This window comes from Ochlerotatus camptorhynchus, unplaced genomic scaffold, assembly GCF_037179485.1.
Source record: "Ochlerotatus camptorhynchus isolate MF236.1 unplaced genomic scaffold, CSIRO-AGI_Acam_v1.1 ptg000135l, whole genome shotgun sequence".
Lineage (NCBI taxonomy): Eukaryota > Metazoa > Arthropoda > Insecta > Diptera > Culicidae > Ochlerotatus > Ochlerotatus camptorhynchus.
In genome coordinates this window covers 29,158-173,336 of record NW_027040625.1, presented here as the reverse complement: position 1 = coordinate 173,336, position 144,179 = coordinate 29,158, and the positions used below count along the sequence as shown (strand labels likewise).

The following is a 144,179-nucleotide window of genomic DNA, read 5'->3' as shown; positions in this document are numbered from 1 at the left end:
TAATTCAAACCTTTGAGCTGTAAAAAATAGAAAAAGTTTAGGTTGATAACCTTTTCTGGATTTTGAGAAAACAGGGGGATCAAATCTCGCGTCACTTTTCAAATTGACCAATGTAACATATCCACCATTTTGAGAAAATCGAAGTTGAAGTTCGACTGATTATTATTTTAACTGTTTAGAAACAATACATTTTGCAATACTATTTTTAACGTGGTCAGTGAATAATATTTCAACGTTAGTACAAACGGTAAAATAGCAATTTTACTATGAATTTCATGCTACAATATAGAAAAAAAAAACACATAGGACGTTTTGAATAGTCAAGTTGTATATCGGATATTTTACATTGGACGATTTTTCTCAATGACATAATCAATGAGTGTTACATTGGACGTTTTGTTCTACATGATACTATATTCCCTTTCACAGATTTTAGAGTCTTCTTCTTCTTCTTCGCATTTCAAGCTTATTGCATATCGCATATTAGCTTATTGCGTGCTCTCAACTTAGTGTTCTATCTAGATGCACTTCCACAGTTATTAATTGAGAGCTTTCGATGCCTGTACCATTTTTGCATTGGTATAATTGTGTGGCAAGTCCAATCATACTTCTATGCCCAGGGAAGTCGAGAAATTTTCCAACCCGAAAAATTCTTAGACCGGACCAGGAATCGAACCCAGCCACCTCCAGCATGGTCTTGCTTTGTAGCTGAGCCTTTACCGACTGAGCTAAGGGAGGCCCTAATTTTAGAGTAGAGTACCTAACTTTAGATTGGCCCACCATTAGAAAATGAGCCCAATCATGTTAGGCAGTCCGAATTTCCGAAGTAACAATCATGTACCCATCATTTCAAACCGTACATTGGACAATTTTCGACCTATGATTATCTTAAATAAATTAAAGTAAATTTGGACGGGTGTTTTTGCATCACATACAATGATACAAGAGCAATAATTTGTATCGCTTAACTTGATTTGTTTACATTTGTTACTTAGAACCTTTTGAAAACTGACGCGAGAAATGACCCCACACGGAAAGAAAAAAGTACCTAATTTTGAGTTCCATGCACCTTCTCATTTTTGAGTTGTTGTCATTCACTCGCATGTAAACAGGATTGCTTAATTTTAAGTTGTTTTCACTCAACGTTAAGTTCAAACTACTCAAAATTAAGTTTTACACAACTTACAATTGTATCGGAACTGTTAGGCTGGGCGAATAGAACTCAATTTTTGGTTCTTTTGCTCTTGTAGTTTTTGACAACAACTAGAAAGCAAGTGAGAGGCATCAACTCAAAAGTAAGTTTAAAGAACTCAACCGTGCATAGATTTTGTGCACAATAAGGTCAAACGTCAATCAACCGTAATAGCACCGACAAACCGACATGAAACTAAAACTTAAATCTTGATCGAGAATCCATAACGCCGGATTCAAATGTGCAGTGATCCCATCTGTCAAAACCATAGAAATTTGTTATCTAGATAAAAATAATTTGCCCGGAATAGATTAGACACAAACCAACTCACACATTTAGTATGTGTGTTCGTGGCTAGGATACACATTTTTCGCGAATACGGTGCAAGATGTCAGTTTTGTGCTTTGATCAGAAATTTGATGATACTTTGTATGATCATTCATGTCGGTTTGTCGGTGGTGAATAATTTTAATAACTACGCATTTCCTGCTCGTTATTATTTAGTAAACGTTGCAGCACGAAAAGTAAGAAGTATTCAAGAATGTTGTAGCTAATAACAAAACCTACTAAAGCTCTATGGGTCATTCCGCGCCAAGTGGTCACAAAAAATTGCAAAAGTGAAATTGACCTCTTCCGATTTGGACCAAATTTGGAGGGAATGTTGATTTAAGTTCGAATTCTAAAAATCCAAAGTTATATGCTGATCGTAGCACCCCTCGATCAAGGGGCACATTTTTCATTTTTCATTATTTTTTAGAAAGCACTACTTTCTTTTGTTCATATCTCCGGAACAAATAAAGCTACAAATTGCATTAGGTATTGTTTTAATAAGGAAATTAGACAAGAAATCAAAATCTGTAATTTTGGTTTCTGTACAGTGTTGCCAAATAATTTTTATTTTTGTTTGAAAACTTTAAATGCAGTTTTCTCATAATACGTGTCGTTCAATTTTCATTTTAAGGACACCATTGTGTTCTTCATCCTTTTTTACATAAATACACCTAACGACAAAAAGTAATTTGTGTAGTTCCTGAGATATTGCATTTTGAATGAACGAAAGTCATAAATTATGAGGGTTATTTTTTTAACGTTTCCTCGTAATAAGATTCATTGTCATGACTTACTGTGTTAAATAATACTTGATGGAAACAAAATAGGTATGATAAAACCAACAATAGTTTTTATGCAGTGTTGACAAATTTAAAAATGGCTGAAAACTTTACACTAGTAATAATCTAAACGAATTGCATTATAAATTAAGACATTCCAATCCATAAAATATTGTATCAAACACTGATCGATTTGTTTCTTACATTTTATTATAACAAAGTAAAACATAAATTACAATTTACTTATTTTTCTTCTCAAGGCTAGCACTTCCTGATGATTTCTTCCCATTATTATTCGAATCCTCCCGTTGCCAATCTCTTCAAAGTTCATCCCAATCCGTCGCTTGGTCCTTTGCCATGTGCCACTCAGTGGGCACCGCAAATTTGCTTTCGTGGAAAACCAGGGTTATAATATTAAATCGGTTCTTATATTGCGATACCGCACCTAGAAGTACGAGATTTTGGACAACTGTTATACCTAGGATTTGAGATACTCTATGAACTGGCACTGGAAAGCATGAAATGTTGTTGTGCTGTGCTCTAGAGTATCGGACATTATGACGCAGTTCAATGGTACAACTCTATTCTGGTGTACAGTGTAGGCAGCAAAAGTGTGAACGGTTGCCAGCAAATTATTATCATGAATGCCCTGTACACTAAAAAAACAAAAGAATAGTTTTCAGAGAAATCTGCCACTACAACGACTTCACCTTCACGTAAGCTATGACGAGTGAATTTGAAAAACTCGGATTGTTTCGCTACAATATAGACGTGTTTTCGTACGGATTGGATTGAAATGAATAATTAAAGATGAATTTTACCTGCAGATGGCTGGTCATTATCCATGTTTTTTTAACCGCCAAATGACATTGCACGCATACTTTTCGACCTTCGATAATTTTTGGCAAAGTTCTTATTGTACTCGTCATAGATCCGCGCAGAAATTGGATTCAAACTCTTGCGACGAATAACTGTATTCAATGGGTTACAGCACTGTCGTTGCATTGTCGCATACAGGTCTCCCTATTGCTTAGCATGGCCATCACAAACACTTTTCAGTTCCATGACACCAGAACGAAGTTTGTAATTGTGTTCCACTGTTCGGGACCTAACACCACTGCGACCAGTAATTTGATCTATTGTAGTATTTCCCGTGTCCTTAGTTTAGTGCATGTCGCATTACTCCATCACTATTGAGAAATGATGAAGTATTCGATTTTTTTTACAGTTGTCATTCTTGCATTTATCTCAAGGATCCGACTCTAATTGAAAGGTCCCGCTATTTATACCCTTCGGAGTGTTGAAACACCCTCCAAAGCCACGCCACTTTACCAGTCAAAATTGGATTCCTTAGCAACAAAATTAAGGAATGACACCGACAATGACCATGCATCAGAACCCTAGTCTTAAGACTTCAAATTAGGGAACAACGAATAGAAGATTAGGAATCACATAGATGAAGACTAACTCACTAATTTTTTCCTTGTTTCAAGATCATCCTCGGTGGACAAAGCCAAGTCTTGTCACTATCAACAAGGCATAAAAAGTAACTAAGATGTGTTCCTTTAATTACTGAAAAATTCTGTTCCCCTAGTTTGAAGTAGTCAGGACAAGGAATCGGTGGTAGATCTTACATCCCTTAACGTACCACGAAAAGGTGATCTACCCCCGTTACGAGGGGTAATTGTGTTTCTTGTGTGTTTTAGGGTGTCGGAATGTGTTTATTAGTGTTTCTGAATGTCGACCTAGCTGTCAAAATGTTCATTGAAAATTAATGCTTACTGCTAGCATTACATCCACTTTTGTTTATAATCAGAATTCTTTTTTTTTTTGCTCTCCAAAAATTTACCCATTTAATCATGCACAGCAAAAGCACGGAATTACAACTTACAGGAATTCAAATTCGCATCCCTGATCGTCATCCGCAATACATATCTAAAAGTATGTGCTGTGTATGTATGTCTGGAGTTCCACTCCGATCTCAAAAAGGACTCTCTCAGCCGTCGCATTCTCATGTCATGATGCTTGACATCCTGGCTCAAACTAATAAGTCCTCTCAAATCCATCCCAACCGAATTCCAGTCGCAATCAAGCCCAGATAACCAAACTGAACACGCTCCTTTCTAAGCAATCTCTGGATCTAAATTTTGCAACAAAAAAAAAAAAAAAAAAACGAACCTATTTGTAAGCGGCAGCCAGTAGGATGGATCTCTCTGATTTAGTATTGTGTATATGACATTTACGATGAAAGGGCATCAAACACATTAGAAAGAAATATCTGTCTTCAGCTATCGATCAATAATTGATATGATAATTATTATCTGCTTTATTCATTTACAGTTACAGATATTCTAGGTTGTTAGAGGTTGAAATTGTCTGTTTTTTCAATGTTGAGCTTGATGTTAAATCTTCTTTCCTAATTGCGGGGGTGAGGGCTACTTCGGTGTCCCGATCAGTTATTTGTGGAACCCTACCGATTTCTGGAGGTCCCTCCTTCAGAAAAAAATCAACAAAAACAAAAAAGGACATCAAATGAATGGCAGTTCTGCCAGAAAAGATTGCAAAATTGTTTCTCATGGTGGTTGAAGGATGTTTGAGTGTGTCGAAGAGTGTTTTTGATGTGTTTAACACAAGGTGGCAAAGTGGCTGGCCCCCTGAATAGAACACACCATTTTCCTCTCGGTATCTGCAAACTTCTAATGAACTAGACAGATGCGCCAGAGATGCTTGAAACATAGACGCCTAATAAATGAAAAAAAAATATCAAAAATGTCACATTTTATACGTAAATAGATGACATCTTCAAAGACATCAAAACATGAGCAAATTACAGTTTTGTCTTACTTTGACTATATGTTTTAGTATTACTTCTACGAGAAGTCAACGATTTACATAGTTGAAGATGCTAATTTCAAATAACAGACTGTAGTGGTAATTATTACCACTACAGTCTGTTATTTGAAATTAGCATCTTCAACTAAGTTTTGTCTTATATTTCACATTTTTGTCTTGTTTTATGGCTGACCATAAATCGACAGTGAGCATGCATAAGGGCCTATACGCGATGATAGATTTTTTCGTCGATTTTCTCTTTTGTTAATAACTCGTTAGATTTAACATTTCTCGGTGCGTTTACTGTTGATTTTTATAGCCAATACAACCTGTTACTACTCTGCATTGAACAAATTCTAGAAAATTGTTTCGCTTAGCTGTAGCAATGCAAAGAGAAAATCGATGAAAAGAATCGATCATCGCGTATTCGCCCTTATGCATGCTCACTGTCGAAATAGTTATTTTGGCGTTCTTGTACCAAAAAATATAGATTTAGGTCCGTTGTGCACTTACCTTCTGAAAACTTTTAAAATAATAGGTTTGGATATTAATTCCAATGCTTTAGAAAATGCATCAGAAAAATAAAAAAAAAACACTTTTCTTTAATTTGTTTTCCCAAAATGTTATATTGCGTTGAACTTTGTTTAAGATAGTCTATCTTATGTAAAAATGCTGTGGGTGTCGATGGTGCAATCAAACCAATTTATTTAGATGCATCAACTTAAAAAAATCACGTTTAAAGTTTTTAGTCGCTAAATAATATTTAAATTTGGCAACACTGTTCTTGGTAATTTAATCGATTTTTTTTTTCTTTTAATATTATTTCACACAATAAGTCATGAGAATAAATCCACTTATTAAGAGAAAATGGAAAAAAAAAGTTTTACCCTCATAATTTATGACTTTTGTTCATTCAAAATGCAATATCTCAGGAACTACGCAAATTACTTTTTGTCGTTAGGTGTATCTTATGTAAAAAAGGATGAAGAGTACGATGGTAACCTTAAAATGAAAATTGAACGACACATATTATGAGAAAACTGCATTTAAAGTTTTCAAACAAAAATAAAAATTAATTGGCAACACTGTACAGAAACCAAAATTATAGATTTTGATTTCTTGTCTAATTTCCTTATTAAAACAATACCTAATGCAATTTGTAGCTTTATTTGTTCCGGAGATATGAACAAACGAAAGTAGTGCTTTCCAAAGAATCACGAAAAATGGAAAATGCGCCCTTTGACCGAGGGGTGCTCCGATTAGCATAAAACTTTGGATTTTTAAAATTTGAACTTAAATGAACATTCCCTACAAATTTGGTCCAAATCGGAAGAGATCAATTTCATGTGCTGTGTACACTTGGCGCGGAATGACCCCTATACATATTTTGCGGAATGCTGTTGATGAAAAAATTTAGAGGCAAATGAATGTAAATGATTGCATGAAATGAATGTAAATGATTTTCCATGCCTGTTGTTGAGTCTCCGAGCAGACAGGTTTCCTCTCTGAGAGTTCAAAATCAAGACTTTTAGTTAATCCCGTGTTTGTGTCAACAGATTAGCCTGATCGCCAGGTCATTAACGTGTTTGGAAGTATCTACAGTGCATCGATCGAAAAACAAACACAACGTAGGGTCTGGTCAACCGCTTGAACAAAACAACCTTATATAGGCCTTATTAATGAAGATAAACGCATTTAAAGGTTTGTCACACCTGAACAATCTTCCCCTTTAATATGCCATTTAGGTCTTATTATGAAGATAACCGCGATTAAACATTGCAGACTTCGTTTCTATTTCACGATTTTCTCAGAAACTTATTCCACAAACAAAATATGGATCAACCCTAGTTCCAACTCGGCAAGCATAAAGTTGCTATCGTTGTCCATAATCCATTTACGACGCTGCTGGATAAAGATTGGCGCACTCATATGGAAATTATCGAAGGTTGCATGCCATCGACTAGGTAGTTATCTATACCGGTGATGACGGGGTGTCTTAGGAGCTATTCTTCCACCGACGCCGACAGGCAATGATGGCACCGATATGGTGGTGCTAGCTTAATAAACTTACCCATCCAATGAATGATGCGATGATGCACGATCAGCTCAAGGACTGTAGTATCACTTCCCAAAAGTGCCCCTTTCATCATCCAAATCAACCGCGGAGGTCTCGCCTGTAGTTGTACCATATATGTACCTTAGTATACGATGGTTCGTTACCTGTTTCGATGGTCGTTCTTCCCATCGTTGAACTCAAGGGAAGTTCAAGATAACGGAGAAAATTGCCACAATTTTTTTTCCCTCTAGGTGCATGGGAAAATAACTCAATACCGGTGCGGTGCTGCGGTGGACGGATGGAACACAGGATGTGAGGCGATGGTGAATGAAAAAGAAAAACTTCGGAAAGAACTTCCTGACCGTTGCCACGTGTATTCATCAGCAGGCAGCTCTCGGTTCTTTGGTACCGGAAATTGAAAAGGAGGTAACGAAAGTGAACGAAAAGTTGCGCTCCCAGCAAATGACGACGACGATGACGACGACAACAGTGCGCTGCATTCGACTGAAAATGATAGCGAAAAATCGTAAACTAGATGAGGGAAGGCACATCCCTCGTTCCCTTGTCCCATGAGCAAAAGTTCGGTTCGGTTGGTTCTCGCATGATAAATGTCCCGGGAAAATGAACCAAAAGGGTTGTTGGTTGAATGAGACTTCTTTTTTTCTTCGCATAGAGCACAGCGCACGCTAACGGTTCATTGTTGTAAGATAGGGGAACATTGATTGCCTTGGCTCGCTTTCGCTGCTGGCTGCTGAACTGCACGCCACTCTTCGCAACTAGGTACCTACGTTGTAAGACAAAGCTCACGGAAGAATTAATGGATTAAGTTCTTGGCGAGGATACGATGGTAGTTTCTGAATTATTTTGAGCTCGCGACTGTCTAGAAGAATGAAGACTGAAAGTGTCGAAACTTGATGCCATAAATAATAATTAGGAGAAGCGGGTGAACTTTGTGAAGTTGTTTCAATTTTGTACAGATTTCATCCGTCCTTGTGCACTGATGTGATGTGAAAATATTGGCCCTGAAAAAAAAAATAAAAAAAAACTTGTATAAATTTTTAATTGAGATTTTTTGAAATCTCGCTGCTTCTCTATATTTCTCGGACGGGAGGTTGAATAGGTTATTATGATATGTAGATTGCTCAGCAAAAAAAAACCGTCTCGAACCGCATATGAAAGCGGATATGAAACGAGCATGGGTAGAAGTCAATTTTGCGTACGTAAAGAATATGTTCAGAGCGTGGGCTTCTGCTGGATTCTATGGAACTACATCCACTGAAAGGAGAAAAGAGTTCACAAATACCCAGCTTGGTAAGACTTCCCATTGGTGGTGTGAACTTGTGAAGGGTGCTTTTCAAAAATATCTAAATGTCTATTCAATATGATGCACATAAATGGAGCGTCATATATCAGATTATATTACAACATTATTGGATCATGTAAATTTATGAGACATTTCATGGAATATTATAAACATTTTTGGCAACGGCCGGCACAGAAAAATTCTGTGATTGAAATAATTAATAATCCATTAATTTGCATAGAATTTAACATGCATCTGTGTTTTTACATTTTATTTTTGTTAATAGATTTATCTTATAATGCTCAATCGAATTAATTTTACAGAGCCAAGGATTCTCTTTCACTATAAGGGCTGTTCATTAATGAAAGTAGACACCTGTTTCTCAAAGGCAAATATTTATTTTCAAACAAATTAAGTTTACTTAACATAAATGAAAATCAACAAAAATATGACCGATTTCACGTGAGTTTGAATGTTTACTTCTGATTTCTGAAGAACTAAACTTACTTATTTAAGGGTCCTGTGCACCACCAGCGGTGCAAAGGGCCTACGTGAAAGACTTCCATACTGGGCGGCTGCTCGCTTTTGCCTTGACCTGGGCCCAGGTCAGATTCCTATCGACTTGCTTAATTTCCTTATTGAGGCTCCGCCGCCATGAGCCCCTGGGTCTGCCTCTGCTGCTATGTCCTGCCGGATTCCAATCCAGCGCTTGCTTGCAGATTTCGTTTCTGCCCCGTCGAAGTGTGTGGCCGATCCACCTCCACTTTCGCTCTCTAATTTCTGTTGCTATCGGCTTCTGATGACATCGACGATGGAGCTCGGCATTCGAGATCCAGTTGTGAGGCCACCAGGCACGAATTATATACCGCAGGCATCGGTTGATGAAGACCTGCAGCTTTTGAGTGTTCTCCGCTGATACACACCACGTCTCGCTGGCAACAACACAGATTTCACGTTCGAGTTGAAAATTCGGATTTTGGTGCGTTGACTTATCTGGTTGGATCTCCATACGTTTCGTAAACTCGCAAAGGCAGCCCTAGCCTTCTTGATTCGTGCACCTATGTCGCTCTTGGCCCCGCCGTCCGACGCTATTTGGCTGCCAAGATATTGGAAACTTTCGACCTTCTCCACTGCTTGCCCCGCTACCGTAAAGATCTTCCGGCACGGAATCCTGCCTGCTGCCGTCGGAGAGTCGCGTCGATCTTTTCCTGTATCCGATTCAGGATAACTTTGCACAGAACTTTGAGAACAATACACAGTAACATGATGCCTCGCCAATTGTCGCACACAGTCTGATCCCCCTTCTTTGAGACCTTCACTAAGATGCCCTGCATCCAGTCGGCCGGAAAAGTCGCGGTGTCCCAGATATTACAGAATAGTTGATGCAACATTTGTGCGGATAGCATGGGGTCAGCTTTGAGCATCTCTGCTGATATGCGATCGACCCCTGGAGCTTTGTTGGATTTCATGCTTCGGATAGCTGCTTCAATCTCCTGCAGTGATGGGGCCTCGGAATTGACGCGAGTGATGCGCCGCACCCTAGGCGGATCATGCCGAGATGTTGATGGCTGGTTGTTCGAAGTGCTCAAACCAGCGTTTCACCTGGTCAGTGGGGTCGGTAAGCAATTGTCCAGTCGTGTCCTTCACTGGCATCCTCGGGTTCATCGTTGCTCCACTCAGGCGTCGTGAGATATCGTAGAGGAGGCGTATATCGCCAGTGTTTGCGGCTTTCTCCCCTTCGTCGGCCAGGTAGTTCACCCACGCTCGCTTGTCCCGTCTGCAAGAGCGCTTGACTTCCTTCTTTAGAGCCGAGTACCGTTGACGGGCTTCGTTCTTGGCTCCTCTGGTTCTCACCCGCTCTATCGCGGTTTTTGCTTCTCTACGCTCCTCAATCTTCCGCCAGGTTTCATCTGTGATCCACTCTTTCCTCTGGGTGCACAGCTCACCCAAGTTGTTCTCGCTTGTTTCTATAAAGGCATTCTTGACGGCCATCCATTGTTCTTCTACGCTGCCACCTTCTGGAACGTCCGCAACTCGAGTCTCAAGTTCTTTAACAAAAGACCTTTTTACCGTTGGATCTTCAAGTCGGCGTGTGTTGAACCGCCGCCCGAGTCTCTCCTCCCGTCGCTGGATCCGTGCCATGCGTAGGCGGATTTCGCCGATTGGAAGGTGATGGTCAGATGCGATGTCGGCGCTGCGTTTATTCCAGACATCAAGAAGGCTTCGTCTCCATTTTCGGCTGATGCAGATGTGGTCGATCTGATTTTCGGTCTGTCCATTACGGGAAACCCACGTGACTTTGTGCACTGGCCGATGGGGGAAGAGCGAGCCCCCGATCACCATGTCGTTATTGCCACAAAATTCTGCAAACAGCTCACCGTTCTTGCTCATTTCGCCGAGACCATGGCGTTCCATGACACGCTCATAGTCCGTGTTGTCGGAGCCGATCTTCGCATTGAAGTCGCCAGTGTAGATCTTGATGTCACCCTTTGGAACCTTATCCACGACGGTATTCAGTTGACTGTAAAAATTCTCCTTGTCCTGTAGCTCGGCAGCATCGGTTGGCGCATAACATTGGATTATGGTAAGGTTACGAACCCGTGTTCTAAATCTGGCAACGATTATCCTCTCATTAACAGGCTCCCACTTGATGAGCGCAGCACTTACCTGGACGCTAAGTAGGAGACCAACTCCACGATGGCGGGGAGAGTTTTCACCTCGAATACCAGAGTATAGTAGTACCTGTCCCGACGGCAGTTTGTGTTCTCCAAAGTTTGGCCAACGAACTTCACTCAGTCCCAGGATTTCTAGCTTCATGCGTCGCGCCTCGTTGGCGAGTTGTGCCAGTTTACCCTGCTGGGCTAACGTCAATACCTTCCATGATCCAATTCATGTCCGTTGTTTTGCGCTAAAAGTCGTTGCCGTTATATCAGTTCGATGTCTTTCTCTGTTGGTTTCTGTAACAATTGGCTTCCGGGGAAGAGCATTTCTTATTCAGCCGCTGGATGCCAGTCAGACGCTGTTTGAACCGCTCCTCCATGATGAACAGACGCTCGGGTTGGCGAAGCATTTCCTCTATCACCGTGCTATGGTTACCGCGTCAGTGTTCGCGTCGCACCTCCTCACTCTGCTATTGTCGGATTGACAACATTGCCCAGGCTACGCCAACCAGCTGTGTCCATGTTTCAGCTAGCAGTCTTTTGTGATCATATGACTCGTGGAGGCGTGATGTAGGAACTTGTGAGGACCGGAGCTAGGTATATCGCTCCTTCCAGATTGTCACTCACCATTTTGTAGCCCGATTTCTGAAGAACGCTCGGACTTTTCTCTTGATACCGCCCATTAGATTCCGCACAACTTTCTTCTTAACTTTTCGTTGTGCTGCAGAAGAAATTTTCTTGAAGCAGTCAACAGAGCTTGCTTCTCTTCCCTCTTTATTAAGATGCCGTTTTATTATTGCCCAGGATCTTTCGATAGAACGCAGTTCAGGGTAGTTTGGGGGATTTTGGAATTTTTCGACAAAATCGACTTTTTTCCTCCTTGAGCATCTCCAACGTAGCAGAGGCATAGTGAGCAGACGCCAGATCCAGCCGTATGCTTTCGGTAGAGGGGTAGAAGCCGTTTTTTGATGCATTCTTTTCTGTAATTCTCACCTTTGAACATGCCACCAAAGATCACGTCTTTGTTTCAACCCCTTGATCAAGGCATCATCAAAAAATTCAAGCTGAAGTATGTCAGTAGAAGCTACAGTTTTATTCTGGAAACAGCCGAGAATGAAGGCCTTTCACTAGCGGATACACGAAAGTAGTTCAGTATCAAGAATTGTTTCGACTGCTTAGATGTGATTCGGATGTGGGCGTCCACGATGAAATTGCCACACTATGAAATTGCTCTAACTTTTTAACCTTTTTGTAGAATTTGATGAAAATTTGGGTGGATTTAGTTCATAGTGCATTATTTACATCCTGCAAGTTTTAAAGTCCTGTGATCAAAACTCGCGGAAATGGAGTCAAAAGAACAGCTCGTGCGTGATAAAATCTTGCGCATTCATCACGAGAACAAGGATCTCTCGCATCGTTCCATCGCTAAAACGTTGGGAATCGCGAATTCCACGGTGTCGCGAGTGATTAAGCGATTCGAGGAACGGTTGACCACCGATCGGAAGCCCAGAAGTGAAGGAAAAAGTATTCCGTACAATACCAAAAATCACAACCGCGTAGTTGGGGCATTCAACCGAAATCCGAACGCCTCCGTTAGGGATGTGGCTAAGAAGCTGCACCTAAGCCGAAGTTTTGTCCAGAAGGCCAAAACTAAGGCTGGGCTTCGAACGTTCAAGGTACAAAAGGCCCCTAATCGCGACGAGAAGCAGAACAAGTCCGCCAAAACCCGTGCCAGGAAGTTGTACCTCAACATGCTGACGAAAGTTGAATGCTGCATCATGGACGACGAAACATATGTGAAGGCCGACTTCAAACAGATCCCCGGCAACCTGTTTTTCACGGCCAAGGATAAGTTCAGCGTTCCGGAGCATGTCCGCACTCAGAAGATGTCCAAATTTGCGAAGAAATTCCTGGTTTGGCAAGCCATCTGCACGTGCGGGAAGCGGAGTGCACCTTTCGTGACCCAGGACACGATGAACGGACAGGTGTACATAAAAGAGTGCCTCCAGAAGCGGCTGCTTCCTCTCCTGAAGGCCCACAACGTCCCAACAATCTTCTGGCCGGATTTGGCCTCATGCCACTACTCCAAGGACGTGCTGAAGTGGTATGCGGACAATAAGGTCAATTTCGTGCCGAAAATGTTCAACCCTCCCAACACTCCGGAGCTCCGCCCCATCGAGAAGTACTGGGCGATTATGAAGCAGCATCTTCTTAAACGACCTAAGGTAGTGAAGACAGTCGAGGAACTGAAGAAAGTATGGGTTTACATGCAAAAAACGGTTGATTCACAGGTTGTGCAGAATCTTATGGCCGGGGTTAAGGCCAAGGTGCGGGCATTTGCGTATGGACTGTAAATAAAATACGAGTAAAATGCTAAAATGAAGTTTAATAGTTATTTCTCAATCCCTGAAAATTTGATGGCAATCGGATGAAAACTCGAATTTTGCGAATCAATTTTGTGTGTGGCAATTTCATCGTGGACACCCTTTAAAGGACATAACACAAAGCACGTTGGTAAACTGCTTTAAGAAAATTCTTCCGTCGTAGGGGAAATGGATGTAATGTTGGCCTAAATGCCCCTAATTTGAGCCCAAACATAAATTCAACAATTGACTAAATGTTCAATAGCGACCAAAAATATCCATTAGTACCGCCCCAATGACGCGTTCATCTAGATACAATTGATAAATAGCAGATTTTTAGCGATGGGTCCAATTAGAGCCAATTTTGGATCCCAAGATGGTGGCAGACATCGAATTTGGGCCACGTCGGTTCCATTAATAGTTTACGTTAAAGCAAAGGCCGCCATCTTCAATTTCAAAATGGAGTCTGGCACGATATCTGATCTCTACGCGTCGTTCCCTATCCAAAATCAATACCCATATTTTGGAATTTGACAGTTTTTATTGAACCGATGCCCACCAGCTTTGATTAAAAAATGGCGACTTGTATCGGTATCCTGCCTCTACACGTCGTCCCCTTTCCGGAATAATCAATATTGTAGGGTATTTGACAGTTTTTCTTGAACCGATGGCCACCATCTTGGATTCTAAAATGTAGCATTGAATCGATTTCCGGCCAATACACGACATCCCCTTTCCGGAAATACCCATATTGTAGGGTATTTGAAAGTTTTTCTTGAACCGATGGCCGTCATTTTGGATTCTAAATGTAGCCTGGAATCGATTTCCGGCCTCTACACGTCATCCCCTATCAAAAAATACCCTATTGTAGGGTATTTGACAGTTTTTCTTGAACTGATGGCCGCCATCTTGGATTTCAAAATGGTATATGGCATCGATTTCCAGACTCTACACGTCGTTCCCTTTTCGAAAATACTCATATATTGTAGGGTATTTGACAGTTTTTCTTAAATCAATGACCACCATCTTGGATTTTAAAATGGCGTCCGAAATCGATGTACAGTTTCTCTCCACGTCATCCTTATTCCGTTTCGTGTCCTCAAATTGCACAGTAACATCTTATATGGACAAGCTTTCCAGACATAACATATTAAGGAAGTTCATGTACACACTAGTGCCGCGTAGTGAGAGAGTTCTTAAATTATATGACTACCATCCGAAAGGACTTGGTCACCTGAACAACTTTGCTCAAGACAGGAACGTTCTATATGGTCAGGATTTGAAGATACAGCTTGTATAGCAATCTCATATGCCCACTAGCACTGCGTAGTGAGAGTGTTCTGAATTAATATGGCCACCATCCGAAAATTCTTGGTCACTTGAACAACTTTGCTGAAGACAGTAACGTTCTATTCATTTCATCACGAAATATTCTATGTTGGACCTATTATAGCACCCTTCATAAGTAACATAAAATTGAAGCTCCCCTAGCGGCGTAGTTCGCAATTGAACCTGAATGAAATGACACAGGCTTGTTATTCTATCCCAGTACAACAACTTTGTCCAAGACAGTATAGCTCTATATATTGAAACAAATGAGATAATCCACCACAGCCCCTATTAGTGAAAATCCCATAAGCTTATTCGCAGATAGCCCGGCAATAAGGATTCCTGACTGTATATACCGTATGCGTGATAATGTTTGCACCATCGTACAAATAAGGTTTCCGTTTCACCTGTGCATACAATGCCTTGATTTTCTTTGCATGCACGTAACCTACACGGTAAGAAAAAAGTACCCAACGGAAAGTTCACTTTTACCTACTTTTGACTAGTTTGTCTCCTTTTCTCCTTCTAATGTTGTCAAAAACGGAGGAGTAAAACCACCCAACAGGGGTAGTAAAGTGTGGGAACCCAACGTTGAGTATAACCATATTTACCTACTGTTGGGTACAACTAACTTACTTTTGGTTAAAAAGCCAGTGGAAAATTCCATACGAACTGCACACAAGTAAATGAAAATTACCTTGACCAGCTTTACCTACTTTTGGGTTGCTGCACTATAGTGCCGAGATGAGTGAAAAGAACTTAATTTTGGGTACTTTTTTCTAACCGTGTATAGCTCATACCGTAGTAGGCTGTGTATAAAAGAAAATGATTTACTTAGTTTGACAGTTGCACCATGACGAAGTGACAGCGTATTCGTGATTTGTCCCACGCGCAAATGTCGCAAAAAGACATTTCAATCGCCGTGGGAGTGTCCCGGTGGACCGTCAAAAGGGTTTTAGACCGAGAAAGGAATGGACAACTATCCGCGAAGGTGGCCACAGGTCGTCCGAGGTCAGCTCGGGTTCCGAGGATTATCGCTGCTATCAGAAGGAAGATTCAGGTGAATCCAGTGCTTTCAATAAGAAAAATGGCAAAGGAACACGGGATCAGTGACTTTACGGCAGGAAAGGAAGATTGCGGGGCGAAGTCGAGGGCACGGAAAAAAAACTCACATGATTACCAACCGCATCCGGGAGCTACGATTTGAACGATGCAAGAAAATCTTGAACTTCCTTAAGCGAAAAAATCCGGTAATCCTGTTCACCAACGAGAGCATGTTTACCGTCGATCCCGTATCAAATTCCAGAACCGACCGGTATATTAGTTCTCTTTCGGTAAAAGACGTGGCCGACGAGCACAAGAACGTGTATCTGACCAAGCATCCTGCTAGCGTTATGGTGTTTGGATTGGTGACTTCCGATGGCAAAACAATGGACCCGGTGTTCATTCCAGAAGGCGACAAGGTCAACACGGAGGTCTACATTGGGATTTTAAGTAAGTATGTTCTTCCGTGGATCAAAAAACAGTACGGTCCGAAGCCAAATGTTGTATTTCAATAAGATGGGGCTCCGTGCCACACCTCGAACCGCACTCAGAAGTGGTTGCAGGAACATCTTCCGTTCTGGGCGAAGGATATGTGGCCGCCATCCAGCCCCGATCTTAATCCGCTGGATTACTCAATATGGCGCGTCATGAAGGCCAAGGCCTGTTATAAACGCCACCCGAGTACAACAAGCCTCAGACAAACATTGACCCGTACCTGGAGAGAAATGGATCCAGACTACAATATTAGAACCTGCCGTGCATTCCGGAAGCGTGTGGAGGCCGTAATTGCAGCAAGTGGAAACTCGATCGATAATTAACATAGTTTAAGACTCTGAGAAACATCCCCCCTTTGAATAAAAAAAACCCGAATACGAAATTTTTGAGAATTTTTTTAATTTTCATTGCTCAATGGTGCAAAAATTATCACGCATACGGTATATAGTATATTATCTCAATTTCAAAAATTTCTTGCATATCACCATAGCGAGCACAATTAATCAATGTGACCTCCATTTTACCCGTGCTTTTATCTTGTTCCCCACAAACCTCACTTTCTACAACCCACATCCAGCGCGTTAATCGTTTACCCACTGACCAACCCCCAAGTGAATACTTAAAAACTCATGTTTTTTTTTATCGTTCGAGCACTTCCAGAGGTGACAGTCAGCTTTAAAGTGTCAGCGGATAATAAACCACCATCCCACGCTAGAAGCTTCTGCTATTCATTTCTTTAAAATGCCTATTTTTCATTTTCCCACGACGACCGTTCGTCGGAGAGTGGGAGGAAAAAACAACGGTCTGAATGGCACCGGGTACAAATTGGAAATAATAGGAAAATAAAAACATTCAACAGTTGAATGGGATTCCCCGGTTGAGCGACTTCCACTAGGCTACCATGTCCCGATCCGCCAACAGCCGACAGAGCTCAGTAGGTTGCAGCAATCTGTGCCCCTGTGCTACTCCTCCGCCCAACCCGACCAACAGACCACCGAATATCATTGTATAGCTCAATAACGAGCGCAAAACGGCCTAAGGCTCCGGTCGGAAAAAGCATCCCGGACTCTCATAAAAAAGACATTATCACCAGCCCAGGCATCCGCCCCGTGTCGAACCATGCCGCTCGTCGTCTTGTGATGGCGATATGATGTGCAATAGCTACAGAATAGCAGAACGGGGTTCCGATGATGAGACTTTGCCCTGTTTGACATCCAGCCCATCTTCCCTTCTTTGCCGCTTGCAGATGATGTGAAAAGAGGTGAAAGCACAACGTGTAGAACATTCTCGGGACAAACACAACGATCGACCGCCCGAACGCATTTCCAAGGTGCCATCCAAAGCAACTTGGCAGCGGCTGACGAGTGGCAATTTCGGTTTAGTGGTAAAATAATGAAGTACTAAGCATTATGTGCAGCTAACTAGGCTTTGGAACGGCTGACTGGTCTGGGATCTGGTCGTAACGATCGGAAAATTTTACCACCCGTTCGTTGCCATCAACAGCTTCGGGCTAATTAGTGTTCCGAAGAATCATCTGCTGAGAAACAGGCGTGTTGATAGGTATTGCATGGAATGTTCAAGGTATGACGGTAGACTCGATGGGTCATCAAGAAGCTAACTGTTCTTAAGTGGGGAATATTGGTGGTTCTGAAATTTACTGCGCTGCTTTTGAGGTTTTCAATCCATCGAATTCAGCTTTGGTCCAGGATAATAATATAAAGTTGGAATCACCTCTTATGGCAGACGAGTAATTATTATTATTTTTTCCCTTGATTTATTTTCCGTCCATCTTGTTTTCCGTGCTGAGCACCAATGCTACCGACGCCAGGGAGGCAGCTCCCACTCCTGGACCCTACCTATCGACCCATCAACTCATGAACCGGGGACCAACGGCTTTACTTCCGAAGGAAGGTGTGATCAGAGATGTTATGACTCAGAACAACCTGGCGGCGCCGACTGGGATTGAACCCAGGCCTGCTGGGGTCAGAGGTAATCACGCTTACCACTACACCACCGTCGCTGCTTAATGAGTAATTATTAGTATAAATGTTAATGGGTTTATCCTAGGAAATATTAATATACCAAAACAGTTTAAATTTTAATTTCAAAAGAAAATAACGACGATTAACAGAATTGTCAATTTCGCTGGATTTGCGGGTCCAAAGACAAAATCTACGATTTTTTTTTTCACATGAATTTGTAGAATTGAAATCAATTCTCGATTGAACTGCCCAGCAATTGTATCGCATTTTTGCACTCATCCCCTTGGTTTGCTTTAGAAATATTTCTCTTTCAGTAGAGCTCTTAACGAAACCAATTAAATAGTAGCAATGCACCGAACAATGCTTTCCTGTCAGATATTCGGCATTTGCATAAAAATTGTTGATATTATTTGACAATTTTTCACCTGACAAGTGACAGACACCGTATTTAAGCTATTTTTTGCTACACCGGAGCAGGGACGGTATGTTCCATTTTTCTCACAAATTGCTCATTTGTTATTAGCTCTGCGGTACTTGACGAAACATGGATTTTCTTGAAGCAATTGATAGAAAAGAGTTTGAGGTTCAGTATATTAGCATTAAGACGAAAAGCTGTTCTCCAATTTGCGTCACAATTAAATGAAAAGCGAAATAATCGCTGCTCATTTCAGGCTTTCAATGATAAAAACTCATTGGTGTGATTTCACATCATGCGACTTAACTACCCTATGCGTCTCTAATGCTACTCTATCAATTACTTAAAGTAAAACCCAATTTCATGAACTGAGTGAAAAGTTGTTAACCAAAGAGCAATTTGTGTATAACAAATGAGCATGCCAACCCTGCTTCAGAACATTATATTCGGCTGTCACTATTCAACATCTATTAATCAATTTTTCCTCTCTATTTTGAATTGTTTCATTAAGGAATCAAAGTTTTGTGTAGTTCATATCGTGCTCCACGGAGCACGGTATGAACTACACGGAGTGCTCTGTCAAGCCTTTTCCACGGAGCACAAGACATGTCGTAAGAGAAGACCCAGTGGTCCAGGAGGGTGTTTTTCAGGTAAAAAACTAAAAAAAGTGCATAAAGATGCAGTTTAATCAAGTTGGAGTCTTGAGACAAGTTAAGATTTGAAAAAGACGCATCTGATGAAGGGGTTGTCCATAATTTAAATTTCTTAGTACAAAAAATAAAATTTCTAACTTTTTTTAGAATAATAAAATGTTACACAAAGTTGTAGATCTTATCATTTCCACAAACTTTGTTGAAAACATTATTGGTTTAAATCGTCGTTTTCATTGCGATATGAAGTATTTTTTAAGAAAGGTCCCTTTAACTATAACTTTTTTATTTGATTTTTTCATGGCATACTATGTTAGAAAGAGTTTTTTCATTTACCAAAACAAGCAACTTTTTTGATTATTTCAACACGCTACCTCACAAATGCAACATGTTAAGAGCGTTTATGTGTTCAAAACATACGATATTCTGGTGTATAATTTGCAAATTGGGGCAGCTAGTTTTTTAAACTAATGACGTGATCAAATTTTACGTGCTTCGATGAATATGTCCATGTAAAAATATTAGAGGAGCAGTCTAATTTAAAATCATGGTTCTTGGCACAATTTGACTTAAAATTGGCTCTTTTCTGAACTAACTTCATTTATTTCAAAGTTTAATCATCTCTTTCATTAAAAATATAATTTTTGTAGAAACCCACACAGCTTGACAGATAAATACTACACTACAATATTATGATTCTGCTAATTTTAATAGATGTGTGCCATATTATGTTATTGACATTATCGAAGTCATTAAAAAAGATAGGGTTTGTGTACAGCACAAAACCGCATTATTGTCGTAGGACTACACGATTATTGTTGTTGCTCCATTCAATAATATTCACTAGATTAATAACACATAAACTTAATTCCCAAATCAACAATGTTTCAAATTCATTATTCAAATATTTGAAATAAGGTGACACTCAATACCCTAGAATGAAGACTATATTTTTAGCACTCAATATTTAGTTCCTATCCAATTTGAGATAAGGTTCCAAACATGGACACTAAACGTTCTGTAACTGAATAAAAATTAAAACTTATCGTTAGTGAAGCCAGTGGTGTAGTGGTAGGTGTGATTACCTAGCACCCAAAAAGGCTTGGGGTCAATCCCAGTCGGCGACGCCAGATTTTCTGAGGCATAAAATCCATGATCACGGCTTCCTTCGGCCGTTTATCCCCGGTCCATGAGTTAATAGGTCGATAGGTAGGGTCCAGGTATAGGAGCTGCCTTCCTGGTGTACGGAAAAAAAGATCGACGGAAACATAATAATAATAATAATAATAAAAAAAAATCAATCGTAAGTTAAAATGCATTTCATATAACATTCCAGTTTATAATACATCAAATCGGGATGTTATGTTAAGCAGGTAATTAGAGATCAAATGGCACACTCTTGCTACCTGGTGAGCGATTTATGAACTGAGCATTCCACCATCCAATATGCTTTATCCATCTGAACAATTTTGACCAAGACATCAACCTTCTGTTTAGTTAACACGCAAAATATTCAACACATTAATTAATTTTAAGTAAGTTTTTACATTATTGTTGGTAAAACTTTTACCTATTTTTGGATTCCCCTTGTGTACTCAGAAAATAGTTCATCCTATTCTACACATTTTTGTGTAATTTTGAACAGGCGTGTAAAAACTATAAGCCAAATCTCGATGAAAATTTCAAAAGACTCGATCTCTTTTGATCGATTCGCTTCACTGACTTTCTCTTGCGTTAATACATCCGCAGATGAACTAACACAATAAATAACAGGTGCGCTCTTTTATAACCTCACGATCGATTATCTGCCTGATAGTCATAGCAAGTGCGAGAGCAAGCGAGCACTGAATGGTTGATTATGGTAAAAATGTTTGATCAACTTTCAATAATTTACTATTGAAAAACAATTATAATATTTATACCAATATTTATAACAATCTAACATCAAATTTTAATCAATTGGCGTAGTAAGATTCAAAAACCATCCATAATTGGTTAAGTTATTAGCATTCAAAATCTGACACTATTTCGTCACACTATTTTTTTTTTTCGATTTGCACCCCAGTTTATTCCACAAAGACGTAGTTCATACGTCAATATTAACCATCAGCATGAACTACCTCTCACAATATTTGAACGAAATTATCTATGCATTTGGATTTAGCTGGTTCAGAAAGTATCAAAACTGACATTATGATCAGAACTATTCAAGAACTTCAATCGAATCTCTAGTATCGATACTCTCTAGTTTCGCCAGTTGTGAATCTGTCGAAGTTTTCATTATTCAGTATTTTACAGTATTATTATTCAGTATTTTACAAGATAACTGCAAGCGCTGAAGCTTAAGGGCTTCGAAGATGGCGGAAAGTAAGTGTATTTTCACAAGTATTGTAGGACTTTTATTAGTCATAAGTATTTACAGGAATATTTATTGCAAACAAGGAGCTGCTTTACCTTTTAATTGAAGGGAAAGTTGTGACTGAGCTGTTGGATCAAGTACAAAAAAAATATCTGTTAGTGTGTTGAATATCACGGAAGCGAAAAAAAAAGATTTCATTGCCAATTTCAACAATTGGTGGAGGAAAAACAGCCGTCATTGGGGAATATTTGAAAAACTCTGTTCGAACTTGTTGCAGGAAAAACTAATTTTTGAAACGCTGAACGTCTCGAGTACGCCAAGGGTCGCCCCAAGAAATTGTTCTTATAGTCGAGCACAAATAAAACGCGAGAAGTGCGGAAGCATTTTTCTCCAAAGGAACTGATGTTTGCCGCAGCATCTAGTGTTGAACCGCCAAGTATTAAGCTTGATGATATTCGAAATAAATGTCAAATGCATTACCTTATTTTACATAACAGGAAAGAAGAATGCCGAGATTGTAGAGAACATCATGAAAGCACCAAGTTCAATGGAAACCTCAGAAACCAAAATCTAATTATGTTTGCATATAAACGCAAGAGCTTCTTCTGGGGAATGCGACCAGAAGAAGATCTTGCGTTTATATGTAAACATAATTTCTCGAAAGCGCAATACACGAGTATTCGGCTTTGTATTCTTCAAAACGGAGCATATATGTATCCAGCGTATAGCAAACATCTCTAAGCATAGGAAATGTATTATGCATCTGGTAAATTTCAAAAGGGACTATAAGATGAACTAAAACTGTAATAACACTTTTGCCTTATACAGGAATATAGATTTCGCCATCAGTGACAGAAGTTAGGATTCAAGAACTTCTGGACCCCACTACGACCCACTTAATAAGCAGTCAAGTTCCTGTTGAAAAACTACAACAGTTCTATGGTAGCTATGAACTAACCGTTATCTACAAGTGGGTGTGTGATGGCAGCAGTAATCACGCCAAATATAAGCAAGTTTTAATTACGAGCTCAAAGACGGTGAAGTTAAGGAGTGTAGTGATTCGCACTTATTCGTATTCTCGACCCCTCTACGTAAAGTAGCAAAGAAAACTGTTTCATCTACGGAGGAAATTGTTTGGGTCAATACTCTACCATCATCAGTTACTTTATGTCGCCCAAGAAAATTACTGGTTGCCAAAGAAAATGCACAATTAACATCACAATAAGTTGAGCATATGGAAAGGCAAATCGGTCTGTTACAGCCCAGGGCTTAAAGTCTCCTTAATAAAGATATATATATAAAAAAAAAATCGATCTGCTGAATCCAACCATATCCGATAAAATGGTATCGTGCTTCCAGTTGTTCCAAAACTGTATGTAAGTATGGTCGATACAAAAGTTGTGAATTATGTTACCGGTACCAATACCCAATCCTATTTGTGGTCGTGAGGGGGAAAATCTAAACGCTGTGAACAGAGAAGATGACCTGTACGAAACCGACACATCAAAAAACACCAAAATTCAACAACAAGATCAATGGTGTCCATATTAAGTAGCTATGACCCCATTAGCCACTTCCAGGCATTTCCCGGATGGCCCCGGGAAAGTGACCAGAACCAAACTTGATCCAAAACCCACCATGTATAAAAGTTAGTTCAGAAAAGAGCCAATTTTAAGTAAAATTGAGCTAAAAACCATGATTTTAAATTAGCTGTCCTGTAATGAAAAATAACTTCCTTGCTTATATTTGTACATGGAAATATTCATCGAAGCACGTAAAATTTAATCACGTCATTTGTTTAAAAAACTGGTTGCCCCAATTTGCAAATTATCCACCAGAATATCGTATGTTTTGAACACAAAAACCCTCTTAACATGTTGCATTTGTGAGGTAGCGTGTTAAAATATTTAAAAAAGTTGCTTGTTTTGGTAAATGAAAAAACTCTTTCTAACATAGTATGCCATGAAAAAATCAAATAAATAAGTTATGGTTGAAAAATGATTTGAAGGGACCTTCCTTAAAAAAATACTGTATATCTCAATGAAAACGACAATTTAAACCAATAATGTTTTCAACAAAGTTTGTGAAAATGATAAGATCTACAACTTTGTGCAACATTTTATTTTTCTAAACCGTATAGAAAAAAAGTTAGAAATTTTATGTTTTGTCCTAAGAGCTTTAAATTTTGGACGACCCCTTTATCAGATGCGCCTTTTTTCAAATCTAAACTTGTCTCAAGTTTCCAACTTGATTAAACTGCATCTTTATGCACTTTTTTAGTTTTTACCTGAAAAACACCCTCCTGGACCACTGTGCACTGACTCGTTTCAGCTGCGATGCCACCCATCTACGGGAAAAGATCCGACTGATTACAAAAGACCTTCATTCTTTGTTTGTCCCGTTCCAAAAAGTTAAAAGTTTGTTTCTCGGAATCCCCTTGAAAATCTACTAAGAAATGCCTCGGAAATGCGTTTAACGGTCAACTACAACCAGGCATGGAAAATCATTTGCATTCATTTAGTGCATTCATTTGCATTCATTTGCCCCTAACTTTATTTATCAACAGAATACCGCAAAATGATGTATGGAACTTTTGTAGGTTTTATTATTAACTACAACTTTTGTCAGTAACTCAAATCTGTATTTCTTATGCATCACGAATAAGAGCAAGCAGAACTCGTTACTGTTTTCAGTGAATGTAAAATACATTCACTGAAAAACAGTAGTGGTTTCTGTTTGCTCTGGTTCTTCATGCATAAGAGATACGGATTTGGGTTTTTAACAATAGTAGCTAATAACAAAACCTACAAAAGCTCAATACATCATTTTGCGGAATTCTGTCGATGAAAAAAGTTAGGGGCAAATGAATGTAAATGAATGCATTGAATGAATGCAAATGATTTTCCATGCCTGACTACAACTACTGATTTATCATACTTTCCGAATAGGCAATAATATTTAGGGGCTAATTTTAATTTTTTCCACTTACAGTATAAAAACTGCCAATAAACATGCAAAAACCAACGTGACGTCACGTAGAATGTGCCATTAGAAGGCCTTCCAAAAATACAAACAAGTCCTTCAGATATTTTCTCATCATATTAGGTTGATCTGGAACTATTCTGAAGACTCAGATACTCATAACTGGATGATCAAGAATGATTTAAAATAATTACAACTGAACTCCTTCTTTGATCCTATCCAGAAAAAATTAAACCTTCCCATCGTAACTAAGCCGCGAGCAATTGGAACCATTCCTATCTATTTTGTCAAAAAAAAAAACTATAACACAACTATATATAAAGATATCTTTGTTATGGCTTTCTCAGTGCAGGGTCAGTTATGCATTGCCCGACGTTTTGACAGCTATTGTGACCTTTTTCAAGGGTAAAACTATCTACCGTTTGTCGTTAAATTATGTTTGTTGCCTTCGCCGTTTTGCCGTTATGCCAAAAAAATTATGTTTTTTGAGAGAACGAAAGTCGTTTTTGTCCATACTCAACACGATGCCAAACACGTTAATGACAATCAGCTGTCAAAACAAAACTAAAGACAGTATCGCCACAAACGAAGTGTCAGACGGAGGGAGCGGCTCGTAATTTGATTTGACGCACTTACTTTTGTAATTTTTGAGTTTACCTCACGGAAACACTATCTACTCATATGTACTAGCTTAAAGTAATTGATGCTATTGGGGTACCACCTGTTATCTATTTTTCTCTAACGAAAATTGAAAGGAATAGCATGTCATTATGTCGTGTTCGTTGTTATTTGCACTTCTTTTCTATAATGAAAGACCATAGGCCAAAATGATTAGGGGTGAACACATCGGGTTAATATTTGCTTACAAGTAAACGATGTTGAGCTGTAGATGACTCGCGCTTCTTGGCAGCAATTGTTGCTACAAATTTCATCAGTCTGTGCTTCATCTACGACCGAGAATATATCGTTTCTTCCTGAAAATTATTGAAATTCTCCTCTCATAATCCCCTTGCAATTTTTGTCCGAGTTTCCTGGAAATTATCCTCAGAACCTTGAGGGTATTCGTTTCGGATTATGCTCAGAAGATCTTTCCCTATGAATTCTCCTTAGAATTGGTATTGAAGTCTTCTCAGAGTATCCTAGTATAACTTCAGGAAACTCCTTGAAACCATCCTCAGAATTCCTTTGAAAATATTCTTGTATTTTTATTTCTTTGGAATTGTCATCAGAATTTCCATTGAATGTCCTTTGAAATCTCTTCATATTAAAATTCTTTTCATAATCCACAAGGAGTTCTATTCCCTCGGAATAATAACGACAATTGACACCCTTTTCACCCAGAGAGTTACAGACTCAAACACTTAAAACCAGACAGTGGACAACGGACTCGAACGTAACGCAACTATAGGAGCGTTTACCCTACGTTATATAAGAAGTATTTTATAATTTAAAGATGAATTGCAGGTACACATGTTCGTTTTTTTTTTCTCTTCAATAAAGCGAGGATTATCCTTCTTGGTCCATATTGATGATGTCGATGACTATCTTGCTGGAGCGGATCAAACTCCCACAAACACTGAACATCCTGCACCATTTCCGTAAGTTCAGAAATTGAATCACCATCGGAAATGCGTTTCTCGATTGCTACTCGATTATCATGCATAAGCGCACTTTGTGGCAATATTTTCCAACAGGGACACACTTAATGATCCATCGAGCATGACTGTATATGGTTGCTTCGAATCTTCTACACAGTTAACGATCATCCAAACTTTCGGCAGGACCTCCTTCGCCAGATAACTGCAGTCGAGTGACGTCAAAATCGTAAAAATTTGACATCTTTGCTAGTCTATAGTAAACTTCTTTGGTCCTTGTCTTGATTACAGTTCCGTGTTTCTAAAAATGAACATGAAATGAAATTCCTAAATTAACAAACTAATGCAACATTTACCTGCTTCACTGCAAATGCTTGAAAACTTGTTCTAATGGGCCGGTTATCTGTTTTCCCAGTTCAAGTATGAGAACGTTCCGCTCGTCAGCAGATAAAACAGCATATTAGGAACATAAATAGGTAGGTAAAATGCAGGTCATGTCGGCCTAAGTGTCCCTAATTTGGGCCCATACACAAATTCAGCAATCGACTAAATTTTCAATAGCTACCAAAAATATCCGTTAGTAACGTCCTAATAACGCGTTCATCTAGATAAAAAATTTAAATAGCAGATTTTTAGCGATGGGCCCAATCTTAGATCCATAGAACATTAGAGACATTTCCCCTATGAGCCATTTCTGTTCCTACAACTTATTTTTTTTTTGAAAATCTTTCTTGAAATTTCCAATTTATCGTACAATTGCCAATCGCGCAATCGTAATTCAACAAACCACACAGAGTTTTTCCGAGTGCATCTGGTTCCAGTGGTTTCTACCGGCAGGCAAACCTTCGAGACCATCGGAAGGAACGCAAAACACACACGCGCAGCGAGACCAGCCGACGGAGAATCGCAAGTGCTGTGATCAATGTGATTGGTGAGGCAGAAGGAAACAAGTCAGCTCTTTCATTATCACGACGTTCTTATGCATTATCTAGTGTGACGTAACGTTGGATCATGTGTAAGAACGAAAGAGTCGACTGCATTCCTTCTGCCGCACCTATAGTAACGCACAGCGTTCCCGTGCTGACTGTTCCTTACTTTCTAACTCTAATCAAAATTTCCTTCGATGAGTGAGAAAACACCACCCCATCAACGTGAGCGAATTGAAGCGTGAATTAATTCAAAACTAAAATATTAGTGAATCTGGCGGTGAGGGGCGGAAGGTGGACTAAAATTATATTTCAGAGAACCACATTATTTTAATTAATTTCTTCGGAGAAAGTCGTCTGTCACTTCGTTTGTGGTATCGCAATGAAATTTGGCATGTCTGCCTAAATATGAACGGACTATAAGGCACCATAACCTTTTCTGCAGTAGCAGCGCATTCTGGCCGTCAAGGAGGTTACTTTTCACCCCACAGTAATTGGTAACCAATACTATCCTAGATTTACTGCTGTTTAAAATGTTAATTACGGATTTTTGGCTCCGCAAAGTGTCACGCACGACTGAGCCTAGTGATTTTTTTTTCTTTTTTTTTATAGTCACTTTAACACTTTTGGGTAATTCGTGACTTGTCCGGGGGTGAAATTTGAACTCGTGACTTTAACGTGAGAGGTATGGATGCTAACCACTACGCCGGGGTCGTCCGCCTAGTGAATAAACGAATTAGTTAAGGGAATCGTATTTGATATTGCTGCCACCAAGTTGTCAACTTTGTAGATAATTGATCATCTCACGACTGATTTGCGCCCCACAGTTGTTGAACAAACATTTTTGCCGCGGCTACCACTGGTCCAACAAGACCTAATGGGTCAAATAGTTGAGCCATTTCTGAATCCACAACTCGTTTCTTTCTTCCATCCGAATGTGAAGGTATTTTGATACTAAATTTATCTGTATGAGGCTTCCAAAACAGCCCTTACGTTTTCACCGATGCTTCAGGATCAAATTCTACTTTGTCAGGCATTCCTATTACATTCGGTTTAGTTTCAATCAATACTCGAGCATCATTAGCGCACCATTTCGAAAGATTGAAACCTCCAGTAGCCAATAATTGTTTCAATTCAACAGTGGCTCTTATGACCTCATCTGCCAGCCAGAGTATCATCCATTTAAGTCCCCTTTCGCATAATACATGCTCCTAACGGAAATCTGTGACCTTCGTCTTCCGCTAACTGCAATAAAACTCGAGTTGCTTGAAACAGTGCACAAGCCGTCCCTTTTTTGTTTTATTTGCTTTCCGTCGATCTTGTTTTCCGTGCTGAGCATCAATGCTACCGACGCCAGGGAGGCAGCTCCCACACCTGGACCCTACCTATCGACTTATCATACTCATGAACCGGGGACCAACGGCTTTACTTCCCTTCCGAAGGAAGGCGTGATCAGAGATGTTATGCCTCAGAACCTCCCGGCGGCGCCGACTGGGATTGAACACAGGCCTGCTGGGGTGAGAGATAATCACGCTTACCACTACACCACCGGCGCCGCTAAGCCGTCCCTTTGGATCACTATGGTTACGTCGCCAAAACAGGTGTAGTAGACTGCGATCAAATGGATGGGTTCAAATTGGCCTAAACATTTTTTCAATGTTGGCCTTGTAGACAAAATAAGGGATTCGATAATTACGTATCATGCTCAGCATGGTGGGTGTAACCGTTGGACTCGCATGCAAAACCTCATTTTGCGCTAGTTGGCTACCTGCCCTACAAGACGGGTCAAAACGATTCGTGTTTTGGTAGTTGAACTATCGGGTCGGTATATTACAAGATTAGGCAAATAAAACTGTAGATTACCTGTACATAGGTCTGCTGGGCTCCATAAGTCCTAACTGGAAGTATGCATCTCGAAAGTTTGGATCCGCTTGGGAACGTCAAACCAGCGCTAGGCAATCTTCTCGTAGCGGTCCACGTAACTTCCGTTTTGAACACGAAACACTGTTTGGCGGAAATGATTTTTGCACCTTTGCTCTTCGGGGTCAGCATAGGACTCTCGTTAATACGTTCTAGATCCCAAAGCCGTTGGAGCATACTATCATACAAGACATCGTTGAGTCTGTAGAACTTCGAGATATTACCTCCAAAATGATTTCTTCTTCTTCTTCGCATTTCAAGCTTATTGCATATCGCATATTAGCTTATTGCGTGCTCTCAACTTAGTGTTCTAGATGCACTTCCACAGTTATTAATTGAGAGCTTTCGATGCCTGTACCATTTTCACATTGGTATAATTGTGTGGCAAGTCCAATCATACTTATATGCCCAGAGAAGTCGAGAAATTTTCCAACCCGAAAATTCCTAGACCGAACCGGGAATTGAACCCAGCCACCTCCAGCATGGTCTTGCTTTGTAGCTGCGCCTTTTTCTAAGCTAAGCTAAGGGACGCTCCAGAATGATTTATTGAACTTGAAATATTAAGCCAGTACAACTATGCGTCAAAAAGAATGTTATTGAGTAAAACTACAACATGTAAACTTCAGAATTTAACAGGATGATTTGGAGAACTTTAAATATCGTGTTGAGAATCACGATATTTAAAGCTCAGTTCTTTAATATTGATATGTGCTTTTTGCAACATACAGAGACAATATTAAGGCTCATTATTTGAATGAAACTCTTTGATTGTATACGAATTCATCATTTCATCAGATTTTTGAGATCTGGAGGAGTATTGAGTGGAACCCAAAACTTGATAACATCAAACAAAATGTAACTCAAAACGAAAAAAACACATTGCTGATTTTTTATATGTTGTGTAAAAAAGCCTAAATTTTCGAGGAAACATATAAAAACGTATTGAGCCCTCTATTTACAAACCATGAAAACAAATACAATAAATGTTTTTTCAATACAAAATCCTATTTTTTTTAATATCATTATATTTTTCCAAAAAATATTTTTGAATACCTTTCATTTGACATTTTGTTCTTTGAAATCGGCCCAATGGGTTCTAAAATTCGTGCTGAATTAAATCAACCAGGAATGTTAACTGGGAATGACCAAATTTATTATTTTATTGTTACAAATCATGGTTTGATTATATGTTTTCAAAGTAATACCTTTTATAATTGGAGGATTTGGAAATTGATTAGTTCCTCTAATGCTATGTTATGAATTTATGACAAAAATCGATTTTTGGACCACCCTAACATGGAAATGGTCACCATTGTTGAAGAATTAGTTGGATAGTGAACCCTATTGCAATTATTCAGCTAGAATAGATTTGTCTCTTTTTCTCCAATGCAACACTTTCGTTGCTTATCAACCTTATCAGCTAGAGTAGGTAACGCAGATGAGCCAAAAGGCCTATTGAAATCGTGTTCCTTCGGTTCTATACACACTCTCTCTGATACTGATCGTATAGATATATAAGATAGCCAGAAATCAAACAAGTCAGTCAAAAATATAGCTTCAAATCGAACGCATCTACCGTGTTATTCTTACAAAATAACAGGCGAGCAATAAAAGGTCAAGTGACCGTTTTCAAACCCCCCAGTTTCACCGCGTAGTGTTATTCGCATATCCGAACATAAAATTTGGTCCTTCGAGCCGGATCACTTACGCGTGTGAAAATCTAGTGAACTCGGTTGCAAAGAATAGTATAGTCGTGAAAGGTGTTTATGAAATTCACGCGGATCGAACGTGAAAGTTCGTCTAATTAATCGAACTCGGTCAGTGTCGACTGTAAACGCACAGTGCCACGGGAAAAAGTCCCCTAGTGGGTGAAAATCCAATAGTGAATCCGCACAGTTCGGAAAAAATTGAAATTTAGTGCGGAAAAGAAGACGCAGTTTTCTACGTTGCAGTGATACCAGACAAAGATCATCGATCAGCGCTGCTACTATTGGGCTGGGTCACGCTTTGTAGGTTTGACTTGGGTCAACGTTCTTCTGGCTTGGCTTGGGTGGCTTTTGTTGGGCTGGACAAAGGAGGTAGGAAGAATCGATTTGCAACTCGAGACGCACTGTAAGTACGCATGTATGATAGCAGTACGGCTGCTGATCAAATAAATAGAATAACAAATTGCATAATACCGAGTGAGGACTATCGCACCGTAGATTGAACCACGGTTGATTTATTACCCCTGATTGGTTTGGTTGTGGGAGAAATCAGTTGGATATTGACGCATTTTCGAAGTTTTTTTTGCTCATCGTATGCGAAGTTGTGGTGGTGTAACATTTAACCGAGAGTTTCGTTTGCAAATTCTTTGTTTCGTTGGTCGATTTTGAAAATTTCGGCAGAATTTCTTACTCATCAATATGGCACCAAGTTTGCGTGCGCTGTCTCGTCAAGAACGTTTTTGCATGGACACGATGAACAACCTCATTAGCCTGATAACTAATTACGATGAGCAAAGGGACACCTTATTTCTCGGAGGATGGATGCAGCGGCTAGAGAAAAACTTTGCCGATTTTCAATCGAATCGCTTGCAGATGGAGCTACTTGAGGATGAGGAAGAAGATGCTGACGCAGCTGAAACAGCTGCACCTGATGAGGATGGGTACAGAAAAATTCGTGGTGATTTCGAACGAAATTACATGAAGGTGTATGGGTTTATCGCTTCTAAACTTAAACCAGAACCTACTGCATCGTCGTCAAATGTCGTGGCACCCAGAGTTACAGTTGCTGACTCATCATTCGCTCGAATAAGGTTACCAGAAGTAAAACTTCCCACTTTCGATGGTACCCTAGCAAATTGGCTTACCTTTCGTGATGCTTTTGTAAGCCTGATCGATAGTAACCCTCAACTGAAACCAATTGACAAATTTTCGTACCTTATTTCGTCTCTCTCTAAGGAAGCAAAACGGGTAATTGAGTCGATTGAAATCACCTCAGCTAATTACTCAGTAGCTTGGGGACTACTTGAGAAGAGGTTTGATAACAAAAAACTTGTCGTGAAGACATACATTGAGTCTTTGCTTTCCATCGAACCGATGCGCAAGGAATGCTACGAATCCTTGGCGCGTATCATCGATGAATTCGAGCGCAACTTAAACATGATCCAAAAGATGGATGTCCAGACAGAAGGGTGGAGTGTACTTCTCGCACATATGCTTTGCGCACGCTTGGATTGCGCAACGCTCAAGCAATGGGAACAGCATCACAAATCTACCGAAGTTCCAAGGTATGAGGATGTGATTGAGTTTATGCGCGGACATTGTTCTATCCTGCAGTCTTTATCGTCGTCGAAGCCCCGCACTGCAGACCTGCTCAAACTCGAACCAGTTCGGTCGCAGAAACCGAAGTTTAGCCATGCAGTAACTACTAACTCATCATCGAAATGCTGTCCATTCTGTACACAGTCCTCGCACTCGCCTTTCCACTGCGAGACTTTTCGCAAGCTTCCCGTTTCCCAACGGTTCGAAATAGTGAAGAAAAATTCGCTGTGCATAAATTGCTTCTCGCCATCCCACCTCGTAAAGCAATGCTCGTCCAGTTGCTGTCGAGTATGTGGACAAAAACATCATACCATGTTGCACCAAAATACCACACTTCGTTCGTCGGATGCCATTCCGAATCCCAAACCACCAACAACACATAACCAATCTCAGTCCACTCGATGTACTACAGCTGCTCCACCTCAGTCCGCCTCATCCCAGTCTTTGCAACCACCAAATGTTGTAATTCCGCCTACTTGTACCCCATCTACCAGCCATGTGTCGACTACCCTTCTCGGCAGTGTTCGAACCGTTCCTCTGACTGTGTTGCTGCAAACTGCGATGGTGAAGATCTCTGATATCAACGGGTATGCCGTGTGGGCTCGAGCTTTGTTGGATCCTGCCTCGCAGCTGAACTTGATGACGGAGCAGCTGTCACAGAAACTGAAGCTGCGACGTATCAAAACTCATCAGGAGATTGGAGGTGTAGGGAATGCCACTGTCGTTTCATCCTACGCCGTCGACGCTCGAATCGAATCACATTGTTCGAACTTCATCGCTGATTTCTCATTCCACGTACTACCGGGGATCACTCGCGATCTTCCTGCAAGGGCATTGAGCACCCAAGAGTGGAGCATACCAGTTAATCTCGTTCTCGCTGATCCTACCTTCCATCAACCTGGTCCCATCGACATGATACTTGGGATGGAGGTCTACTATGAACTCGTCGAAGAAGGTTTGGTACGTCTTGGTCCAGATCTACCAGTGCTGCAGAGAACCGTACTCGGATGGGTCGTTTCCGGCAAGGTTGGCTCATCTCCGTCACCCACAATCAGCTTTGTCCACGTCTGCAGTATCAGTTCGCTCGAAGATCAATTGGTACGCTTTTGGGAACTAGAGTCGTGCCAATCTAGCAGTACCCTATCCATCGAAGAAACGCTTTGCGAAGCGCATTTTGCAGCTACAACTACACGGGATGATACAGGACGTTTCGTAGTTCAACTTCCGAAAAGGTCGACAGTCCTCTCAACACTCGGAAACTCAAAAGAGATTGCCACTCGTCGTTTTCTCGCTCTGGAGCGACGCCTGAACGCTAATCTATTGCTTAAGAAAGCGTATTCAGACTTCATTGAGGAGTATCATCGGCTAGGACATATGGAGGAAGTCACCGATTCGGAAGAACTAAAGCCCAATACTCTTTCGTATTATCTGCCCCACCATTGTGTCGTTAGACCTGATAGCCTGACTACCAAACTTCGGGTAGTATTTGATGCTTCGTGCGCAACGGATACCGGAGTATCCCTCAACGACGGATTGATGGTCGGTCCCGTCGTTCAAGACGATCTGGTGTCAATCACTTTACGGTTTCGGATCCCTCGGTACGTGATTGTGTCGGATATTGAGAAAATGTACCGGCAAATCCTACTTTTCCTGCTTGATCGGCGTTATCTCAAGATTCTTTGGCGAAATTCTCCATCGGAACCTTTGCGAACTTTCCAACTTACGACCGTGACTTACGGTACTTCGTGCGCTCCCTACCTGGCAACCAGGTGCCTCCAGGAAATCGCTAGAATTGGAGAAGCCACACATCCAGAAGCATCTAAAGTCGTATCCAAGGACTTCTACATGGATGACCTATTAACTGGCGTTGATGACGTCAGCGAAGGGCAGCAGCTTTGTTCCCAGTTGTTGAACCTGCTTCAGTCTGCTGGATTTTGTCTTCGGAAATGGTCTTCGAATTGTCCGGAGGTCCTCAAACATCTTCCTGCAGATCTACGAGACGAACGAACAGTTTTCGACCTAAATTCTTCCTCCGCTCCGATCAAAACGCTAGGACTGAAATGGCAGACTACGACAGACGATTTCCTCTTCGACGTACCGATATGGAACGATACAGCTACAATTACCAAAAGAGTCGCGCTATCGGATGCTGCCAAACTTTTTGATCCTCTGGGACTGGTCGGTCCGGTAATCGTACAGGCCAAAATCTACCTCCAAGACTTGTGGCGGTGTCAGAAGAAATGGGATGAACCTCTCGATGATGAACTTCAGCAACGATGGCTTGAATTCCGGGAAAACCTCGAAGCTCTCCGGAATCTTTCTGTTCCTCGATGGGTTATACCAGCTATCAAACCAGTGTTGATTGAAATGCATGGATTCTGCGATGCATCAGAAAAGGCCTATGGCGCATGCATTTACCTTCGTGCTGTAGCTGATGACGGATCAGTTAAAGTAAACCTCCTCGTCGCAAAATCAAAGGTAGCCCCCCTTGGAGACTCTCGAAAGCAGAAACGGGTCTGCTTACCTAGGCTGGAACTTTCGGCAGCACTGCTCCTGGCACACTTGTTCCAGAAGGTGCAAAACGCCATCACTCTCGATACTAAGTCGTTTTTCTGGTCAGACTCCACCATTGTCCTCCATTGGCTAGCCTCTACTCCGTCCCGGTGGAAGACGTTTATTGCAAACCGGGTCTCGGAGATACAACATGCAACGGCTGGTGGATTATGGGCTCACGTCTCGGGCACGGAGAACCCTGCAGATATAATCTCTCGGGGAATGGATCCCGAGCAACTCTCATCGACCAAGGCTTGGTGGCACGGGCCCGACTGGTTAGCGCATCCCTCTCGCTTTTGGCCTGCTTTCGTGCATACATCGGATGAAGATTTCATCATGGAAGACCTCGAAGAACGACCAGTTGCCCTAGCAATCCAGACTGTTCCACCAAATCCAATATTCGCTCTACGGTCATCGTATACAGTGCTGCTGCGTTTAGTTGCGTGGGTTCGAAGATTTTCCTTCAATTCGAATCCTGCTAACCGAACACAACGTCGTAGAGGTTTTCTGACCGCAATAGAACTCGAAGAAGCCAACAGATGTCTCGTTCGAATAACTCAACATGAAACCTTTCGAGAAGACTTCGTTTCGTTGACCAACACTGGAGAGGTCAAACCGTCCTCCAAGTTGAAGGCACTAACACCGTTCGTTGAACAAGGCATCCTGCGAGTTGGTGGCCGGCTACGTCACGCTACAATTTCTTCAGATCGGAAACACCCAATGATTTTGCCCTCCAAGCACCCGTTCTCCGAACTGGTCGCTCGATACTACCATCAGAAAATGCTACATGCAGGACCGCAATTGCTAATAGCAAGCATTAGGGAGAAATTTTGGCCTTTGCGCGTTCGGAACCTTGCGCGAAGAATCGTACATTCCTGTGTCAACTGCTTCCGCTGTCGTCCAAGAATCCAACAGCAAATCATGGGCGATCTTCCGGCAGAACGTGTCTCTCCAACGTTACCGTTCTTGTGCACAGGCGTTGATCTGTGTGGTCCGATCAACTTTCGCTATCCTCAACGTAAGTCGCAGCCGATCAAGGGTTACGTTGCAGTATTCGTCTGCCTCTCGATAAAGGCAGTTCATATAGAGCTCGTGGGAGATCTCTCAACGGGATCGTTCCTTGCTGCCCTCAGGCGCTTCATCGCACGTCGAGGCAAACCAAAACTCATAGAGTGCGACAACGCACAGAACTTTCGTGGTGCTTCTCGGGAAGTAGCAGAACTTGCCAAGCAGCTTAAAGACCAGCAGTTGCAGAACGCCGTCACTCGGTCGTGTGGCGAAGACGGCATAGAATTTAAATTCATTCCTCCTCGTTCCCCAAACTTTGGTGGCTTGTGGGAAGCAGCCATCAAATCTTTCAAGACCCATCTTAAATCCACTCTTGGAAACTCGATCCTAACGGTCGAACAGCTTACGACACTTCTAGCACAAATCGAGAGTTGCATGAATTCTCGGCCTCTAACACAGTTATCGACTGACCCTGAAGACCTCGATGTCCTGACCCCAGGGCACTTCCTAATCCATCGCCCGCTCACAGCCATTGCGGAACCTTCGCTAGGAGACCTACCTCCCAACCGATTAGATCGTTGGCAGGAAGTTCAAGAATTCCTTCGTCGTCTCTGGAAGCGCTGGGCCACGGAATACCTGTCCGGGCTGCAGCCAAGAACGAAATGGACCCGCGAAAAGGACAACATCGCTATCGGAACTTTAGTTCTGGTGAAAGACGATGGACTACCACCCCTTAAATGGCGCTATGGCAGAGTGGTTCACATCTTCAGGGGAGACGACGGAAACATCCGTGTCGTCATAGTGAAGACCAAGGACGGAGAGTACAGGCGCACAATTTCCAAAATTTGCGTACTGCCCATCGACCAGTCATTGCCACTCGCCCCAAGCGAAGCCGCTGATGACCTCTGATGTACTTCGTCTCTTCCATCGCAGTGTTAACATTGCGCACCGACCGGGGGCCCGCGGGCCTCCGGACCTTGTAAGTACGTTTGGTAAATGAATTTTCAAAAAACTTAAGGAATTTTTGTCTCCCACCATGCCCGGCTGACGGACCCGTGCTCGGACGTACGAGCACAAGCGCTACGACCCACAACCACAGCGCAGGCAATTCGATTGATGGATGACGATTGATGGAGATATTAAAGGAAGGATGAACGAACGAGGCAGAAGATCGATGGACGAGAAGAACGACGGACGAGAAGATCGAAGAACAGCAGACGACCACTGACCCGATGCAAGCAGCTGATCGATCAGGGTCGGTAACCGCAACCACAGCTCATCACACGTTCGGCATTCTCTAACGTAAACAGTAAACCGAAGAGTCACATGGTAGGAGACGAAGATACCCGAATTGAGTAGTTAGCCATTTATAATTAAATAAGGTAGATAGGTTAAAAACTAGGGTTTTTAACGGTGGCCGGCGTATGTTGAAGAATTAGTTGGATAGTGAACCCTATTGCAATTATTCAGCTAGAATAGATTTGTCTCTTTTTCTCCAATGCAACACTTTCGTTGCTTATCAACCTTATCAGCTAGAGTAGGTAACGCAGATGAGCCAAAAGGCCTATTGAAATCGTGTTCCTTCGGTTCTATACACACTCTCTCTGATACTGATCGTATAGATATATAAGATAGCCAGAAATCAAACAAGTCAGTCAAAAATATAGCTTCAAATCGAACGCATCTACCGTGTTATTCTTACAAAATAACAGGCGAGCAATAAAAGGTCAAGTGACCGTTTTCAAACCCCCCAGTTTCACCGCGTAGTGTTATTCGCATATCCGAACAACCATAATGATAAAAAAACGGGTCTAATAGTTAGCGATAAGGAACAAAACTGCCAATTTCTATGAAATTCTGAGAACCAATATATCGTTTTGCTACGGAATGGTTGCATAGGAAACTAAAAGTCTAACCGGTACATTGCTGAGATTAACCACCTAATAAATTTATCAACGTAACAAACTCGAATCACAAACGATATTCAGTCTCATGTTACAAAATCCATCGCTGAGCCCCGGTTCGTACACACTTAGCACTAAATCACAATCCAACAATTGTCACGACTGACCCAGATTCGCACGCTCCTCCGCTGGCTCTCGGCCGATATGATGGGAGAAGCGGCAGACCCGACAAGACCAACTTTTATCGACTGAACTTTCGTTCTCTATCATCTTCTTTTGCCAACCGACACCGCATGTCATACAATCATGCATGTGACAGAACGCATCGCGTCTGCCACCCGTTGCGGAACAGTATGCTGCATCTCAGGGTGTTGCTCTATATAGCGTCTTCTTGTCGCAGTATGAAATAGTGCGGAACAGGCAATATCAATTCTCAGCACCACACTCTACGTATGTACTACTGCTGGCCGGGGCTGCTGGCAATTCTTCGCAGGAGCAACTTTTGCTACGGTATTCGAGGGAAGAACTTTTCCACCGGGATGTGACGCCCTCAATCGTGTGGGAGGGGGGGGACAGTTTTCAAAGGAACTACTGCACCCAATGAAAGATACAAGAACGAATATGTACTACGACGCTTCCGAGCAAATTGCATAACCAAAATCGAATGTCATAAATTTCTGATGATTGCGATTATTATTCAAATGACTGCCATCGTAAAGGAGCGGTCCCGATGTACTTTGCACTCTTCTGCAAAATAAAAAAGGGATTGGTTTGGAAAATGTGATATAAGGATAAAACCAACTCATCAACCGCATTCTGGTTTCTGAACCATCCGTCCATCATCGAATGGTGTTCCATTCCAGCGGCATCATGAAACCAATAAATCAAGCGAGGCCTCATTTATGCACCACGCACCGCAATACTCGGAATTGGCTTTCAACACAATTTCGCCCATTAAACAAGCTTGGCTGCATAGCGTGCGAGCTTTGCGTTCCAACCTCCACCCTCAGCTAGGATTGTTATTCAGCCAGGCTCGCGAGAAGCCGGATGCTTCTTCGCCAATCCAATTTCATGCTAATTTGCGATGCGTAACTCGCACCATCTGCCACAGGAAAGGCTCCGTGCAGAATCCATCCATCCATCCAACCATCCGTTCGGTTCGGTTCGGTCCGGAGAAGTTTTATCGAATTTTACAAATTTTATCAAGGCATCATTTTCCACATTGAATTCCTTTCGGAAACGGGATTCGGATAACACCGCACGAAGGTGCATGAGCGAAAATGATTAGCATTCTCCGTATTGTTTAGACTGAGTAGAGACGGTGCGAATCGTTTCAGTGATTTCGGTGTTCCATTGCGGCATCAGTTGCATGGATTAATGTGGACTACCCGTGATCCTCGTTTTCTTTTTTATTAATAATGTATATGCTCTTGCCGTTTATTCGAATTCAAATTAGATTACCGGCCAGTGTGTACAGATTTATATTAGGTTAATTCTGGGGCAAATATCTTGTGTTCCGTAGAATTGCGTCGGACCTTGCATTCTGGGTGATTATTTAAAGCTCAATGTCAGCAATATAAGTAGAATTCTAAAGTGAGAAGAAAATTCGAATGTACAAGAAGGCGGCTTCCACACCTGCGTAGGATATCGCACCCATTCTCTGTTCAATACACATGGGCCGGGAACAACGGCTTTACTTCCCTTCCGAAGGAAGACGTGACCATAGATTTTTATGCCTCAGAAAAATCCCACCGACCTCGGCTGGGATTGAACCCACACCCATTGGGGTGAGAAAGCAGTCACGCTTACCACTACACCCCCGGCGTCGGCCCAGTGTAGATAAATTGCGTTTGTTTTGAAAATCTTCGCTGTTACATACGAGCGAAATGAACAAATGAAATTCATTTTGGACATAATGATTATTTTGAATTTTGTCAACTCCAGAACCCAAATCCTCGATATTATCATCAATTTAGTATGAGGCAATTATTTGCCATCGATCTGTGTGTTAAAACCAACACGAAATGTTCTTCAGTGTTATATTTGTGTAAAATGAAAATAATACTTTTGCATTTTATCCTCAAAATCATCCCCACCAAGATTGAGACGAATATTAATATTGACAACAACAGAGGCATCTCACTGCGTCCTAGCAAGAAGAACGGTCGACTTGTTTCGCGCTCCGTTAATTTGGAAGTTTTCTCGCTATTATCTGACGTAAATAATCAGTTTTTTCTCGCTTAGTGATTCCTGGCATAATTCCCGATAAATTTATCAAAAAGTGAGTTTTTTTCTGAGAAGAAAGTGTGTTTTCGGCATCATCGGAAGGAAAATTGTTTTTGCGATTGCCAATTCGCCAACCATTTTGCGCACCATCGGTGCGTGGTCACGCATACCTGTGCACACGGATCATCGTCATCGAGTGTCAGCATCTGCCTCCACATTCAAACCGCTCATCCATCTCGTGTGTTCAGCTGAGTGCCGAGCTTCATACAAGCACACACCAACGAAGACCGCCCGCACACGCGGATCGAAGATCATCAAAGCTGCGCGTCGCTCCGCTGCTGCTGTGTAAACGCTCGGTGGTAGTAGTATAGGATTATCAGATAAGTTTTTGTTCTTGTTTCTTTCTTTCTCCCATCAGTTAAATTTTAAGTTTGTGTTTCTGTGTTTGTTTTTTTTTTTCTCGTGTATTGTGTCCGAGTAATTTTGATTATCGTTGCAGTGGTAGAGCGTTTTTCGCTCCCACTAGTACGGCAAAATGGACATTTTGTCGGAAGACGAAATGGACGTTTTGTCGGAAGATGACACCACTTTGCCACGCGATAGCAAAAAGGGTCGAAAACGTCTGTCATCCCAGAAATCAGATGATGCCATCCCTGCTTCGTCATCTCAGTCTGGTAATGGACAGGGACAGATAAGCCCCCGATCGCGAGCCTACCCAGAAGACTCGACTGGCCCATGGGTTGTTTACTTTCAGCCCAAAAAGAAACCTTTGAATGTAATGCAAATTACTAATGATCTGACGAAGCGGTTCTCGGCCGTGACCGAAATCTCGAAGGTGAGGTACAATAAACTTCGCGTTGTCGTCTCTAACCTGAAACAAGCTAACGAGATTGCTGCCTCCCAGCTCTTTACACTCGAGTATAGAGTGTACATCCCAGCTCGTAATGTGGAGATCGAAGGTGTGGTCACCGAAGCGAGTCTGACCCCGAGATCTTGGTGAAGCAAGCGGTTGGCCGTTTCAAGAACCCCTTGCTTCCCACGGTTGAGATACTGGAAGTCCAGAAGCTGAACTCAGTATCTTTCAGCGAGGGTAAAAAGAGCTTTACCCCCACAGACTCGTTTCGGGTGACCTTTTCTGGTTCAGCCCTTCCTCACTACATCGAGTTGGGAAAACTTCGGCTACCTGTGCGTTTGTTTGTTCCTCGGGTCATGAACTGCCAAAACTGCCAACAGTTGGGACATACGGCCTCTCACTGTGGCAGCAAGGCACGCTGTTCCAAATGCGGGGAGAAGCACGAGGATGGCGCCTGCACAGTCACTGCACCAAAATGCGTGTACTGTAAGGGAACTCCTCATGGTCTCTCATCGTGCCCGGCGTACAAACAACGCGGGGAGAAACTAGAACGCTCTCTTAAGGAGCGTTCCAGGCAGTCTTTTGCAGCAATGCTAAAAACAGCCACACCATCAACCAACGACAAAAATCCCTTTGCTGTTTTGTCTGATGACGAGTCTGACTCTGACTTGGCTGAGGAGGGAGTTTCTTTCAGTTTTCCGGAAGGTTCTGCACGGAAACGAAAACGCATCCGTTCGCGGAAAGTTGCAGATAAGGAACCCCAAATCAGCTTGCCCAAATCAAGGAGTGATGGAAAAAAGGAAGTTTCAACTCCTCCTGGTTTCCGCCGAACTGACTATAACCAGAACTTTCCATCTCTCCCGGGGACATCAAAAACCCCTGATGGCCCATTTTTAAGAACAGAAGCCCTTTCTTCATCCGGGTTGTTCTCATTTGATAAAATTGTGGACGATATTCTCAAGTACCTCAATATTTCTGATCCTCTCAAAAGCATTGTTCTGGCAATGCTTCCTTCTGTGAAGACCCTCTTGAAGCAATTGACATTGAAGTGGCCCCTCATTGCAGCAATCATTTCCTTCGATGGATAATTTTCCAAACGAGGTCGGGGATTTGATCACTGTTCTACAGTGGAATTGTCGAAGTCTCATTCCTAAATTAGATTCTTTTAAGTTTTTAATTCACAATAATGATTGTGATGCATTTGCTGTTTGTGAAACTTGGCTCTCTTCAGATATCGATCTTCCTTTTTATGATTTTAACATTATTCGACTGGATCGTGAGGATTCGCGTGGAGGAGGGGTACTTTTGGGGATCAAAAAGTGCCATTCCTTCTATAGAGTGAATCTTCCACAATTTCCAGGTATTGAAGTTGTTGCATGTCAGGCTATTATTAAAGGTAAGAGCCTTTGTATTGTTTCTGTTTATATTCCTCCTAGAGCCGTTGTTAATCGCAAACAACTTTCAGATATCTGTTCGGTACTTCCTGCTCCACGGTTGATTATGGGAGATTTGAATTCCCACGGTACAGGCTGGGGGGAACTGCATGATGACAACCGTTCTACTTTGATATATGACCTCTGCGACAGCTTTAATATGACAATTCTTAACAATGGAGAAGTAACACGTTTGGCTGGCCCATCCTCGAATGGAAGTAGATTAGACCTCACACTTTGCTCTAACTCATAATCGTTGGATTGCACGTGGAATGTGATCCAAGATCCCCACGGTAGTGATCACTTGCCGATCAAAGTTTCAGTTGCCAGTGGGTTCAATCCGTCGGAACCCGTTAACGTCGCGTACGATCTTACCCGTAATATCGATTGGACAAAGTTCAAGAATGTGATAGAAGATGCCCTTACGTCGGTAGAAGGGCTTCCACCGTTGGAGGAATATAACTTCCTCTCCAATCTGATCTTGGACAGCGCGCTTCAAGCTCAAACTCGGCCGGTTCCAGGAACGTCTTTCCGTAGGAAACCTCCTTCCCCTTGGTGGGACCACCAATGCACTGAGGTTTATCGTAAAAAGTCCGACGCGTTTAAGCTTTTCCGGAAACGTGGAACACCCGTACATTTCGAAGCGTACTCGGCTCTTGAACGCGAACTCAAGAGCCTCATCAAAGCCAAGAAACGCGGATACTGGCGGCAATTCGTGGACGGATTATCGCGCGAAACGTCGATGAATACGCTTTGGAAAGCGGCGCGAAGAATGCGTAACCGGTCTTCAAACAACGAGAGCGAGGAGTACTCCGATAGTTGGATTCTCAAGTTCGCGCGAAAAGTATGTCCTGATTGTAGGCACAGATGATTCCTCGCGAAACGACGAATTCGGTAGACGAGATCAGCCAGCCTTTCGTGTCGCAATTCGGCTCCGGGGGCTGATAGAATCAAGTTCAACTTGTTGAAGAACCTCCCAGACGTCGCTAAGAGGCGCATGTTGAGCTTGTTTGGTCAGTTCCTGGAGCTTAATATTGTTCCGGATGATTGGAGGCGGGTGAGAGTTATAGCCATTAAAAAGCCTGGAAAACCCGCGTCAGATCACAATTCGTATCGTCCCATTGCGATGTTATCGTGTATTCGAAAATTGTTGGAGAAAATGATCCTTTTTCGCCTGGACAAATGGGTTGAGTTAAACCACCTACTCTCAGATACTCAATTTGGTTTCCGTAGGGGCAAGGGAACGAACGACTGTCTCGCGTTGCTTTCCACTGAAATTCAGTTGGCTTTTGCTAAAAAAGAGCAAATGGCTTCTGTCTTCTTGGATATTAAGGGGGCTTTTGATTCAGTATCGGTTGAAGTCCTTTCAGACAAACTCCACGCTTGTGGCCTTTCTCCATTAATCAATAACTTTTTGTACAATTTGCTGTCAGAGAAACATATGAGCTTTTCTCATGGAAACTCTACAGCTTCACGATTTAGCTACATGGGCCTCCCCCAGGGCTCATGTTTAAGCCCCCTTCTGTATAATTTCTACGTCAGAGAAATTGACAATTGTCTAAGGGACAACTGCACGTTGAGACAACTTGCAGATGACGGAGTAGTGTCTATGACAGGACCCAGAGAGGCCGACCTGCAAGGACCCTTACAGGATACCTTAGACAATTTGTCTACTTGGGCTATCCAGCTAGGTATCGAATTCTCCACGGAGAAAACTGAGTTGGTCGTTTTTTCTAGGAAGCATAGCCCAGCACAACCAAAGCTTCAACTTTTGGGTAAACCGATCACTCATTCTATGTCCTTCAAATATCTTGGGGTCTGGTTCGATTCAAAATGCACCTGGAGATCCCACATTGAGTATCTGAAGCGGAAATGCCAACAAAGGATCAATTTTCTCCGAACAATTACCGGAACGTGGTGGGGAGCCCATCCGCAAGATCTTCTAACGTTGTACCGGACAACGATTTTATCGGTTTTAGAATACGGTAGTTTTTGTTTCCAGTCGGCGGCTAAAACTCACATCATCAAACTGGAACGGATCCAGTATCGCTGTCTTCGTATCGCGTTAGGATGCATGCACTCGACTCATACGATGAGTCTCGAAGTGTTGGCGGGCATGTTGCCACTCTCTGATCGGTTTTCGGAATTATCCCTCAGGCTCCTCACCCGTTGTGAAATTATGAACCCACTGGTGATTGCAAACTTTGAGAAGCTTCTTGAGCTAAACCCTCAAACTCGTTTTATGTCATTGTACTACGTGTACATAACACAGGATGTCAGCCCTTCGCAGCATAATCCCTATCGTGTTTGCTTCTCCGACTTCGACAATTCTGTTCTATTTGATTTATCCATGACGCAAGAGATTCGCGGAATCCCAGAACATCATCGTTCCATGATTGCTCCGTCAATTTTCGCTGCAAAGTTTGGCCAAGTTGATTCCGCAAGATCGTTCTTCACAGATGGATCACTAATAGAGGCGTCCGCTGGTTTTGGTATTTATAACGAATTTCATAGCGCCTCTCGAATGCTTCAAGCTCCTTGTTCCGTATATGTTGCTGAGCTGGCGGCAATACATTATACGCTAGAAACGATCGCCTCACTTGCACCAGATCATTATTTTATTTTTACGGATAGTCTCAGTTCTGTCGAGGCTATTCGCTCCATGAGGCCGGTAAAGCACTCCTCGTATTTTCTCATGAAAATACGAGAGCTTCTAAGTGCTTTATCTTTAAGATCTTTTGTCATCACCTTTGCATGGGTCCCATCTCATTGCTAGATTCCGGGCAATGAGAAGGCGGACTCGCTTGCAAAGGTGGGCGCTATGGAAGGCGATATTTACGATCGACAAATCGCCTACGACGAATTTTTCTTCATTTATCGTCAACAGTCCCTCGCCAGCTGGCAAAATAAATGGAGTGAAGGGAGTTTAGGACGATGGTTATATTCAATCATCCCTAAGGTGTCGAAGTGTCCTTGGTTCAAGGGGTTGGATGTGGGTCGAGACTTCATTCGTATGATGTCTCGCCTCATGTCCAATCACTACTCGTTAAACGCTCACTTGTTCCGTGTTGAGCTGGGGGACAGTAATCTCTGTGAATGTGGACAAGGTTACCAGGACGCAGATCACATTATTTGGTCATGTGCTGAGCACCGTGGAGTCAGATCCGAGTTTTACGATTCCCTTCGGGCTCGAGGTAGACAACCTAATGTTCCAGTTCGGGATATTTTGGCTAGACGCGATCTGGAGTTTATGCAACTCATATATGTTTTCTTGAAGAATATTAACCATAGATTGTAAGTTTGATTAACCTTTTGTTTAGTTTGTGTTTTGTATGTGTGTGTGCATTTTTTTTTTTTGTAGATTTGTTTCTGTAATAATTACAGAGTTGATATATCGTCGATAGGATTAAGTATTTGTTTTAGAAATAGTGAAATTTTTGAATCATAAATCATATTCCAAATCTCCTTTTCCCTCTCCCGATCCAAACAATAGTCATCCACTAACCTCGAGAAGACCGCGAGTAATCGGTTCCAATCCTTTAATTTTAGATTTAAGACATTTATAATGTATAAAGAAAATGATAACTTGGCTCTGTAAAGTTTATTCGAATGAGCCTGTACAAATAAAGTAATTAACAAAAAAAAAAAAAACAACAGAGGCGAAAATGAACATCCAGCCAAGAATAAAGAAAAGCAAATGTTGACTTCGATACTGAGAGGTTGCCTTGATCAAGGGAATGCTGTTATGTCAAAATTCTAATTCACGCAGGTATTTGGTCTATCTGTTAAGGTTGTCTTCATTTTCATGTTCCTAGAGTTTCATGACAAATCTTCTAGAAGTCCAGAGGCCTTATAAAGACTGGAACGTGCAAAAATTGGTCGACAAAAAAATCATTTCTTTCAGACAAAATTCATATCACAAAAATCTTCTTATTGTTCTTTTGGTAGTTCAATTCATATATTTATTGGAAAAAAATGTTCGTTTATTCTTTTGGTTTGCCAAGTCCGAACTGCCGTGCCTTCCGCTTCAATTAAATTTTGCACAGTGGTCTCATCGACATTATTCACCGCCGACCGCCAGTAAGATTTAAGCTGCTGCTCGCTTCCCATGGATTTATTTGTTTTTTGAGATTCCGTTTAACCAAGGCCCAATACCGTTCGATAGGGCGAAGTTCTGCGCTGTAGGAAAGATTGTTGTCTTTAGGTACCACAACCACGTTGTTCGCATCGTACCACTCGATTGCCTTTTTCCCATAGTGGCAGCAAGCCAAGTCCGGCCAGAACAGCACAGGTCTATCATTTTGCTTTAAGAATGGTAGAAACATCTTTTCCATGCACTCCTGGACGTAGATCTCTTGATTGATGGTTCCAGTAGTAATGAAAGTACGGCTTTTTAGACCACACGTGCATATGGCCTGTCATGCGAGATATTTTTTTCGGGAACTTCGATAGATTTATGGTTTTGAAAATTTCAGCCACCTTCCCTTTTCCTGATGCGGCATAAAACTCCTGTCCCGGAAGCTGCTTGAAATCCGCCTTCACATAAGTTTCGTCGTCTATGACGACACAGTCGAACTTTGTGAGCTGATTCTTATACAGCTTTCGGGACCGCTGCTTTGCCGACGTGTTTTGTTAGAAATCTCGGTTCATCACCTTCACCTTCTTAAACGTCGACAACCCGGCTCGTTTCTTGGCCCGCTGCACAGTAGTATGGGAGACATTGAGCTTGCCATCGATGTCCCGGATGGAGAGGTTAGGATTCCGCTTATATTTCACCGCCACCTTCTTCGTCGTCGCTGCCAGGTCCGGATTATGATTGCCGCCGCTTCCAGGCTTCCTGGCGGTCGACAAACGCTCCCCGAATACTTTTAAAACGTTTGTTACGGTCGATTGGCCACATCCAGCAATTTTGCTAACTTGGCGTGTGAGCACGTCGGATTCTCTTGCTGTGCGTGCAAAATTTTGACACGCTGCTCCTCTTGCTTGGACGTCATTTTAAAAACTGGAGAGCAAAAGGTGAAAACTCACCACAGCAACCATTGTATATACACTCAACTTCCAAATGCACCATTTCAGGTTTTTTATGCAGTTTTCACATAAATACACCAATTTGAAGTTGACCATTTTTTGAGCGTTCCAGACTTTAAGGAGATTATTGATTTTCGGGTAGTTTCATTATAATCAGGGAATTTCAGAGTACTTCGAGGATGATCGAACTTCAAAGCAGCCCCAAACATCAGGAAAATTTCAAAAAAATTCGAGGAGTTCCGTGGAAATATGCGATATTCCGAATTTTTCGAAAACTTCAGGGACATTGCGAGGTCATTAGGGATGTTTCATGAATATCAGGAAAATTACTAAATCATTAGAACACGTAAGGAACAGGATTTTCCCCAACTTCTCAATGAAGTTTCTTTCGCCTGTTCCGTAAGCTCTCTGGCTTACGACTGTCTCCAGAAGTTTCTTTCAATGTACCTTAGGGAACATCCATGAATAACATAGCATTTGAAGGGGGAGGGGAGAGAGTTTCAGAAGTTGTGATCGTCCATGTATTAGGTATAACAAAATACTCTACGGAGAGGGGGTCTAACATTGGTCAAACATATGCTGCGTCATTCATGGATGGCCCCTAAGGAAGTTTCTTCCGTATTCAATTAACCTTCTACCGAATGTATCTATGGATTTCTTCCAAATGCTTCTTTCGCCTTACTCTGGAAGTTTCTCCATAAACTATTCACCGTAGGTTTTTTCCGTTTCTATTGGATGGTTTTTATTAACTTCCTCTGGCTTCCCCTAGAAATGGCTACTCTTGTGTCATCTGTTTTTTTTTCGCTAGTATTTTTCAAATTTCCACCAGAAGCTTCTCAATTTGTCTTGGAACTTCCCTGGAGGTTTTGCCAACTTTTTTTAGAACTTTCTCCAAACTTCCTCCAGAAAAGCTTCTCTATTATGTATATTAAAGCTTTTTTCGACTTCCTTCTGAAGCTAATTCAAACATTCGCTGAAAATACCTTCTGACTTTTCCAGGAAAGCAAATGCTCCATTCTTAGTTAAGGCCAGAAATTTGAATTTTTGCCCTCAAATACGGCAAAAATATAAAATTAATTAAAACAGTAAATACCGATAAATACCAATTTTTTTAAACATTGTATACCGATAAACTTGAAAGCAATCTGGCAACGCTGGTTCCCGTACTTGCTTTACTGTAAGATTCTGTACAGCAAAAAGCAAAAGTATGTTCCCGTACATTCTGCACCATATTATACTCTAACAGCAACTTAAAGAAAGCTGCAGCAACTAACAGCAAAAGCCACTTCGGGGATATATTGCAAATAATATCATTAATCCTATATGTGTGATATTTCATATCATAAAATATAATCAAATAAATATCCGTTGCACTACAAGTCCCTGCAGAAACAATTTTTCCTACCAATAAAGTTACGCGCTTCGGGCAAAGATATCGGGACAACACAAACAGCTAAAGAGGAATAATCCCTTAGCCTGTGTGCCTATCCTTTCCACCCGCCCTCCGCAACCAATCCACACTCACGCAACACAAGAAATTCCTCTTTTCCGAAAATCCTCTTCTTCCGCCTTGATCCCACGCTCGCTCGTTGTTTGTTTGTTCCTTATTCTGTCCTGGCGCAGTTTTCCTTCTCATTATTTCAAGGACATGGCTCGAGTGGCTTCCTCCTCATTGAACGTTGCCATAGCTATCATGGTAGTAGCAGCCCACTCCCCATCTCCCCCATCGTTCCATGGGTGGCCGTTTCAGCCTTCAGATGTTTCATTTATCCGTGGCAAAGTAAAAGCATGAAAAATATTGTCATTCGTGTTTTTTTTTTGCTTTATCCTTCATATTTCGTGTCTGTCGACCAAATAGCTTCCTTTGCCGGTCTGGTGCTGGCTGGTGTTATTGTGTTGCTTTCTATGGGCGAACGTTGATCCCTGCGAAATGGAAAAGCTGAGCCGAGAAACCTTTCTTTCCGGTCACCCATCCCAGAAGCAAATTACAGAGTGCGGAATCGACTTTGTCTCCACTTTCGTTTTGCTGGAAATAAAATTGAAAAATCGATTCGCGGAATTATATTGGCCCTCCCGTCGTCGTGTTTCGAACCCATATTGGATGAAGGCCTGAGTGAGCGTCATAAGCAAGATCGGAGTTTGGGCTGGCTCTTTGTTGGTGCATGATTGGCTTGTTTCGTCAGAAAGTAACCGTCGCTCGCCATGGACCAGATCCTCCAACACTTGAACCGGTGACGTTTGTTTTGGATTTTCCTTGCTCTACAGATCGTTGCAAATCGCTTTTTCATCTGGGAATATGAAGGAGAAGTTTGAGAGTGATAAATTTTCATCGGAAATGGCATCGTTATTTGGATTGAAGGCGCATGTTGGTGGCTGGAAGTGAAGTTGAAGTGAAGCTGGCATTCAGTTGAATTATTCAAATATATAGGAATAATGTTTGCTGTACGTGGCTTCTGTTTGTCATTTGATTTAGATTGTGACCTTGATGAGTTATTATTTTGCGAAACAAACGATGTGCCTAAGTCGTGTATTTTTTGAGGTTTTGAAGAATTGCAAGCTTTTCAGTAGGGTGTGCTGGATAGTGTTGGATAAGTTCACCAAGACTCACCTATGACTCGCGAACTTTTCCCTTGGTGAACTTCGTGAAATATCGCTGACTTTTCCAACGCTGGGGCTGGAAGTGGAAATTTTCTTAATTAGATCAATTGAAACAATCAAACTAGAAGGCGTGAGATAAAACTAGTTCCTAAACGCGAAGCCACAAGTTTTTATTTTTTGGGAATGTATAACCCGGATTAAAAACGATGACCATATCCGACAAAAATGTCAAAAACGCCATTCTACACCTGAAGAAGTTATTTCAACTTGTTGTTGACGTGTAGCTAATAAAGGTGCCTTGGGTCTCGGCCCCCAGAATTTTATTGAAGAATTATGTAATTTAAATTGTCGGTATTAGAATCTCAAAAAAAATCTGGAGGGAACCTGGATCATTCTGGAGGGGGGCAGGCATCCTAGGCACCCCCATTAGCTATGCCAATGCAAATGCTTCTAACTGAAGCCGTTGAGCTTATCATCTGCAAAAACATATCAGTGGTCAACAGCGTTGCCAGTATTCTAGATTTATCTGGATTTTCCAGATTTTCAGTTGTCTTGCCAGATACACAGACATATCAAGTATAGTTCCAGATTTTGAAGCACGTTCCAGATTTTCCCAGATTTTTTAAACATATTGCCTAAAAAATATCACTGCAATTGATTTACCCTCTCATCAAACAATAAAAAGTTAAACTTACTTCACTTTAATTATTAAAGGCCATCAACGTTGGAAATTATTGCAATATCATACATGAAATTGATACAACATGTTTGCATGTTAATAGGTTACAGAATCATGAAAATTGAGACATTTTCCAAAGATTATTGGCTGAAAAAAACCCTTAATTTGAATTTTTGTTTTGATTGGCAATAATTTAGTTTTTGGAATCCTTGATTTAGAAAAATCAAAATTTCAATATGGAGGAATTTTAATAATTTTTCAAATAAGAGAAATTGAAAACAAATTCGGATTGAAAACTTTAAATTAAGCTTTGGAATATTGGCAAAGCTTTTGAATCTAGACAACTACCAGGACTTTGGAGTATGTTATTGAGATTTTTGAGGATTTAATTTATGAATTTAAAAGGCATCTGATAGTTCTTACAATATTTTTAAAGTACCTGTGAATATTGAGTTGCCTTAACAGTCTGAATACCTATATAATTCTGAATTGCCCTAGATTTTCATAATTTAAAGGTAATTCTGAAAATAGTTGACAGTATAGCGTGAGGTGATTCAAGTTAATTCTGAGTAAAGTTCCATCAAAACTCTGATGTCAATTGCTTGGAGATTTCGTGAAGAAAATAAATATAATTCGGAAGAGAAATCCAAGAAAATTCTTAAGATGAAACTTAAGGAACGTAGATGGAAAAATCAAGGCATTTGTAAGGAATTATGGGAGGAATTCAATGAGTATGCTGATACGAATCGTGAGAATATTTTCAATGGAATTCTGTCCAATGTTTCTAGGGAGATTCATTTTAATTAAAATTTAAGAAATTTAAGGAATTATGCGAAAAGAACATCTGGCAATTTCTGGAAGACTTTCAAGGCCATTTTGACAAAGCACTTGAGTACCTACATAGGAAATACTAAAGAGGATTTAAAATTCTAACCTTACCTACAAAGCAGCCTGGGAAGAGTGTGACGGTTTTTCTAAAGAGTACCGTGCCGATTCAAATTTCGGACACTTAAACTCGAATTTCGGACACTTTTAAAAGTTGATTATCTCGGTCGAATATGATCCACATGTCTTGTAAATTTTAATTTTTTTTTTGACTAGTGCCCTCCACGATCATCTAACATTATTACTTTGTTTCTAACTGGATGTAATATTTAATTAAAAATGAAAGTGTCCGAAATTTGAATCGTCCGAAAGTTGAACGGTATACAAAGGAAATATTTAAATTATGCTTAGGAAATTGCATTGAGAGAAAGGAGACAAAATAAAACGAATTGTTAGGAATTATTTCCAGTTTGAGGGAATTATGGAATTGTAGAGTGATATCTAAGAGATTACAAGAAATAATGCGAACCGTACCGTACGTAGAGAGTTTTTCTGAAAACTCCTAGAATGCTGCTGAAAAAGTTAAGAAACTATCAAGATTATTTTAGGGGAATCCAGAAAATAAGTATGATGGAATTCAAGGATGCTCCAAAAGAAACTCTGAAAAAAGGACGAATATATCATGTAAAGAGTTCCAAGTAAATTCAGACTATCACCAAATTTAATGATTAATGAATTTAGAATCATTTCAAAAACCTGAAACTTCAAAAATGACGCTTTCAGACTTTCATTTGAGTTATATAATAAAATTATTCTTTATCATAAAATTTTTCGTAATGGTCGTGCGAATAGTGGAGTTACCCGAAGTTTTGGTAAAATGTGTATGAGCAGAGCGTAAAATTAATGACTGCTTAGGCTGAGTGTGAAAGCACTGCTCGATTCAATTCATTGCTCTATCCTGATCGTATGTATCAAACGGTAAAGGACGAGCCAACAAAACATTAAGCACTTACGAACAGGCGACTCATGCCACTTGTCTTCGCTCACACAGCATTTTTCATGAAAATGTACGCTCAGTCATTCAAAACAAGGGTTGGGTACTATAACGGAAGAATAAACGTGTTGACTGAGCTACTGACTGAGTGATCGTCTGTCAGTGACTCGTTTACTTCCCAATTCAGACTCCCTCGAAACAGTGAATTACGAGGCGGATGGCTGTTCATATTCCTATAAAAATGACTGTTTTGCACACTGTGTGTGAGAACCACGATGTGAGGCTTTGGTTCCCACTTCAGCCAGTTGAATTTTTTATAAAAATAAAATTGCTTACTGGTATATGGTATTGTGTGTTATATGTTGTCAACAATTAATTTGTAAGTCTGATCAAACTTATATTCTGGTACTGCATCAAATAGTAAGGACTACATCGACTATTATTTAAAAAATCCCGAAAAAAATCTTTCTCATCAAAGTTGCTTGATTCTTTGCTTCTCACTCTTTTTAAAAAAAGTTACAGTTTAAAAATATATTCTGCAGTATTTTACCCAAAACTTAACGCAATTTTTGAAATTCTGCTTAATGGATATTTAAAATTTTTGGGCACATTGTGCCAATAATTTTCCTAACTTTTGGATGTCAACAAGTTTAATGCTTTATATAATTTATTTAAACATGTAATTCATAATCATTCTGGTACTTCCAATAAATTCCAGATGATTATACTGACTTATTTTTACGGAAGATTGGCACATGAATTTGATTTCAGTGGCCCGTTAAAAACCGGACTTTTCAGAGCTTTCCAGATTTTTCCAGATTTTATATTTTAACTGGTAACAGATTTTTCTGAAAATGACCTGGTAACGTTGGTGGTCAACTAACAGCCGAAAAAGAGGATTCTTTGGCTATATTACGCCCACACTGGATCTTTACGCCAGCCCTCAAACTAGTATTCTTTGAGCACTTCTACAGTTGTTAATTGAGAAGCTTACTAATGGCGCATATACATTTTTCAATTAGGTTGTACAACCTCAACGGTTTTACCATATACGGTACAGAACGTTGTACTTACAGTACAACCAGATTGCAGTGTATATAAGCCTGTACCATTTGTGAATTAGTATTATTGTATGGCAATTATTATCATACTCTATGACCAGGAAAGTCGAGAAAACTTCTATTCCGAATAATTCCTATACCGGACCGGGAATCTAAACCACCCGCCTCCTGCAAGCTCTTGTATTATAGTTGCGCCTTTGTAGACTAAACCAAGGGAGGAGTATCGATTAAATTAAGAACCGCAGTCTTCGGAATAAAGCTGTACTCCTCAATATTTTTTTGCGTACCTCTGAATCATGCATAGCTAAGGAGACGCATGGTAATGAAATACTTACAGTTTCAACACGAACTTCAACCAGCAAATCAGATGATGGTTGCCCTTCATCCAGCATTTCACGTCCCTACTTTTTACTCTTCAATGCCCCCAACAAAATGCTCATTCCAAATTCACTCCACCGACATAGCTCAATATCCTACGTGACTTCTGCCCTTCGTCGGAAACCTCAAAAATCAGCCACCAAATCAAACAGCACTCCAACAAGTGATATTAATTCAATTTTCACTCTTCCCTCGCAAATGGTTCGAGCGCTTGATCTCGCACCCAGCAACCGTCAACCGTCATATGATAGGTTCCAATTTGTTGCCAAAAGCGCAACAAAGCAATGCCATTGTCAGTGAGAATCCCCTGTTCAGAGACATAAGAAACAATAACAACAGCAACAGCCATAATAATAATAGCGAAGCGATATACCTATAGAAGCCGCTGTAGTAGGTATGAAGCCAACGAAAACACATTTATGTGCACCGCACAAAGCCCGCCATCATCCTGGGGTTGGGTGGTGGTGTCTATGTTGGTAGAAACTAGAAGGTATGTAGGTACCTATACAATATTGAAACGTGCTGCCAACAGCCTCTGCGTTCTCAAACAATAAATGAGGCTCTGATGGTGCTTCGTGATTGAACTACACAATTTGCAGGATTTCTTGCCCGGGATTTTCGCTCCGCCACAGTGGAACTGGTATACCCGAACATGCGATGCCAATAAGTCGCAAACTAGACAAGAGTAAAGCATACCAGTAAATGAATGAAATTTCAAATTTTCTGCGTAAATTTCAAGCTATGGAACACTTCAAGCCAAACAATAGGTTAGGTCCCAAGTATCATTGTCTCTTCGTCGATATTCTCTTAGCATCGCCTCAGCCCACATAGGTGTATTTGACGCAAAAAGTTGTTCAAATGTCCGGAATCCGAAATGTGGGAATCTCATGATTTTTTGTCGTTTTGTAACATCATATTGTAGGCAAGAGCATCTTATTAGCTGCGTGGGTTTGAAAAAGCATCAAGCAGGTCCAGAATAGTAATTAGCACCAGCATACTAGCTTGGTGAAATCAATCTCAACTAAACTTTTCACCACCCAATAGGTCTTATAAATCTGAATAACTTTACATCATCTGAACAAGTGGTGGCACAAGTACTGGGTTTTAGCATGTTTTCAACATTTGACACTTTTCGCAACGACCATAGTGAAGACACACACAAACCAGAGACGTTGAAAGAGACGCGCAAAGAAAATTTCTGTCAAAATAGCAGCACGGATTTTTAGGGGATTTTTTCGCAATGTCACTGGCAACCAGCGAATCCAAACACATAAAGCAACCAACGATACAGACAAAACGGTTGCTACGACTACCATGACAAACTCGCTCTGTAACAAAGCTCGATCCGAGTGGTAGAAGGACAATGATATATTGCTTGCCTGCTTTGTTGCAATATACACGGATGAGGACATAGCTTGATATGAATCGGGAAAAGACATAACAAAAAAAATCCCATTAACACACGTGTATCATCTTCGGCTTTACTTCGTGAAGCAGCTTGCCAACAATTTGCTCGTTTCCTTCTACCGCCCCGAATGAGTTGGGTCGCACGAGCTGCTTGTCATGAAAAAGAACGGTGAAGATTATATCATTATTGTTTTCCACTTCTGACATAGCGTTATTATTCGGTTCGTTGATCGCTTGTTATTTTGTCATTTGGAGATATTTTTGATTCCTTGCTGGCAACCATGTTTCTTCGAGAGGCTTCAAATGACTTTCATACAGTGCCGCAATGCTTTTGAAAAAATTTAAGCGTTTGAATAAAAATAAAGTTCGCGGCAATATTTTGCAAAAATATAGCGAAGACGAGCGATGACAGTGGCTCCATGACAGTATAACTTTTGTCATATTTTACTGTTTTACTTGCAGCGCAATCATTTTTATTACCATAAAACAAAATTAAACGTTCCTATTCGAAATAGTGTTTTTTTTTATCATTGATAAATGTTGTATTTACTTGAATTAGCAATAAATAAATGTATAACAGATATCGAAAATTTCACGAAAATAATTAAAAACTATTTCATCATTGAGAACAATACTCCTTTCTTGTGAATTGAGCGAACAGTAATGTTTATTTACTTTGCTCGTTTGGTTCAGCGTATGACGGTTCGTTTTGTTCTTCTTGCTTCAATCTATGCGTGTCTCTACACAGAGGAAACAAATACCCTACATTTAAGTTCTTTTTACTTAATTTTGCACAGTTCTAAAAAGTAGCGTAAATTTCTATTCAATATGATGCAAATAAATGGAGCGTCACATATCATATACGTTTACATTATATATCATGTAAAGTTCTGACACATTTCATCCAATGAAGCAAATATTGTATACAAAAGCCCATCTTTGTAAACAACATTGTTTACAAGTTGCTCGGTTGCATGAAATTAAATACAAGTTTACGTGAATGAATGTTTACATCACAATTAAAATTCAGAATTTTTATCTGTGTGGGTAATTTTGAGTTTTGCATCCCACTCTCACTTTTTGTTGTTGTCAAAAACGGAACGAGAGATTCGACTTTCTCATAACTATCGTTCAATTAATTACTAGTGAGTATATGATATATTCTCAAATTTGAGAAAATTGAACTTAATTTTGCGTAGAAAATACCTACTTACGAGTAAGTAATTATTTTTGCCGTAGTCATATCAGTGCTAACATTTGAAAACGGCGCAAAAGCCATTTGTAAACAAATGGTTTGTGGGCCCTTTACTCGCTACCCGAAGAACGCCCACGCAAACCAACAGCATCGTCAGGAAGGGAAAAATTTCCCCTACCCGATGTTGCTGTTGTGTCGTGTGGGTGTACTTCAAGTAGTGAGTAAAGGGCCCACAAACCATTTGTTTACAAATGGCTTTTGTGCCGTTTTCAAATGTTAGCACTGATATGTAAACTACTATAAGCGGTTTACTGAAAATTAGCTTATTGAACGGAACATGGGAGATGAGTGAAAAGAACTTAATTTTGTGTTATTTTTTGGTTCCGTGTGTCTCTGACACAAACCAACTGGCAAGCGGAAAAAATGTGCTGACATTTCTTAAGGTTCAATTTACGTTGATGCATTTTTGAAAAATTCAAATGCTGTTTTTTTCGATGCATCATTTCAGATTGCAAAAAGCTCGTGTCATTTTGTGTAAAATAGCAAAAAGAACATAATGATGCGAGCTTTTTGCAATCTGAAATGATGCGTCGAAAAAACTGCATTTTAATTTTTCGAAAATGCATAAAAGTAAATTGAACCTTAACTGTTTTGTGCCAGGGACAGAACATTTTCGGAGAAATTTTCGCACAAGAAACAGACAAGATCAGCTGTAGTATGTATGCATGTCATGTAGAATGTTGCTGATTGCTGGCAAATTAATACATTTATTTTATGTTTTTTGCATGGAATTGACAATTGTGTAATAGATATGAAAGAATACTAATCAATCATAAGCATGAATGTTATAATAATGCGTAAATAAAGGTGTCACACACAAGTAAAAAAAGGAGTCACACGCAAGCTTGCAGTTAAATTTAATTATTATAAACTTTATGTTTTTTTGTTGTTCATTAATTTATTTGTTAAGGCTCCATCGAATTAACTTTACAGAGCCGAGGATTCTTGTTCACTATACAAAACATCGTAAAACTATATTTATAAGGAACAACACAATAAACACTTTATCTTCCACTATCCAATAAGCCTCCTCTATCTGGGTTCCACTTCCAGTGGTTGCTTTGTTTGGCAGTATTGCCAAAGGGGGGCAGACCGCAGAGTCCCACAAAGTCACTTTCAATCGAAAACCGTCAAGCGACGATGAAGCTGTCAACCATCACTTTCAATTGAAAGTCATTCTGTCTTCTCTTCGAGCAGATCCCCGTCAACATCAACAAAACCACTTTCGATCAGTTTTCATGCTATTTGTTTTGGTTTGACTCGTGTTCATTTCTTCTTTCCATGTCAAAAGAACTTACTATTTTACACAGTTTTTATGACTTTTGTTGATTGTTCCACCGGTTCATTTAAGCGTATGCGCATAGATCTGTGCACGTGGATGTCAAATTTATCATTATCGGGTGGTTTGTATGGGTATTTTTGGAATGGGGATGGCGTCTAGAGGCCGCAAATCGATATCCGACGCCATTTTGAAATCCAATATGGCGGCTTCCTATTTCAGAAAAAAGTAGGGAATTCCCATCAATGTGGGTATTTTTGGAATCGGGGTGTCGTCTGGATATTGGAAATCAATATCTGATACCATTTTGAAATCCATGATGGCGGCTTCCAGTTTGAGAAAAAGTTGTAAATTCTATAAAATACCCATACAATCCGTTTTTTTTTTAGAATCAGCGTAAGGTCTAGAAGCCGGAGATCGATATCCGACGCCATTTTGCGGAAAAGTGCCAAACATCCTAAAATATGGTTAGTTTTAGAATGGAGATGAGACGTAGATGCCGAAAATTGATGTCACGTCGTCTTTAAATCCAAGATTGCGGCTTTGGTTTAGAAAAAAAAAAACTGTTAAATACTGTCAAACACCGATTAATATGGGTTTCTTTAATCGGGCTGACATCTAGAAGCCAGAAACCGATGTCCAAAATTCAAGATGGACGCTACCGATTTCAGAAGAAGTGTCAAATTACCTACAAATCGCATCGAATATCGATTTTCAGCATCTACGCGTCTTTATTCCAAAAATACCCATATTGTAGGGCATTTGACACTTTCTGAACCCTGATGGCCATCATATTGGATTCCAACAAAGCGTCAGATATCGATTTTCGGCATCCACAGGTTGTCTTCGTTCCGAAAACACCCATATCTTAGGGTATTTGACACGTTTTATGAAACTTGATGGTCACCATCTTGGATTCCAAAATGGCGTAGAATATCGATTTTCGGCATCTACGCGTCGTCCCCGTTCCGAAAATACCCTATCAGTTGACACTTTCTGAATCCTGATGGCCGCCATATTGGATTCCAACATAGCGTTCGATATCGATTTTTAGCATCTACGCGTTGTTTCCGTTCCGAAAATACCCATATCTTACGGTATTTGACACTTCATAAAAGCAATAGCCACTATCTTGAATCCCAAAATGGGGTCGGGTATCAATTTTTAGCATCTACACGGCATCCCCGTTCCGAAAATACCCTATTGTAGGGTATTTGACACTTTTCTAAAACCAGATGGCTGCCATTTTCGATTCCAAAATAACGTCTAATATCAATTTTCGGCACCTTCGCGTCGTCCCCGTTCCGAAAATACCCATATTGTACGGTATTTGAGACTTTCCCTGACCTCGATGGCTGCCATCTTGGACTCCAGAATGGCATAGTTAATTTAATTTTCGTTTAATATAAAATAATATATTATTACTACATACAATCCGGATGCCATCCCTATCGGCAACCGATATTGTGCGGATACTATCCGTATACTATATTTTGATGCCTGCGTCGTCAGGTCGTGACAAGTCGAATGAGCCTCGAATTGAAGTGAAAGTGGAACAAACGAAGGAAGCAGTTTTTGAGTCATTCATTGCGTCAATTGAAATAAGTTTATGCTTCAAATGAAATGAACTGAAGCACTTGGCGAACGAAACAAGTGATAGTTCAGTCGTGTTTGAAAAGAGGAATGTTCATCGTGAGTCGATAACAAGAAACAAGATGACTTACACGAAAATTATATTGCTCGAAATGAAGCGATTCTGCGGAGAGATCATTTTCTTTTCTTTGTATCGAAAATGCAGAACCCTGGCAGAGCGCATCCGTTGCAGCAATGGACGCAAAACGTGGTCATCACTCACACACTCATAACGAAACATTTTTCCTATTCTATATCTCCGCTGTTCGATTGAAATGCAGGTATACACGATCACCCTATAGCCGCTATATTCATAGTCTGGCGGATAGAATCTTGGGAATCAATTGAGTTGTCAAATAGCAGAAACAATCGAGAAAATCACGACAAATAACAGAAAAGAGCACATCAGCTATTGTGAACAAAACTTCGGAAACGCTTTTCTTGTGACTCAAGGCTCGCTTACGCAAACTAACACCATATTTGGGATGGGGAAAGTTTCCCCTATACGATGAACCTAGTAATTTGCGTTCGAATGGCGATGTAAGAATAATCAACGTTTTGTTTATAAAAGTTGGTAGTACCTTTTCAATTGTTGGTCTACAATATATTGAATTGGTTCCGCTTTTTGATAGATCGACATTCTATCCGCCAGACTATAAATATTGCGACTATATATCACCCGTGTGCTGGCTGTTTTGTTTCACTATGAACAATGGTTTTATAAAAATGTACATTTATCACCTCTGATCTGAACACCTTTACTGAAGACACCAACCTTTTATCTAATCAACATATAAAAGCCATGAGAATCAAATGTGGTACTACCCGAGCAAAGCTTGAGACCAAATTAAAATCAAAATTTGATGTTATTTTGTAACTTATTTTTAATACTCCAGTTGTTCTCATTTTGATTGACAAAACGGTTAACACAGCAAAAATTTATATATTTTTCGCAGAAAGACTTTATTTTTTGTCTACAACTTTGCCTCAAATGGCATTTCGATCAGAAGTGACGTTTGCGTGCTACAATTGATTGAAAAATGACAAACATGCCATTTTGAATAAAAATACCAGAATTATTTTCGTCTGTAACTTACTTTCATTAATTTAAGTCATTAGACGAAGGGGATTCAGTAAGCCTCCCCAACTAAGCGTTTTAGATTGAGCAAATAATTTTGAATAACGCATCTGAACATGCCAACTCGACAAGATGAGAATCACCGAAGTTATTTCAGTTTGAAGCTTTAGTTCCATTGATATGAGTGAGGGGGGTTAGTAAGCCCCCCCCCCTTCCCTCTCTAGCTACGCTTATGTGATTGAACAATTGTTTTTGAATAATTCATATCAAAATACCAAATCGATCAGCGTGCATACTTTTCACAAATCGGTTATAGAATCTTGCATTTTCCGGTTGGGTGTATTAGTGAGAACATCCAATGTATGATGGAGTGTTCAAGGGTACAACCAAATATAGGAGTGTCAACAAACTTCCAAAAACTTTTTTGTTTCCAAGCGAAGCAGGTTAATATAATGTAATAACAATACGTACTTCGCTAAAAGCTATTTCTAATGGAATCCATTAGAGTGTTATTGGATTACAGAACAGATAACTGATATGTTATCGAGCATTCCTCTACATGCATGTGCTTTCAATGTTGATTAGTGCCGTTTCCAAATATGTAATTCCATTTATGAGCAATGCGTCGATGGTCCCAAACCAAAATGGCAGCAACGTAAATTCCATTGTTTGAAATTCAATTTTCACGCTCCGCATCAATATTCAGTCCTAGCAGTAGATGGACCAATTCATTGGAAGGTTTCGGTACAACCACTAATGGATGCAACAACAAAAAACCATCAATTTTACTTCTGTTTATCCAACACCCGGCCCGTCAATGTGAACCATCCGCCCCGAGAGATGCGTAGGTGAGTCCAGTTGAATATTTTGGTCATCATGAGATCGTCATCATCATGGTCACATCCTCATCACTCATCCAACCCAAAAGTGGGACAGATTGGTGACCCACCGGAACCCCTTCACCATTATGACCCTCGCACACTCGGAAACGCCCACTCTAGGGTAAAATTTTGCATATCCTGATAGATTACCACGGTGCGAAATAAATAAACGTCCATGGAAGGGTGAGATAAATAGAATGAATAAACAACACCATGTCCATTAGATGTGAAATTGTATCCTGGTGTTGAGGGGAACTGTATATCGTGAATTAAGTTCAATCATAACATTTGCAAATTGAGAACACAAATTCAATTGCGCTCCGTGACATTTCGGTAAATTCGATTCAGAGTGAACAAAGTTGCTGATTGATTCCTATCTAAGAAGCTACACTCCATTCTACTCTTGCAGCCAGATGGTAACCCACGTCTCCGATTTCAATGTATGCAAATTACGTTTCGCGTTTTCGGAATTTCGTACGAATCGACCTTACCTACATAGACCAAGCACCACACGGAGAATGAGAACGACCCAAATTTGAGTTTAGTTAACTCATAAATCACGTAAAGTGCGATGAGTCAATTTGCCTCATGTTTTTCTAGGTTTTTCCAGGTTAAAGATTGAATTCATTCAGTCTATTGGTACTACTCCTAGAATGTGTAAAGTTTTCGTTAATTTTCCCCATTTCCGGTAGATTTTTTAAGTTTTCCATAGGAAACAATGAGGCAAATTAACTCATACCCACAAACGAGGTGACAGACGGAGCGGCTCGAAAACTTTGGTGACTAACCTGCTATTTCAATTTTTCAGTGTACCACATGGCAACACCACAACTTCTGGATTGTACTAGCATTTTCACCAAATGTATTAGAATGTTTTGGTTCTATCTCTTTACCTCTACTCAAAACTGAAATGCATAAAAAAATGACAAAATGATACACTCTTTGCACACTGTCAAAGAATCATTGTACACAAAATCAACTTTGTTCAAATCAAAACAAAAAAACTTACTCATCTGGTGGATGATGGCACAAGCTTCCAAGAAAATTCTATTACAGTGAACCACATTATTTTAATGGATTTCTTCGCCAGTTAGTCGTCTGCCACTTCGTTTGTGCTCATACCTGCATACCTGCACTTTTGGCGATTTATGAGTGAACCAAACTCACATTTGGGCCGTTCTCATTCGTCGTGCACAAGCAGAGTAAAATTGTTTTCCACCACCGCTTATTCGCACTGAACATTTCTTCCCACAGGCGCGTGTTTGTATGTGTGCGGAAACGATTTCATCCATTTCTTAAAATAGTATGTATCCCTTAGTGGGGGGTTTTGATAGCAGTAAGTGTAAAGTGAGGTAGTTAAAAACGCACCAGCTTAAAATTTCGTCAACTCGCTTATAATTAATGACATTAAACGTGTTGAAAGAACACCTGATGCTCCATTTGTATTCTAACCTTCCATTGCCCCTAGTTGGACTAGTTCTGTTCTGGGTGAAGAGGCTGGGAAAGGCAAATTTCCCAGAATCAAACAAAGTCTTTTTTGTTCGATTCAAAGCCAAAGAAACATCTAGGAAAGCAGAAAAAATCCTTTTCCTTTTTTGTTTGGCACATTGATAAGGCTTTGTGATTTTTTGGATGTCAACTCCTTCTTTCGGCGGGTGCGTTCCGGGTAGTCTGGGTAGGCTTCGAATTCGAGTATTGTTATTTTTTCTCGAGGTAAGTGTTCTATGTAAAATAATTACACTGGAGTCGCTTTTTACGCGGGTGATACGTCCCGCGTAAAAAAAAACCGCGTAAAAAAAAGACCGTGTAAGAAAAAGCCGCGTAAAAAACGATATACCGCGTCAATTCTGAAATCCGCGTAAAAAAAACCAAAATCCGCGTAAAAAAACCGCGTAAATTCCAAAATCCGCGTAAAAAAAAACCGCGTAAAAAAAACCGCGTAAAAAAAACCGTGTAAAAAAAACCGCGTAAAAAGCGACTCCAGTGTAAATTCTCCGGAATTCGGCTGGGTGGAACTGATGAAGTAAGATGACATTTGGGTGTGTTTTCCCACTAACCAACCATTGTATCCCTTCAACTAGGGCCTGTTCATTAACTACGTAGACGGTTTTTTGGGATTCTTGAACCCCCCTCCTCCCCCTGCGTAGACAATTTTCCATACATTATTTTTTTAAATTGTATGGTCCGTGGATAATAACCAACCCCCCGTAGTTTATAAACAGCCCCCTAGAAGCCATTCTTTGATGAACAGAAATTTCTGCAGCCACTCAAAACTTAATCTTCTCTCCACGCTGCAGTTGTGAAAACACCACATTTCAGAGTTATCAGATGAAAAACTATACATTTTCTTCCCGAAGCACCAGCTGGTAGGTGACACAGCAAAGACAGGAGATGAAAATTGATGGAAAATGCTGAACTTCATATGCAGGAAATCATAATTTAATTGTAACTGGGGCTTCTGCTTGGGACCACCAACGTTAGGCAAGCAAACCCACCCAAGCGCTTATCGCTTCGGATGTGAGTTGACGGTGGTGGATTATGGAAGGCATCACCATTATGGGGCAAAGACAAAAGCTGGAGAAATGTTCCGATCCGACGCTATGCGATGGATGGATGAAGCGCTCGGTTTGGTCCTGACTGCCTACTCGATGCATCCATCTAGTGCACATTCTGCACCAGCACTACAAAGGAATTTCCACTGACGACTACGAGATGGAACGATAAATGCATTTGGAAAATTGCTTGTCAGGAATCCTTCCAAAGCACATTAAACGAACATGGCCTAATCCGGAAGGCTCAGCAGCCTGCTCTTGGCGGTGGTGGTGGTGGCGGTTGTGAAGATTGCCAGCTTTTTCCACAATGGAAGTTGGTATTGATTTTTCCTGAACTGAATTTAAAGCGAATTCGAAACCACTATAGCATAACATTAACCTTAAACGATAGACATACACCATCATCGCATCGTAGGCAACTGAGGGAGAGGAAGATAAAAATATACAAAACCGAGCAACCAACGAACCGTGAGATTTCATCTTATCTCGTCTTTCTTACAAGAAAAAAAATATAAGAAGAAAGCATCCTTTCACATCTTTCATCCCACGGTGACGGAACTAACGTCGACGACGGCAAAATGAGGCGCATAATCATAATATGGAAATTAATTGACTTTGGTTTCGTTTCGTAACCTTTTACTAGGCTTCCGTCTTTCCTGCTGAAAAAAGGTAAACTCAAACTTCAAAGGCAACTCCATCCTTCTCGAGGAGGGCAATAAATAAACCTCCCACATCCCGCTTTCCGATGGCTGTAAGATGGGCCAAGCTTCTTTAGTAGGTACTGGAACCTAAAGAACGGTCGTGCAACAATGTACGCAGCTCGATAATAATGAATAATGCCTGTCAGGCTCAGGACCAGTAAAGTGTCGAGGATTTTTAATCGCCTGCATAAAAAAATCAATAAGTATCGAAATTGATAAAGAATGAAGCTCAGTTTACAGGATGAACTAGTATAGATTATTTATTTACCTTTATTTATAGCTTAGTTGGAATCATCCAAAGGAGGATTTTGAAGTTTGTGCTCGTTCAGGATTGTTTACGTGGGAGAATTTACGTATTCTCGTCAATCTAAGCAGCATCCACACTTCTATGGACTTTTTCTAAACCTAACGCACACATATGCAGTGTTTGTTTGTTTACATTCATCTGCTGTCCACTGCTTTGTCCATTACAATCGATAAAATTGTCAAAAACTGATTATAAACGCTTAAACATAGCGCTAAACTTCTCATATCAGTGTGACTATTGTCGGCAGCCTCTTTTACTTCGGCAACCTGTCCATTAGACTGATGCAAAATTTGATTTTTTCGCTCCACAGTCCTTAAATGGTTTCAAATCAGGTCCTGATTAGCCTCGCAAAGTTACAACAAAGTTGGTTGGAAACAGACTTCGCACAAGCCATTTGAAGTTTACATGTTAATTAGTATGGGAAATCTCAACTTTTTGTTCATTACCTTCTAGTCTTTTCCATATTGAACTGCGAAACAGTTCGCTAGCCATTCTTATAGAAAATTTTCGCAGCTACAACTTTGCTGAAAATTATTTCTATGTAAAACGAGACAGGAAAAAGATATTAATTATTTAAGAGATTGGTAAACTTATGACATGATCAAGCAGCTGCTCTGTAGGCAACACTGCATTTTGCAGTGTGACATAGTAGCCATGATTTGTGTGTCCTATTCAACGCCCCAGAAACACCAATGTTGCCTGCTGAGCAGTTGATTGAGCATGATCATAAGACATCAGTGCATTGATCCATTGATAACTTTCGATTCTTGCATTTAATCAAAAAGTGGTTTTGAGCAAAGTTGTAGCTGGGAGAATTTTCTACAAGCACAGTTGAAAGTTTTTGAAGCAGACCGATATGGTGAATTATTAGATAGACATGAATAAAAATCTTGGTTTTACCATAGTAATTCCCATACAAACTTCAAATGGTTTGTGCCATCTCAGTTTCTCACCAAATGGGTTCAAATTTTGAGAGGTTAATCAGGATCCGAATTGGAATCGTTTAAGTATTGTGGAGCGAAAATTTCAAATTTTGCATCACTCTACTATCCATTTTAAATGCGTGTTAACCTGCTGTTCTAATATCGGCAAGTCTAAATCAGCAGCATGTGAATGTTTCATTTCAAGAAAAACCTGGCAAAATGCGTTGGCTCAGTCGTGAAAACCTAAACAGATTGAAGATGAAAGACTAAACAATTGTCTGTATACATTCAGCGATTATTTTGGATAGAAAATGCAGTGAACTTACCGTTTAAATTTTGCTTGCCGAAAACAGTCAATGGGTGCTGAAACCGACATTTTCCCTACCTATGTTTTTTTTTGAGCTTGTAGAATGATCAAGAAATCAAGCGTATCTCCAAATGACAAAATGACAAGGGAGCCAAACGATAATGATGTATTCAGATCTAAGCGTGTATTAACGGAGCTGAGCAAAATTAGCGTTGGAATGAGAGAGACAACTAGTACTTCTCGCCCTCTCGTACATTCGCAAAATCTCGCCCCGCGCGTGATATATCGCTCAGGTATGTATGTAAAGAATACCACTCATTGTTACAAGGCACAGCCTATAGACAGTGGACCGTCCTTCCAGTATGATTTGATAAAGTTCGACACCTGCCTGTATTCAAAATTACACTGTATGGGTGGACCCGATGTAGAACAAGCCATCATACTAGGGAACGTCCCAATAAGTGGGGAGAAGAGCCCGCCGTCAATTCACGAAATGTTAATGACAGGGAGTTGGCAATTCCACTCTCCCATCCAAACCGCTTCAATCCGGTGCCCTGGTGGTCTCATCCCTACCCTATGCATCATTTTATTTATTTATATCTATATATCGACAATATCGTAATTCATTACTCTTTCGATTTTAGCAACACAATTTTGAGCTCTTAGCTTACCACAATCTTTAATAAACGTAAATCTTATTATATGCTGGCATATTCTGCGAGAAGAAAACGACCGAATTGTAGGCAAGCAGCTTCACGACTTTATATTTTGTTACGTCTTTTCTCGATTCCGATCAAGCTATGCCCTCAACCATGTATATTGCAACAAAGCAGGCAAGCAATATATCATTATCCTTCTACAACTCCAATCAATCCATCAAGCTATATTACAGAGAGAGTTTATCGTGATAGTAGTAGCTTGTGTTTGGATTCGCTGAGAATGATATAACAAACTCTTTATGGGATAGTGGAAAAGCGTTTTGCCTTAAATTTTCAGAGTTATGATTAGTTTGTGCGATTAGGAATGTTGAAAAATCTCGCGTAGCTTTTCAAAGGGTCCCAAGTGACAAATGTAAAAAAAAAATCGAGTTAATAGATACAAACTATTGGTCTTCTATCATTGTATGCAATGCTAAAACACCGATTCAAATTTATTTGGTTTATTCGGACATTTGGTCTGCCTAACATGATTGGTGCTAAGTAAGGGTACCAGTCATTTATCCGCTGTTAGGTACTCTATTTTGAAATATGCGAAAGGGAATCTAGTATTATATAGAACAAAATGTCCAATGTAACACTTATTGAGTCTGTCGTTGAGAAAAATCATCCCATGTAACATGTCCAAAGTACAACTTGAGCAGTCTGACTGACTACGGTAAAAATAGTATTGCAAAATGTATTGTTTCACAAAAGTTAAAATAATAGAGTTGGTTGGAAATGCTAACATGAAGCTTTGGTGTGATGATTTATTAGCTAGAGAATGATCTTTAGAAGAGGGTAGGTGGATAGTTCCGTTAGAGTACGGCAGTATGAAAATTGAATAGAAGTTGAAAATGAGCGAAGGGCCATTAATGCGTCCGTTTTTCAAGATAGACGCACATTTTTGCCTAACCCGTACGATGTACGCGGGGACTTGAAGTATGTCTCCAAGTCCACAGGCAAAAATGTGCGTCCCTCTTTTTGCTCATAAACTGACTGCGGCTGTGGAATAGTTCTAGCGACGTTTTCATCACTACCCAAAGCCCCACGTTGCGAGAGCATTTCCAGTCGATGGTGTGTTATAATGCAGTTCTTCTTTACCCAACTAATGTGTTGTTCCTCTCGTCATGACCAACGTGATCATCTCAGAGAGAAAGCAGTAGGGTGATTGTTGCGTGCTGTACCATCATCAGCATTGTTCGAACTTCATCTTCGATTTTCTCAAAATGGCGGACAATAAACATTAGTCATTTTGAAAAGTAACGCGAGAGATGGTTCAAGCCTCAGCGCTAAGACAACGTTTTAGTGTTCTAGATCTCGAAAGTTTTACTTAGTTTAAAATGAATTGTTCAATTCTACGGAAAAAGGTTGGTCCCAGCAAATTCCGAAAGGGAGCAATGCAATTGAACCTTTCAATTGATTTAATGCTCCCTAAGCCGCAACTTCCGAGTGCATAGTTTCCGGGGCTCATTGCCCTGCCCGTGTATTGGAATTCATTTTATAGAAGAATAAATAAAAAGAACAACAACTTATTTAAGTTTATTTGATGAGGTATCATTTGATTCACTTTTTATTGTTTTATTTTTTCAACCCTTCGTTGATGGTAAATCTTTGAATTTATATTTTACAACCATTTTCTCCGAGGGGCACGCACTAGTCTTTCAATACTACGCAGCCTTCTGACCAAGTATTTAAAATCTTGCCAATATTGCATTCATTACTTTAAATATACTCTTAATTTCATTAAATACTTTAATTAATAACAAAATTAGATATTTCAATTACTTTAAATACATTTTAATTATTTGCCATTACATTAATTATCGTTAATTATTTGTTGATTACGTTCAAAACCGCTAAATGTATTAAAATTAAAATTATTACTGTCTTCAAAGTATTTAAATTACTACGATGTATTCTAAATATCACTCACTCATGCCTGGAGCAGTGCTGTAAATTTTCATATCATTCGATTGAAGATGAACCAATACAACCATTCAATTAATTCTGTGTTAACGATTTCTCACATGACCATAATTTGAAGAGCCCCTTTCTCATTGGAAGCTAATTGTCACTGTCAATTGAGTCACTCACTATCATTTGATATACGACAGTCGAGTATGGAAGAAATCCAGCAAAATGGTCCCGAACAGACAAGTCAACCCAGTTGCCGGCGCCGGTGGTGTAGTGGTAAGCGTGACTGCTTTCTAACAACCTGATGGGTCTGGGCTCAATCCCAGCCGAGGTCGGTGGGATTTTTCTGAGGCATAAAAATCTCTGGTCACGTCTTCCTTCGGAAGGGAAGTCAAGCCGTTGGTCCCGGCCCATGTGTGTGTTTGAATGGGTGCGATATCCTACGTAGGTGTGGAAGCTGCCTTCCTGCACATTCAATTGCCGTCAATGGACGCCAATCGATGTCCGTCGGTGATTGGCACTAGATTGCGGAACAGAGACCGACGTTAAATAAAGGAAAGGAAAAAAAGACAAGTCAACCCGATGTCGGTTCAATTTAAGGCTAATTTAAGGTCGACCCAATGTCGTGTTGTTGTCGGGTCAATTTTGGGTTTATGTCGGGTCAATGTCGGGTCAACATCGGGTTGAGGTTTGGTAGAAGTCAGGGTGGTGTCGGGTTGGCTTAGCTTTTTCGCCGGGATGTCAAATGGTTCCGTTTATGTGCAGGTTACAATCAATTGAATGATATATCACTGACAAACCGACTTGAAACTTAAACTTAACTCTTGATTGAGAATCCATAACCACCGATTCAAATGTGCAGCGATCCCATCTGTCAAACCATAGAAATGTTTGATCTAGATAAAAAAAACATTTGTCTGAAATAGATTAGACACGAACCAACTCACAAATTTTGTACGCGTGTTCGTGGCTAGGATAAATATTTTTCGCGAACACGGCGGCAGATGTCAGTTTTGTGCTTTGATCAGAAATTTCTTTGTAATTTGTATGATCATTCATGTCGGTTTGTCGGTGGATATATAGCGTTTCTCAAATGAGAATGATCCATGCCTTCGTCAAATGACTAAGCAACTGATATCACCCATTCGGAGGAGGTCGATAGCAAATAGCTACTTTTCTCATTTTCATCAATAATGTTCAAATGTTTTTGAGAATTTACAGCACTGGCCTGGAGGTGCGTACCCCTCAATTTTCTCGTTTTAGCTCGAGCCATGTTTTCCATACAAAAAAAGTTTAATCGCATTTATCTTCTTAATTGACGCCTAGATCGCAATTTAAGCGGTGCTGGGGTTTGAAATCTTTAATCACGTTTATCTTTTTAATTAATTAAGAATTTTCACCCTCTAACAATTTTCAATATTTTAGTACAGTATTTTTTTTTACATAGAAATAACGACGCGATAAATTTGGTTTAATACGTATGCATATATTTTTAAGCGGTAAACTTAGAAGAGCGATTGATTTTAAGTTTATTAAATATTAGGAGGCTGTCAGATTACAGATTTTTCGGATGAAATGCTTTCCAGCTATTTGTTTGAGTTTAATTCAATCTTTACCAACTAAAGACTCAAAAATATTATTTGAGGAGGTCAGTTAGCTTGATGGCAATAACTTTTGCTTACTGAACAGAAGATCGTATGTTCAAGACGTTTTTATCGGAAATCAAATATCAAATCCTTCTCAAGAACAGTTTTTGCCGTCATCTGTGAGATCGCCGCCGGGACCGAAATCTAGTAACAGCAAGTTAAACGGGAATTTGATCGTAGTTTTTTTTTTGTGATATAAGGAGCTCGGTGGCCTAGTGGTGACCGGTTATGCTTATTGAACAGAAAATTGTGGGATCAATCTTAAGCTCCTTCACATTATAGAGCTATAGTGTGAATCAGATTTTTTTTCTTAAAATGAGATAAAGCGTATTGACGTTCGGTACTTAAAAGAAACAATATTCGAGTTTTAGGAAAGACGCGATCGGAAATCTAATATAAATCCTTCTCAAGAGTTGTTGTTATCGCAGTAACGTTGAACAGGAACTTGGTCGTAATTGTTTTGTGAAATAAGGAGCTCGGTGGCCTAGTGGCGACCGATTTTGCTAAATGAGTAGAATATCATGGGTTCAATCCCAAGCTCCTTCACATAATATGATGTAAAGCGTTACGAAATTCGTTAGAAGGGCCGGACACGTAAGAGAAGTAATATTTGAATTTTAGGAAAGACGAGAAGATCAAAAAACCATATCAAATCCTTCTCAACAGAAGTTGTTGTCGTCGTCGGTGAGTTCGCCACCCGGGATAGAAACCTAGTAACAACAAGTAAGGCTTGTACTCGAAAAAAATGCACCATTTTTATCCGTGTGTAACTTTTTTTATCCGTAGGTAAAAATTGATGAAAATCTGGGTATAACTAGTTTGGAGTGAATTGTTTACATGTGCAAAATTTCATAACAATCGGTTCAGTGGTTATTGAGATGTCATCGAAACAAGAAGGAAATCGCCGGAGAATTTTGCGCGCCGTCATGGAAAATCTGACTGCGACCATGAGATGGATCGGAAGACAACTGGGAATCACCCATACAACTGTGTCTCTGGTGGTAAAATCGTTTAAGGAGTCCCAGGCGACCGAGCGGCGGGCTGGAAGTGGAAGAAAATCGAAGACAGCTGACCCTGTGAAGGCCCGGAAGGTGTTGGATTATTTCAAGCGTAATCCGAACCTTTCGATTCGCGACGTGGCTCTGAAGGCAAAGTGTTCCACCTGGTTCGTTCAGCAAACCATGAAACGAGCTGGGCTTCGTGTATTCAAGGTCCGGAAGGCACCGAACCGGCGTGATCAACAAAACACGGCGGCCAAATCCCGCGCAAGGAAGCTGTATCGAGAGTGGTTAACGAAACCGATGTGTGTGGTTATGGATGACGAAACCTACATCAAGGTAGACGCAAAGCAGATACCGGGGCTGGAGTTCTACGTTACCAAATCACGGTTTGATGTTCCGGAAGACATAAGGAAGAAGAAAGTGGACAAATTCGCCAAAAAATACTTGCTCTGGCAGGCCATATGCCAATGTGGTAAACTGAGTAAACCGTACATCACAATGGGTACCATCAACAGCGAAATGTACCACACCGCGTGCCTCCAGAAGCGTCTGTTGCCCTTCCTGCGGTCCCACAGAGGCGAGACATTATTTTGGCCGGACCTGGCATCATGCCATTACGCGCGATCGACGTTGAATTGGTACAGAGACAATAACGTTGTTTTTGTACCAAAAACCGCCAACCCCCCAAATTCACCAGAGATTCTTCCGGTGGAAAGATTTTGGGTCATAATGAAGGCCAAAGTTCGAAAATCGTCCAAGGTGTTTAAGAACGAGCTGGAGTTGAAGAAAGAATGGATGAAAGTGACCAAAAAGGTCGGCTCCACCATTGCACAAATTGTAATGAGGGGTCTTAATGGAAAGGTGCGGGCTTTCAGCGATGGAAAGGAAATTGAATAAAGTAATTATGCCGAAACATAATCCATATGTATTAGTTCATTCCCAGAAATTTTCAAGAAAATCCGACTTAAAATAAATTTTTGGCGAACGCTTTTGTCTGGTGCATTTTTTTCGAGTACAGGCCTTAGAACGGAAACTTGATCGTTATTGTTTTGTGATATAACCCAAGCATCACACATGCTCTATAACAGTTTATATAACCTTTATATGACTGGTTTTGGTTGTAAAGCAGCTTACTCAACATAATTTTAAGAAATTGTGTTACTTGAGAAGGAGCTCGGTGGCTTCGTGGCAACCGATTTTGCTTACTGATCAGAAGACCGTGGGTTCAAACTCAAGCTCCTTCGCAATGTTGAACCGTTTGGACATCAATTCAGCATATCGTTTACCAAAACGAAACCTGCTGCAATCCCAACCCTTTTATCCAACATTCCAGGGATTTCTCGTGGAAGTGCAGATGTGTTCTCGGCTTTCATTAAAGCTAGTGTTACGTAATCAAATTCCTACCCATTCCTTTCTTGACCAGCATTCGGACGTGGCCGCCGCTGGTATTGCCTAGGTTTAGATCCCCAGTATTTACACATTGAGGATGATGGCTAGTCCCAAGCAACGTCTATTTCTACACTAAGAAAAATTCTTTTTTTTTTCCTTTATTTAACGTCGGTCTCTGTTCCGCAATCTAGTGCCAATCACCGACGGACATCGATTGCCATCCATTGACGGCAATCGAATGTGCAGGAAGGCAGTTTCCACACCTGCGTAGGATATCGCACCCATTCAAACACACACATGGGCCAGGACCAACGGGTTTACTTCCCTTCCGAAGGAAGACGTGACCAGAGATTTTTATGCCTCAGAAAAATCCCACCGACCTCGGCTGGGATTGAACCCAGACCCATTGGGGTGTTAGAAAGCAGTCACGCTTACCACTACACCACCGGCGCCAGCTAAGAAAAATTCAATGATTATATTTATGTGTCCAACGGCGCCGGTGGTGTAGTGGTAAGCGTGATTACCTCTCACCCCTGCAGGCCTGGGTTCAATCCCAGTCGGCGCCGCCGGGATGTTCTGAGGCATAACATCTCTGATTACGCCTTCGGATTCCTTCGGATGGGAAGTAAAGCCGTTGGTCCCCGGTTCATGAGTTGATGGGTCGATAGGTAGGGTCCAGGTGTGGGAGCTGCCTTCCTGGCACGTCGCGTCGGTAGCACTGGTGCTCAGCACGGAAAACAAGATCGACGGAAAAAACAAACCGAAGGAAAAAAAATATATATATTTATGTGTCCCACACAAGAATTTTTGCAATATGATCAACAAATGAAATATATGTGTCGGACACATAGTTCTCATGTGTACACATAAAATTCATGTGTAACCACGCATACTATTAATTTGACTCATAAATTTCATGTGTACTTGTGAGTAGATTCTGTTTATGTGTGGACACATGAAAAGCATGTGGAATTGCACACGGAAATTCGCCAATAAAAATATGTCGAATTTTATGAGTGTAGATAGAGCTGGAATTATGGCGTAACAGCTTTTATAAACAATGACTTCTCTCGATGATTTCTTGAAAGTCATGACTCTCCCTGGCAAATCGACATCACCATCAAGTAGAGAAAGACTTCCCCTATACGATGGGTATGTTGGGTTGTGTTGACGTGCCTTGAATTCCTAGAAATCAACAAGAGAAGTCATTGTTTACAAAGGCTGTTACGGCCTAATTCTAGCTCTATCTAGATTTTTTTCTTTGTGTAATTACAGCTGTTTTGGTAATAACGGAGTTGCATCAACGGACGGTAAATCACGCTTATGCTCATGCTCATGCTAAACTGGGGTGCATTTTATAGATTTGCCAACCAAAACTTTAACGAAATAGTGTAAGGTTTAAACGCTTATGACATGGCCATTTATGGATGGATTTTAAATATTATTACACCGTTTGATTCAAACTTTATGTGAGATTTGTACTTACAGCTCCACGCCAAATGAAGAATCGGAAAAACTCGACCTTCTCTGATTTTCATAAAACTTTGCATAATTGTGTGTTATGGGCAATCATTCCAATTTTTGCAAAAAAACGACCATTTTGGAGTTTGTTTTTTTTTTCAAAATGTCAAATTTTTCAAGAAAACTTCACTTGTGACGTCTGAGACAAAGTTGTAGAGACAAATATAGTCTTCGCAGGAAAAATAAGAAAAATAAACACGGTATTTTTTATTTGTAATTTTGAGTAAAAATTCTAAACAACACCGATTAAAATTCTGAATTTTATTTGTGATGTAAACATTCATTCACGTAGACTTGCATTTCATTTCACGCAACCGAGCAACTTGCAATCAATGTTGTTTACAAAGATGGGCTTTTGTATACAATATTTGCTACATTCCATGAAATGTGTCAGATCTTTACATGATATATAATGTAAACGTATATGATATGTGACGCTCCATTTATGTGCATCAAATTGAACAGAAATTTGCACTACTTTTTCGAACTGTGAAGGTTAAAAACTCAAATATCTAAAAAGTGTATCTTCAATTTTTATATTCATTTGTATTTTTTTTTAATAACAAGCTTTATGCGCAGGAAGATTTTGGAATGTAAAATCATGGTCACTTGAAAATTGACAAAAATCGTAGATCAAGAAGTATTAAACTTTATGCATAACTAAATTATTTCTATGAAACATGTCTCTAGATAGCTTTGCACATTTCTCAAGGATTGAAAAAAAAATCAAATTAGACCAGAACATTTTGAGTTTTTCACATTTTTAATTTAATTTTTAATTTTTCTTGAATATAACCTTTTTTTCTCAGATGTAACTTCGGTCAGAAGTACTGTTTCCGTGCTACATTTTTTTTAAACTTATCAAAGGCGCCATTTTGTAAATCTTACAAGATCCACAATGGCCGAATTTAAACAAAAATATGAATCATTGCCCATAACATAGAATTTTCATGCAAATCGGAGAAAGTCGAGTTATTCCAACTCGTCATTTGGCGTGGAACTGCTCAATGATAGATTTTAGGTTTAAGTTCCTGTCATTCTAAACTATAATTTTCTAAACACTTCATTCTCTTTACTTACAGGTAAGCTTCCCCCTCGCCGAATGAATCAATCAAAAATTATGTCTTCCGAACCCCGGTAAGTCACAAACTGTTTGTACCCAACATTCATAGGAGCAAACACTCCCCGGGGAAGCTCGCAACCCAAACACGACGATGTTTGTTTACCCAACGAAACGAAATTCTTCAGAAATGAAAGCATCACCGAGCATGCCGACCACTGCATATCGGATTTCGCTACTTTTTAAAACCGAGCGCTCTGTGTTGCCCTTGATGCTTGATGCCAGGGAGATTCGTTGATCTTACCGGTCATAAAATCTGACGACCCTTGGCCGATTCGAAAGCACATCGCCCCGAATAATTTGCATCGTAAAAAGAGCTCCACTATTAGCTTTCACAATTCTGGTGTAGGTATTTACCTCGCAGATCAAAATGCCGCGCTGCGCTGTTTGAAGTCGTCTAGAAACAGGAATGCGCAATTGTGTGATGCATTATTTACACACAGAGTAAACAAATAAAAGCAGAAACGGTAAAGGTAGGTAGTTCGTTTGATGCTACTTTTGCCTTACCCTCACAGAATGGCATCTTTCGCCCAAGCACAGTAGCAACAGATTTGCGTGCAAATGGGTTTAGATTTAAATCTGGTAAAGGAATTTGCAATTTTGTTTATCATTGACGTTTCAAACACTCGATCCGTTTTGGTCGTTGGATTGGTGATTGCGCGAGTCCAAGTACACAGTAAGGTTTATTTGTGAAATCTTGGCAAATCTGTACAACTCCGACTACGACTTTGACCGGGATCTGACGAAAAGTGAAGTTCGGTTTTTGAGTCTCGGGATGTGTTCCGCTGAATCAGGAAATCGTCAAGCTAAGGTCATTTGTGCAGTCAGCTCGAGAAAGACTACCCATAGTCGCAGGGGTTTAAGGTTTAGCTTGATTCTTGAAAATATCAGATATACTTTCCAGTGACAACATTGCAGTTATTTATTACAGATTTCGCATATCTTTTAAACAAACTATAAAAGAATCTTATATTTCTGGTTCGGTATATTTAGGATTTTTTTTTTGCAATCTGAGACGGCCGCGTTTGAATTGCAGTTTTGTAATATTTTAAATAAGATGATGATATGGAACTACAACTCACTGTAGCAAGACAACGGCCAGTAGACTGAGGACTATTCTCGCTGTTCGACTTGATCAAGTCTAATAAACTCTAATTGTACTCAACCTGCTATTGTATGAAGGCCCAAAAACGGTTTGGGTGAATCCGTGGGCATCATCGCCCACATGTTTTTACGGGATAAATAAGAAGCTCCTTCCAGCAACAGGATCATACAATCGGTTAAAAAACAGGCCATCCATCAGGAGGGTGCCTCAATGAGTGGGGAGAAGAGCCCGCCAACTATTCACGAAATGTTAAAGACAGGGAGTTGGCATTTTCACTCTCCCCATTTATTTCGCTTCAAACGGGTGCCCTCCCGTACCCAACATTTAGTGATACATATAAAGATATAATCTGCTTCTTCTACTTCCTCTTAACTTGGTGTTCTAGATGCACTTCCACAGTTATTAATTGAGAGCTTTCGATACCTGCACCATTTTTGCATTAGTATAATTGTGTGACAAGTACAATCATACTCCATGCCCAGGGAAAGAAATTTTCCAAGCCAAAAAATTCCTAGATCGGGCCGAGAATCTAACCCAGCCACCTCCAGCATGTTCTGGCTTTGTAGCTACGTCTTTTCCGAATCAGCTAAAGGACGCCTTATTATTTATTTATTTATTTATTTATTTATTTATTTATTTATTTATTTATTTATTGTTGTTTCATCTTCGATTGAATCTTACAGACTACTCTACCTATTCTTAATTCAATGTGTCAATTTCTTTTAAAATATTCTTAGAAATAGTAAAATCGTAATGAACAGCAACGTCGTTGAAGGCTTTTAAGCAGGCATTTAGTGTATTGTTCAGATCTTAGCCGGTTCTATGTGCCGGTACAGCAATGAGGGGGGATCTCCACAGTTTTTTTTTTTTCATTATTTACAAGGCTTTCAGCCATTGCACTATGGGCAAAAATGGGTTAAAAATTACCCAAAATTCAATATCTCAACAGCACGCTGAATTCCGGCCATGAAAACGACTTTTCCGAAAGGAAATCGTCCGGGGAATCGATTGTACGTGGTCCCATAGACCGGAGAGCCTTGTAGGTATGTGTTTTGGACCATTTTACCCCATTTTGCCCTACTTTTTGGAGGAAATGTTTTTTCACAGCTCTATTTTGTAAAACATAAGCATGGTTTTAGAATACTATGTCTTTAAACAACAGTTCATTTGATATTAGAGGAATACGGGGTACACTTTATAGGAGAGTAAGGGGTTAAAGTGAACCCTCGCTAAATTTATTTTAATTCATAAAAATGTTGAACTATGCGATTGTTTGAATGACCCCAAAGGTTGCCTGCAATAGTAAGATTTTGTTTTTCGAAATTTTAAGGTTAATTGGGGTTAAATAAGTTTTAATTTACTGCTATCTGTTTTAAAAGAGTTTTCACTTTTTTTGTCAATATACAGAAAAACGATATAGTGGTTCTCAGAATTTTGTAAAAATTGGTAGTTTTGTTCCTTATCGCAATATATTAGACCCTTATTTTTTATGTTGTCATTAGGGTGACTACTTATATATTAGGGCGGTAAAAAAAAAAAAAATTCGATTTTTTCAAAAATTTATAACTTTTGAACTGTTCGGCCGATGACGGAACTCAAAATACCCAATGAAAGTTAATTTAGAGTATTTTTCAGAAAAAATATGATAATATAAAAAAATGTTTTTTGTATTAAAAACATTGATTGTATTTATTTTTATGGTTTCACTTTAACCCCTTACTCCCCTATAAAGTGTACCCCGTATTCCTCTAATATCTCATGAACTGTTGTTTAAAGACATAGTATTCTAAAACCATGCATAAAGTGCTTATGTTTTACGAAAAATAGAGCTGTGAAAAAACATTTCCTCCACAAAAATAGGGCAAAATGGGGTAAAATGGTTCAAAATACATACCTACAAGGCTCTCCGGTCTATGGGACCACCTGTAATCGATTCCCCGGACGATTTCCTTTCGGAAAAGTTGTTTTTCATGGCCGAAATTCAGCGTGCTGTTGAGATATTGAATTTTGGGTAATTTTGGACCCATTTTTGCCCATAGTGACGTTTCTAAGTTTATCAATGCACAACAAGCGGTGTTGTCAGGTAGGAGCACATGATCACGCCATGGAAAATTACGTAGTGTGAATCTGATGAACAGTCTCTGTATTCGTTCAACTTTTAAAATGAGTGAAGTATGGAACGGAGCCCAGATGGGAGCAGCATATTCTAGGATCCCAAGCAACACTACTTGTCATAAAGGTGTTTAAAATACTGCCTTAAAACATATATGAGTATTCAATTTTATATGAAAATACTTCACTTCATACTTTTATACAACTGAAAAGGCGCAAACGTTATAAAACAAATCAATAGTCATATAAAATGTTTTGCAAAATATCGCAATAACCAATCAAATTAAATGGCCAAAATGTATTCTCCAAAACAAAAATAAGACATAACCGAAAATGGGATTCGAAATCAGGTATTCAGCGTACTAGGTTTGGAACTTCTCTAGTAGACCAACTCCACTTCTTCGTAAAACACGTTTTATTATCCATCAAGTTCTCACGCATTGCAGAAAACCAATCGAGAGGAGGAGCTTGTAAAAGTATATTATGGTCTTATAACATGTTTTGGAAAGCATCATAATTAGCAATACATTTTAGGTGCAAAATTATAATTAACAAACGAGCATGGGATTCGAACATTGGTTCTTGGCGTGATAGGTTTGCACCTTCCTTACTAGACTAATTTCGAAAGATGACAAACTTAGGCTTACTATCTATCATGTTCTTCGTTGATGGATGATGGATCATATTCTAGAGAAAATTCATTTGGTTCGTCATAAAGATGTTTTGAAAAGTACTGGAAGCGGCATCTGAATTATCACTTCAACTCTTTTATGAAAACCGATCTAGCATCTTTTCATGTGTTGTTGTCAGTAGTCAGAAAACATTTACAGTGCTCTTTCAAATCTCGGGATGTTTTCTGCATCACTTATAATACACTTATAGAACATGCTTTCAAATTTTTATTTAAAAAGATGATTTGTGAGATGCTCCTTACTAGAGTACAGTACAGCGTCTTCTGGGTGTCGATATCCGTGAACTGCCAAGTGTACCGCCGAATGAAACCGAGAACAGCATATGCCTTCGAAGTAACCAGCGCTACGTGATTGTTAAACCTCAACTTCGAGTCAATCGTAGCCCCTAGATCAAGAATTGATGCCAATGGGCACAGCGGCGAGAAAATGAAATTACGAAGTACAATACAGTCTGTACAACGGCGCCGGTGGTGTAGTGGTAAGCATGATTACCTCTCACCCCAGCAGGCCTGGGTTCAATCCCAGTCGGCGCCGCCGGGATGTTCTGAGGCATAACATCTCTGATCACGCCTTCCTTCGGGAAGTAAAGCCGTTGGTCCCCGGTTCATGAGTTGATGGGTCGATAAGTAGGGTCCAGGTGTGGGAGCTGCCTTCCTGGCACGTCGGTAGCATTGGTGCTCAGCACGGAAAACAAGATCGACGGAAAAAAACAAACCAAAAAAAAACAGTCTGTAGATTTTAAGATCACCGGCAAACAGCTGCTTGAATGATGAGATATGTGGACACAAACTATACGAAAATTAATGGTCTCAACACACTGCCCTGTGGTACACCGGAAGAGATTGAAAACGATTCCGAGCGAGTAGAGTTCAACGACACTAAAGCATTACGCCTTGTCAGGTAAGACCGAATCCAGTCAACCACCTAATCGGGAAGTGTTACCCAAGTAACCAACAAGCCCGCTTATTCGCCTTTTTGCAATATAAGGCTGATACACGGCTAACATAGGGCATGCTGAGGTTTATATTAGTCGCATATTAGCCTTATATTGCAAAAAGGCGAATTAGCGGGATTGTTGGTTGCTTGGGTATAGCTTTCAGTCTTTCACAAGTACGCACGTCAAAATCAGGTTGCGAACCTGATTGTAAAGTTTGACTTCGCAGAACAGTTTGTTGGTATAGTACATCAGATTCGTGGATGTAGACCGATGTTGAACAAATCTATGTTGATACTCCGATATTAAAGACTGAACAACACTGTAAAAAGCTCCGTGCACTAGGGCTTCGAAAGCCTTGCTAATGCAGCATAGAGGTAAAATACCACGATAGTTGTCAACGTGGTTACGGCTACCGGATTTGTGTATTGGTAGCAACAGTTTTCCATATGCTGGAGAACGTCCTCTCAGATATCGAACTGTTGAATATACAGCAAATCACAAAAGCTAGCCGCCGAGCGTAGTATTTCAGGAAGTACGAAGGAATTCCGACAATTTCGGGGCTTTTTGATGCATTAAGACTGCTCAAAACTGTATAGACATCATCTGGCGTGAAGCGTAGTAAAGGGGAAATCAAGTCATACTCATGTCGATCTTTAACTCTGGAAGCTGACTGTGTTCGTTGTACATACATGTTCTTCGTAGTTAGCAACCAGTAGTTCGTTTTTTTTTTTGAGTATCTATTTAACAAAGAGTATTTCGGTTGTCGTCGGATTTAGAGATGAAAAACCGTTTGCGGGCCTTGCGGAGTTTGTTGCGGAGGTTACGCAGCTCTGTATTCCACCAGGATTTCCATGCAGAGTAGCCGAAGAAAGTCCTTCGAAGAGGAACAAACTCGGGAAAAATTACGTGCAGTTTTTCGTAAAACTGGTTTGTAATGACGTCCACTGAATCAACGTTCAGAACCAGGGACTAATTAGCTGATGTAAGTATGTGATCTAGGGTGGTTAGGTCACAGTTTTTAAGATCAAATACTGCTGGAACATTGTGACGATCGGGCAGATTGAAGTGCGCATCAAGGTTCAAAATGATTGGCCTGTGATGGATGTCACCATTAAGCAGTGGGACCGCTGGTTCAAGGAGATCAAAAACGTCTGGATTGGTAGTGAATGCCAAATCAAGCAGCATTCGTGTTTACAAATGGGTTGACCTGAATTAGACCATTAGCAAGTATATCTTCAGTAAGAGCCACTTCCTGCTCCGTTGAAGAGTTCACGACCTCGTAGAAATTCCAGAGTAAATGAGGGAGATTAGAATCACCCAGCACCAAGGCCGTCTCTGAAATATTCCGTTCAGCTACGGTATGTGACTTGTAGAGCTCCGGACCTGATAAAGGGCGAACGTAGATTCTGGCGATAAACAATAAGCGGTTCTCCAAACTAATTCGTACAATGAGCAGCTCGAGCTGGTCATAGTTTTCCAACGAAATCAAGGAACAAGGGTGCACAGATTTGACTGCTATAAGTATATCACCTTCACAGTCGGATAGGTCCGGACGAAGCCAGGTTTCTGTTAATACCACTGCATCGTACTCATAGCTCAACAGTCTCAAACGAAGTTCTTGAAGATAGAGAAAACTGAATCCGAGACGTTCTCCATCTCGCTATCATCAGCTCGTACCGAAGCATTCTCGGCTGCATTCATGGGACGGTCCTGCGTTCGTCTCTGCGGGTTCGGCTCTTCCAATGTAGGGATGCCAGTACGTTCCAAAGTTTGGTTAACACCACTGGAATGACGACCAGTCGTTGCGCTGGAATCGGAGGATGGATCAGACAAAATACTGCTTAGAATTGCATCGTACTCGAATTACTGGAATGACAGGTTGGAAGACCCCTTCTCCATAACTACACACAGGGCCAAGACGACTGTTGACAGAGTGTGCTCGACTAAAAATTAAAAAAAATGATAACTTATCTTTACAATGAAGCAACTCCAATCAAAATATGTCGTCTTACCGACAAACATAAACGATGATATTGAAATTTTACCGTGTAGCAGAGCCCTAGGCCGAACCGTTTTTTTTATCTAGTTTGTTTATTTGTAAGGCTCAATCGCGTTAGCTTCACGGAGCCGATAATTCATTGTTCTTTGTTTGTAACAAAATTCACTTAATTCTATGTCTAGTAGGAGTTGGGCCGAATACTCGCGGCTTACTCGAGGTTAGAGGGGTACATTGTCGAAGGATAGGAAAAAGGGAGGAGCTTGGGAGTAGGGTTTCGTTGTCTCATCAGAGCGTTGTCGCCAGTATGAATGGTAGTGTGGTTCTCGATTCATCTGGAGTTCGACCGGCTATGGTGACCAGTGGGCGACGATGAGGCTCATCGAGACGGGGGACAAGACAAACATAAAATAATAAAGAGATACAAAAAACAAACGAATTACATTCTTATACTAGACATTTGCAGAAACACATAAATCGACTGCATATAGCAGAGATCGCGGGTACCCAACACGTCTCTGATAGGGATATAGGGTTGTCTTCCTTGGGCCTCGAGGGTATTCAAAAGTCGCTCTCTGGCGGCGTCATTATCCGTACATTGCCAAACTGCGTGATCGATGTCGTCGTAACCGTTTCCACACCGACATATGTTGCTGTCCACGAGGTTTATTCTATTGAGATGCGCTTCTAGCGAGTAGTGGTTGGACATAAGTCTACTCATCTCGCGAATGAAGTCACGACTTAAGCCCAAGCTTTTAAACCACGCTCTCGAAGAAACATTAGGAATAATTGAATGTAACCACCGTCCAAACCGAAGCGTTTCTTGCTTCCAATCTCAAATCGAGGCTCATAACCATCAACAAGAAGAGCCTAAGGCCAGAGTTCGATGTGCTAGATCTTATGCCAGTAACGTACCACAAAAAGGTTATCTACCAGTGTTACTGGGTTGTTTTGTAAGATTTTAAATATTGCTTTTAAATGATTACAATTTCGCGTAAGCCCAAATGCAGTGTTTACGTTCATATGCGATCTTTCGTAGGCTTGGAACAACATTATTTAAAGAAACCCGACAACCGTAGTGCGACAGAGTCTTGCAAGTATCCCCGCTCGATTGTATAAACATTTTTCGGAATATTTTACGAGACGCTTAAAAATCTCCCTCACCCCAGCGCCCATGTTTCGAGCTGCTATCTGGTCCGAAGGCAAATACAAAGCAGAGGAAAAACTGGCATACTTATTTTTATCCACCCCAACCTAGCTCAGGTCAAAAACTTCGAAATGCTTATACGTTCTGTCCATCTAGTCGGAAAGGAAAAAGGGCATCTCATTTGTATATCTCACTCTCGTCGAAAGCAGAGAGCAGAAAAATTGCTAACCATTCGAGGAAAAATCACAACCAAACGCTACCATGTGCTTCTGACTGTGAGTGACGTACGTGAATTATTCGCTCCCAAGTCTGAATCCTCTTTTTCGCCAATTGACGGCCCCCATGGTTTTATGAATGAAAACCAATCCATATAGAAACAATCTGTGTGTGTTGCCTTCTTCGCGCATTCGATATGATTCACTTTGACGGGCAAAATCTGACTCATCCCGCTTGGGAGAACGTTGCCAATTGGCTGTATCCGGGACTGCATTCGTCGGTTGAATTTGGGTCAAACATGCTGGCGAGAAGCAATTGTCATCGATTGAATCATTATTATTTTACATCGAAACGTGCCAGAATCAAGCACTATTAAATGCTACATTTAGCGAAAATTTTCAGTTCACATTTTAGGGAGAGGAAAAAAAACCTGTGCACCACGTGATCGTCCGTTTTGGCAGGATTAGCACATTTCTCATTCAAACTGCACGACAAAAAGAAAATCGTTCGAAAACAAAACAATTTAATCTACCGCTCACGAAAACAATGAAATGGCTCCCGAGAGAAACCGGCACGATTTTCCATTTCTATTTTGCAAATCAAAATACAGCCAGTTACAGAACCCGTGGCATACAAGACAGATAGGCAGACCTGCTACATACGTTCGCCGCTCAGAACACTGTGCTTTTAATTGTTCCAGCAAAACTGAACCAACACGCAATCCAAACGGAAAACACATCAACTACAAATAAGTATGCTTTCTTGATTAATGTGGGCATCTACAGTGGAATACCTGTTTAAAGAAAGAGAGAAGGATTAGTAAGTTCCATTTATTTCCACTACCTGAATTGCTTATCCTTGACAGATGTGCGTATTTCGTCTACAATGTGGAGCCTTCTTCGGTGTCTTTTACTAAGACTTGATAATTAGTACAAGATTAAAAGAAATCTATCAAGGTTCAGCAATTAAAATAGTGGAATTAAATAGAAATTACTGATCCTTCTACAGCGGCGCCGGTGGTGTAGTGGTAAGCGTGATTACCTCTCACCCTGACAGGCCTGGGTTCAATCCCTGTCGACGCCGCCGGGATGTTCTGAGGCATTACATCACTGGGAAGGGAAGTAAAGCCATTGGTCCCCGGTTCATGAGTTGATGTTGGAACGATAGGTAGGGTCCAGGTGGGAGCTGCCTTTCTAGCGTCAGTAGCATTGGGTCCAGGTGGGAGCTGCCTTTCTAGCGTCAGTAGCATTGGTACTCAGTCCTAGGACGGATCTGAGAAATATTGAAGTCTATTTCTCAAATCCGTCCCAGGATTTTGCCCATTTTTGTCCTTGATTTGTTTTCCGTCGATTTTGTTTTCCGCAAAAAATTGCTTCAAACATTCATGAAGCTGGAGTCGTGGAGCCGGATTCGAAGTAAGACGCATTTTTGAGCATAAGGAGTCGGAGTCGTATCAATGAAAAATAAAGACTCCGACTCCAACTGAACCATAATTTTAAACTAGAGCTTCTCAAAATCTAGTCCACGACCAACTTTTTTGGCTCGTTTGGATTTGAGTGTCTTTAATGAAAATTTTCCGATGATACTGGCTTTACAGTAAATTTCGAACCAACAAACCTCTTCATCACAGTTCACAGTTGGGATTCTAGAACTTTCCCCTTAATACGACCCATCAAGCGGCACACAACGGTCTCATCCACTGTTTTGGCGATTTTATCCCACCAGTTTTTCATCTGATCTATTACACTGTGCAACAAATCGGAACTTTTTTTCTAAGACTGAGAGAGTTTTTTTTTTTATCTAGTTCGTTTATTTGGAAGGCTCAATCGCGTTAGCTTTACGGAGCCGATAATTCATTGTTCACTGTGTGTAACAAAATTCACTTAATTCTATGTCTAGTAGGAGTTGGGCCGATTACTCGCGGCTTACTCGAGGTTAGAAGGGTACATTTTCGAAGGATAGGATCAGGGGAGGAGCTTGGGGTAGGGTTTCGTTGTCTCATCAGAGCGTTGTCGCCAGTATGAACGGTAGTGCTGTTCTAGCTTCGTCCGGAGTTCGACCGGCTATGGTGGGTGACCAGTGGGCGACGATGAGACTCATCGAGACGGGGGGACAAGACAAACAAAAACTAATAAAGAGAGACAAAAGACAAAAGGAATTAAATTCTTATACTAGACATTTGAAGAAAAACATAAACGGACTGCATATAGCAGAGATCACGGGTTGCCAACACGTCTCTGATAGGAACATAGGGTTGTCTTCCTTGGGCCTCGAGGGTATTCAAAAGTCGCTCTCTGGCGGCGTCATTATCCGTACATTGCCAAACTGCGTGTTCGATGTCATCGTAACCGTTTCCACACCGACAGATGTTGCTGTCCACGAGGTTTATTCTATTGAGATGAGCATCTAGCGAGTAGTGGTTGGACATAAGTCTACTCATCACGCGAATGAAGTCACGACTTAAGTCCAAGCCTTTAAACCACGCTCTCGAAGAAACATTAGGAATAATTGAATGTAACCACCGTCCAAGATTTCCAGTGTCCCAATCGGTTTGCCAACTCGAAAAGGTACTCTGACGCACTAAATGGTAAAATTCATCGTGTGAAATTTGCCTGTCATACAATTCGCCTTCCTGTGCGCCCACCTTTGCGAGAGAGTCCGCCTTCTCATTGCCTGGGATTGAGCAATGTGAGGGGACCCATACAAAGGTAATCATATATGATCTTTCGACCAGCACACACATCTGCTCCCTTACCTTTGAAAGGAAATAAGATGAGTGCCTACCTTGTTTCATCGACCGAATAGCCTCAATCGAACTGAGACTATCCGAGAAAATGAAGTAATGGTCTGTGGGCATATTGGAAATCATCCCCAATGCGAAGTTGATTGCTGCCAGCTCAGCAACAAAAACGGAACAAGGTTCCTGAAGTTTGTGGAAGGCGCTAGAGTTTTCATTGAAGACACCGAAGCCAGTGGATCCATTGAGACGGGACCCGTCTGTAAAATATCTTTTCATGCAATTGACTTGTTGGTACTTTTCAGTAAAAATACGTGGGATAATAATAGGTCGAAGTTGATCGGGAATCCCATGAGTTGCTTGTTTCATGGTCAGATCATATTCAATTGAGGAACTGCGATTGGTGAAGTGAACACGGTCTGGAGTATAACAAGGAAGACACATATCTGATGATATGTAGTGGTGGTAGATTCTCATAAATCGAGATTGTGTTTTTCAGCCCAAGAATTTCTTCAAAATTAGCAATTATAAGTGTGTTCGTCACTCCGCATTTGATTAGTATTCTGAGAGAGAGCTCCCAGAAACGGTTCTGGAGGGGTGTTACTCCTGCCAGGACCTCGAGACTCATGTTATGCGTTGAGTGCATACAGCCTAGAGCAATACGCAGACAACGATATTGAATTCGTTCCAATTTTATTAGGTGACTTTTTCTTGCCGAGAGAAAGCAGAAAGAGCCGTACTCTAGAACAGAGAGAATAGTTGTTTTATAAAGCGTTATGAGGTCTCCCGGATGAGCACCCCACCATGTGCCGCAAATTGAACGGAGAAAGTTGATCCTCTGCTGACATTTTTGCTTCAAATACGTAATATGGGCATTCCAAGTGCACTTTGAATCAAACCAGACCCCAAGGTACTTGAAAGACAATGATTGGGTAATGTTTCTGCCCAAAAGATTAAGCTGCATTTGGGCTGGGTACCGCTTTCGAGTAAACACTACCAGTTCAGTTTTCTGCGGCGAGAATTCGATCCCTAGATTCATAGCCCAAGAAGACAAGTTATCTAAGGAATTTTGCAATGGTCCTTGCAAGTCCACGGCATGTGGACCTCTTACGGAAACCACACCGTCATCTGCAAGTTGTCTTAGCGTGCATTGTTCTGCCAAACAGTTGTCGATATCTTTGACATAAAAGTTATAAAGAAGAGGGCTGAGACATGAGCCTTGGGGCAGGCCCATGTAACTAATTCTGGAAGTTGTCAGTTTTCCAAGAGAAAAGTTCATTTGATTTTCTGACAACAAATTGTACAAGAAATTATTTAAAATTCCAGAAAGTCCACATCTGTGCAGATTGTCTGACAGAATTTCAATGGAAACTGAATCAAAAGCCCCCTTAATGTCCAAGAATACTGAAGCCAATTGCTCCTTGTGTGCAAAGGCCAGTTGAATATCTGTGGAAAGCAGCGCTAGACAATCGTTTGTTCCTTTGCTCTTGCGGAACCCAAACTGTGTATTTGATAGCAAGTTATTTGATTCGACCCAGTGATCGAGTCTCCGAAAGATCATTTTCTCCAACAATTTCCTAATGCACGAAAGCATAGCAATCGGACGGTATGAGTTATGGTCAGACGCTGATTTGCCAGGTTTTTTAATGGCTATTACTTTGACCTGTCTCCATTCAGGCGGTACAATGTTGTTTTCTAGCAAGGAATTGAATAAATCTAGCAAGCGTCTTTTAGCGATATCTGGGAGATTTTTCAGAAGATTGAATTTAATCATATCGCTTCCGGGTGAGGAGTTGTTCGATGAAAGAAGAGCCATAGAGAAATCCAGCATTGAGAATGGTCTATCCAGAGAGCCGCCGCTAGGAGACGCTTCTCGAAGAATATTTTGTGCTGGAACTGAGTCCGGACAGACCTTTTTAGCGAAATCGAATATCCATCGGTTGGAGTATTCTTCACTCTCATTGAAAGATGAGCGGTTACGCATGTTGCGAGCCACCCTCCACAAGGTGTTCATTGAGGTTTCTCGTGAGAGTCCCTCGACGAAATTGCGCCAATAACCGCGTTTTTTTGCTTTGATTAATTGTTTCAGCTTTGTCTCAAGCTTTGAATATTCCTCGAAGTAAGTGGAGGTTTTGTGTCTACGAAATGCTTTGAAAGCATCAGATTTTTCTACATACAATTTTGTGCATTCTTCGTCCCAACCAGGTGTGGCTGGTCTCCTTTTAAAGGGTGCACTTGGAACTTTTCTTTTTTGTGCTTCCAGTGAGCTTTTGTAAATCAAATCGACTAGGAATCGATATTCTTCCAATGGTGGAAGCGCATCTATTGATTCGACACCGATTGTCACCGCCGTTGCATATTTCTGCCATTCGATGTTCCTTGTAAGATCAAATGGAACCCGAGATGGTTCTGCAGAGTGAGGGCCACACTTTATTGAAATGATGATTGGCAAATGATCGCTACCATGGGGATCATTGATAACCTTCCACTGACAATCCAATGATAGCGATCTTGAACACAAAGATAGGTCGAGTCGGCTTTCTCGAGCCGGAGGATTTGCTATACGTGTCGCTTCACCAGTGTTCAAAATAGTCAAATTGAAATCGTCACATAAATCGTAAACGATAGCCGCTCTATTGTCGTCATATAGATCGCCCCACCCAGTACCATGGGAGTTCATATCACCCAGAATTAATACTGGGGATGGAAGAATCGAAACTAGATTCCAGAGTTGACTACGGCTAATGGAGGTTCTTGGTGGAACGTATACTGAAGCTATGCAAAGATCTTTGTTCTTCACATTTATTTGGCAAGCAACGATTTCGACGCCGGATAGAGCAGGAAGGGAAATTTTGTAGAAAGGGTAGCACTTTTTGATCCCTAAAAGTACTCCTCCATAAGAATCGTCTCTATCCAGGCGTATAATGTTAAAATCGTGGAAGTTGAGTTCTTTATCGGAAGAAAGCCATGTTTCACAGAGAGCAAATATATCACAATCAGAATTGTGAAGTAAAAATTTGAACGAGTCTAGTTTAGGCACTAGACTACGGCAGTTCCACTGTAGCACCGTGATCATATCTTCAACCTCGTTTGACGAATTATCCATCGAAAGATATGATTGATGCAAGGAGGGGCCATGAAACAGTCAATTGCTTAAGATATGATTCTAACGTTGGAAGCAAGGCAGAAACTAAGCTTCTTAGAGGGTCTTGTATGTTGAACATGTTTAATATGAATTCCACAATGTCCGAAAAAGCTAGCAAACCTCGTTCGGACGTGGATTTCTTTTGAGAAGTTTGAGGAGCAGCTTTTTTATTTTTTTTATCTTTGTTGGGCAATGGCGGAAAATTCTTGCTGCATCCAGGGATTGGATCAACAGGAGCCTTCGGTTTCGTTTTTTCATCCCCATTACCCTGGGAATTTGCCAATCTTCTGGAGGTGACTTTTGTTTTCTTACGGCGCACTTTCGGGGAGGGGCATTTTCTTTTTGAGGATCCGTCCATTTTTGAAGGTGCGTGTACCACCGTAGAATCACCTTCATCGGATGAGTCAGAGTCCGATTCTTCAGCGGACAAAATCGAAAATTGGTTTGCATCTTGGACGGCTGATGCAGCCTTCACCATTTGAGCATATGACTGCTTGGAGCGTCCAGAGATTGAACGCTGCACTTTATCGGAGTGCTGCTTGTACATCGGGCACTCCTGCAAAGGGTGAGGATTCTCGCCACAATAAGCGCATTTTACTGATTCTTTGTGGCAAGAATCCTCTTTGTGGTTTTCACCACATTTGCCACAACGAGTTTTGTTGCCGCAATGGCTGGCCGAGTGTCCCAGCCTTTTGCAGTTGGTACAATTGTATACCCTCTGTACAAACAGCCGCACCGGAAAAAAAGCACCATCAATTTTAACAAAGTTTGGGAGAACCGAACCTGCGAAAGTCACGCGAAACGAGTCTGAATGCCGATAAACTTTTTTACCGTCTAGCAAAGATGCTGAATGCAGTTGCCTTACATCCAGTATCTTCACTAGCGCGGTAGCGAATGTCGAGTTTTTAAAAGTTCCCGAGGCATGTTTCAAGTCCTCGACAGTCAGACTCGCGTCGGAGACCACGCCTTCTATCTCCACATCTCGAGAAGGGATGTAGATGTTATACTCAACACTAAAAAGCTCGTGTTCAGCAATTTTATTTGCCACATCATAAGTCGGTGCTTCTACCCGCAGTTTGTTGAATCTTTCCTTGTGTACCAAGATTCCCGGATACTTCCGCAGCAAATCTCTCGTAATGTCGAGAGTTTTCAAAGGTTTATTTTTGGGCCGAAAAAAGACAACCCATGGTCCTTTCGAAGACGGTTGGTAGTATCTGGTTCGCGCAACGTAGGCATCCGAAGACGCCATAAGTGTTGCGCAAAAGCGGTGCACAACCGCTTAAAAATGAAAAAAAAAAAAACTTAAGAATAACTTTCACCAATTAATTTACTTAACTACTAGTTGTTAATATTTCCATGCAACCATACAAAAAAAAATTATCAAAAAAAAAAAAAAAAAATTATATAAAAAAAAAAAAATGAACTTTTTACTAATTGCAAAAATGCCCCACCCTATTAGGAAGAGCACACTGCCACAAGGCAACTTTGCTATACAATAGCAAGGCAATCGAAAAAACTATTCTATTATACTTATGCCGTTTGCTACTGCTTGCTTGCAGCTGCAGGTGGCGATACAATGGAGACGTCGTGATGATGGTGATCTTTCACCGGGATGGGTAGAGATGGACACTCGAAATAAACGGGCTCGCCGAATTTCGGTGCTTCCGAGACACGCGCGCTTATCACCTGGACACTGCACTGTGATGCGAAAAAAACCACGCGGGTGGAAAAAAATCACAACTAATACTTTATGTCGTGTGAGAGACCGGGACCGTGTTAACCGACTCAGCGCTCGATACGGAATGACTGAGAGAGTTAACCATATTTGACTTTCTTGTGGGCCCCTGAGTAAAAGTCCTGAACATACCTATATCCTAACACCGCCCTCTTTATGAATTTTGGTATATTGTCCCGATGTCGGTCGTATACTGCCCAACTTAAGCTTGTTACGACATTTCCATCGAAGAGTTTTTTTTTTTGTAGAAAATGACTTGAGGAACATTTTTCTAGAACATTTAAAAAAGTTATCTCACCATCTCACTCCTCGTTTGAATGATTTTTCAAATTGGATACCCTCGTAAAAATCTAAAATCCATCGAAATATACATGGAATGTTGAGATCATAATTGTACAGTTGTTTTAAAATGTATTTTGTAGAAAATTTCTGCGATAACAACATCCGGACATCCACAATACAGAGAACTGTTATGCATGCGTAAATTAAGTGTTGGGTCACAACAAACGTTCTAAAGATAATATCACTTATAAAGAAATATCACAATTCCAATGCCGCATTCGGAAGCTATTACTGTTCCAAAGCTCCTACAATACAATGTAATTTCCGAACAAGCCTCATTACCATCATTAGAAACAACTAGTTACACTGCTCATGTGCCATCCCAAGCTAGTGTACCGTGTGGAAATAACACAAGATCACTTGAACAAAATAGTCCGACAACTGAATCTGCCCCAGCGCAAAGTGGAATTATTGGCAGGTCATTTGAAATCAGTTAATATCCTGGCTACCGGTGTTAAAAGTACATCCTTCCGACATCGACAGAAACCATTTGTTTCATTATCAATCATTAGAGAAAATACGTTCGCGTACTAAAGGGTGATACGGTCAAAATTTGGTCAAGGGAAAACGCGTGTAAATCGGTGAAATCGTTTATTTAAAAAATCAAATCAAATTTCTTTTTCAAGTTCAATTAGTATAAAATTCAGGAAAAATATTCAGTTAGGCTTCCGCTTTTCCAAATCCGAATTGCCGGGCCTTACGCTTGACCCCTGCCATCAGATTTTGTACAGCCACCTTGTCCACCTTCTTCGCCGCAGAAAGCCAGTTTGCAGTTTTTTTGGTCTTCTTTAGGTTCCGCTTGACAATAGCCCAGTATTTCTCAATTGGGCGGAGCTCTGGCGTGTTGGGAGGGTTCTTGTCCTTGGGAACCACCTGCACGTTGTTGGCGGCGTACCACTCCATGGCCTTTTTACCGTAATGGCAAGATGCCAAATCCGGCCAAAACAGTACGGAACAACCGTGTTTCTTCAGGAAAGGCAGCAGACGTTTATTCAAACACTCTTTCACGTAAATTTCTTGGTTGACAGTCCCGGAAGCTATGAAAATGCTGCTTTTCAAGCCACAGGTACAGATGGCTTGCAAAACCAGATATTTCTTTGCGAACTTTGACAGTTTCATGTGCTTGAAAACATCTGCTACCTTTCCCCTTCCTTTTGCCGTATAAAACTCCTGTCCCGGAAGCTGCTTGTAGTCGGCTTTGACGTAGGTTTCGTCGTCCATTACCACGCAGTCAAACTTCGTCAGCATCGTCGTGTACAGCCTCCGGGATCGCGCTTTGGCCGTCGTATTTTGTTTATCATCGCGATTTGGAGTCACTACCTTCTTGTAAGTCGATAGTCCGGCTCGTTTTTTGGCTCGATGCACGGTTGTAGACGATACACCCAGCTTATTTGCGGCATCTCGGAGAGAGAGGTTAGGGTTTCGCTTGAAACTACCGGCAACTCTCTTTGTCGTCTCAGCGGCTTCCGGTTTTCGATTTCCCCCCGATCCAGACTTCCTGGCTGTCGACAAACGTTCCCCAAACACTTTAATTACATTTGTAACGGTTGATTTGGCAACTTTTAGCGATTTTGCCAACTTTGCGTGCAAGTAGCTCGGATTTTCGCGATGCGCGAGCAAAATTTTGATACGCTGCTCTTCTTGCTTGGACGGCATTTTGACAACTGAAGAGTGAATTCCAAAATCAAAATAGGAGCAACATTCTACACACACACACCTTCAAAATGAGGGGTGTTCAGGTTTTTTAAATGCAAAATTGAAAGAAATACGTCAAGTTGATATTGACCAAATTTTGACCGTATCACCTTTTATATAGACATCAAAGGTTTGATGGCTAAAATTGGAAATGAATAAGATAGCCTTAAACAGATTTTAGATGCAGTTTACTATCATCATCAGTGGCGTATTTGTGCAGACCTTAAGGTTGTGACGTTATTATGCGGTCTGCAAACTGGATATACGAAAAACATGTGTTACTTGTGCTTGTGGGACACACGCTATAAGCAGAACCAGTACTTGAAAACTCATTGGGAAATGCGTGGACAACACCAGCTAAGGAAATCTAATGTAATCTACGCACCACTCGTTCCGAGTGAGTGAGAACTTTATAAGAAAAATCACCAAAATGAGGAATAATAGTATGTGAAATGGTTTTACTGTGAATTTATATGGATTTTAGATTCTTGAGTGGGGTGCACAATTTGAAAAGTCATCCAAACGAGGGATAAGACGGCGAGATATCGTTTTAAATATTCTAAAAAAATGTTCCTCTAATCACTTCCTACAAAAAAAAACTCTTGGATAGTAATATCGTAACATGCTTAAGTTAGGCAGCAAACGACCATCATCGGGATAACATACCAAAAATCATAAAGAGGGCGGTACCAAAAATTAGGACGTGTTAGGGTTTAAGTGTGTTCTAGACTTTTACTCAGGGGAACAACAAGAAAGTCAAATATGGTCAATTTTCTCAGTCCTAGGAAGTCGTGTTGTTCTGATTATAAGGCAAGGCCGGTAACATTTTTTAAATGAACAAAATATCAATAACGTATGATTTAAATCATCGGATTTAGACTGTATTCATTCTTTAGGGTTGTTAAAATAATTATTTTATAGAAATCTCACTCAACATACCAGCACATACTATGGTTTTATTACAATAAATTTTCATGAATTCTAGATTTTAAGGGGGTATCCAATTTGAAAAATTACCTAAATAAGGGGTAAGACAATAAGATAACGTTTTAAAATGTTCCTCAAGTCATTTTCTAAGAAAAAAAATTACGACAGCAATGTCGTAGCATGCTTTAGTTAGGTCGTATACAACCGACATCGAAACAACATACTAAAATTCATAAAGAGAGCGATACCAAAAAATTATTACGTGTTCGGGGATATAAGTTTGTTCGAGACTTTTACTCAGGGGACCACGAGAAAGTCAAATAAAGTGAATTTTCTCAGTCCTAGAAAAACTTGCTGCACAGTGTTATTATCTAATATTAAAAAGTATTGCAAAATTTATTGCTTCTAAACAGTTAAAATAATAACATGTCTAACTTCAACTTCGATTGTCTCAAAATGGTGGACGTTATCTTGGTCCTTTTGAAAAGTTACGCGAGTATTGTCGATCTTTTCAGTTACATTTTCTCCTTCTGCTTCGTGTTTCCGTCTACCATGTTCCAAATGGAACTTAGTATTCTTTAACCACTTTCACAGTAATTAACCCTCGCGTAACTTTTCAAATTGTAAGGCCTGTACACGAAAAAAATGCACCAGACAAAAGTGTTCGCCAAAAATTTATTTTATGTCGGATTTTCTTGAAACTTTCAGGGAATGAACTTATACATATTGATTATGTTTCGGCATAATTACTTTATTCAATTTCCTTTCCATCGCTGAAAGCCCGCACCTTTCCATTAAGACCCCTCATTACAATTTGTGCAATGGTGGAGCCGACCTTTTTGGTCACTTTCATCCATTCTTTCTTCAACTCCAGCTCGTTCTTAAACACCTTGGACGATTTTCGAACTTTGGCCTTCATTATGGCCCAAAATCTTTCCACCGGACGAATCTCTGGTGAATTTGGGGGGTTGGCGGTTTTTGGTACAAAAACAACGTTATTATCTCTGTACCAATCCAACGTCGATCGCGCGTAATGGCATGATGCCAGGTCCGGCCAAAATAATGTCTCGCCTCCGTGGGACCGCAGAAAGGGCAACAGACGCAGGTAAATTTCGCTGTTGATGGTACCCATTGTGATGTACGGTTTACTCAGTTTACCGCATTGGCCTATGGCCTGCCAGAGCAATTATTTTTTGGCGAATTTGTCCACTTTCTTCTTCCTTATGTCTTCCGGAACATCAAACCGTGATTTGGCAACGTAGAACTCCAGCCCCGGTATCTGCTTTGCGTCTGCCTTGATGTAGGTTTCGTCATCCATAACGACACACATCGGTTTCGTTAACCACTCTCGATACAGCTTCCTTGCGCGGGATTTGGCCGCCGTGTTTTGTTGATCACGCCGGTTCGGTGCCTTCCGGACCTTGAATACACGAAGCCCAGCTCATTTCATGGTTTGCTGAACGAACCAGGTGGAACACTTTGCCTTCAGAGCCGCGTCGCGAATCGAAAGGTTCGGATTACGCTTGAAATAATCCAACACCTTCCGGGCCTTCACAGGGTCAGCTGTCTTCGATTTTATTCCACTTCCAGCCCGCCGCTCGTTCGTCAGAGACTCCTTAAACGATTTTACCACCCGAGACACAGTTGTATGGGTGATTCCCAATTGTCTTCCGATCCATCTCATGGTCGCAGTCGGATTTTCCATGACGGCGCGCAAAATTCTCCGGCGATAAATTGTGATTTTAGATACACAACTCTCTTTCAAGCAGCATATCTCGTATGCCGTCGACACAGCTTCCAGAATTCTAGGATTGCCAAAGACTTCACGGATATCTACTGCCTTGAATCGTTGTACTACTCCTTGTCTCGCTCCATATTAGAATACTGCTCGGTTATCTGGACTCCTCACTACAACAACGGTGTCGAAAGAGTTGAGTCTGTTTAGTGACGGTTCTTGAGATACGCGCTACGTAAAATGCCGTGGATGGATCCCTTCCGATTGCCTAGCTACGAAAATTGTTTGCAACTGATCCATTTGGAGCCCCTGTCGGTCCGAAGAGATACAGCAAGGGCATTGCTAATTGCAGATATTGTGCAAGGACGCACCGATTGCCCTGTTCTCCTTGAGCAAATTGACATCAATGTTCAACCCAGAGCCCTACGGAATAATTCAATGCTGCGCCTGCCCATACAGCGAACTAATTATAGCATGTTCAGCGCAATCGGTGGTTTACAGAGACTCTTCAATAGGGTCTCCGCACTATTTGACTTTCACCTGACTCGCCAGCTGCTTCGCCGGAGGTTCATTTCTTTTTTTTTTCTTTCTATATCAGTTAAGTCTGTCTAGCAATGTTCCTTTTTTATGAGATGACTATTGACTTATTGTTGTTTGGTTTTAGTACTTTTCATATTTAATTTAGGTTACATTATTGGGGCCAATGACTTCTGTTGATGTGTAGTCATCAATAAATAAATAAATGATATAAGTAAGAGTACCAGTCATTTTTTCGATGTTAGGTACTCTATTATGAAATCTGTGAAAGCGAATCTAGTACCATGTAGAACATAACGTCTAATGTAACACTCATTAAGTCTGTCATTGAGAAAAATCGTCCAATGTCGCATGTCCGAAGGACAACTTGACTAGTCAAAACGTCAAACCGTTTCTACTGAATTTTCAAAACGATTATTCATTGAGTGCGGTAAAAATAAGATTGCAAAATGTATTGTTTCAAAACATAATCTGTCAAATTTCAACTTCAATTATCTCAAAATGTTGCATTGGTCCATTTGAAAACTTTCACGAGAAATCGGTGCTTATCCTTAGCCAGGGCCACATATCAAAATACATGCATTCCCGTCCCGTCAACGTTTCTCCAATCGATAACCCCCGCTTCAGACTCAGCTCTTTCTAGCTATATAAAATCAACTTGCTCGATAATTTCCAGATTAAGTGGAATATTTTAATTGTCTCCACCCATTTGGTTGAAGCTCCGTAGGCTCGTGCAGAGTATATCTATATCTTCACAGCGATACGGAATAAATCCCATCCACCCTTTCCGTTGATCGATCCACCATCATTGGTGTGCAGCCCATTTCACATCAATGTCGATTTAAGTCGCTTTTGGATGGGTGGCAGCAGTGTCGCAGCTCTATAGCCATATCGAGTAAATCCATCCATGATCGTTCAGGAGCAATTAATTTGTAATTAATACGCTCGTTGGATGCCATTTTCGCACACTATGCGCGAGTGCCGCCAGTAGTGGGTAGGTGGTGGTTTGATAGCATATTACGACACGTTCGAGTTATAACATCCATCGATCGGCTGCCGGATGGGTTCGTTCTGTTCCTGATTTATAATCGTGCTGTGCAAATTATGTCAGTGACATACAAAAAAATCCCATCTCATTTGCGCGGCGTCACAACATGAATGCGCGAGAATTGCGTGAATTTAATTAAATGTGATCACCGCAAAGTCCTCTGGCGATTGTCGAGACGGAATGTTGCGTTGATGCTAGCGTTCTGAGATCTAGGCGAAACTGGTCAGCGAAATGGGTCAGTTATGGTTTTGTGAAATAAAACCCGCTCTGTTGGAACTGGATGTGTATCATGACCGAGGGGATACTGCTGGGATTATTCACTCCGTTGAGCTTTTGCGCCAGATTGATTGATGTGGATGGGAATATGAACATATTCCCGCGCTGAATGGGCAGTTTTTTAGCAGCTGTATTTTACAGAAAGCATAAAAAAGGATCGGAATGATTGGGTTTTTATGTTATTTTGTATGGATTTGAAAATATTGTTCATGGCATATGGTGGTCACACGAGATTGACTGAACATCCATGATTTTTTGTATACGTTTAAGATGGTTTAATATGTTATTGTCGATTACCGTTTGTTAGGCTGAGGTCTTCTTCATCTTTGACTTTATTATGTCCCCACTGGAACTTTACGTCGGCTCTACAATTTGTATTATTTGAGCACTTCCATGGTTGTTAATTGAGATCTTTCTAAGCTGGTACCATTTTGGCGTTAGTACACCCAACCAGGCGATGTAGGATTTGCTTACAGTAATGACCAGAGGAGTGTGGAGGAGTGGATCCCGCATGAGCGGGGGATGAGATATTAGACTGATGCAAAATTTGAAATTTTCGCTCTACAGTGTTCAAACGGTTTCAAATCGTGTCCTGATTAGCCTCTGAAAGTTTAAACTCATTTGATAAGAAACTGACTTGGCACAAATGATTGGAAGTTTATATGAAAATTACTATGGGAAAACAAAACTTTTTGTTCATTGTCTTCTAGCCTTTTTACATATTGTACTGTTAAAAAACTCTTTAACTATCCTTAGGGGAATTTTTATCAGCTACAACTTTGCAGAAAATCGTTTTCAGCCAAACGTCAAATTAAATAGTTATTAATTGTTAAAGAGATTGATAATCTTATGGCAAGATTAAGCAACTGTATTATGGGTAACACTGTATTCTGCAGTGTGACATAGTAGCCATTATTTTTGTCCTCTATTCTACGCGCCATAAGCACCAATGTTGCCTGCTAAACAGTTGATTGAGCATAATCATAAGACATCAGTGACTTGAATCATTAAAAACTGTTGTTCCTTGCATTTGATCGAAAACTGGTCTTGAACAAAGTTGTGCTGAGAGAGTTTTCAATAAGTTCAGCTGTCATTTTCTAAAGTAGAGTGAACTGGTGAATTTTGAGATAGATATGAACGGCAAACATACTTTTGAACATAAAAACCAATAAATGATCCATAAAATATTGGAAAACGTTCCATAAAAAACATCCAAATGATCCATAAAACTTCGGAGAAAATCCTTGAAAAAGTGTGAATGAACCATAAAAAATATCAATATGATCCATATTTAATGTAAAATTTAGCAACACAATTGTAAAAATGTACCGCTAAATTTCTAAGCAATGAGCATTGAAATTGTACGAATTACCCATAAACATATTGCAATTGATCCATAATACATTCAGCAGTGAACCTTAAACTAAAGAAAGTGATCCATAGAAAATCATGTTTGCGCACCTAAAAATATAGCCATGTTCGGATTAATGAAAGCAACTTCCTCAGAGCAGTCTCGTTTTGGACAGCTTGAAGCTGAAATAAGTTTTATTAAACTAATTTAAAATCTAAACCAATCTTAATGCTTATAATAAAACCTATTTAAGCTTCAAGCTGTCCAAAACGAGACTGCTCTGAGGAAGTTGCTTTCATTAATCCGAACATTCTTGAAGAACAACATCGGATATAACCTCAAAATGTCAGAGGGATCAACACCACCGTTGAGCGAAGAACAGAACAGCGATATAAACTGTGCGCTTTGTGAAGGCCATGACCACGTAGATGATGTGATGTCTGCAATGTCTGGACCCATTATAGTTGTGCTGGTAAGACAACAGCTGGGTAAATCATGTATATAGCGTTTAGGAACAAATTGTAGGTTACCAGATTTTAGGATCAAATTGTAGTATCTAGATTAAGCAAATAAAGGGTTATTAAATTCAATATTTGCACGAATTCCACCTCCAACTAACCTACTTCAGTAGCTACATAGAGGTAACTCTAAGACCAGAAGGTCCCGAAGAAATGTCCTCAACTTTTTGGCTAAGCTCTGGTACTATCTTCGGTCCCAAGCTTATCGTTACACCCCTATAAAACACGAACCCCTCATTTTACCTGTCAAACTTTCATAGCGAATCAAAACAAACATTGTGTAGTACTAGAATTTTGACTAGCATGGGGTACGTTAATCGATTTGCTTGGGACCAATAGGCAAGTCAAGTAGTGAGCCAATTTAAAATCGTTAGTTTCGTATTGATTTTTGGTAGCTAGCTCACTACAAATAACTATAATTTAATTAAACCATAGGTATATTAACAAATTTAGGCAATTAAAATAATTTAGCTGTAAAACGTTTTTTAGATGGTTTGGAATTGTATCTTCTTTTGCTCTTTTTTTCTCGTTCATACTCCGACCTATCTAAGGTTTGGTTCAACGGAACTGTGAGTTCACAGTTCCGTTGAACCAAACCTGACGTCTGTCATTTCTGACAGCGACCGTTACCGTAGCTCTCTGAATCTCCCACAGGGTTGTCACTGGGTTTGGCGGTACAGGGTTATCCCGATATTCCGAACAGCGATGATCCATAAATTAGACGTATATTATTCACGTTTTGGACACTGTATTATTAATTTTGATCCATAAACCATGAAAAATTGCTCCATTACTGCTTAACTACTTAGATTTACTGTCCTGCCGTGTTTTTAGGTAGATGTGCGAGCGATGGTCAAGCGTCTAGAATTAGCTTCCAAAAGAAGCTTCTATAATAATCTTCTTAAGAAAAAATGAAAAAGAAATGTTAATTTTATGGATCATACCTAGGGTAGATGTTCCAGTTGTTGGTAGACGTGCTAATTTTGGTGTGTTCTATTTATAGTCTATATCGAGGGGGGCGACACATCCAAATCTCAATTCTAGATGCTCAACAGATCTACCACTAGCGAATCAATCTTCGAAAAATATTCTTTCATTTCTCGCATCTACTTGCATCGCGCCTCATCTTTTTACAGGAAATCTTCAGAATCGTCATCAATCTTCTTTCTATCTACTCAGCGTGAGCGCAACTAGCCGAAACAAAACACAATTTTTCCTGCATCGTAGCTAGAGTCGCTCCCCTCGGTCTATAAACATATGTTTTTTAATTTGATCAAACCTTGGAAAATTGCTACATTACTGCGTAGCTACTCAGGTTTAATGTTCTACCCGTGTTTTTTTTTGTCAGAAGAGCAGAACGATGGGCGAGCGTCTAGAATAAGCTTGTTAGTTTCTAAATGAAGCTTCCATAGGAAGCTTTTTAAGAATATTATTGTACAATCTTCTTTTGGAAGCTAATTCTAGACGCTTGCCCGTCGCTTCGCACATCTACCTTAAATACACGGGCAGGACAGTAAATATAAGTAGATAAGCAGTGGAGCAATTTTTCAAGGTTTATGGATCAAAATTTAAAAAAATAGTGTCCTAAACATGAATAATATACGTCTAATTTATGGATCATGCCTATATTTTTAAGTGTGCAAACTTGATTTTTTATGGATCACTTTCATTAGTTTAAGGTTCATTGCTGAATGTTTTATGGATCAATTGCAATATGTTTATGGGTCATTCGTACAATTCCAATGCTCATTATTTAGAAATTTAGTGGTACATTTTTACAATTGTGTTGCTAAATTTCACATAAAATATTGATAATATTGATATTTTTTATGGATCATCCACACTTTTTAAGGGATTTTCTCCGAAGTTTTATGGATCATTTGGATGTTTTTAATGGAACGGTTTTCAATATTTTATGGATCGTTTTATCAATTCTAAAGGTGCAAACTTAGGGCTGCCGATATGAACCGAAATTATGGTTTCTTAATAGTAATTCCCATATAAACTTCAAATGGTTTGTGCCAAGTCAGTTTCCCACTAAATGAGTTCAAATTTTGGGAGGCTAATCAGGGCCCAATTTGGAACCGTTTGAGGACTGTGGAGCGAAAATTTCAAATTTTGCATCAGTCTAATGAGATATACCAAGCTGAAATTCAATGCGAAAAAAAAAATAAAAAATAAAAATGTGGAGTGTAGCGCTTAGATCTAATTTTGGGCCTACTAAACACAACTCTATTTGGAGTGGATTTTTTTTTTTCACAAAATGGAATGTTTCCACTGTAGATGAGTTCTATTTATTTACCTTTCAGTACGCACCGTAAAATTTGATAAAGAGAAACAAATTGTTGAGATATTGTTCAAAATCTAATACTGCTTCTTGACCCCAAACTCGGCCTACGGATTCTAAATTAGGCCAAATGCATTGAAACGCCATTGATTTCCCTTCGGCCTATCGTATGAAGATAAAAATTGATTTGATCGGAGCGCTTCTTTTGTTTTTGAGAAAAAAACAATGGGTGTAAATATTCATATCACGCGTTCTCATTGACTTCATTCGGTAGCTTTTGAATTAAAGTAGCATACCAAACGCACAATAGTCTTGTTAACTCAGAAACAATGGATTTATTTGATGTTTTCTGCTCGATAGGCCCAAAATGGGTGATTTGGCCAAAGTAGTGCTCTACCCTATTAGTGAGTGACATGAATCATGTCGAAAATCTTCGGGCTTTGGAATATGGATATGCTAAAAGCGAACAAGAAGAGCTCCTTTCCTCTCATTGAGAGGAAAGGACCTCTCATACTCGATTTCGCAAGCTTTTCTTTTTTCCTTTTTTCCTTGACTTGTTGTCCGTAGATCTTGTTTTCCGTAGTGAGTACCAATGCTACCGACACCAGGGAGGCAGTTCCCACACCTGGACCCTACCGATCGACCCTTTAACTTATGGACCAGGGACCAACGGCTTTACTCCCCTTTCGAAGGAAGGCGTATGCTTTTTCAGCTGAACGGGAATTGGAGAGAATCGTGGCTAACTGAAATGCTGGCTTGTATCGTCGAAATCGTAGGCAGAAAACTAATTAAACATTAATGCATCAACTTTTATCATTCTCTGTGGTATTTGCTGCAGAGGATGATAGGAAATGCAACTAAGATTCAATGTAATACATATTTGGGTTCCGTGTACGACAGTATTTTTTTAAGTTTAACTTTATAAATAATAGAGGCGTTCAGCTCCCGGCTGGTTCGGCTCTTCACGACAGTATTTTTAACTCATACGAGAGCATAATATGCTGAGAGTTTGAAGATCATTTCATGATTATGAAATCATTTCTCTGTCTAGAAGTCGATAATGAGCAGTCATTAGACAGATAAAAACTTTTGAGCAATCCTGAAAATGATCAAAATTGTTTCCCTTTCTCGGAGTTGACTTCAAAATCTATGAAGGAATTTAAATTAAAATGCTCAAAAGATATATAGTTATTTTGGAGTTGACTCCATATTTAAAACATGAGCAGCTCTTTGACATATAAAAGCTAATCCAGCTGAAAATACTCCAAGCTATTTCCCTCTCTTAGATTTGACTCCTTCTTTAAAACATGAGCAGATCTTTAACAGATAAATACTATTGATTAATCCATTTTCAACCCTGTGTTCTCAATTCCTTCCCTGACATCCAGTTATTGCAATTTATTACCTCTAACCTCGTGATAGCCGCGAGTATTCGGCTATCGTTAGTAAGTTAGTTTTAAGTAAGTTTGTAGTCCAAACACTGAATATCGGCTCCGAAAAGCTACAGGAAATGAGCCTGGAAAAATAAACGCATTATAAAAAAAATCCATTTTCATTCATTCATTCTTTATAACATGAGCAGTCCTTTGATACAAGCTGTTGAGAAGGCCAACTGAAAATGTTTAAAAGTTGTTTACCTCTCTTGGAGTTGACTCCTTCTATAAAACATGAGCAGTACTGGCAAGAGATTTCTTAGACATTCACCTTCGAAAATCAACTTTTGTTATTTTTTAAAGTGCACGCTAAACAGAAATGCACTACATTTGAGATGACTTCTTTTCGAACGCCCCACCCTTTATTCAAACCAGTATCTAAACAATAACATCCTTTAACTGGGATAATATCCTGTCTCAATTCCCCTTTCCTCCTCCTACACGTCAACTAGTTTTCCGACGGTCATCTGTCTTCTTAAACTTATCTCATCCGAATCAAATATCGATTCCTTTTTGTTTCAGCAGATTTGTGGGCAGCAGACAGAATGTTTACACAGCAGTTAATGCGAACATTTCAACTGCTGATAAGAGGGTACAAGTTCGTCGAATACGATGGAACGGGAAAAAAAAACTAGAATCAAGTTAGATAGAGACAAGAAGTGGAAAAGAGCATCTTGTTAACTACTGGACTTTTTCTGTACAGCAACCAATGGGGTCTGTATATCGTTTCGGTGACAACAAACCGATGGCGGACGTCAAATTATCAACATCGAAAAAAGAAATGTTATCATTCGATTCTATTGAATCGATGGCGGTCAGATTGTTTTTTTTTTTTTTTCTTCGAGTGTACCATTCAAGCTTAGTAAGCACATTTCGGAGGGTAAAAAACTGGGTCGTATCGGAAGAGAAGACAGGATTGCAAAAAATGTTATCAAATCAGCAAAGTGCACCAGTAGTTTCTATACATTTTGTGTTGTAGGGTAGAAAAGCCAGTTTTGGCCCTACACACTGAGATACACACTGAGGATGCCATATACAAATTATATATTGGGTTGATTGGGTGTAAAGCTGACACACCCAAATATGGGTAAATTTTGAAACCAAAATATTAGTAAATATTTTCCATGTATGAGTTATTTTTATGCAAATTTGGATTAAACATGAACCCTTATTAGGGATTGTCGGCTTAATGCCCAATATCAGTTAACTTTACAAAATAATGATAACATGAATGAAATGTTCACTGAGCGATTTTAAGAGAGTCACTTTCTGAGCCGGAATTTTTGATTTACGATAGTTTTATAAAATTATGAAAAACTTTGATGATCGTTATCGTTACAACTCTCTACAACTCGATATTGAACGGACTATCGAGTTATAGAACAACGATTCGGTACTTCACGTATCTGCAGGTATAAAATAGACCCCAACACCTCTGTGGGCGTGGTCATTTAGCCTCTTGTTTAGTTACTCCTATCCCTACCTAACCGCGGGGCCGGCTGGGGTACGAGTAACAATAGGAAAGATCGGGTAACCAACCCCGGTGGGACCTTGGTCGTATGCTGACAGGGAAGGAGTGACTCCTCTCTCCGGATGCAGTGCAGTTTTCGAGCGTCTGTTCACCATGAAGATGCGGTTTAAAACGGTGTCTGTTCTCCATGTTAGGAGCGGCTGATCAACGTCCTACTGCCAGCGTTGGACTCTAAACTGTGCTGTGCACGATGGTCCTCCGGCGAGACAATGGGGGATGGTGCAGGCCATACAAGCCAGCCGTAAAAACTAAAGTACAGGAAGCAAGCAATGTTAATACAGACCGGAACAATCGACATAGATCCAGGCAACGAAAACGGACTAACGATTGGAAACTCGGAACATGGAACTGCAAGTCTCTCAATTTCTTGGGAAGAATCCGCATTCTTTCCGATTTATTGAGGGTCAGCAAGTTCGACATTGTAGCGCTGCAGGAGGTTTGCTGGAGGGGATCGTCGGAACATACGTATAGGGATGGTAAAACCATCTACCAATGCTGCAGCAATACACATGAGCTGGGTACAGCCTTCATAGTGATGGGCAAAATGCGGACGCGCGTGATTGGGTGGTGATCAATCGATAGCAGAATGTGCATGTTGAGGATCAAAGGCCGTTTCTTCAATGTCAAAGTGACGATGACAATAAAAACGCTTTTACGAGCAGGTGGAACGAGAATACGACTGCTGCCCAAGCCATGACGTCAAATCGTTATCGGATATCTTAATGCTCAGGTCGGCCAAGAGGAGGAATTCAGACTGGTTATAGGAAAGTTCAGCGCTCACCAGCTAACGAACGCCAACGACCTCAGATTCATCGATGTCGCCGCCTCTAAGAACCATACGTAGTACCTACTTTCAGCATAGCCTAACGGTACACCTGGAGATCACCACAGTAGACAGAATCGCAAATCGACCACATTTTGATCGACGGAAGGCACTTCTCCGACATTATCGACGTCAGGACCTATCGCGGCGCAAACATCGATTCGGACCACTACCATCTAATGGTTAAGGGGCGCCAAAAAACTCTCTGTTGCCAACAACATTCGGTACCGACGTCCGCCACGGTACAATCTGGAGCGACTGAAGCTGCCCGAAGTCGCAACTGATTACGCGCAATGCCTCGACGCAGCGTTGCCGGATGAAGTAGAGTTCACCGAAGCCCCTCTTGAGGTCTGCTGGAATAGCGTGAAAACAGCCATTGGGTTTGTGGAGCGGAATCGACGGAACGATCGGTTCGACGAGGAGTGTCACAGACGGTTTTGGACGAGAAATCATCTTTTCCGGGATAAGAAGCGCCGTCTGGAAGAGCTGGAGTGCGAAGAAATGCAGCAGCTGTATCGTTCTCACGAAACGCGCAAGTTCTACGAGATACTCAACGCATCCCGCAAAGGCTTTGTGCCGCGAACCGAAATGTATCGGGATAAAAAAGGAGGTATCTTGACAGACGAACGTGAGGTGATTGAAAGGTGGAAGCTGCCCTACGATGAACATCTGAATGGCGCAGAGGCAGAGGACCAAGGCAGCAGGAGGAATGGCTTCGTCGGTACAGCGGATGAGGGGGGCATGCCAGCTCTCACGATAGGTGAAGTTAAGGATGCTATCCGACAGCTTAAGAACAACAAATCAGCTGGTAAAGATGGTATCGGAGCGGAACTTATTAAAATGGGCCCGGATAAGTTGGCCACTTGTCCGCACCGACTGACAGTCAGGATCTGGGATACAGAACAGCTACCGGAGGAGTGGAAGGAGGGAGTAATATGCCCAATGTATAAAAAAGGCGACAAGCAAGAATGTGAGAACTATTGAGCGATTACTATTCTCAACGCGGCCTACAAAGTGCTATTCCAGATCATCGTTCGCCGTGTATCGCCACCAGCATGCAGATTTGTGGGTAGTTATCAAGCCGGTTTTGTGGACGGGCAATCGACAACGGACCAAATTTTTACGTTGCGGAAGATCCTCCAAAAGTGTCGTGAATATCAAGTCCCTACGCACCACCTACTCATCGATTTCAAGGCCGCTTATGATACTATTGACCGTGAAGAGCTATGGAAGATTACCGACGAGAACGGTTTTCCCGGGAAGCTGACCAGACTGATCGGGGCCACGATGGATGGTGTACAGTGCTACGTGAAGATATCGGGTGCGTTATCGGACCCGTTTGAAACTCGCAAAGCACTTCGACAAGGCGATGGTCTTTCCTGCCTACTGTTCAACATTGCGCTAGAAGGTTTTATGAAACGTGCGGGCTTAAACAACAAATGTTAGCTGGAGGAACCGAGCGCGATAGGACTCGCTAGGCAGAAGCGTGACAATCGATGGTGGATAAATTTATGAACCTCGGATCATTGGTGACGTCGGATAACAACTGCAGCAGAGAAATTCGCAGACGCATAATTGCCGGAAGTTGTGCTTACTACGTACTCCACAAGACCCTGAGATCGGGTAAACTTAACCCCCGTACTAAATGAACCATGTACAAGACCGGTAGTTTTCTACGGGCACGAGACGTGGACGATGCGCGATGAGTGCTTCCCGAGCAGGAAAGAATATCTTGATACCTTAAATTGGTATGGATGAGCCTGACATAAGAGGTAAAATACCAAAAAATAATACAAAAAAAAATGTTCCCACAATAACATTCCAATACCAAATTATGATAATGCAATACCAAAACAATACCACCCAGGTATTCTTTTGGTATCCAAATATCATTTTTTGGTATTTACAAAGTATTTTGCATGTAATTTTTTGGTATTATTCTTTGGTATTTTACCTCTTATGTCAAATTTTGGTATCAGATCAGAATTAGGTATTCATTAGTTATTTTCTCCTGCTCGGGTTAGGACCATCTTTGGCGGGGTATGTGCACACCAAATTTTGTTATTAAGTTCCAGCAAAACGAATTGCTGGATCACTTCCAGCAAAATCAAGTAAATTTAAAGAAAATCAGTAATTTGAAAAATTTTACTGGATGTTTCAGTAAATTGTAACAAATGTCAAATTCAGGCGTGTCAGGCAGTTTGGTTGGTAAATAACTGGTTTGCGGTTTTGAGTATTTTGCAGTCCAAGAAGCGTTCGGCTTGCGAATTATCATTGGGATGACGTAAATTTGACTGGAATCGTGGAGTAAGTATTCTATACTTTGTCGGCGTACTTGAAATACTCACTTCTTTTCATCTTTGCAGTCCTTTCACCTGAAAACTCACCCATTGAGGCCCATCAAAAGTTCTTCAAAAAGACTTTATTTTTTTCCTTTGGCTCGCAATTCTAATCAATTTGAAGAAACCGGTGTTTAGTATTATATTAACATGAAATAGTGCATATGTAATAAAATGTGTTTTTAAAACTTGTAAAACAAATTAATATATATAAAACATTGAATACTGCGGTAATTCTAGCCTCGATTCTAGCAAAATGATTCACTTTTCGTTTTGCTGGAAAAAACAGTAAACATTGCTGATTTAACAGTTGGGTGCTGTCAAATTGGCACTAGATCAATTTGCTGGTTGCCCAGCAAAAACACTTTGCTGGATGGATTGCTGGACTTTCAGCTCGGCAAAATCCAGCAAAATATTGCTGGTTTTCAGCGATAAAAAATGGGTGTGTGAGAACGGTATATGAAGGAGAAGGATGAACCACGAGCTGGTGCAACTCTATGGCGAACCCAGTATCCAGAAAGTCGTGAAAGCTGTTACGTTTTATTTGATGCAAGCTTCTTGAGCAGAATCAGAGTAGTTTCGCTTGATCGTGCACATTAAAATTATGCTTCATGGGCAAACGTCACCAGTCAAATTGACGGATATCGCCGCACGGACGAATGGAATAATAGCACTTCCGACAACAACACACGAACACAACTGCAGATGACGTCGCAACGAAGCCCGTCGCTCAAGCAGCAGCAAAGCAGCAGAAAGTGCAAAAGCGTGGTCTGATTCGGGCGGCCATCGCCGACGCGGTAGTGAAAATCGCGAAAACTTTCGCGATTCGATCGCAATAGCTCCAAAAGCAACTGCGGCATTTCGAAGAGGCCATCGAGACAGTTTGTGGAGACTGTGAGCGCCGAGTACGGCACGAAAAGTCATTTGCAGTCACTGCCCATATTTTCCGTCGTCGCGAGTGGATTCTTTTGACGGGTGCGCGCAGTATCAGCGACAGTCCATTGTCGGCAGGTTGAAGCGACGTTCGATTCCGACACGATTGCCTTGGGGAAGTAGGCAGCTGGTGGCAACAACATCGGCATCGACCAGAACCGCCGAGAAACGACGAGCGCTAACGCTGTGACCTCGGACGCCATCTTGTACATCAGTCTGCGGGATTCATCGTGCACATCAGACACGTGAGGCAACTTGGGACACGTGAACCACTGCTGGATTAGGGACTCGATATTCACTGCGGCCACAAGTCGGACGGAGAAGAAAAGTCGTGATTCGATACTAAAAGCGCATCTGCTCCTACATACAGTCGATCGAGTGAGCCACGGCGGCTGGATACGGCCAGCCTCGGAAGACAAAAGAGAAAAGCCTTCAATGCGAAGGCTTTTTGTTTTCCAGCTCGAATCGACGAAAGAATCAGCGACATAATAGTTTGACCAGCTCAGGGTACAGCGGCAACGCTGAGTGAACTCGGTCCGAAATTGAGTCGCCCCCTGGTCGGCGCTGCACCGTCAAAGGAACTCGGCTTGGACCGTACGTGCCGATACGTTGTCGTGCAAGGTGTGCGAACTGAAAGCGGACCTACATCGCCAGTAAGCGGGTGACGATCTGAACCCGATCGCTTTGAGGTGGACGCCAACCGTCATCAGGCCCTCGAAGCCGGTCGCGCTGGAGCATGCACGGTGCCTCCACGTCGGCACAGTCCGAAGATCGACGGTGGTGAGCTGTGAACGAGAGGATGTGCGGATGTTCCGGTAGCAGTGAGTACACCAGTGAAGAGATGAAGCATTGAAGAAGAAGAAAAAAGAACTAGCTAGGCGATTCTGAAGAACAGGAGCTCAGGAGTTAGGTGTAACATGGGAGGGAAATAAAGCTTGCACTATGTTATCGTATGTTTTGTTGTGGTAGTCATTCATGCTCTAGCCGGTACGACCAATGCTTTTGTCCCTGCAGAGGTCGTTTTGCAACAAAGCTCATACGAACAGTCTCGAAGTGTTAGAGGGTATGTTTCACCTCTCTGAACGGTTTTCGAAATTGTCCCTCAGGCTCCACACGCGGTGTAAAATTATGAACCCACTGGTGATTGCAAACTTTGAGAAGCTTCTTGAGCTAAACCCTCAAACTCATTTTATGTCATTATACTACGTGTTCATAACACAGGATGTCAGTTCTTCGCAGCATAATCTCTATCGTGTTTGCTTCTCCAACTTCGGCAATCCTGTTAAATTTGATGTATCCATGACGCGGGAGATTCGTGAGATACCAGAGCATCATCGTTCCATGATTGCTCCGTCAATTTTTGCTGCAAAGTTTCGCCAAGTTGATTCCGCAAGATCGTTCTTCACAGATGGACCACTAATAGAGGCGTCCGCTGGTTTTGGTATTTATAATGAATTTCATCATTTCGGATCACTTTTTCATTTTTACGGATAGTCTCAGTTCTGTAAAAGCTATTCGCTCCATGAGGCTGGTAAAGCACTCCTCGTATTTGCTCATGAAAAAACTAGCGCTTCTAAGTGCTTTACCTTTAAGATCTTAATTTTACACAAGTCTCATAATTTTGTAAACTTGTATGATATATGACGCTCCATTTATATTCAGCATAGTAACGGAAATGTACACTACTTTTTTTAGCAGTGTAGATTTATGACATTAATAATGTATAACGCAAATGATAATTTGGCGGTGGTGTAGTGGTAAGCGTGATTACTTCTCACCCCAGCAGGCCTGGGTTCAATCCCAGTCGGCGCCGCCGGGATGTTCTAAGGCATAATATCTCTGATCACGCCTTCCTGTGGAAGGGAAGTAAAGCCTTTGGAACGCCTTGGGAAAGTTTCACGTAAGATGTTCAATAAGGTGAAAATCACTTCTGATTGGACTCAATATAAGAAAACCCTATCTGAATATAATAATGAAATACGGAAATCTAAGAGGCGGTCTTGAATTCAAATGTGTGAAAATATAAACAGTACTCCTATAGTCTTGCGAAAGACCATATGATTGAACTTGGTAATCAAAAATAGCATGATGGAGGTGTTTTACCAAATCTCCCTCTGAAACTTTAAATTTAATGATTGAAACTCATTTTCCAGGTTCGGTATTGTGTGTGGGATCAGATAATTCTGATTCTGTTGGTGAAATGTGTTCTATAGAGACCTCACCAGTGTCTCAGAGAACAGAAAACACCATACCAGATATAGCTGATGAAATTTTCTCAATTGCCAGAGTGGAGAATGCTGTGAGATCTTTTCAGACTTTTAAATCTGTGGGTGTGGATGGCATATTCCCGGCACTACTTCAAAACGGTGAAGCAATGCTGATTCCGTCTCTAACTAAGATTTATAAGGCGAGTTTAAGAATAAACTACATTCCATAAAAATGGAGATTGGTAAGAGTTATATTCATACCGAAAAACGGGAAGCGTGATAAAACGCAGCCAAAAGCGTTTAGGCCCATTAGTCTCTCATCAATTTTACTGCAGACTATGGAAAAGGTGTTGAATGACTTCATCAATTCAACTTACATGTTACCGCATTCAATGTCTAATTTTCAGTTTGCGTATCAATCTGGAAAATCAACAGTTACTGTTCTCCATACTTTGGTAACTAAAATCGAAAGTTCACTTTCAGTTCAAAAAATCGCACTTTGTTCTTTCTTGGATATTGAAGGAGCTTTTGACAACGCATCCTATCCTTCTATGGATGACGCCATGAATAAAAGGAACTTCGACACGCACATCGTCAACTGGATTCATACTATGCTTGCAAAAAGAAAAGTCACTTTTGGGCTGGGAAGCTCATCTATAACAGTAAAGGCAACGAAAGGCTGTCCTCAAGGAGGAGTCCTCGCACCACTAATATGGTTTTTAGATGTAGATGATCTTCTAAGAAGCCTAGAGGCGAAAGGTTTCGAAGTTGTGGGCTTTGCGGATGATATAGTCATCGTAGTTAGTGAAAAGTTTGACGCTATCATTTCAGAAAGAATACCAGCTTACCCAATCTTGGTGTATTAAGGAGGGCCTAAACATTAATCCGTCAAAAGTAGTAATCGTTCCTTTTACTACAAAGAGTAAACGTAAACGATTTCAAGCTTCGAGGAGAACAGATCCATCTTAGTGAACAGGTCAAATACCTAGGAGTTATAGGTATTGGATGCCAAGTTGAATTGGAATGCTCAGATTGATTCTGTGATCAACAAAGCAACCAGTGCCCTGTGGTTATGCTCCAAAACTGTTGGTAGAAAATGGGGTTTGAAACCAACAATGACAATGCGGATTTACACATCAGTAATCCGTCCAAAAGTTACTTATGCTTCGTTAGTGTGGTGGCCAAAAACGAAAGAGGCTACCGCACAGAGAAAGCTGGCAAAACTACAACGTCTAGCATGTATTGCTATAACGGGTGCGATGCGCAGCACCGCATCAAAAGCGTTAGATGTAATCCTCAATCTACTGCCCTTGCATGAAAACGTGCAGCTAGAAGCGGAAGGAAGTGCTCTAAGGCTCAAAAGGTCTAAAAAAAGTCATGCCTGGTGACCTGGTTGATCACCCAAGCATTTTACAATACTTCCAAAGAGGACCAGTGATGAGTATGAATGAAGACTGGATGAAACCAGAGGACAATTATGACACTCCCTTCAACGTATGTGAAATGTTGCGTTCGGATTGGGAAGTCAGTGGTCCTAGCGTTCGTCAAGGCTCAATCATATTTTTCAAAGATGGCTCAAAAATTGGAACACAAACAGGTGCAGGAATCTTTGGCCCTGGGACAAATATTTCAGTAGCGATGAGACATTGTACAACAGTGTTTCAAGCGGAAATCGTGGCCATACTTGAATGTATTTTTCTGACAGTAAAGCAGCACTAAAAGCGCTTCATGCTTACAAATGTACATCAAAGATTGTCTGGGAATGTATTCTCTTGTTGCGATACCTGTGCAAACAGAACTCAGTAAACTTATATTGGATTCCTGGACACTGTGCCATTGAAGGGAATTAAATGGCAGACGATCTCGCAAAATTAGGTTCCAATTCACCGGTTATACCGGTTGTACGGTAAAAATGGAACTTAAACGCTGGGAAGAACAAAGGGTGATGGCCAACTGGATGGCCGTCACGAAGTGCAACCAGTCGAAAAGATTTATAACTCCAAATGTAACACATACCAAAAAGCTCTTGGAGCTCAATAAACGGGCTCTTAGTATATACACTGGCCTGGTAACTGGGCACTGACCGAGTAGATATCATTTGAAGAACATTGGTCGGGTTCAGAGCGATATCTGCCGTTTCTGTAGCATAGAACGTGAAACCTCGGAACATCTGCTCTGCAGTTGCGGTGCATTACACAGGCGTAGATCTAAATTTCTTCGTATTTTTATCTTACAACCTAGTGGAATTTGGTCTGCTAATCCTGGAAAGGTAGTTGGTTTCATAAACCATATCATACCTGACTGGGAAAGGACGTGTCCAGGCAATTAGCTGTCCACTCATTAAATGGTGGTCAGCTTGCATGATACGAACAGTAAACAGGGGTACCACAAAAGTTCAAATAATGGACGCAGTGGTTCAACTACCCAAAAAAAAGCCGTTGGTCCCCGGTTTATGAGTTGTTGGGTCGGTAGATAGGGTCCAGGTGTGGGAGCTGCCTTCCTAGCGTCGGTAGCATTGGTGCTCAGCACGGAAAACAAGATTGACGGAAAAAAAATGATAATTTGGCTCTGTAAAGTTTATTCGATTGAGCTTGTACAAATAATCAAATTTACTAAAAACATACTCATTTTTAAAGTTTTTTTTTTTGATCCTAATGGGATTTTTTTCTGACTACATCGTTGGATTCAGCGCACGATTTTACATGGGAAATGACCAGCAGCGTACAAAGTTCAAGTATGATGTAAACTAGAGTTATCATTCTTATTCAGAATGTTTTAATCTTCAATTTAGTGGGATCAGTTGCTATCAACATTACCATTATCAACCATACTTTGGACTGGACTTTAGTTGGCTCGTGAAGATTATTTCTTTGAAGAATAGGGTAAGTGAGCTAGTTTTGGAACTAATAAGTAGGCATATTGAGTTTTCATAATTTATAAGATTTATATAAGATATATAAGATATAAATCTTATAAATTATGAAAACTCAATATGCCTACTAATTAGTTCCAAAACTAGCTCACTTACCCTATTATTCAAAGAAATAATCTTCACAAGCCAACTAAAGTCCAGTCCAAAGTATGGTTTTCCCGTTTGTGTGCTTTTTGATGCGGTACACTTTTATGGACTCGTTCCTTGTACAGCTTGTTTTTCTCGCACGACCATTCAGTTTCACTCAGAGAGAAGGTTACTTCTACTCAGATGAATGAGAAATTTCTAAAAACGTAGGTTACTCTGCACTGAGTAACCTAAGTTTTTTTAAAAATTTCTCTATCATCTGAGTAGAAGTTACTCTATCTCTCTGAGTGGGATTAAACAGCTGTGCATGGTCGGAGAGCAATCCAAATCAACATAAAACCGGTTTGCAATATTCCATGTATCGGTTAGTCTTCGCTTGCTGTATGATTGTTTGATGTATACAAGAAGCGAAGAGTTCGATATGCGGATGCAGTTGCTGATTCGAGCAATGTGAAGATGGGGAAATTGGAAAGAATGCTCTGAATATGATTGGATTTTTTCCGAGTGTGTCATGGGGCAAACGGTTCGAACTGAACCACTGACACTGACATTGATGCCTTAAAATCGTACCACCTCGACTCAATTCAACGAGGGATGATTTTGAAACCACCCCTTTTAGACAGTCTCAAAGAGCATGTACACCCACGCCTATTTCGCTACGTTTGCATCCACATGGATCCGTAGCTCGGATATGCCTACATTCGTATATACTAAATACGTCATTAGCAGAAACGGGAATCAAAAAAAAAAGTTCAAGCGTTCTCATCGACTCAGGGCAGAATAAACGCTATCACACTATCACAGTGCTACATTACAGCCCACGCCATGTAATGATTTACATTTCAACTGAATGTACTTCTCTGGCTCTGTATGTCTGTCTGTTAGTGACACTTCAGTTTTTGCGCTGTTTTTTGTTGAGTGACTGAAAGATAAGAGCCGAGATTTTGACGCCGTTTTCATTGTAGAGGAAATCCGGGTAAACCGACACTGTGGGTAATACTGGCACTCTCAGAATTTTCAGATTATGAGCTGTTGTTAACAACATTTCTAAAAGATGCTTAGTTTATTCGGGGTAATATCGGTTTTACCCCAACTAATGCCGAGTTTACCCCGATAATTCGTGTCGGTTTTACCCCAGAAGGGTGTCGATCTTCCCCCACATTCTCCCGTTTGTTCTGCCAGAAAACTCGTAATTTTCATTCAAAGTGTTTTTATGTTACTTCATACGCGAAGTTAGCGATTTTCAGAGTTGGTTGGAAATGCTAACATGAAGCTTTTAGTGTGATAATTTATTAGCTAGAGAATAATCTTTAGAAGAGGGTAGGTGGATAGTTCCGTTAGAGTACGGCAGTATGAAAATTGAATAGAAGTTGAAAATGAGCGAAGGGCCATTAATGCGACAACTCAAGGCGGGAGTAACCGTCAACAATGCTGATGATGGTACAGCACGCAACAACCACCCCACTGCCTTCTCTCTGAGATGACCAAGTTGGTCATGACGAGAGGAGCAAGACAATAGTTGGGTAAAGAAGAATTGCATTATAACACACCATCGACTGGAAATGCTCTCGCAACGTGGGGCTTTAGGTAGTGATGAAAACGTCGCTAGAACTATTCCACTGCCGCAGTCAGTTTATGAGCAAAAGAGGGACGCACATTTTTTGCCTGTAGACTTGGAGACATACTTCAAGTCTCCGCGGACATCGTACGGGTTAGGCAAAAGATGTGCGTCTATCTTTAAAAACTGTCGCATTAATGACCCTTCGCTCATTTTCAACTTCTATTCAATTTTCATACTGCCGTACTCTAACGGAACTATCCACCTACCCTCTTCTAAAGATCATTCTCTAGCTAATAAATTATCACACTAAAAGCTTCATGTTAGCATTTCCAACCAACTCTCGTAATTTTCGTTTGTATTAAATTTCAAACTTTATCAAAATATGCAATCGTAAGATCTCGTGGAATGGTGCTTCTAGAGTCAAAGTAAGATTCTGTAACGCTTGTACACACATAGATTTGTTTTGCCGAGATGGGCACCACCGAGCAGTTCGGCATTTTATTTTGTTAGATCTCAGTGACAAATTTGCAGAGATTCAGCAAAATTTATGTTTGTTAGCTGAGATCTCTGCAAAATTTCCGTTTGTTAGCTGAATCTCGACAAGTTTTTCACTGGGATTCAGCAAAATAAAATGCCGAGCTGCTCGGTGGTGCACATCTCGGCAAAAAAAAATCTAAGTGTGTAAGTCGATACATTTGTAAAAACAATGCATACGTGTAAAATTCGTTAGGGTGTCGGTTTTACCCGGATTTCTTCTACACTGAGAAAACATCCGTAATACTTCGAATGAATATTGCATTACTCGAGCCCTTCCAGAGTAGCACATTTCCGTCACAATAAGTTGCAGCAACTTGTTTATGACTGATTTAAGTTTTATAGAAGTTGCCACAACCGATTTGTGATAAGCGTGCTACTAGGGTTTAACAATATACTTTCGAACTGTGGATGATTGCTTTATGGTTGAATTCGTCATCAGCTGATGAGCAACCATATGACCGTCATCCAAATAAAGGATGTTATATATTTGAAAATTGGCGGTAAAACATACAGCGCTCAGAGGACAGCAATTTAAGGATAGGATGACTTGCAAATACTTTAGATTATATTTCTCTCATTTCCATATTGAATAGCCATGATCAGTCATTCCATCATGGATTCAAAAATCGTTTGATGGTAGAGGAAACTCCTTCCACCACGACATAGACAATCGTCGGTTTCCGCGCTTTACCAATGTTTGTACCACCTCTGATAGCGATGACTATGTTTCCACCTCATTTGTCAGCTCTGATCAGCAAATGACGTTTGGTGGAATAATTTGCTTCATCGCTTTGGATTATTTGTGTTATAGGGCATTTCAGTTTGGGATAACAATAATTCTACAGAAAACATTACGTATTTCAACTGAGGTCCATTTGCTTCTCCTATCAATGTTCATCCTGAATTCGAGAGGAGCATCATCTAATTACAAACCGACCGTCATCCGGTAGCAGCTATCATTCGAAAAAGCGATTTAGATGATTCGATTTGAATGGTCTTAGGTTTCATTCGAACAGAGGATGATGTTTTGGTACAGTGTACGTCGGTGAAAGAAAGGAAGCCTGCACACTTAGATTTTTTCGCCGAGATGGGCACCACCGAGCAGCTCGGCATTTTATTTTGCTGGATCTCAGTGAAAAACTTGCCGAGATTCAGCTAACAAACGGGAATTTTGCCGAGATCTCAGCTAACAAACATATTTTTTGCTGAATTTCCAGCAAAATAAAATGCCGAGCTGCTCGGTGGTGCCCATCTCGGCAAAAAAATCTTAGTGTGTGGGTATGTGAGCACTGAATACTATGTATGCCGCGAAGTATCCAAAGTCTATGACCACAGTTGTAGACCGGTGCCTCCACTAGGCAGGTTCCATTTTTCGCTAGGCTCGTTTTTTTTTTACCCTTGGTTCTGTCGGTAATGGGGTGTTAACATCTGTGCGGATTTGCTAGCGCTTATGTACTAGCTAACTAGCACGAATTTCAGTTGCTCCTGAAATCTCATGCTGGTAGACGCTGATGCCCTGGAAGTGCATCAGCTCGTAACCAACGCCGAAATCAGAACCAACAACTCCAGTGACCTCAAACAAACGCCACTTGCCACACAATGATACTAATACAAAAATGGTACCAGCTTAGAAAGATCTCAACTAACAACTGTAGAAATACTCAAAGGACATTAAGTTGAGAGCCGGCATAAAGTCCCAGTAGTATTCTTCTTCATCTTCTTTGCATTTCAAGCTTATTGCTTATCGCATATTAGCTTATTGCGTGCTCTCAATTTAGTGTTCTAAATGCACTTCCACTGTTATTAATTGATAGCTTTGGATGCCAATACCAATGCATGAATTTGTATATTTTGTAGCAAGCACAATGATACTCTATTCCCAGGAAAGTCCCAGTAGTGGGCACGTAATTAAATCAAAGAAGAAGAAGATTATATTGTTGGAATACTTTAAAAGTAATTCCATAACGGAAATGTTACCTAGTTTTATGGATTAAGGTAATTATTTTATATACATTGGATCTTAAAAATGTATATGGGCTATTACGCGCCAAGTGTTCAAGGCAAGTGCAATTTAATTGTTCCGATTTAGAACACATTTCGTATTGTTCTAGAAAGCACTACATTCTTAGGTTAATATCTACGGAACGAATGAAACTACACTTAACATTAGGTAGGGTAGAACAGGGGTCAAATGCACCCCAATCAAAACACTAGATGTGGCTTTTCATAGCTATTCCACTCTAAATTCAAGGAGTTTTCTGCTGAAATGCTACTTTACGTACTAAACTAGCATTTTGGCCTGTCAAATTTACAAAGAACGTACGCGGTTGTGGTGACAGAAAGTGTGTCGTTGGATAACAATGACAAAGAATCAGAGGGAGATGATGAGTAACTTAACGAAAAGGTGATGGAAATTGACGTGACGCCGCAGGAAGCTTAAAATAACAGTGAAAAGGAAGCGAGTTTTGCTCACAAACTGCAACCGCCTGTGTTTTCTAGCATCGGAATGTCCGGTATTATTTCTACAAATTTGGAGTTGTACACCGTACAGAAAAGCAATAGAAAGCGTAAGAAAAGGAGGCCAAGCAGTATGGGACTGATAAGGGAGCAACAAATAGAAAAATTCAGGGAATTGTAGGCACGGCAGAAATCAGTAGCAAAACTAACCCAATTAACACAAATTCGAGTAGACTGCAATTCAACCCAACCCAGTCATACAAAGGTTATATAAACGGTTATATAACATATGTGTTGCTTAAGCCTGGCAAAGATCCTACCAGTGCCAAAACCTATCGCCCCATCAGCCTCTTGTCCTCCACCTCGAAGCTATTCGAAAAGTTGATACTCAGCCGTCTGCTGGTGTTTTCAAATGACAATAACATCTTTCTCAAAGAGAAATTCGGTTTTAGGAAAGGCCACTCTACCATCAAAACTCGAACGGGTTACTAACATCATCAAACGGAATAAGTCCGTTTCCAATACATCTGCCATGGCATTGTTGGACGTCGAGAAGGCGTTCGACAATGTCTGGCATGATGGTCTAGTGTACAAGCTGCATCGATACAACTTTTCGAACTACCTCGTGAAGATCATCAAAAACTACTTGTCGGGCAGATCATTCCAGGTCTACTTGAACAATGTCCCCTCTGATACGTTCAACGTTGATGCAGGGGTCCCTCAGGGTAGCCTGCTTGGGCCTATCCTATTCAACATTTTCACGTCAGACGTTCCTCCCCTGCTGGGTGGTGGTATCCTGTCTATTTTCGCAGATGACACCTCCATCATCTATAAGGGTCAAGTGATCCGTGCTCTGCCGAGTAAACTACAATCAGGCCTGGATGTTCTGTCCGACAATTTCAAGAGCTGGAAGATTTTTCCACACTCGAATTCACCTCGGCTTGTTCCACCTGCCAACGTCAAGATCCATCTTGATAGCACTCCCATTGTATGGTCGAGTAAAGTAGTCTACCTTTGTCTCACCCTCGACAACAAATTACTATTCCGATCCCAAGTGTAACATCTTGATCAGGTCACTCTACCCTCCGATAAACAGGAAGTCTACCTTGTCCCTCAAAAACAAGCTTGCTGTCCACAAGCAGATAATTCTGCCGGATATTGAGTATGGTATGCCAATCTGGGAGAGTTGTGCTAAGTACCACCACCTAAAGCTTCAGAGGATCCAAAACAAAATCCTCAGAATCAGTGTTGGGAAAATATCAAAAAATCAAATCTCATCAACGCTTGATTTTCGTAGACCAAAAACTGCGAACAACTGCGGTTGATTTTGCAAGCTGTGATATCGCAGCTCGGAATATCAAGCTAACAAAACTCACCAACTACAAATCTCACCAAACTGTGGTGAGATTGAGATTAATGATGTTTGCTTTACACCCGAACGCAACCAAAACTTCCATAACAGCTTGCAGCAGTCCCTTCGCATCTGCCATTGGTGAAGATTAAAAAGAGATAGCAAACTATGCTTTCTCTTTCTAAGAAAACGATGTGCAATGGAATCATTTTTGTGCCGAGTCAACTCTCAGCTTGATTTTTGCACGTTGTGATTAGTCTCGCAATATCAAAGGAGCTTGTAAAATCAATATCAAGCATGATATTTTGTTCCAATATCACGCGTGATATTGCGAACGCATGAGAGCGGAAACAATATCAATTGATTTTTGATTTTGCCAACACTGCCCAGAATGATCCTTAACAGTCCACCGCGAACTCGTAATTCTGAGATTCATAACCTGGCCGGTCTTCAAACACTCGAGGAGCGAAACACTTCCAGGCTGGAAAGGTTCAGAGTCGCCTGTCTGCGATCAAACCACCAGATCATTCGTGATTTGGCAACCTAGTTTAAGAAGTTAGGCAGGTTCCTGTGCCCAAGTATGTAGGTTATCATATTTTTTAATTCAATCGAAAACAATCCCATAAAAGGGTATCCTGTAAATTAGCGCTAAACGCAGTCATCACATTGGGTTGGGCCTCCCTTAGCTCAGTCGGTAAAGGCACAGCTACAAAGCAAGACCATGCTAGAGGTGGCTGGGTTCGATTCCCGGTCCGGTCTAGGAATGTTTCGGGTTGGAAAATCTCTCGACTTTCCTGGACATAGAAGTATGATTGGACTTGCCACACAATTATACTAATTCAAAAATGGTACAGCCATCGGAAGCGCTCAATTAATAACTGTGGAAGTGCATCTAGAACACTAAGTTGAGAGCACGCAATAAGCTTATATGCAATATGCAATAAGCTTGAAATGCGAAGAAGAAGAAGAAGAAGAAAAAGAAGAAGAAGAAATCATCACAATAGAATAACCAATTTACTAGAACAAAGATGAAGAGCCAAAGGCTAACCAATTGAAATATTTAAACCAAATGTTGAAACATAAAAACCAGCAAATAAACGTAAATTTTACTGCTACTGTGTGTTGCTGATTGGTGCATACATAAACACTAATCACTCGGCTGTCGAAAGAAGCAGGCCACTGTCGATATGTGTCATGCGATCGTCTGTTTACTCGGCAGCAACCATTGTGTGATCCTCCTCATTGTTTTTCGTCAGCAGTTCTTTCGGTCGATGCCTCGTCGAGTGTTGACCACGTTTTACGTCCGTTGTTACAATGGAAGCACTCTGCCTCCCGTTGGCGATACTGCCATACAATGAAATCACTGGAAATGGCTCCCGTTCTGATGGAGGAGATTTATTGGATAGCGGAAGATAAAGTGTTTCTTGTTGTGCACCTTTTGATTTTAGTTTTAAGTTGTATTGTATACTGAACAAAAATCCTTGGATGTGTAAAATTCCCAAGCTATTTTTGTCTTATTTTACTTCGGATCTTCAAACAATTCTAAATCTCTTAGTCTTCCAGGATCTAGAAGTCTGAGATTAAAAAAAAACTCTGTGCCCTTAAACCTTGAAAATTGTTTTCAATCCTCGATACTGCAAATATTCCTAAATTTTATATGTTGTTTCGTAAATCTGATTTTCTCAAAATCTTGAAAACAGATGATAATTTGATTTTTGCAATTTTTTCTTATGTTAACCATAGTTTGATTTGTTTTTGAGAGCGTTCAAAGTTACACAATAAATATAAATTTTGTAAATATGTTTATGTAAGTTCCAGGATCTATTAGGTCTGGCATCAATAATAAAATGTTCACGCAATATTTTCCCGAGTATGAAATTCTACGAGTTTTTTTTTTTTAATTATCGTTTCCCATGATTTTTTTAAGCTTCAAAACTAAAAAACTATAATCATATTAATGTTTGCATCTATGAAACTTTGCAAAATATAAACGCCCCAGAATTACGAAAAATGCTTGAAGTCAAATTTTTAAAATTTAGTTCAAAATCATCAAAATTTTACGATTTATGAAACCGTAAAAATTAACACATGTCAGTATATTTTACATGTACATTTACAGTACATGCCAGTACATGCCAACATTATTTATTGTGAGTATTGTTATTACTTTTCTTGGCATAAGATCTCATACATTCATAGAAGTTCCAAAATATTGAAAACTTGTCTAGGTCCGCGAGCAAAGCCCAGTATCACAATAACGGCAAATCTAAATCAAACTTTGATATCAATATCAAACTGAAAGCATAATTTGATTTCAGTTTACGTGATTGACAACCCGAGCAAAGTCTGAGATCAAATTGAAAACTTAATTTGGTGTTGTGATGTCGCTGATAATGATTACTCCGAATACTGTCGTTTCGATCGTTTTAACGGTTAAAAGAGGGGAAATGTTGGCTTCGACAATACCTGAACCTATTATCGTCAGAGGGGTAAACAAAGTCCTAGAGCACTCAAATCTGGCCAATATATGCTCTCAAACACAATGTATCCACATGCCAAAATTGAGCTCTCAAGGACGTTGTTTACCCCCCAGACGATAATAGGTTAAGGTATTGCCAAAGCCAACATTTCCCGTACCAAACTAGAGAGCTAACCAGTTTTCCTGTGAAATCACATTGAAAACTAATTCGCTATCAGTGAAAGCAAACTTAAAACTCAATTTGATGTTCATTTTTCCTGATAATTACAAAACGAGTATTCAATTTGATGTTCTGCTAATAAATGTAATGAAATCAAAACTGCAACAACATATATTTGACATATAGGGGAAATGTATGTAATATCGGCCTAAGTGTCCCTAATTTGGGCCCATACATAAATTCAGCAATCGACTAAGTTTTCAATAGCAACCAAAAATATCCATAAGTAAAGGGTGATACGTTCAAAATTTGGTCAATATCAACTTGACGTATTTCTTTCAATTTTGCATTTAAAAAACCTGAACACCCCTCATTTTGAAGGTGTGTGTGTGTAGAATGTTGCTCCTATTTTGATTTTGGAATTCACTCTTCAGTTGTCAAAATGCCGTCCAAGCAAGAAGAGCAGCGTATCAAAATTTTGCTCGCGCATCGCGAAAATCCGAGCTACTCGCACGCAAAGTTGGCAAAATCGCTAAAAGTTGCCAAATCAACCGTTACAAATGTAATTAAAGTGTTTGGGGAACGTTTGTCGACAGCCAGGAAGTCTGGATCGGGGGGAAATCGAAAACCGGAAGCCGCTGAGACGACAAAGAGAGTTGCCGGTAGTTTCAAGCGAAACCCTAACCTCTCTCTCCGAGATGCCGCAAATAAGCTGGGTGTATCGTCTACAACCGTGCATCGAGCCAAAAAACGAGCCGGACTATCGACTTACAAGAAGGTAGTGACTCCAAATCGCGATGATAAACAAAATACGACGGCCAAAGCGCGATCCCGGAGGCTGTACACGACGATGCTGACGAAGTTTGACTGCGTGGTAATGGACGACGAAACCTACGTCAAAGCCGACTACAAGCAGCTTCCGGGACAGGAGTTTTATACGGCAAAAGGAAGGGGAAAGGTAGCAGATGTTTTTAAGCACATGAAACTGTCAAAGTTCGCAAAGAAATATCTGGTTTGGCAAGCCATCTGTACCTGTGGCTTGAAAAGCAGCATTTTCATAGCTTCCGGGACTGTCAACCAAGAAATTTACGTGAAAGAGTGTTTGAATAAACGTCTGCTGCCTTTCCTGAAGAAACACGGTTGTTCCGTACTGTTTTGGCCGGATTTGGCATCTTGCCATTACGGTAAAAAGGCCATGGAGTGGTACGCCGCCAACAACGTGCAGGTGGTTCCCAAGGACAAGAACCCTCCCAACACGCCAGAGCTCCGCCCAATTGAGAAATACTGGGCTATTGTCAAGCGGAACCTAAAGAAGACAAAAAAAACTGCTAAGGGCGAGCAGCAGTTCAAGGCAAACTGGCTTTCTGCGGCGAAGAAGGTGGACAAGGTGGTTGTACAAAATCTGATGGCAGGGGTCAAGCGTAAGGCCCGGCAATTCGGATTTGGAAAAGCGGAAGCCTAACTGAATATTTTTCCTGAATTTTATACTAATTGAACATGAAAAAGAAATTTAATTTGATTTTTTAAATAAACGATTTCACCGATTTACACGCGTTTTCCCTTGACCAAATTTTGACCGTATCACCCTTTACCCAATGTTGCGTGCATCTAGATACAATTGATAAATATTAGATATTTAGCGATGGGCCCAATCTTAGATCCATAGGCCAACATTAGAGCCATTTTCCCTACATATTACGTGTACATAAAATTTGTTATAATATTTGATTGTAATAACACCAAAATACTTCAGAGAAAAGTTCCTATGGATTTTTGGAATGAACTCTTAGAGCGTTTTGACTAAAGGGTGTCCCGCATAAAATCATCACGGAAAAAACGCGGTCGAAAATTACCCATTGGGTATTTTCTCTTGGGTAGAAGTAGTTTAGAGTGTGTTGTTTACATTGTATTTTAATCGCTGTCAGTTTTTCGTAAGTTGAAAAAAATGGCGTCACCCGAAAAGCAACTTCGCGAATTGATTTTTCGCAGCACCTGGAAAATCCTCAACTCTCTCATCGGAACATCGGAAAACAATTCGGAATCGTGCAGTCAACGGTGAGTCGTGTGATTAAACGTTACTACGAAACTCCGAGCATCAAACGGAAGGAGAAATGCGGTCAGAATGGCTGTTCTATTAGTAATCACAAGCGTGTCGTGAAAGCGTTCAAGCGGAATCCCAATGCTTCGGTCAGGGATGTGGCCAAAACATTTAATCTGTCCAAGTCTTTCGTTCAGAGAGCCAAGGACCGGGACGAACTGCATACGTACAAAATGCAAAAGGCTGACGAACAGCAAAATACGGTGGGAAAGTCACGGGCCCGGAAACTGTACACCCAGATGCTGACAAGCCTCATTGTCTCATCATGGATGATGAGACTTACGTCAAGGTGGACTTCCGGCAGCTTCCGGGGCTACTGTCCTTCACCGGCCAGCACAAGTTTGATGTTCCGGAGGAAGAAAGGATGCAGAAACTTTCAAAGTTTGTCAAGAAATACATGATTTGGTAAGCGATCTGCTCATGTGGCAAACAGAGTGCGCCGTTATTGACTAACGGGACTGTAAATGGGGAGATCTATCTCAAGGTGTGTCTACAGGGAGATCTACCTCAAGGAGTGTCAGCGTCTGCTTTTCCTGTTGAAGCAACACGAGGGCCCTACGATCTTCTGGCCGGATCTAGCTTCGTGCCACTATTCAAATGTTGTCCTGGAGTGGTACGAAGCCAACGGGGTCCCTTTCGTACCCAAGGACATGAACACCCCCAATGCACCGGAAGTAAGGCCCATCGAAAAATACTGGGCTATTAGGCACTACGGAAGCATCCCAAGGAGGTCAAATCTGAGGACGACATGAAGAAAAAGTGCGTTTCCGTACAGAAGAAGCTGCAGCCAGATGTTGTACAGAACCTAATGAGTGGAGTAAAGCGTAAGGTGCGAACGTACGCCCGAGCAGGAACCGATAGCTAATCGATAACAAATTAATATCTCAACGTGGTATGATACCAGATTTCGGTTTGAATGTGGTATAAAACCATGTTTTAATATTTTTCAGTTATCGAAATATTTTTTTTAAATATCAAATGAATACCAAAATTACAAAATGTGATCTTTCAGTTTTTAGACAATAACTCCTAAAAGAGTTATTGAATTGGTATTAGAAGACCTTCAAAATAACTAACTATGTTTTTCTGGCATCTAAAAAAGCGTCTGTGTATTAGTTCGTTAATTTAGAACATTTTTAAGGTATTATTTTTGGTATTTACCTCTTATTTCAGCCTCACTAATACCAACAATCAATACGAAACTATCGATTTTAAATTGGCATACTACTTGACTAGCCTATTGGTCCCAAGCAAATCGATTAACGTACCCAAGTTGAAATTCTGGTACTACACAATGATTGTTTTGATTAGCTTTGAAAGTTTGACAGATAAAATGAGGGGTTCGTGGATTTTCCAATGTTTCGAGGGGTGCATCGATTTGCTTGGGACCGAAGACAGTACCAGAGCTGAGTCAAAAAGTTGAGCACGTTTCTTCGGGACCTACTAGTCTTAGAGCTACCTCTATGCTAATACCATATTTAGTTTGCCAGCTATGCTATTTTCATATCTGAATTTGGTATTAATAAGTTATTTTGTCCTGCTCGGGCGGTTATGGTATTGGAGTTGAATGAAATAAATATGAAAAAAACTTACTTATGGGTTATATTTTATTGTCTGAAAGTTTGAAAAGGATCGGTAAATTAGATACTTTTCTACAGCGTTTTTTTCCGTGATGCAATTTGATGTCGAATACCCTTTAGAACTCCAAGTCATATGTAGGAAGCGTTCCATGGTAGTTGTGAATAGAGCTCCAGGTGAATTTTAAGGACAATTCAGAGTTGATTGATTTGGATGTTCTGAGGAAAAATCCTTAACGATTGTGGAAAGGATTCGTGGTTAATTTCTAGTGAATATTTTAAATAATTTCTGAGAAGGATTTCTGGAGAGTTCGGATGACAATTTCAAGAAAATTCCGAACAAATTGAATTCTGAGAATCGTTCCAATATAGTGCTAGGGCAAACGCCATTGTAAATCTAACTATAATTATAAATTAACTCTGAGAAGAATACCAAGGGTATAAAATTTCGAGGCATTCCGGGAAGAATATAGATAATACTGAGCAAAATCAAGACTTTTCTCAAGTGCATGCATATAAATTCTATGAAGCATTCATGCAGATTTTAAATAGAATTATCTAGGCTGAAAACCTCTTAAATAAAGAAAAAAAAATAGAATTATGAGAAGAAGCTTCGGTGAACTCTTCGAAGAATCAATAAAAAATCGATGTAAATCTAAGAATAAATTTCATTATTTTGTTAAGTGTGATCTGCATTGGATTTTTTAGACTGTTATAAAGAAAATTTCAAGGGAATCCATAAGATATTCTCTGATTTATGTTAGAGGAATCCTGAAAAGAACTCTGTGAAGGGAAATGATTTTAAAGAAAATTCATGAGAACATTCCAAATAAATTCTGTAAAGAGTTCTAAGCAAAAAGTCAAGGTAGTTAAAACATAGACAAATGTTGCTGTCTTTGTAATGACCAGGCATGAAAAATCATTTGCATTCATTTCGTGCATTCATTTACATTCATTTGCCCCTAACTTTTTTCATCAACAGAACTCCGCTAAATTATCTATGGAGCTTTTGTAGGTTTTTTTTTTTTTTTTTTTTAATTATAGTCATTTTAACGCTCTTGGGTCATTCATGACTTGTCTGGGGATGAGATTTGAACTAGTGACTTTGGCGTGAGAGGTATGGATGCTAACCACTACGCTGGGGTCGCCCCCGCTTTTGTAGGTTTTGTTATTAGCTAAAACTTTTGTTAACAACTCAAATCTTTATCTCTTATGTATGGCGAACCAAAGCGAACAGAATCCACTACTGTTTTTCAGTGAATGTATTTTACATTCACTGAAAAACAGTAACAAGTTCTGCCCGCGCTAATTCGTGATGCATAAGAGATACAGATTTGAGCAATGGGCAAAAGTTGTAGCTAATAATAAAAACTACTAAAGCTCTGAACATCATATTGCGGATTGCTGTTGATGAAAAAAGTTAGGGGCAAATGAATGTAAATGATTGCATGGAATGAATGTAAATGATTTTCCATGGCTGGTAATAACTCTTTAATTTTGTGATCCTTTCGACTTTTTCTTATTCGGTTTTATGTACAATTTAAATGTATATTGTACAACCTGGAAAATTTCCAAAATTCCAGGAACAAACAAGAATAAAAAACGGCCTTATCACATTCGACATAATAGCTTTCGGCTTAATGGCATTCAGCCTATTGGCATCTGTCCTAATCCTCCATCTTCAAACAAATGTTGCCCCCAACCTCATCTCTTTTGAAACCTGACTATCCCTTGGTAAGCTCAACGACCTAACCTAACACTTTTCAGCTGGTCTCATCATCAACGTCAACAAGACCAAATCGTTGGATGTCAACAGTAACAACCCTTTTAAATTTACAGTAGCTGTGCTAGCAGTGGAGAAAGTCGAATATCTTGGCAGTCAAATAGCTTCAAACGGCGAGACTGAGCGTATTCAGAACGTGGGATGAAACGTTGTTGATAGGTTGTTCCGTTTTATTTCAGGGCTGAGAATGCCTAAACCTTACCAAAACAAATATGTACGTATCAAAAAATAAATGAACTCATGTTTACTTTAGTGGTTATGTCCGCCCGAGAACCTTTGTGTACCATGTGCACAGATAAGGTAATTTGCTAGGTGTAGTCTGTGATTGCAATATTTGATATAAAAATTTCATCATAAATCCCACGTAAATCCTTGCCATCCACCGTAGCTGTCCAAACCAAATGTCATATAATAAATTTATCCCACTGTCATGTTGCAAATTTGTCAGCACAACAATAATCGGCCGTAATTAAATTAAACGCTAAATCTCACCGCCCGATGCGACGAACAACGTAATAGCAACACGAAATGGAATTTGTATTTGACACATTTACCTACCTACATACCTACATATATGCATAGAAACAGAGAGTTGGTCCATTTCCACGACACGATACCTACCCCATCATGCAAGTGTGTTAAATTACACGCGAACACAAATGGCTGAAAATGTCACTTTTCACCAAACGGAAGCATAATTTCGAGCGGAAAACGACGGAAACAACAACGTGTTACATGGTCCAATGTATGGTGGAGGGAAGGGGAGGATGAATCCGCACCCGTGTTACATTTCCCCGGTTGGTAAGTATCTATGCTTTACATATAGTTTAATCTTGATTTTTTTCATTTTTTGCGCAACTCTTATCGCAGGGGAAACAAACTCAACGGAAACAGCACCACCAAAATTCACGGATGACGATGACAAATGATTCACATGTTGGTTGTCATCTCGGCTGTGCTCTGCATAAGAGTGAAGGCTTTCGTGCTAAATCTAGCAAATAAGTGCAGAAATGTGAGCTTTATAGTGAAAGTAATTTGCTATACATCATTTTGGCTGCCTGTCTATTTCGAAATGATGGATGGTGTTTGAAGCGCTGGCCTCAAATGAAGAAATTCCCGTTTATATTTTTATAGTGCTTTCATCTTTCAATGACAGAATGCCTATTGCTTTTATTCAGACTGGCCTAAAATCCACTTTTTCATAGTGTGACATTTTTTCGAACAAAAAAACTGACTAATGACCTCAACCATTTCCATCCAACGCACTTCCTCCACCTTGACATCATCGACATCAACCCAGCAGTTCTAATGATCATTCCCAATTTCAACTTCAAAGCGGCACCCACTTACGGCTCAATAGACATCTATTTCCAACTATTCTTCATCCACTTTTGCCACTGAGGACGATCAGAAGCAATCGACGCGACGCCCTCCACTGGCAGTAGAAGTCCGTGGTCATCAGCAATCCGAGTCTCGCAGTCGACTATCAATTCCACTTTTTTTTTTCGAAGCATGTTGAACATCTCTTTTTTATCACAATCCGGGTTCACGTTGCATACTTCTACCACTAACCATCCGTTTAAGCATCGTTAACACAGAGGGAGAGAGCTAGGCAAATGACGATGTTTGTTTGGATTGCAGGAAGTTGTAGGGACAAAGTTGACGTGTTCAAAAGAGAGAGAGAGAGCAAAAGGCTTCATAATTGAAATCCAGGTGTGCGGGTGGACACAAACAAAAAAGAGTGACATAGACTACTGTAGTAGGCTCTGGCTTGCTATCTGCAATGGCCAGCGGCTAATGCCCTCGACGACTATCAAAGTAAAAAAAAAAACAAAAAATATGGTTGCAGCAGCCACACGTTCGGAAAGTCAGACACAGGAAGGGCGGTCACTGCAAACAGGAAAGGCCAGTGCGGATCCGCTTTGAAAACTGAACACACGGCTTTGGTGCAGTGTTTGAACGTTGTATGACTTTCGGATGACATGTAGCTTGGATGGAGAAAATGGGAACTGGATTTTTACTGCGGATGTGATAGCCGGATGTTTTGTTTTCACGTGAATGCGTGGTAAAATATTGACGAGGTGCTCGTATCAAGACACGAGACATAGGTTATTAATACCATGGATAACACTACAGAGCTGAATATTAAACATATGCTTATAGGCACACAATTCCGACCGTCCACATTTGAATGCAAATATAATGGCATACACTTTTGGTAAACGTCAATAATTTTCAGAATCTCGTATGTCAGTGGCAGCGTGGATTTCTGTTTGGAGGTGTGGTGGGGTTGTTGATAACACATTATCACTTAAAATCAGTAACATCCTGGGAAACAATTTACGCTAATTTATTCAAGACTCACCTTTCCTAATTCTAGGAAAGCTAGTTAGGATTCCTGGGAAACAGCTAAAACAGGCATTCTACAAATACATTTTCAATAAAAATAGAACACACCAGGAAATCATTCACGAAAAATTTATTCCTTTTAAATTTCCACTGGAAGCCTATAAAAATTATTTGGCGAGATTTGACAGAAGTCGGATGAAACATCCGGAGAAAGGTGACCGAATTTGCTGGAAGATAAACCTCCAGGAAAAGTCTCAATTAACTTTCGAATGTAGTCTGGATGAGCTTTCAGGGCTAGGCTGAAGAAACTTACAGACGCAGTCTGCAGATGAGTGAGTGAGTGAGAGTCTTTTGGGGTAAGAAGCTTCCCAGTTAATGTCGCAATTAGGAAGATAGAAACACTTCCGGGGAAAGTTGGAATAATCTTCCAGGAGAAGTTGCAAGATCCTTCCTTTAGAAATCAGAAGAAACTCAAGGTCAATCGTAACATCATAATACTGGAACTAGCATCCGCCGAAATACGGAATAATAATCCTGGACAGTCATAATGAAAATCCAGGAGGACACACTCAAGGGAAGTCAGAAAAACTTTCAGCAAAAGTATGCAGACCCTTCCGCGGGATGTCTGAAGCATCATTCAATGGGAATCAACTATTTAGTTCACTTATTTGGAAGGCTCAATCGCGTTAGCTTTACGGAGCCGATAATTCATTGTTCATTGTTTGTAACAAAATTAACTTATGTCTATGTCTAGTGGAAGTTGGGCCGAATAAAGGGCGAACACGAAATTATTGCGACACCGAAAATGTCATGCCAATTTTGTTATAATGTTTAGAATCAAACCAAAATTTTAGGGTAGTTTTATACATATATTTACTTCAAAAATCAAAAGAAAAGTTAATCGATGGAGCCTTGAGTGTAAAATTGAACGCATTTTCGCTTGATGCCCTCCATCAAAGTCTTTACAGTGTCATCCGGTACCAGTTTCTCAGTTTTTTTTTTTTTCCATTTTCTTAACATGTCCTTCTCGTCTTTGACTGTCTTCTTGCTTTTCCGAAGTTCCCGCTTCATTATTGCCCAGTACTGCTCCACCGGGCGCAGCTCTGGACAGTTTGGCGGATTCATGGCCTTTGGAACAAAATGGACAGAATTGGCCTCATACCACTCCAGGACACTTTTTTTTGCCAAATCTGGCCAAAATAGCGGAGCTTCGTTGTGCTGCTGCAAGAACGGCAAAAGGCGTTTCTCGAGGCACTCAGATTTGTAGATCTCGCCATTTACTGTGCCCTTTGTCACGAAAGGCTCACTCCTCAGTCCGCAAGAGCAGATGGCCTGCCAAATGAGATATTTGGAGGCGAACTTTGACATTTTCTTCTTCTTAAATTTGTCGTCCACATCGAACTTGCTCTTGCCGGTGAAAAACTCCAACCCCGGAATTTGCTTAAAATCGGCTTTTATATACGTTTCGTCGTCCATCACACAGCAGCCATATTTTGTCAGCATCTTCTCGTAGAGCTTCCGTGCCCGAGTTTTAGCCGTCGATTGTTGCCGCTCATCGCGGTTTGGGAAGTTCTGTACCTTGTATGTATGTAGTCCAGCTCTCTTCTTTGCATTCTGGACGTAGCTCTGCGACATGCCGATCTTTTTTAGCCAAATCACGGCTTGAGACGTTGGGATTTTCTTTAATCATCCGCTTCACCTTTCCCTCCGTCTTTTTGTTCTCCGGTCCCGGTTTTCTTCCAGCTCCTTTGCCGTGGTCCAACGTCAACCGCTCCTGGAACCGCTTCAACACTCTGGAGACAGTTGAATGGTGAATGTTCAACATTTTTCCCAACTGCCGGTGCGACAGGTCAGGAAATTCCAGGTGTTTGGAAAGAATTTGTTCTCTCAACTCGCGTTGGTTCACCTCCATTTTCGTTGAATCGAAATACACGACTTCGAGTTTGACAGCATGTACACAATACACATCAATGAGAAAGTGTGCAAAATTTGGTTGATTTTTACCCAATGGTAAAAAAGTTATGCCCTGTTGAATGTGTCGCAATAATTTCGTGTTCGCCCTTTACGCAGCAAATACCTCGGAATGTCTAATGTTCAAAGGTTTGTTTTTAGGCCGCAAAAAAAGACTACCCATGGTACTTTCGAAGACAGTTGGTAGTACCTAGTTCGCGCAACGTAGGCATCCGACGACGCCATAAATATTGCGCAGAAGCGGTGCACAACCGCTTAAAAATAATAAAACAACCTTCACCAATTAATCAACTTAACTGCAAGTTGTTAATATTTTTTGCCCGGTCTACGAGCAACCAAACAAAACAAAAAATAAATTATCAAAAATAAAACGTTTTGCTAGTTGCAAGAATTTGCACCACCCTATCAGGGAGAGAACACATGCTACTGACTTTGCTATACAATAGCAAGGCAATCGATAAAACTATCCTATTATACTTATGGGCTGTTCCCATCTGTGCGGATTCGCTAGCGCTAGTGTACTAGCCAACTAGCACGAATTTCAGTTGCTCCTGAAATATCATGATGGTGGACACTGATGCCCAGTTTACATTATGCTGGTGAGGTTTTTTGCTAGCAGCTTGCACATTTGCGCTAGCGAAATAGCATAAGTGTAAACACCCCATTAAGCCGGTTGAGTCAATAACTGCATCAGCTGGTAAGGCCGTAGGTAGTCGTTTGCTGCCGTTTGTGTGCGGCTGCAGATGTCGATGACAATGGTGACGTCGATACAGTCGTGTTCATTAAAACCCAACTGAATTTTGTACTAATATTCATGCTCTTTTTATGTGCATTGAAAATCAATGTAAAATAAAACAAATTAACTGCGTGTCCCTTAGATATCCGATAATATTAGATATGTTTCATCCGAAGATAAGTTTGTCCAAAGACCAAATAAATATAAAGGTTAATTTTTTCCCTATTTTCAGGCCCGGTTGTTGTTGTTGTTGTTGTCGTTGTACCTGTTGCAAGGGGCAAGACAACTTAGATAAATATCGCAAGAAAAGGAATCAGAGGTACTCCAAGTGTGTCTGTGAATAATTTACATAATCTAGGTGCTCGCTATAACTAGTTCCGCTGTCAAATATATATATATATTTATATGTATACTAATAACTCATAAGACAGAATTTCATACGAAATTCCTCAATTCAACTTTAACGTGAAGCTTATCGCCACGAAAATAAGATTTCAATTTTCTTATAGTATTGGAAAAACTTTTCAAAAGTAAAAAAAAATTCTATTGATTCCTAAGAAAATTTACGCGCAAAAACATTTTATTTTTTCCATTTGATCATTTATAAGATGCTTATACATCAAAACCGTATCCAGAACTGACGATTTTGCTTTATACACAAAACGTTTTAATGATGCATCAGGAAAAGTATTTTGTACACTTACATTTTCTAGGATTTTTAATATACTTTATCATTTAAAAACAAAAAATCAAAACGAGCCCAAACTGTATTTTGATTGTCGTGGTGGAAAGCTTCATTTTAAAGAAATAATCACGTCAAAACATTATTAATTAGCTGATTTTTTTAATAACTCATAGTTTGATAATCGTCTGTACAAATTATCATAACTTGAACTAAAATCGTCCAGCATTAGGATGATTAACATTCGAATTGTTTTTATCCAGTCAAACTGCTGACTGACAATCATCTCAAAATCATCATATTATAATATTGGGTCTTTTATCAGACAATAATCATTCAGTGTACTAAAAACATAATGTAAATTTCACAGATAGCACTCAAGCGTACAACCAACCGGGAAATGTAAAATTTTATTTCTAGTTTGCATAAAAAGTATACTGCGTTTGTAATGTTTCACCGCATGAACAGATGCCGTAATACCACTCAAGGTTTTAAAAAAATATATAGGGTAGAAGCATGATATTTCACCACTATGGTAATTTTCACCACGTTCCTAGGACTATTAGCGTATTTAGAAAAGTAATTCAACTTTAAGAAGCATTCAATGAATAAGCACATGTTTTGAATTACTTGCTTATAACATCAGATTTTTGAATTACTTGCTAATATAAAGATTGAGGAAGCATTAATCGTATTTCACTTTTTTTTTTTTCAATGTAAAGAATGAGGTAGGGTAGAGAACTACTTCGGCCTAATCGCCTGTTTTGGGCCTATCGAGCATAAAACTTTAAATAAATCCATGATTTCAGAGTTAACAAGTCAATTATGCGTTTGGTACGATACTGTAGTTAATAAGCTACCAAACGAAGTCAATGAGAACGCGTGCTACGAAGGTTTGCGCCCATTATTCCCAAAAACAAAAGAAGCGCTCCAACCGAATCAATTTTCATCTACATCCGATTGGTCGAAGTGAATTCATTGGCATTTGAATGGCGTTTCAATGCGTTAGGCCGAGTTTAGAATCCGTTGGCCGAGCAGTGTTAGACTTTTGACAATATGTCAACGATTGGTTTTACTCTATCAAATCTTACGGTACGTACGGAAAGGAAAGCCATCAGTAATCATAACATTCCGTTTGGTGCTAAACTGCGCTAGATTAAGAAAGATTAAGTGCGGGTTATGCTTAGTAGGTCGGAAATGGGGTAGTCAACCCTATTTCAATATTTTCTGAAAATACAAAAAAAAACTTTATGCAAAGTAAGCGCGAAAATATTCTAACAGCTAAACAAAGATATTTTCAGTGGTTTTAATTATCAAAATCATCTATTTTGAACGATTTTATGTATAATAACGATAAATTGAAAAGTGGTGAATTACATTACAGGAAATAACGCGATTTTATTATCGCCACTGTAGAAATTTCCTTAATAGTTTGGAAAAGTGGTTTTAGAAGGGTTCTGTAGACCATGATTTAGACTTTTTTTTTCTTTCCTTTATTTAACGTCGGTCTCTGTTCCGCAATCTAGTGCCAATCACCGACGGACATCGATAGCCATCAATCGATGGCAATCGAATGTGCAGGAAGGCAGCTTCCACACCTGCGTAGGATATCGCACCCATTCAAACAAACATGGGCCGGGACCAACAGCTTTACTTCCTTTCCGAAAGAAAACGTGACCCAGAGATTTTTATGCCTCAGAAAAATCCCACCGACCTCGGATAGTGCGTACAGTTTGGTTGAATGAATATCCACGCAAAGTGTTGGTTGTGTGAAAAGATCATGAAATGGGGAGAAAGGCGTGTGGGTGTAGGTGTTCATTGAAGATATAAGTGATAATGATTGTATGAGAAAGACACAAGTGTGTATAGGTGTGTTGGAAGTGAATTGAACGTAGGGTGGATGTGCCGGCCTTTGTTATGTTTATGGTGTGGTATGTGTTAGGGATGCGACCTCGAGAATTCCATGGATCTTGGGTGAAGCGCAACGTGATGGGGGAGTATGACCGTTCAAACCAAGATGACCTCAAATTATAAACAGCTTTCGGGGACGCCGTTTTATTTGCATAGCTTTGTTGCGTATGCAACCACTCGACGAACACTTGAAGAAATATTATTATTTAAAAAAATATTTTCAGCTCTTCAATGATGAAACATCTTTTGAGTTCGTTGATGACGGCACATCTTCGGATTTATAACGTAATGATTAGTTTTTCCCAGCCTTTACTCAAGTTAGATCCGTTTTTTTAAATAACATAAGTTTATTTTCAGCTCGTTGAATATTTGAATATGTGACATCATTAGATTTACATAATAATAATACATTTTTTTTCAGTTTTCATTCATGTGAGATGTATGGATTTTAATTATCTATGCTTGTTTTCAGCTCTTCGATGATGAAACACCTCTAGGATTATATTTTCATTTATATTATTGAACTTTGCATTTATTTTATATTATAAATATTCACTTTTTCAGCTTAGAGATGAACTAGCCTACAGAAGTTAAAGTAAAGTTAATGAAAGTTAAACTAAAATTAAAGTTAAGTTAAAGTTAAGTTAAAGTTAAGTTAAAGTTAAGTTAAAGCTAAGTTAAAGTTAAGTTAAAGTTAAGTTAAAGTTAAGTTAAAGTTAAGTTAAAGTTAAGTTAAAGTTAAGTTAAAGTTAAGTTAAAGTTAAGTTAAAGTTAAGTTAAAGTTAAGTTAAAGTTAAGTTAAAGTTAAGTTAAAGTTAAGTTAAAGTTAAGTTAAAGTTAAGTTAAAGTTAAGTTAAAGTTAAGTTAAAGTTAAGTTAAAGTTAAGTTAAAGTTAAGTTAAAGTTAAGTTAAAGTTAAGTTAAAGTTAAGTTAAAGTTCAGGTAAAGTTAAGTTAAAGTTAAGTTAAAGTTAAGTTAAAGTTAAGTTAAAGTTAAGTTAAAGTTAAGATAAAGTTAAGTTAAAGTTAAGTTAAAGTTAAGTTAAAGCCAAGTTAAAGTTAAGTTAAAGTTAAGTTAAAGTTAAGTTAAAGTTAAGTTAAAGTTAGGTTAACGTTAAGTTAAAGTTAAGTTAAAGTTAAGTTAAAGTTAAGTTAAAATTAAGTTAAAGTTAAGTTAAAGTTAAGCTAAAGTTAAGTTAAAGTTAAGTTAAAGTTAAGTTAAAGTTAAGTAAAGTAAAGTTAAAGTTAAAGTTAAGTTAAAGTTAAGTTAAAGTTAAGTTAAAGTTAAGTTAAAGTTAAGTTAAAGTTAAGTTAAAGTTAAGTTAAAGTTAAGTTAAAGTTAAGTTAAAGTTAAGTTAAAGTTAAGTTAAAGTTAAGTTAAAGTTAAGTTAAAGTTACGTTAAAGTTAAGTTAAAGTTAAGTTAAAGTTAAGTTAAAGTTAAGTTAAAGTTAAGTTAAAGTTAAGTTAAAGTTAAGTTAAAGGTAAGTTAAAGTTAAGTTAAAGTTAAGTTAAAGTTAAGTTAAAATTAAAGTTAAGTTAAAGTTATGTTAAAGTTCAGTTAAATATCATTTTATATTCTGTTTATACTCACGAGTGCGTGTGTGTGCATGTGTGTGTTTTTGTGTTTGTGTACCTATCATAAATCAATACAATCAGCATTAGTTTACCAAAAACGATCCCTGCTGCTGCAAACCTTTCCCCACATCCAACATCCCAGTGATTTCTCGTGGAAGCGCAGAGGATTTCTCGGTTTCCTTCACAGCGAGTATCACGTCAACACATTCCTTCCCATTCCCTATTGGACCTGCATTCGGACACGGCCGGCGCTGGTATTGCTAAATATTAGATCTTCAGTTTTAACACATTGAGGATGAATGTTAGTCCCAAACATCATCTGTTGGTTCTCTGTGTAGTTGCAGCTGATCTGGCAATAACAGAGTAGCAACCGTGGGCGGTCAATAATGCTAATGCTAATGCTAATGCTCAGAAAAATCCCACCGACCTCGGCTGAAATTGAACCCAGACCCATTAGGGTGAGAAATTAGTCACGCTTACCACTACACTACTGGCGCCGGCTGATGATTTAGACTTGTACAATGCTATAAAACCTTCATAAAACTTGCAATGTTTGGGTAAACCGGTTTTAATTTTTGCATCCTGAAGGCCACGGTATACATAAACAAGGTAGTTAGTATACCCTCGGATGTAAACATCAAGTTCGAATGTCGATAAATGACTTGGTACATAAAATCACTTCAGTGTGTTCGGTAAATGGTTCGCATTCTTAAAATAACGCACGAAGGATAAAATTTCGGATATTGACTTCGTTCATATATTCGTTTGTTTTCGAAGCAGAAAGCAGTGACGTCCCCATTCAAATGTTATTAGCCGAAATATCTCACTTTCTATAGATTACACCGTGCTGCAGGTGATTTGTCAAATTTTACGCTGCATCGCTTCACTGTTGGTTAGAGATGAACTAGCCTAAGGCTAAAAATCTCTTTAATAAAGCCTTAAAAAAAAAGCTTCACTGTTGGGTAGAAATGGTACATTTTCGCAATTGTCAATGGAATACTCAAGGGATATGTCACTCCGCACACCAACTTCAACTTTTTTTCACAATGGGCTATTACTCTAGTGCTGGCCGAGACTGCTGTTTATGCAGTTCCGTCCTGCGGTCTTTGCATTGCTCGTGGAAAACCTCGTGGAAAACATGGTGCTCGGCAAGCTCTCCTGGGATCTCCTTGCTGATGGGGTTAGTTTTGTCCCTGCAAGTTTCAGATTCTTTTTTAGAAGTGACCAGAAATAATTAAACCGAGAAATACTTACTTTTGACGTAGGACTACGTCTTTGATTTCTATATGGGGGTACACTTTGTGAAAACCGAAAATGGAACATGTAACAAATTAAGAAAGATTTTGAACGTTAATAACTCAGCTGCCCCTGGCCCAATTTCAATAATTTTATCACCAATCGATCAGAAATATGGCTACGCATTGATAACAATGCTTTCGAATGTTGATTTTTAACATGAAACTGTTGAAAAACTGGTAAATGTCCAGCATTGTCCAAAATCGTCGAATTAACTAACAAATCCACCAATTACCTACATGCATATGCTGCTTCCCCAGCACAGTCGTCAGAGAGTAGTAAGTAGACGAAACAAGTCGATGTAGCATTCGCCTCCGATCCTCGGGCGCGTGCGAATAGGGAGGATGGAATTGCGTAATATTTTGAATATATTCAGAACCAAACGCAAGTTCTTCAAGATAACCACCATCCGTCGTCTGGCTCGCCGTGGCGGTGTCTGACGTATCTTCGGTCTGATTTACGAGGTGTGTTGAAGGTGTTCCTGAAAAGATCCGTGATGCTGTCACCTACACTAAACACGCCAAGCTTAAGCGGCCATGGATGTCATCTACGTTTTGAAGTGACAGAGACGCACTCTGTTTGGTTTCGAAGGTTAAATCATGACCAACTTTGGCAACACCTGGACCCTACCAATCGACCCATCAACTCAACCGGGGACCAACTGCTTTACTTCCCGAAGGAAGGCGTGATCAGAGATGTTATGTCGGTGGCACCGACTGCGATTGGACCCAGGCCTGCTGGGGTGAGAGGTAATCACGCTAACCACCGGCGCCGATATCTTTCAAGGTGATATCACGGCGAATGAGAACGACCCAAATTTGAGTTTAGTTATCTCAGAAATAAAGTGCAGGAACTCAGTGATGAGTAAATTTGTCTCATGTTTTCCCAGGATTTTCCAAGGAAAAAATCGCGAATTTGAGAAAAGTAAAGTTTGGTTTCACTTCAGTCCATTGGTACTACTCCGGGACTGAATAAAATTTTCGTCAATTTCCTCATTTTCTGGCAGATTTTCTAGGTTTTCCACAGGAAACCATGAGACAACTTTACTCATCGCTGAGTTCCTGAACTTTTGGCGATTATGAGTGAACTAAACTCAAATTTGGGTCGTTCTCATTCGCCGTGTACGCAAAAGGAAAAGAGCCAGTGTCGCTACTTGATAGCAAACTATTCATAATGGGAGGAGTCTTTGTAGCTTTTATACCACTTGGTTGCACATCATTCTGCTTTAACCTGAAAAGATATAAAAGAGCACTGCTGTATAGCATTAGCTCATTTTCGCTTCGGACGGCGTAGTGAACAGCAATAGCAGCAGTAGGAAGGTGGTGGCTAGTCCACTCCTTCACACCTAACAAGCAACAATTGGCTGGTCGCGGCAAAGGAGGAAAAGGTCTGGTAAAGAAGGTGCCAAGCGTCACCGCAAAGTTTTTCGAGATAACCACCATCGGTCGTCTGGCTCGCCGTGGTGGTGTCAAACGTATCTCCGGTCTGACCTACGAGGCGTACTGAAAGTGTTTCTGGAAAATGAGGTCCGTGGTGCTGTCACCTACACTAAACACGTCAAGCGTAAGTGGCCATGGATGTCCTCTTCAGGGCCATCAAGCTTACATCAGTAAAGAGTTGGAATAGAATTTATCTGTGCTTGTTTGCCCATATTCAGAACCACAAGCCCCCAATGACCACACAAAATGCTCTCCAGAGTTGTAATCTTGTAACCAAACTTGGAAGCAGGTGTGCAAGTGATTTTGATTGATTCTCTTAATCAACTTTCTCTTTGAAAAAAAAAATACTACTAATTTGGTGCGCCTAAAATTCAAAAACGGAGAGAGTTGAGATAATAGATAATTGATCAATTAAAAGAACTAAATGCTCTTCACATTTATTCCGTCCACTAACGGTCCTACGTCAAGCTTCCGTTCGTGCCCCTAGGCACAGACCCTTCTACTTTTTTGACTGCAGCAGGAGCTTGTATTTTGTGTAGGAATAAGAATTTTAGCGGGGTTCTCTCTGTTTATACTCCTTAGTATGACGCGCTTGACATAGATGGCCCACAGAAACTCGATCAATAGCGGTGCGGCTTCTTTCTCCTTCTATGGATGCTCATGTGGGCTGCAGCTCGCTGCTTGCAGGCAGCTTTTCGTTGGGTACTGGAGAACAATGTTCAACGCCACGTGCCGAAAGCACTGCTGCTGCTGATGCCGACGACTGGACATCACCACACACGATAATTGGAACTGAATCCAATCAGCAGTTGAGGTCAGCTTTGGTAGCTAGCTAATCGCGGGGAGCATTTCGTTGGGTACTGGAGAACACCACCACTCACCATGTGGTGATTGAATAAACACCGTTTGGTGAGACCGGATGCAATTCAACTTTGAAATCCATGTTAGGTTAATCGTTTTTCGCCGGCAATCGTTGATAATTTTAAAAATGATGAAGTCTTAAATTGAACAGATGCGTATGAATATTTCTGATCGATTGGTGATAAAATTATTGAAATTAATCCAAGGGCAGCTGTGTTATTAACGTTCAAAATCTTTCATAATTTTGTTAAATGTTCCATTTTCGGTTTTCACAAAGTGTACCCCAATATATAAATCACAGACTTAGTTTAACGTCAAAATTTAAATTTGAAAGTACATAAATGGTGTGGAAAGCTGCATTAAGTGATAATTATCAAATTCATCTCCCTAATATGTAGTGCCGTCTGTTCCAACTAACGAGTAGCGACGGTCAGTTAAGTTTATTTGCCTTTTCGTTCCTCTTTCTTCTATAGGATTTATCCTTCTAAATTGAGACGATCATTTTAAAACTTACTAAATACGCGTCAATAAAGTATTGTACTACTGTTTGTTAGAAATTTTTAGTACGTTATCAATATATTAGCATCGATAATCGTGCGGAGCTTATCGTGTGTTAAAATTGCTTCTGAATGCATGCGTTCTTGAAATGGGCTAGGGTAGAGCTGTCACCATCTAACTCCCGAGTTCAAGATTCTTGCATTCATAAGAAATGATTGCAGGTAGATTTTATTTTTATTTATTTATTTATTTTACCTTACTTTCATCTAGCTTGAAGCTTTAATGAAATGTCGAACGATAAGGAAAAGCCCTTTTAAGCTGGTTGACTTTACTCGAAAGGGCATAAAAACCTCATATCTTTTGTTTTAGTCACATTACAAGCTAATTACATTGAACAGTTACACAAATTAAATAAGTTCATGCTAACAAAATACATTATCAAAGGTCAGAAGATAAAAATTTAAAACTATGCCAATGGGTAATTAAACCTATGTCCAATGGAACGAGGAGCCATGCTGTGGTGGGCGATCCTGTATGCAAGCCCGCTTGGTATTCAGTTCCAGCAGTCGAGAAGGAAAAAGCAAAAAGGAAACAAAATTCTTCGTTGTACTAGGTGTTGGACAGGAACTCACCTGATCGTCAGTCTCATTTGTCATCTGTCCAGTAATCTACGTTGGAATGCAGCAGCGGATGAGTTGAAGTCAAAGAACTGGTAAACCTCATTAAATATTGCCGTCATAATTCGAATCGGATCGTGTTGGCCATACCCTGCATAACGTGCTTCAAGTGAAAAGAAGTCTCGCTGTCGTAAAACTCTTTCGGGTGCGTAGACGTTCCAATGAATCAAGCCCAAGTAGCCTGCATCGATGTTCATACGGCAGTAAATTCTCAGAATCTTGCCATGGAAGACTACGAAGAGCATATCTCACAAATTTCTTTTTTAATTGATTCAAATCTACTTATCCAAGTGGTCTGATATGGACACCACACGATTGCATTGGATTCTAAAATCGAACGTACTAGTGCACAATAAAGTGACCGGAGGCAGTGAGGATCACGAAATTCATTTGCAACTTTGAAGATGAATCCTAGTTGTCTGTTGGCCTTTGTTATGATACTATCATAGTGAAGCCGATATGTGAGTCTAGAATCTAACAGAATTCCCAAATCACGTATATGATTCACGCGTACGAGAGACTGGTTGGAAATGTTGTAGTCGTAGATGAATGGGTTCAGTTTCCGATGAAACATTATAACATTACATTTAGGAATACTAATCGTTAATAAGTTTCTTGAGCACCACTCTTCGAATTTGATAATCAGTTGTTGTAGCAGGTCGCAATCCTGGGTGCAATTTACGATTACGTATATCATACGTAAATCACAGGCATTATTTGGTGTATCCCAGCAGGCAGCTGCAGCTTGTTCAGTATAAGCGATATAACTATTGAATGCACTCTTGAAGTGAGTAGCGAATAGCTCGCACTTTTCAGAAGCGGATTTAGCGATATCAGGGTGCAGAATCATCTCTACAAGTAGGTCATTTTCTTTACGTTTAGAGTTCACAAAAGTCCAAAACTGCTTAGGGTTTCTCCGAAGGTTGTCTTGTGTGCGTAGAGAGTAAAGTTTGTACATGGACCGGTTGTAAAGACGATAGTTATTACTGGCACGGGTAAATTGCTGCCTGTAGAAAGGACAGCGGTTCCTACTATAACTCCGAAGTGTTCTCGATCTAATTTCCCCAAGATGGCTTTCGAGTGGGTCTACGTATAGGAACATGTTCCGCTAAGGCAGTGTTAACAGTACGTGAGAAATGACTAACTGCTTCGTCAATGTTCGTTATTGATTCTAAAAACGTCCAATCCGTGTGATGAAAAACTTCGTTCAATGTTTCATAATCTGCTTTAATTCAGCTCTGGCTCGTTTGGAAACTGTTCAAAAACTGGTGGACTTGGCACTTCAACTTTCACTGAAAGGGCGGGATTACCAGTGTCAATGGGAACTAGCGGTTCAATATTTTCAAGTAGCTTGCAATTTACTATCAATTAATCCATGATCAAAACTAGTTCGAGAAGCCGCCCATTCACATTTAAGACCCCGTTGATTTGTTTCAAACAATTTAAACTGAAACCATCAAGTAATGCTGCACATGCAACAGAAATGTGCGATTTCATTACATCGACAGTAAGATAGTCGGAAGTAGTAGAGTTCCATACTAATCCAGACTGGTTAAAGTCTCCAAACAAAAGTGCGTGATCTTGTTCTCTGAGGTTAGAGAAAATGGCTCTGGTGGATTCAATGTGTTTGTTTATACTGACTAAGTCATTTTTTCGATCAGATGGTAAATATACAACACCAATGCTAATTC

General features: G+C 40.3%; 1 protein-coding gene across 1 annotated transcript; it reads left to right on the top strand.

The window, feature by feature from the left end:
* The first annotated feature begins 32,409 nt into the window (after nucleotides 1-32,409).
* On the top strand, nucleotides 32,410-106,977 carry LOC135700391 (uncharacterized). The gene is made up of 2 exons (XM_065220884.1): nucleotides 32,410-36,899; nucleotides 106,182-106,977. Exons 1-2 carry the CDS (start codon nucleotides 32,410-32,412, stop codon nucleotides 106,975-106,977), a joined length of 5,286 nt encoding a protein of 1,761 aa, XP_065076956.1.
* The last annotated feature ends 37,202 nt before the right edge of the window (nucleotides 106,978-144,179 follow it).

Coding starts and splice junctions, on each gene's coding strand:
- LOC135700391 (XM_065220884.1), top strand. CDS start 32,410: ATGCTTTGCGCACGCTTGGATTGCGCAACGCTCAAGCAATGGGAACAG. Junction 36,900..106,181: donor GTGAAGACCAAGGACGGAGA/GTACAGGCGCAC, acceptor CTAATGGTTAAG/GGGCGCCAAAAAACTCTCTG.